This window comes from Schistocerca cancellata, chromosome 7 (genome assembly GCF_023864275.1).
Source record: "Schistocerca cancellata isolate TAMUIC-IGC-003103 chromosome 7, iqSchCanc2.1, whole genome shotgun sequence".
NCBI classification, from domain to species: Eukaryota; Metazoa; Arthropoda; class Insecta; order Orthoptera; family Acrididae; genus Schistocerca; species Schistocerca cancellata.
In genome coordinates this window covers 286,531,244-286,675,422 of record NC_064632.1, presented here as the reverse complement: position 1 = coordinate 286,675,422, position 144,179 = coordinate 286,531,244, and positions in this window count along the sequence as shown.

Below are 144,179 nucleotides of genomic sequence, written 5' to 3'. Positions count from 1 at the left end.
CAGAGAAAATCTCTGACCCCGCCGGGAATCGAACCAGGGAACCCGGGCGTGGGAAGCGAGAACGCTACCGCACGACCACGAGATGCGGGCAATTTCTTTTAGAAACCAAAGTAATTGGATTTTATAGACACGTTAGTTGGCTGGTTGCTGTAATCTTCAATGTAAGAGTCCACCTGTAATTTGTACACAGCCAGCGGGTCAAAATGTCAGTTTCTGACAAAAAGGCACCTTTCTTACAACTTGCTTCCGTTATGCAGGTTGTTTCTTTTAACTTGGTACAACTAAATAACTCGAAAATATACATCCTATGAAAAAATATTTCCACGAGGAGTGACCACGTGGTTAGAGACGCCATGTCACAAATCGAGCGGCCCCTCCCGCCGGAGGTTCGAGTCCTACCACGGGCATGGTTGTTTGAGTTGTTCTTAGCGTAAGTTACATCAAGTTAATTTCAGTATTGTGTAAGTCTATGGTCCGATGCCCTCAGTAGTTTGGTCCCTTAGGAATTCACACACATTTGAACGTTTTTGAAAAAAAGTTGCAGATAAAAAGTTAGTATTTTCAAAGGGGACCTCTGTCTATGCTAAATCTGGCTACATTTAACCGTCCTCCCTCAACTGGAGGTCAAAATGAGCACTCCACTTCTTTATTGCCGATTCGGATTCTACACCAAGACATACCTAACGATTATCCAAAACACTTTTTCAATTTGTAGTAAATGACACTCCAATCGACAAAATTCCATTTTTCCGGTTTTTTCAATTAAGAATCGACAAAATTGATAGTATATTTCATTTTCGAAAAACATATAAACTTTGTTTCTCTTAACAGCTGATATTATTGTTAAAAATGTAGTTTAGTTTTGCAAATTTGGTTGCACAGTTAGACTTTTACGTTTAGGCGTTTAAAAACTTGGAAAATACGCTTTTTTTCTCAGCAACCTGTAACACCATAGCTCTAATGCTGTACGGATTTATTTCGCTTTTTTGCTTTGGTTTAATGTTATAACACTGAGTAACTGTAAATGTGTTTGAAACGATAACATAAAATTGTATAATCCTTTCTTTGTTAAAACTTTGATGTCGTGGTTTGATTCTATTTAATGTAGTATATCTGTCATTTAAATTCTTTGTCCCATTTGGAGGGAACAAAACTTACTATATATAATTGTAATTTCTGTGTGAATGATTTTTTGTAGAAATGTCAATATGTGCAAATGTTTTGTTTTATTTAATGTGTTTGGTTGCTGTTATGTAAACTGCTGATCCTCATTTAGGGTTCTTAGTTCTTTAGTATATAAAAGGTGTAGTGGTTCCTCTCAGGAACGGAACTGAGTAGCGCGCGCAAATTGTGGATGGCCTAGATAGAAAAGGTGGAATTTAGAGTCAGTCGTGGACGAGCTACCAAACTGTGCACTGCCATATAAAAGTTTTATATTGTGCTGGTTCCGAGAGAGGCTTTTTCTGCCACTTCCCAATGCCTCGGATGGATGGATAAATAGCTGGAACGATTCTGGAATTGGCATCCATCATCGCCACCAAAAAAGGACAGGGTCCAGCAAATCTGCCTGCAAATACACCTACCAGCATGCAGTTGCCACCACATTGCGCAATCACTGTATCGGAATGCTATATAATAATGTACAGCTCATTGGATGTTTTAGTGTGCACAAATATAAGGTAACTTATAACTGAATTCATGTACCTACCTTGATTTTTTTCCTGTTACAACACCTCTCAGGTTCCTCTCCATTTGAACTATGATTACCGAGTGTCCTAGTTTGTGGAAAAAATGAAAGCCTGAAAACATTAAATGATGTTGTTTGATTTTTGCTAATAAGAGAGTAATCAGGTTAACTGTGGATTTCATGAAATTGTGCGAGGTAGTAAATGTAGTTTTGTGAAAGCCTCCCAGTGATGGAAATGTTGTTGTTGTTGTGGTCTTCAGTCCTGAGACTGGTTTGATGCAGCTCTTCGTGCTAATCTATCCTGTGCAAGCTCCTTCATCTCCCAGTACCTACTGCAACCTACATCCTTCTGAATCTTCTTAGTGTATTTATCTCTTGGTCTCCCTCTACGATTTTTACCCTCCACGCTGCCCTCCAACGCTAAATTTGTGATCCCTTGATGCCTCAGGACATGTCCAACCAACCGATCCCTTCTTCTAGTCAAGTTGTGCCACAAACTTCTCATCACCCCAATCCTATTCAATACCTCCTCATTAGTTACGTGATCTACCCATCTAATCTTGAGCATTCTTCTGTAGCACCACAATTCGAAAGCTTCTATTCTCTCTTCTTATCCAAACTATTTTTCGAGCATGTTTCACTTCTGTACATGGCTACACTCCATACAAATACTTTCAGAAACGACTTCCTGACACTTAAATCTATACCCGATGTTAACAAATTTCTCTTCTTCAGAAACGCTTTCCTTGCCATTGCCAGTCTACATTTTATATCCTCTCTACCTCAACCATCATCAGTTATTTTGCTTGCCGGCCGGTGTGGCCGTGCGGTTCTAGGCGCTTCAGTCTGGAACCGCGTGACCACCACGGTCGCAGGTTCGAATCCTGCCCCGGGCATGGATGTGTGTGATGTCCTTAGATTAGTTAGGTTTAAGTAGTTCTAAGTTCTAGGGGACTGATGACCACAGATGTTAAGTCCCATAGTGCTCAGAGCCATTTGAAACATTTTGAGTTATTTTGCTCCCCAAATAGCTAAACTCCTTTATCACTTTAAGTGTCTCATTTCCTAATCCAATTCCCTCAGTATCACCCGACTTAATTCGACTACATTCCATTATCCTCATTTTGCTTTTATTGATGTTCATCTTATATCCCCCTTTCAAGACACTGTCCATTCCGTTCAACTGCTCTTTCAAGTCCTTTGCTGTTTCTGACAGAATTACACAGTCATTGGTGAACCTCAAAGTTTTTATTTCTTCTCCATGGACTTTAATACCTACTCCGAATTTTTCTTTTGTTTCCTTCACTGCTTGCTCAATATACAGATTGAATAACATCGGGGATAGGCTACAACCCTGTCTCACACCCTTCCCAACCACTGCTTCCCTTTCATGCCTCTCGACTCTTATAACTGCCATCTTGTTTCTGTACAAATTGTAAATAGCATTTCGCTCCCTGCATTTTACCCCTGCCACCTTTAGAATTTGAAAGAGAGTATTCCAGTCAACGTCGTCAAAATCTTTCTCTAGGTGTACAAATGCTACAAACGTAGGTTTGCCTTTCCTTAATCTTTTTTCTAAGATAAGTCGTAGGGTCAGTATTGCCTCACGTGTTCCAATATTTATATGGATTCCAAACTGATCTTCGCAGAGGTCGGCTTCTACCAGTTTTTCCATTCGTCTGTAAAGAATTCGCGTTAGTATTTTGCAGCTGTGACTTATTAAACTGATAGTTCGGTAATTTTCACATCTGTCAACACCTGCTTTCTTTGGGATTGGAATTATTATATTCTTCTTGAGGTCTGAGGGTATTTCTCCGGTCTCATTCATCTTGCTCACCAGATGGTAGAGTTTTGTCAGGACTGGCTCTCCCAAGGCTGTCAGTAGTTCCAATGGAATGTTGTCTACTCCCAGGGCCTTGTTTCGACTCAGGTCTTTCAGCGCCCTGTCAAACTCTTCACGCAGTATCGTATCTCCCATTTCATCTTCATCTACATCCGCTTCCATTTCCATAATATTGTCTTCAAGTACATCACCCTTGTATACACCCTCTATATACTCCTTCCATCTTTTTGCTTTCCCCTCTTTGCTTAGGACTTGATTTCCATCTGAGCTCTTGATATTCATACAAGTGGCTCTCTTTTCTCCAAAGGTCTCTTTAATTTTCCTGTAGGCTGTATCTATCTTACCCCCAGTGAGATAAGCGTCTACATCCTTACATTTGTCCTCTAGCCATGCCTGCTTAGCCATTTTACACTTCCTGTCGATCTCATTTTTGAGACGTTTGTAATCCTTTTTGCCTGCTTCATTTACTGCATTTTTATGTTTCTCCTTTCATCAATTAAATTCAATATTTCTTCTATTACCCAAGGATTTCTACTAGCCCTCCTCTTTTTACCTACTTGATCCTCTGCTGCCTTCACTACTTCATCCCTCAGAGCTACCCATTCGTCTTCTACTGTATTTCTTTCCCCCATTCCTGTCAATTGTTCCCTTATGCTGTCCCTGAAACTCTGTACAACCTCTGGTTTAGTCAGTTTATCCAGGTCCCATCTCCTTAAATTCCCACCTTTTTGCAATTTCTTCAGTCTTAATCTATAGCTCATAACCAATAGATTGTGGTCAGAGTGCACATCTGCCCCTGGAAATGTCCTACAATTTAAGACCTAGTTTCTAAATCTCTGTCTTACCATTATATAATCTATCTGATACCTTTTAGTATCTCCAGGATTCTTCCATGTATACAACCTTCTTTTATGATTCTTGAACCAAGTGTTAGCTATGATTAAGTTATGCTCTGTGCAAAATTCTAACATACGGCTTCCTCTTTCATTTCTTAGCCCCAATCCATATTCACCTACTACGTTTCCTTCTCTCCCTTTTCCTACTGTCGAATTCCAGTCACCCATGACTATTAAATTTTCGTCTCTCTTCACTACCTGAATAATTTCTTTGTGATGGAAATAGTCCAATTTATAGTTTTGTGGAGTTTCAAAGTCACCTATTTGATCATTTACTTGCAAGTAGGAGACAGTGATAATAAAGACTATTTGCTGTTTCTTTTAAAGCTTGAAAGTTCATAAAACTGAGGCTTATAAAGTTTTGCTTTTAATATGATCACATTGCTGCCTGTCGTAAATTTAGAAGGTGAGTCAGTTTCTTGCAATTTTGTCAACATTGTGTTTCACTGTAGTAACAGTGGGAAACTGCAATAGCAGAAAATTAATGTTCATAATTGCTAAGTGTTTGTCTCTCTTGTGTATTGGAAGTGCATATTAATATGTATAAGAGGATCCACAGTTTGTCTATTGTGCTAATGCTAGGTAACAAGTAACGGGAAGACCACTATTTATGAAAACCTGTTAGTGAATTCCGTTTAACTTTCATCCTAAATAGAATAGTATTTAGTTGAGAGATATTTAAACTGTGACCAGTTCATAAAAATGCAGTGAACTGCATTTATAATTTTATGTCAGCTAGGAAAATATTTGAACGATAATATTGATCCTATGTCCAATTAATGATTCTGCAGTGATTAGTAATAATAACGTTATAAAGACCATTCAGTTTGAATAAGCACCGAAAGTAATAGTGTGTTTCGTTATTTGTTATATTTATGCAAATAGTTTGTGCTGCTCTAGCTGTTAGTTCCAGCCTTAACGTTAACATATGCAGGTGTCAGAGTTCATTGCACTCGCGTGCGGTAAAATATAGGTTGTGTTTGTCCGTTAAGGTTATTCATTCTTAATTTCTTGAACAAGAATGTCAATCAACCTCTTCCCTAATTAGGCTGCCGACCGTTTTCCTTACTCTTCGAACAGTGTGGATAAGTAAATTATGGTTTGTTACTGTTTGAATATTTACGTAATTCTGACTTTCATTTGCCATAAGGTACAACACGGTCAACCTAGCAAAATTCCTCTCAGAGGGTAACACTGTATGTTGCGTTATACCATAACTGCTTTAATAAGATAATTTTGTTTCACAACCTGCCTCCAGCTTCGAGGTTATGGTATAGCTGTAGCAGACAGGAGTGTTACTAACTTATAATGCGTTAGATGTCAAGCTGACTGGCCGATTGTTCAAAATGATTCAAATGGCTCGGAGCAAAATGGGACTTAACTTCTGAGGTCATCAGTCCCCTAGAACTCAGAACTACATAAACCTAACTGAGATAAGGACATCACACACATCCATGCCCGAGGCAGCATTCGAACTTGCGACTGCAGCGGTCGCGCGGCTCCAGACTGTAGCGCCTAGAACCGGTCGGCCACCCCGGCCAGCCTGGCCGATTGTGGTCACATTTATATGCCTTCGGTACTATCGACATTTATGGATGATACTCTTTTGAAAGTCTGATGATATGTCACTGGTGTTATAAATTCTACATGCTAACTTTAATAATCGGTTGCTTGCCGCTTTTCTCATTGATTTGACAAATTCCAAGTGTTACCGATATTCTTTCTTCTACTTTTGAGCATAAGTCTTCCAGAGCTCTGTCAAATGTGACTCAAACACAGGATCTCCTATGTGTTCAAACTGAAATTCATTTCTTCTTCTATCACATCATTAAACAGCTCCGCTGCTTCATAGAAGTTATCATAGTCTACATCCGCATATGCACGCACTCTCTCATCCACGGTGGTATACGTGTACACGGAATTAATTCTACATCTCACCATACCCTCTAGGTGGATAGCTGTTTATGAGCTAATGTATTTTTTATCCGATTGCTGTGTGCTCTTACTAGCTCACGTCGACCCGTTTTTCACTTTTTATATGAAAATTGGTCTGACGTATAAAATAATATGCTGTGAACATGCTCCAAAAACCTACAGAATTTAGTATTACAAGAAGCACCACAGAAACAAACTTAGTGCGTTACATAAAGATAGTCATCACCTATCCGATTAAGAACTGTGAAATTAAAATATTTACGAATCTTTATCTTTATTCTAATACACTCTGTAACAACATAGTACAGTACTGTAACTGCTTCTACGTCTTTCCTTTTTAATTTTTCAGCAACATAAAACAGGCAACATAACTTTTTAAAAACAATTCTTTCATTGAGCAAACGTGAGGAAATGTTGTATCGCCAGGAGTCGCTAATGCAGACCTAACTACGTTTCTTCGTAGTTCACATTTTATTCACTGTAAAACCTATATTAATATTTTTCAGATTTTTGAATTTACTTTATTATGTTTCCATCACATTTCCCTTACCATAATATAGTATGTAGAGCTGTAACCATAAATTCTGTAAACCTCTGTAATTACGAAATAGTTCTGTAAGGTTGTGTATGAAAGGTGTAGAACTGTAACACAATTCTTAGTATTTGGTAGTAACTGAACTTTTTTTAACTACTGAATACCTCTACTCAAACATCAACTTCGACCACTCCAAAGTTACTTAACATTTCTCTCAACAACTGACAGTCAGAAGGCACATAGTAAAATGACGTTTCCGGGAAATAGTACCTTTCAAACCACACAAGAGATTCAGCACACTTGTTATCATTAACATGTATAATTCGTAATCACAAAAATTAAACTTCTCACACTTTAAAGAAGAAAAAGGTGAAATTTCACCTCATTTCCGCAAATTGATTTGTACAAGCAAAAAGAGGAATACATTTACAATACTTACAGTATATGTTAGTTATTGTGCATTCATATACTGTTTATTCCTCGTCGAAATGCTTTCAAGAAATTCAAAAATAATAATCAGCGAACTTCAAATTAATATAAGACACCTTTCCACGCTTAGACTAGTCACACTATGTTAAGAAATTTTATAACTAAACACCAAAAAGTGGGAGAGCTATCACATATAACAGTTAAACTTTGTCCTGTTGGAATTATTTAAAGTTCACTTTCCATAACGCCTAAAGCAAATATATTTACTCCTTCCTCCACTCATATTACACATACAGAAACTACTATAATTCATATCAGGGTATGAAAAATAAAACGTTAACTGATTACCCACATTGTTTTACTCCTGATCTCTTTTCTCACTTTCACTCCATTCGGCTCAGCCCCATTGACTCCTTCACGTCGAGTTACTGCCGCTGCTTTTTTCTGAAGTCAACGTCCACCGTCGACTGCTTGATATCTCCCGGCTACTCGGCCTCATCCTTCTAGCTTCTAGAGAGCAAAGTAGTCCCTTTCAATACGTTTCATAAAGAATGTATTTTAATAGTTGTAAGAAACTTTATTAAAAGTCTACTAGTTTAGGTATATTCATGATCCATATTCTACTGCTGATCAAAAAAATTCGTTATGGCAATTTGACTTCAGATTCATTACATATTGCTGCTGTTACACTAAATCAAACAGGCAAACATCATCATTATTACATGTGACAAATACAATAAAATCCACATGTATCCATGTAACAATAGTGAATGACCTAACAAGACTGATGCTTGCCTATTTGATTTAATATTGAGGTAACTATAGGTACTGAATCACAATGCTGAATGCTAAAACCAATTTTTTGTCCAGTGACAAAGTATGGTCATTGCATATGAACAAAGCTGATCTTGCATAAAGATTGCAGTGTTCGAAACTTTATTTAAAATTATGTGCTCTGATTTACTGAAATGAATGTGTGTGAAATCTTACCCAACAGTCTTTATCCTTTCCATAATAATTAATAAATATCCCAGTTTGGGATAAGAGAAGATCGTCTTACTGAACGAGGAAAACAGGTAGTTAAAATGCTTTTTCAAATGTAATGTGCTATGTAAGTGTAACCCCAAATTATTAAAGCAGAGGGTGCTCCAAGATCAGTTCCTTGAAATGAATGTAGAATGCCCTATTATAAAAACGTAATTCCTCAGGTAATATCTAGAACAGTAATGGTATGTGAATGTTTATGCAGAGATCTGATTAGAATTTATCTGTTCATTCTGCTATGTAATTATACTTTCGTAGTTAAATAATTTTATCTTGGCTTAATCGTAAGAGTAATGAACAGTCGTGCAAGCCAAAAACATCTTACTTCTTGATAGTGAATGAATATTAAATTACTAAAGCTTCTCTTGCTACTGAATACGTATTTGGTGGAACAATTTCTGGTTAGAGAAATGACTAACATTAATGGATGTCAAAAAGCCACCACAGTGTTTACGTACTGTTAAATTTTGTGTTTTTACGCCTTCTGTTGACTATTATGAAACTTTCTTTTCTATGCCACCTGTTGTCTGCTTTTAAACTTTGTTTTCATGTTCTAATTGGTGTGTGCTACTATCTGTGTGAATGTTGTAGCAAATGTTCTCAGTGTGGCAACGATAGGCTCTCGTACTGCATCTACAGTACTAGTGTACTTTATATGTAAATAATTTATCAGGCATACCATTTAATTAAACACTAATCCCAGTACAAAATGAATTACATCAGTTGTTATTTGGTAAGCTTGTATTGTCGGAACAGTAGCGAGACTCTGCATATCCACCACACCAATATGAACTCTTTAAATGGCCTTGATGGATAAATCTTTCTATAGATTGTTTGTTCTCATTAACCGATGCCTCCTTCTACCACATTCTGTGACTTGTATCAAATGCATGACGAACTTTCAGTTCGACATGTGTTACAGTTCCCTCAGTTAATGTTTCGTCTCAGAGATGATAAGAAGGAATTAAATGGGGATCAAGGAACAAAACTTGTCACAATATATGCTTCCTTTCTTTGCATACGTTCGATACCTTGGCTTTGCCACAGAGAAGGGCAGCTTTTAGGCGGCTAGAGTATGCCAGGATGACATAATCAATGGCGGAAGGTACTCTTGGCATTTATGTATATAAATTAAATATTCGCACGGTTCATTATACAACTTGACTGCAGCTGCATACAGTTCCCACTCTAAAGAGTTATCTTGCGTCTAAATATGGTGATTTCGACATCGTGCATCTGGCAGCAGAAAAGCCTTTTGCAGGATTTATAACTAGTACATCTAATAGGTAATCATTTGACACTGTAGTAAACTTATTGTTCTATACATAAATTCCGATATAACGTGGGTAGAAAGAATCCTGCAGTCTTGTATTCAAAACTTTCAAGAGCATATACCTCCCAAATGCTTAACACTGTGAGAAACCTTGGAAAGCACCCTTACAGCTGAATGATTTACCACCTCCCCTCCTAAATATATGAAGATACATTTGTTATCAGGACTATCATAACATTGCTGCCTTGTAAAATTGGCAACATTGTTATAGAGCACCCTCTGCCATGTAACATTGGTAAGAATCACACTATGCCATGCAACATTGATACAAAGAGACCTCTGCCACATAACACTGGTAAGAAACGCCCACCATCACGCAACATTGGTATGAAGCACCCTTTGTCATGGATGACATAACTTTTTTTTTTTGCCCTCACATGTGGACTACTCAAAAGCCAAAGTTTCATTACGAGATGTATTTTCCTACAAATTTGGCGGCTCATATTGTGATAGCTATAGTGACAAAGAATTACAGGATTGGCTGATGGGAATTAACAGTGTGATGAGTACAGGGTATGGATCGAGAACAGATCGTAGAAAGACGAAAGTAATGAGAAATAGTAGGAATGAGAACAGCAAAAAACCTAACATCAAGATTCGTGAACCCGAAGTAGATGAAGTGAAGTAATTCTGTAACCTAGGCAGCAAAATAACCCAAGACGGAGCAAGGAGGACATAACAAGCAGACTGGCACTGGCATAAAGGGTATTCCTTGCCGGGAGAAGCCTAGTAGTATGAAACACGGGAAGAAATTTTTGAGCATGTACGTTTGGAGCAAAGCATTGAATCGTATTGAAAAATGGACTGTTGGTAAACCGTGTAACGCCGGAAATGCATATCCTCCTATTTCCATCTATTGTACTATTTTTTTCCTTGCTTTGTTACCTCAAGATATGACATTTCTGTCTCTTTGTATATTGTAATTGTTTTACTATTTGTATATTTATGCATTTATGTCGATGTATAATTGGTTTGTTTCGTAAATATTATTTGTACTTTTACGCTGGGTCTTGCCTAGGGAAAACTGCTATCGAACGATTACATCGATAGGTCGTGTGAAGAATCAAAGTGTGTAGGATCTTTGGTAGTGTTAACTCTGCCGCGTGGAGCGCGGACTGAGCAGAGCAGAAGGAGTCTGGCGGGAGTAGCGAGTGGAGCAGGTGTGTTGTGTGACGCTCCCGCGAAATGCCGCGCTTTCGGGGTATGGCAGCATGTAATTGCGCTCGACTTGCGATGATAGTTTCTGACATGGTGTCGCGGACGGGAAACATTAACTAGCGCACATCAAGAGCCCGTTTCGTCTGGTGACCGTGTCGAGAAGAAGGCGCGCCAACATCCAGCTTCTGCAACAGCGACGGCCGACAATGAGTGACTGTCGCCACCTCCTCGATCGACGGCTTCAAACCTTCAATCAACCATCAAGGAAGACTGGAAGCAAGTAAAGTTTTAGAACTGTATGGCAGACCTCAGCTTTTCAAACTGTACGATTTTCGTAACTATAATAACAGCAACTTAGCATGAACCTTTGTTGCTCATTGTCCCAATTGCATTACCAAGCAGGGTCCCTTCCTTTTCCGAAATGAACCCGAGTGTCGTTGAAATTTAAACGCCAGCACTAAAGTAATATAGCTAATTTTATTTCACTGCTTTAATTTCAAACTTCAATTAAGGTATTTATAGCTGGCTACAATATTTAGATTGCACAAGCACAAATTAAGAGTGCGAGTTTTGTTACCGTATTTTAGTTACCTGTGACTGCAGCTCAGCTTGGTACGTACTACATTTTACTATTGTTAATTGTTCAGAATCATTTAATTCAAGTTCAAAGTTAAATCTCTTATTTCTAAATTGCGTAGATTCAAGTAGTTTTTGAAATGATTGTTGAGGTAGTCCAAGACTAACCGTATTTTACTGAATTTCGATGTGCTTCAGAAAGAAAGCTCACTATTAACTTCAGTCACTAAATTAACTTTCGATTTTCCGGTTTTATTAATTCTTTTGCTAAATTAAGTCAGGGTGTAGCGAAATTTATTACTTCTGACAAACTTCCAGTTTTCACACTACACGTGTCAACCTTCAGTTGCCACGCTTCTAGTGCTAATTATATGTGTAATAACCTTTCTTTATCAGTTACTATAGTAATTGTCCTTAGGACTGGCGACCGTGATTTCCCCCAAATCTCAAATACCTAATTACCGCTAGTTAATTGTTAACGTAACGGCTGCACATTTACTTTCTTTATTAACTTTACCCCTTTTCAAAATTAATTTCCACCAGTTTCATTAGCACATTTCCTTTCATTAAGATGTAACCCTTTCCTCCCTCTTTACCGACAGGTTAACTTCGGTGACGATTGCTTTTCCAAAACTCCCATTAGGTACACGCGGTTTCATTTTTCACTGTCATTAAGGTCGGTAAGTGAGGGGGAGGTTACAACCGGAATAAAAGAAACTGGAAGCATTGCAGATGTAGTGTAACAGAAGAATGTTGAAAATTAGGTGGACTGATAAGGTAAGGGATGAGGATTATCTTCAGAAGAATTGGCGACGAAACGAATGTACGACAAACACTGCCAAGAAGAACAGACCGGATGGTAGGACATCTGCTAAGACATCGGCTAACAACTTAATTGGTACCACAGGAAGCTTTAGAGAGTAAGAACTGTAAAGACAGGTATTGGAATGCATCCAGCAAATAGAACATAGATCGCAAAAATAAAAATATAACAGCAGCACTCTCTCTCATAAAACATTGGTATGAAGCATCTTTCTGTTCATCCCTCTCTACTTCTTCCCCCATATCTCTCTTGACCCTCCTCAAACTTCATCTTTCCATCTCCCCCTCGCTTCTCTCTGTCCATCTACTCCTCCATCGCTCTCTGCTCATCTCCTCCTCCACCTCCTTATCCCTCCGTCCATCTCCTCCACCTTCCTCTATCTCTTTCTTCCATCTCTTTGTCTACCTCCTCCTGCCCCCTATCTCCTTCCATCTCTTAGTCCATCCCCTGCTTTCCCATTTCCTCCTCCTTCTCTCTGTCAGCGTCTCTCTCTCTCTCTCTCTCTCTCTCTCTCTACCTCCTTCTCCCTCTCTGTGTCCCACCACTGGCTTCTTCCCTCTGTGACTGTTTCCACCACTCCCCTTCTTCAGCTATCTCCTCCTCATCCCTTTCTCTATCCACCTTCTCTCCCTCCTCTCTCTGATGAGTGAATGAGTGATGTGCAGGTGTCCTTGTACCTACAGGAGGGTACTCTTATACTACCTGCACAACGTAGAACCCATGTAGGGCAGCCTAAATGTCAGTCACTTCCAGTTATTTTTCGCCTCCACTCCCACACGTATGGGAGTTAGGTGGTACTACCACCAAAGTAATTCAATACACAGTACTGAATGGTGGCAAGTCCTTCACACTCACCTTTCTTTGACCTGACTAACCACACTTGCAGACCCTAAGCAAACTGAGGCATACATATAGCATTACGTAGTAACAGTGACCAACCCATCGAATAGTATAGATGATTGTGAGTGATTAGGCTCAGTGCTGATTTTAATGTAATGTAGCAGCACTTTGAAGTGAAGGAATTATGCATATGCTGGGAGTGTGTCTTCGTCATGGACAGCTAGGGCTGTTTTGGGGCAAGAGGACAGTCCCTGGTGTAGATAGAAAAACGGCCATTTTATTGCTGGCTATTTAGAGAAAGTAATGGATTGAGCTTAGGTATATGGGGTGATCGGCAAGGAGTCTTGATCACCGTTTCGTCGTTGCAGGAGAAGCGGTGTCGGACGGGCCTTAAGGCAGCAGGGGTTATGGCAGTGACCCACAAGCACGCGCGTTTTACGGGACACGGGGCATTGCCGTGAAGACGCCGACGCCTGAGTTTCCGCTACCTAGTCGCTGCGCAAACGCGTGCTAGAAATTAGTCCCTGCAGAGGATAGAGCGTGACTCGGCTTTCCTAAGAACACCGTACACACCTATGAGTAAACGTTTCACTCAGGTAGCGGTAAACGTTCGCGACACTTTTGCGTTCTGAGAACCTTGACATTCTTTATGGGTCGCATTGGATTCCACACCTTTGTTCCTGTACGTGTTCCCGCAAGAGTGGCGAATCTGTGTCTTGATTTTCGAACTGACTGTGAGTCGAAGTGCATACTGGAGAGCGCCTGGTTCATACCACAGTGGAGAGGGAAACTATCTGTCCATCGGTTGAAAGGATGCAGCACCTTGTGCTAAAAACTATCCAACTGGAAAAAAGCGCTACTTAGGCTCTGTCTTTGGTGGAACTCAACATGGAGTGTTGGTGTTCTAAATGCGCTGTGAGTCGATGGGGGGCGTAGAGAGGAGATGGTCGTGACCAGACTGGCGGAGTGAGAGTCGTAAGCAGACGGCGGTGTAAGTGTTGTATGATAGCCACAAGGCCCATCATGCATTCAGTGTTAGGCACCAGGCCTCTCTGTGCAGTTTCCTGTTCTTCCTCCAAAGCAAGTCTGAGAGAACTTTCTGTCTGTGTCCGGTTCGAAGACACAGTTGCGGATCCTGTATCGAGGAGTGGAGGCTGTGATACTTCCATCGAGTCACTGCACCAGCGCTCAGTTTGTAAGTAGGCTGTTTATATTTTCTTATTGGCAACGTTACGTAGCGCTCTGTATGAAAATCACTGGCTGTGCTGTGTGCAGCCTGTGGCTAGTTTGCATTGTTGTCTGCCATTGTGGTGTTGGGCAGCGGCAGCTGGATGTGAACAGCGCGTAGCGTTGCGCAGTTGGAGGTGAGCCGCCAGCAGTGGTGGATGTGGGGAGAGAGATGGCGGAGTTTTGTAATTTGTCATGAACTGCTATATATATGATGATATTAATGTAAATACAGTGTTTGTTCTCTATCAAAATCTTTCATTTGCTAACTATCCCTATCAGTAGTTAGTGCCTTCAGTAGTTTGAATCTTTTATTTAGCTGGCAGTAGTGGCGCTCGCCGTATTGCAGTAGTTCGAGTAACGGAGATTTTTGTGAGGTAAGTGATTTGTGAAAGGTATAGTTTAATGTTACACAGGGCCTTTCTTTTGCAGGGATCTTTGATAGTCAGATTGCGTTGCGCTAAAAAATATTTTGTGTCACTTTAGTGAATGTTTGAGTACGTTCAGTTTTGTTCAGCTGTTTGAAAAGCAAATAGTGTAAGAGGTTTATCAGCACAGTCGTGTATAAATAGTTCTAAAGGGGACATTTCATATGTCGACCCTTAGCCTAGGATACCTCACTGGAATCTTCTGATTTTTTCTTGTAGTTTGTGTAATTAGTGTAGCTACTATTTATTGCTAGCGCTTAATTGTGGAGAGAATCTCCTTTGTAGTTGCAGTCTTTCATTGTTGTACAGTAAAACAGTTGTGGAATGCATGTAGATTTGCACCAAGTTTTTCGCAGCTGCGCTTGCAATTAACTAGATATTATTTTCAGTGCTATGTCAATGTGTTCCCCTCTTTTTGCTCTTCAAATTGTGTTTTTCTGTGTTGTCGTGTGAAATATTGTGACAATAATGGTGTGTGAAAAACGTAACACTAGGCTCCAAAGTAAACTGAGAAATGACAGTGAAGACGAAAGCAGTGTGTTGACGCCACCATGTAATGAATTAACTAATATTCAAAGTAGTAGTTTGGTAACTGTGCATAGGGAAATGGAGCGGGCATCAAATAATGGTGTAGACAGTGAAACAGGTAGTAAACAGGGAAGCATTATCGATCGATCGGTCGGCAACAGCTCGCCTCAGGAATTGAGAATGACAGAACACAATATTGCAAATACTGTAGACTCAGGTTTTGGGGATCTCACCGTTTTCTCAAATGAGTCAAGACACATTTTCCGCTTGTGAAAATGTGAATGTTGCCGGTGCAAATTCACTGCCGAAAAGCACTGAGGAACATGTTTCAGACACCAGTGCATTGTTATTACAATTAATGCAACAAATGGGACAAAAGCTTCAAAAGTTAGACACAATGGAACAAAATCAGAGACAAACACAGCAACAGTTAGACACAATGGAACAAAATCTTCAAAAGTTAGACACAATGGAACAAAAGCTTCAAACGTTAGACTCAGTGGAACATAAGCTTGAACAAACACGTGAAGATTTAACTACTGAGTTACATAACATTGAATCAAAATGTCAGAAAGTCTGTAATGACGTAAAAACACAAATTTGTGAGCATTTCCAATCTACATTTTCGCGGCATGAAAATGCATTACAGAATCACGAAGCAGCCATAAAAGAACTCCAAACTATTGTTCATGAAAATCACGACACCTTGCAAGCTAAAACTGATTCAGTTGCATCTGCCGATTCGGATATGCCACTTGCAAAAACTCAAGAAAACTTAAAGGCCACAGTAGATACGATTTCAACACAAATGGACACTCTGAAACTTGGTTCAGAAAAACACACTGAGGAAATAAGTACACTATCGGAGAAAGTAGCCAAACTTTCAGTTCACTAACTTATCTGCAAAGGTAGATGATGATCTGAATGACACAAGACCTGTAGCCATCACTGACACAGAAGAGTGCGAACAAATTAGGAAATTCAAACAAAATCAGAATCAAATTAATTCGCAACACCAAAGAGAAATCTGGGAAGTACAAGATCAGCTGACACAGGTAATACAAGAATTACGTATTTCAGAGGCCACTCGCGCTCCAATACGGGAAGAGGGACATAGAAATACGGAACAGCCACAAAATAATAACTCAGGGCACTTCGGAAATTATGAAAGAAATTGGCAAGGTACACCGAATTCTGAGATGGAACCGCCGACACGACGTAACAATGACCGATATGCTACTCGCCGACATGATGATTTTGACTATAAGCTGTTCATTACCACACGTAAATTCAAAACATTTAAGAATTCTTCCAACGACATTCATCCACAAGCGTGGCTCCAGCAATTCTCTCACTGAATTTAGTGAATGTTTGAGTACGTTCAGTTTTGCTCAGCTGTTTGAAAAGCAAATAGTGTAAGAGGTTTATCAGCACAGTCGTGTATAAATAGTTCTAAAGGGGACGTTTCAAGTTCACCACACTGCAGACTCCCGATGGTAAATGGTAAGCACTGTGAATTTCTAACCATGTACGGTGTTCAGCTCTTCAGACAACGGCAGTCGAAGCACAACATCTTACTGCGCACTAGTGCGTATTTTGCCTTCAGTCAATTAAAATCGGTTGTCCACACTCTAAGGCAAACCTCGGTGTAGGGCCTCCACCATTAATCGACTGCACTGTTCTATTGTTTAACAATATATCTGTAATAACACTGATCATCTACCATTTGAATAGAGATCAGTCTTTATGAACCTTTTACATTAAATTAAATTTCGAACATGAATAATCATTAGAATATAATGGTTTATACGTACATCCCAAATGACATGTAGAATCAGAGGCACTGGTTCCTAATTGCAAGAACAGGCACACTTGATATTTGTCAATTATAGTGCCATCTGCCATGGATGGGGAACAATGTTCTGAGTAAAAGTATCTTTCTTTTTTTGTGTGTGTGCGTAGAATCTGGATCCGCAATAAAAATGAGGGGTTCATATTTGAAAATATAAAGTTGGCGTCGCCCCTGCAAGAGGGGTGCTTAGCAGGTGACCAACTGCAGCACAGACAGACGTCCGCTTTACTGATATTAACTTTTCACCTAGAAGATTTTTTTTTCGTACGAAGCATCGTTTTCGAGATACTGGATTGTCTCGGTTTAAAACAAACATCCTGTATGTAATGATCGTCAGTAATTTATGAAACTAAATACCAAAAAAAATCTTCTGCCGCTGATGACGTCACATGTAGGCAACCCAATATATCGAACATAGACAAGGAAGAAGACGACTCACTTTAATAGGTTTTGTCTCTGAGCTTTCATTCCATTCCTCCTATGATACTTCTCGCCAGTCAAGCTAACGTATTATCGATCAGCTGCAACATTTCTGAGCAGGAGTTCTAATTTGCAACCAGCAAGATGTCTCTTTTCGAAATCGTCTTCTATGCTGCTTTTGTGCACATCATTTTGCAATTTGTCATTGACAATGAACTACAGTTATTGCAGATAATACATTACAGTGGTAAAAACACAAATTATGTCAGTCAGTATCCTGACGAGAAATTCATTTATCAAATTGTTCTGGAGCTTGCTTACGGTGTGTTCGGTTACAGTTATGGTATTAATCTTGATAAACCTTCAAGTGAATAAATACGTAGATGCGTACAGAAACATGCAGATGTTGACGAAATGGAAGACTCTAGAGACACCATGATGGTCAGCAAGTTCCATGGCAATACATTTCAAAAATAAATTCGAAGAATGTCACCGTGCTAAATCCAAGTGTTTTTAGGGATTGCAAGGAGTACATGAAGACAATAACAGGAGAAATTTCAAGTTGCAAAGCTACCGTTTCGTCAGGAGCAGGTCGAAGAAAAATATTACCAGAAGAGTTTTCGACATTTATTGTTCTGTACAAAAAAAATGTGGCGAACAAAAGATTAGATCTGATTCGATCTTCATCTCGGGGAACAGTTGGTGGTATCCTCAGCACAACCAGAATTATGAGTTCGACATGCATCTCGAACACCAGAAGTGATTTGCCTTATAGCCTGGCAATTTCAATTTTTGTCAACCGCAACGAAGAAAAGACCAAAAAGGTAGTGTGGAGTACGCACAAGAAAGGACTTCTAAGAGGGATATATTACTGATTTGCAGAATATACCGCCATGTTTCAAAATATTTCACAAAGAATGTGACGTGTACTTATGTGAAAATTAAATTTCATTCTCTTCAGGACTTTGACTTAAAAGATCATATTGCAAAATATTCTTTTATTTGGTGCTCTGTATTTTCTTTAGTTGCTGCTTTTGCCCTGATACTCTGCAGCTCTACGATGAAGCAGCAGAATATCGATTCATTGTAGACAAAAGTAGTGGCAGTGGAAGCTTTGCTATACGAAGTGCGTGACGCCCGCTATTAAATACCGATGTCAGTTTTCACGCCCAATCGCTTAGTAAGTTTCAGTTTAACATGTTTAGCTCGCGGCTACACTTCATTCACTTATCCAGATTGCACCAGTATTTGTCTACCAGTAACATCGTTCATCCTACACATTATAAATAATTGTAATTCATACTCAACCTTATCTCCTGAGAAAGGTTTCAGAAACTTAATAGAAACTTGTTAAATGTATTCAGGATATTTACAACAGTAGAACTATATCTAACAGTTATAACATCACTTAGTAATTCTTTTGATTCCAACACTCAATGGAGGATCAGAAAAAAGAATATCTATGTGGTAACCCAATTTTTGTCTCCCGTTACGTCGGTTACTAGATATTTCCGTAACAGCTCTCCATTTAGTGTATCAGTGACAATGATGGGGAGTTGTATTCGTCTCACAAAGTTACAGAGGATTCATTTCCTTCTTTGCGAAGCTGGCAAAGCGTCAACATCGTCTAAAGTAGATAATCTCCTTCAGCTTGTTAACTGCTTCATGTGTGCCGTATTGTACACATACGTATTTGTAACTGTGCATGAAGATGCTAACGAATTCAGCGTTATAGTGACGTCTTTTTTGACTGTTGCATTGTTTGTGACTTGGTAACATAAACCGTAGCAGTTAAATGGTCAAATGTGAATCTAGCTATACAGCTGGTGTAGAAACTGCTTCTGATAGAATCACCAGGCGACGATAGCTGCAGAGTGGAACTTTAGATGTTCTGGAGGGCCAGAGGACTACTGTGCAGCTGGGCTCTCCTCGCTATATCTGTCGACGGTGCAGCCGGCTGTGGCAACCGCCGCCACCAGTCTGGCCATTCTCGTCCAGTCTGGGCTGCCGGATACCAGCACGTAGTCGAACTGTCGCTGACGGGGCTACTACTTCAAAGGTACACAGAAGAGAGGAACTTGTAACAAATATGTCACCTTCTGTGGATGTTCAGTTTATCTAATTATTAAGTAACCCTTAAGTTTATATACCTATACAATCATAATATTTTACTCATTTCGTTATTTCACATTTTCTTCTTTCGTAACAAACTGTATTTCCGCCAAAATTTTTGATACGTGGATTTCTGTGTTCTCCTAGGTGAATTAATTGTACTGAGACAATAGTTGTTGACTATTCTGAACGTAAATTAACACAATAAACTACAAGGTAGCTTAATGTATCTGTCTACAGCTTTGAGAGACTTTTAACTATTTTACATTTAAGTAACTCTTAAACTGCGATGACGGCAAAAATTAAATTCATGTACAGATCTGTAGCGACTTATGAGGAAAGAAACTGAATGCTGGAAACATCTAGTCAGATGCTACAACTTCAACATGGGTGTGTCTGTCAGTCAGTGGTCAGCCAGTGTTAAGATTCAATTTCACAACCTAAGTTATGTGAACAATAAATTTCACATATTCTCACATCTTCATGCACCAGTGAGAATTCAAAGTAAGTGCAGTATACGTAAAATTATATTATCACTAAAACACGTAGGAGATATCTGTAACAGCAAAGCTGAAATTTTCTACTTTCACAGCAAGGGGTCGATGGTTTTTAATACACCTTACTGCAATCAATGATCAGTCTGGCTATCTGTGATTTCATTGTTTTTCTTCCTCATTACAGACGCTGTTCTTTAGCGTTTTATTTTTCCTGTTAAGGCTCCACGTGCGATTTGTGTTGCTACTATTTGTCACTTCAAATTTAATTTTAATTTAATTACCTTACACTCTTTCTCTCGTATTGTTTAGCTTTCTTCATTGTTTCTCCTGGAACGTGTAAACTTCTAATTGCTGACGGATCCCATATATCCTTTACGTACTTTTTCTGTTGCTATAGTCCCCTTCTTTATATAACTTTCATAAGAGTCGTTTGATGCAAGTGATCACTTCTCTGTTTAATCACACATTTGGTGATATTTCTTCTCATTCTGTTCGGGTGAAAGTACTTTCTACTTTTCCTTGTGCCATTTATATTATCGGATGTTAATTGTCAGATCTCTCATCTTCTGTTTTATACATAAAATTAGGAAATTCTTGATTTATTCTACATGCTTATCGCAGAAAGAATATAACACACGGATTTTAATTCATTGCATGCGCTCATACTTCTTACAAACGATCTTCTCAGAAAGTAGAACACTCTAAGTTGTGATATGAAAATGTTGGTGCAGAACCTCATTGATGGAAAGAGCTATTCCAGCTCAGGTGTTTTGTTACTACAGTGTTACAATATTAGGAGTGGTAACTGTACCGTGGTCTGACGGTTTGATACAATATACAAGCTATTAACGTAGTGCGCGGTGACGCACCGGCAGCACAAACGCACACAATTTCAGGCACCCAGAGTCTCCACAAGTACCGACCTGTAGTAACATCCACCTGCAAAGTGATTTAAGTGACCGTATATAGCCCTCTAGAGAAATAGGGAATAAATTTAGCTGATTCAAAAGTTAGTTATGACAGAGAGGCCAAATAATATTCCGAACTCATAGTCGCTGATGAATAAATCATTTCTACTGTACATTGCAATTTCACGCGCGAGTGGCCTCAGTTCGAGATGAAATGCCATCAACTCACACACATACACACACGAATAATTTCAGGTCTCCGTGTCTCTACTACCTGCGAACTACAGGAGAATCAACTTGAAAAAGTCATTAACTCAAATATATGAACATCGATCCCTACTGTAACACAGAAAAATTAACTGCACCTTAAGTTAATTATGCCAACGAGATTAAATCCTACTCCAAAATCAGAAATTAGTGACGGATAAGAGATTTCTACTGTACAATGTAGCCTTTACCTGTGATGATAGACTACACGGCGCACTCACACTGGCCCGGTAGAGAATTTAACCCTGTAACACTATGATAGGTGAAGATTGTCACTATGTGTCTGACTCCAACCTCAATGTATAACTGTCATGAATTTGTTGCTAAAGCCCTCAAAATATTCCCCTTCTTGTAAAGAGTTTGAGCCATGAATGAACGAAACCGTTATCTGATATCTGTAAAGAATCATTAGGCAGTTCTACATCTACATCTACATCTACATCTACATCTACATCAATACTCCGCAAGCCATCTGACGGTGCGTGGCGGAGGGTACCTTCAGTACCTCTATCGGTTCTCCCTTCTGTTCCAGTCTGGTATTTTTCGTGGAAAGAAAGATTGTCGGTATACCTCTGTGTGGGCTCTAATATATCTGATTTTATCCTCATGGTCTCTTCGCGAGATATACGTAGGAGGAGCAATATACTGCTTGACTCCTCGGTGAAGGTATGTTCTCGAAACTTCAACGAAAGCCCGTACCGAGCTACTGACCGTCTCTCTTGAGGAGGCATCCATTGGTGTTTATTTATCATCTCCGTAAAGCTTTCGCGATTACTAAATGATCCTGTAACGAAGCGCGCTGCTCTCCGTTGGATCTTCTCTATCTCTGTTATCTACCCTATCTGGCACGGATCCCACACTGCTGAGCAGTATTCAAGCAGTGGGCGAACAAGCGTACTGTAACCTACTTCCCTTGTTTTCGGATTGCATTTCCTTAGGATTCTTCCAATGAATCTCAGTCTGGCATCTGATTTAACAACGATCAACTTTATATGATCATTCCATTTTAAATCACTCCAAATGCGTACTCCCAGATAATTTATGGAAGTAACTGCTTCCAGCTGCTGACCTGCTATATTGCAGCTAAATGATAAGTGATCTATCTTTCTATGTATTCGCAGCACAATACACTTGTCTACATTGAGATTCAATTGCCATTCCCTGCACCATGCGTCAATTCGCTGCAGAGGCTCCTGCATTTCAGTACAATTTTCCATTCTTACAACCTCTCGATATATCACAGCATCAATCGCAAAAAGCATCAGTGAACTTCCGATGTCATCCACAAGCTCATTTACGTATATTGTGAATAGCAACGGTCCTATCACACTCCCCTGCGGCACACCTGAAATCACTCTTACTTTGGAAGCCTTCTCTCGATTGAGAATGACGTGCTGCATTCTGTTATCTAGGAACTCTTCAATCCAATCACACAGTTGGTGTGATAGTCCGTATGCTCTTACTTTGTTCATTAAACGACTGTGGGTAACTGTTTCAAACGCCTTGCGGAAATTAAGAAATACGGCATCTACCTGTGAACCCGTGTCTATGGCCCTCTGAGTCTCGTGGACGAATAGCGCGAGCTGGATTTCACACAACCGTCTTTTTCGAAACCCATGTTGATTCCTACAGAGTAGATTTCTAGTCTCCAGAAAAGTCATTATACTCGAACATAATACATGTTTTAAAATTCTACAACTGATCGACGTTAGAGATATAGGTCTATAGTTCTGCACATCTGTTCGACGTCCCTTCCTGAAAACGGGGTGACCTGTGCCCTTTACCAATCCTTTGGAACGCTAAGCTCTTCTAGAGACCTACGGTACACCGCTGCAAGAAGGGGGGCAAGTTCCTTGGCGTACTCTGTGTAAAATCTAACTGGTGTCCCATCAGGTCCAGCGGCCTTTCCTACTTTGAGCGATTTTAATTGTTTCTCTATCCCTCTGTCGTCTATTTCGATATCTACCATTCTGTCATCTGTGCGACAATCTAGTGAAGGAACTACAGTGCAGTCTTCCTCTGTGAAACAGCTTTGGAAAAAGACTTTTAGTATTTCGGCCTTTAGTCTGTCATCCTCTGTTTCAGTACCATTTTGGTCACAGAGTGTCTGGACATTTTGTTTTGATCCACCTATCGCTTTGACACAAGACCAAAATTTCTTAGGATTTTCTGCCAAGTCAGTACATAGAACTTTACTTTCGAATTCATTGAACGCCACTCGCACAGCCCTCCTCACACTACATTTCGCTTGGCGTAATTTTTGTTTGTCTGCTAGGCTTTGGTTATGTTTATGTTTGCTGTGAAGTTCCCTTTCCTTCCGCAGCAGTTTTCTAACTCGGTTGTTGTACCACGGTGGATCTTTTCCATCTCTTACGATCTTGCTTGGCACATGCTCATCTAACGCATATTGTACGATGGTTTTGAACTTTGGCCACTGATCCTCAACACCTTCTGTACTTGAGACAAAACTTTTGTGTTGAGCCGTCAGGTACTCTGCAATCTGCTTTTAATCACTTTTGCTAAACAGAAAAATCACTCCTACCTTTTTTAATATTTATATTTACGGCTGAAATCATCGATGCAGTAACCGCTCTATGATCGCTGATTCCCTGTTCTGCGTTAACTGTTTCAAATTGTTCGGGTCTGTTTGTCACCAGAAGGTCTAATATGTCATCGCCACGAGTCGGTTCTCTGTTTAACTGCTCAAGGTAGTTTTCAGAAAAAACACTTAAAAAATTTCACTGGATTCTTTGTCCCTGCCTCCCGTTATGAACGTATGAGTCTCCCAGTCTATATCTCCACCCAGAACTATAACATGGTGAGGAAATCTACTCGAAATATTTTCCAAATATTCCTTCAGGTGCTCAGTCACAACAGCTGCTGAGCCAGGGGGCCTATAGAGACATCCAATTACCATGTCTGAGCCTTCTTTAAACGTGACCTTCACCCAAATTATTTCACATTTCGGATCTCCGTCAATTTCCTTTGATACTATTGCACTCCTTATTGCTATAAACACGCCTCCCCCTTCACTGTCCAGCCTGTCTCTGCGGCATACATTCCTATCTGAGTTTAAGATTTCATTACTGTTTACGTCTAGTTTCAGCCAACTTTCTGTCCCTAGTACTATAAGGGCATTGTGACCGTTTATTAATGAGAGCAGTTCTGGGACCTTTCTATAGACGCTCCTGCAGTTCACTATTAGCACATTAATATTGTTATTCCCTGTTGCATTTTGCCTACTCCCACCTTGCCGCGTCTCAGGAGGCGTCTTGTCGGGTCTAGGGAGGGAATTCTCTAACCTAAAAAACCCAAATGTGCACTCCACACGTACTCCGCTACCCTTGTAGTCGATTTGTGCGTGTAGTGCACGCCTGACCTATTCAGGGGGACCCTACATTTCTCCACCCGATAGCGGAGGTCGATAAATTTCCAACCCAGATCTCCGCACAATCGTCTGAGCCTCTGGTTTAAGTCTTCTACTCGGCTCCAAACCGAAGGACCGCGATCGGTTCTGGGAACGATACTACAAATAGTTAGCTCAGATTCACCCCGCGAGCGAGGCTTTCCGCCTTCACCAATTCCGCCAAGCGCCTGTACGAACTGAGGATGACCTCTGAACCCAGACGGCGGGAGTCATGAGCAACAATTTGCAGTCGGGTGCACCCAGTGTTCTCTATGGCCGCCGGCTGGGCTTCCTCCACATCTCGGATGAGACCCCCCAGCAAGCAGGCAGAGTGAACACTGGCCTTCTTCCCCGACCTTTCCGCTATTTCCCTAAGGGGCTCCATCACCCGCTCCCAATAACTAATAAACTAAAAAAGTTCATTGCTCAATAAAACATATGAAGGTGCTGAAACTTCCCCTTAGAAAAACTAATGAATTACTGTGCTGATAAACCCCTCACATTATTTGATTTTCAAACAGCTGAGCAGAACTAAACGTACTCAGACATTTCGCTCTTTACTCATTCTGATCAACACTAAGCTGATACACAATATTTTTAGCGCAACATAATCTGACTTTCAAAAATCCATACCAAAGAATGGCCCTGACTAACAATAACCTATTCCTTTCATGAGTCACTTACCTCACAAAAATATTCGTTACTCGAACTACTGCAATACAGCGAGCGCCACTACTGCCAGCTAAATAAAAGATTCTAACTACTGAAGGGACTAACTACTGATAGGCATAGTTTGCAAATGAAAGATTTTGATAAAGAACAAACAATGTATTTACCTTAATAGTGTTCATAAGTCATTATATATATATATATATATATATATATATATATATATATATATATATATATCAGTTCATGACATCCAGTCTTACAAATTTACTGTCTCTGATGGACACACGTCCAGATCATCCGCTCTCAAAACTCCGCCATCTCTCTCCCCACACCCACCACTGCTGGCGGCTCACCTCTAACTGCGCAACGCTACGCGCTGTTAACAGCTAACTGCCTAACACTACAATAGCAAACAACAATGCAAACCAGCCGCAGACTGCACAAAGCACAGCCAGTGATTTTCATACAGAGCGCTACATGGCGTTACCAACATAAAAACCTAAACATCCTACTTGCGTAGCCCCCATGCTCCCCACAAAATTTTTATAAATTCTTTTGGGCATTGGCCAATACAGATTTGAAAAAAATTTCATAATTACAATAACAAAGAAATCAAATGCACACAATTATTGATACACTGTTCGTCAAAAGTAAAAATTGTTCTCATAAAGACAGTCCTGATGATTCATCACAATAGTAACTACAGTTTGTTTCACAAAGTCTCATTAGTAAAAGAAAATGCACACGGAAGTAGTGGATTTCCACGCAGTCTTGAAGAAGTAGTGTTGTCCTTCCAACGGAAAGACAGTGCTGACTCTTGACATGCAGACAGGTAATGGGCCACAGCAGAGCAAACCAACAGCAGAGTCAGTCGAAGTTGAAGAATATTGGTAGGTAGGTCGTCACAGAGCAGACCCGCTGTAGTCCTGGTAGAGATTACGGTATTGGTGGACCACCAGAGATGCAGACCCACTGCAGTCCTTGTAGAAATAATGGTACTGGTGGGCCATCAAATATGCTGACCCACGGTAGTCCTTGTAGAGACGGCCAGCAGCCATCTGTTGCGACTGTGCAGGTCCACAATCATCATCAAAGAGTCTTGCGGAGAGTATAGCAAGTCCATAAACCACCACTTGTGCACTCACAGAGTTTTTGGAATTGCCCTTAGAACCAGCAATGCTGTTAACGAGTCCCTTGCTGAATTATTAACACATGTCCAAACACTAACAGTCCCTACTTCTCACATATTGTGCATATACTACGAGCAACAGAAACTTGTGCAGCGAAATGAATGCCTACAAGTTACTTAATTTGATGAACTGGTGTCATTTACAATTTTATAACATGAGAATACAATTACAAAGGTACAAAATATTTTATTGAAGAACATAACAGTACAGATAACATTTGTAGTAACACAGGCTTTACAAAAGAATATAAATAAACATATACATCAGTATTACAGGAATTATGACATAAGTAAATGTATAAAATAATGAGAATAGTTTTCGAAACATTAATTTCACATATGAGCATTGAAACAGCATAGAATTAATAATGTCTATAAAGATCTGTACAAAGAAAATAACATATTATTAATGCAAATTATATTTGAGGATAACAGTATTCCTCATAATAATGAATGTAGCTTAGTACTAGGAAAATTCTACAACATAAATCTTATTAGCTAAACACAAATACACAGGGTACAGAGACACATAGTGCAATAACACAAAAGGACAGGACAGGGTTTTTTTCAGTGTGACATTTGGTAGAGCAGTCCAACCCAAAACTTCATTCCATAGATGCTTCCTCTTATTTCACATTTTTTTATACCTTGTCAATGCATTATATCCAATTCATCACAACTCATTCTCCTATATAGCCTATCCCCTCTTAAGCTAACTTAAATCTACTGAGCTCAGATGCTAAACTAAGGGACGAGGCAATGCAGGTGGAAAAAACAATTAACACAAACAGCAATGACAAAAAATACAAATTGGCAAAGCAAACGGCAATAAATATAAATTAACAAAGCAAATGCTACATTATCGCTAGTATGAGCCAATGTGCAGCAAAAAGAGAAATAAATCAGTAGTCAAACTGGCTTAACAGAGTAATACAATGTGAAATTTAATAGCACTATGCCTGGCAAGCACCAGCAGCAAATGCAATAACTTATACCTAAACATGACAAACCTCAAGCAGAAAAAATATTACAGTAAAAATGGCCATGTTTAATACCTATGTCACATCTTAATACTAGAGTGATGCATCATGAGAACTTACTCTAGCAGACTAGTTACCAAATCGTAAAAAAATTATTTATCCAATTCCTGTGAAGGGAAATGTCTATTTATGTTCCTTGTTTTCTAGGAAGTAGGTCATAAAATTTTTATTTACTGGATCTGTATGCATAAAATAACTATATTAGTACATCTATTAAATTTTATTTTAACCCATGCTGCAGTGCAGCTAGAAACTAGATATTAAACAAAATGAGCAATCTCTCAACTAGAAAGACAATAGATGTAAAATGTTTCTCATCATTTCATTAGACATTTTAGTAAATATCATAAATTAAGAGCTCCACAGTGTAATCATATGTTTCCAAGTTTGAGCGTGTCGTATTTGCGATTCTTTATACAAAGAAATGTCCACAGCGAGGATAATGGTTCCTCCTTTTTTTGTTGTGCCTTTCAGAGGGAGGTGACGGTCGCATAGCTTGGCGCCTACAGCACATTACATCAAGGTCACTTAGCTTTCATACCGAAATATTTGCGACAGCAGTTTCCGCTACAGTGACGGTCTCATATAAAAATTTCACAGGTCGAGAATTTGCATTACAAATGTGTAGAAACAAAATCCTATAAACATAGCAGTGTCCAAAAAAATTTTCACCGGCATTGTGGTACATTACACACATTTCATAACTCTTAAAGTACGATTCTTGAGTTCCAACATCCTTTTTCACAAGTCAGAGTCCATAACCACTACTCATTATTCCTTACCTTATTACACATATACATATTCGTCAACACTTCTTCAATATTTAATCATAATAAATATGTAGCATAATCAAATTCCTCATATAGCATCAGAATATTGATCATAAACATGCCTCAACAGCATAATACACATCGTTGTCGTAGTAATAGTATCATAACACCTAAGCCAAATCTCAAAAACGTCGTAGCTTTCTGCAATAATTTCAAAATCTAAAAAAATTCTCTGCTCAAATCAATAGTGTCATCTACCTCAAATGTACTTTACAAATCATGATCCCATACCAAATACATCATTCAAAGCTCTCATAATATCACAATGGTTCCAAAAAAATATGAACAGTTCACAAAGTACAGACGAAATACAATTTCATAAGTATGAAGTTATCCAACTGTGTAATTGCATAAACATGTGTCACTGAAGTAGTAAAAAGTGTTTGTTTCTCTGTTAAATAATCAGATAGCTGTGTAATTCTGTGTTAGAGGAATATGGTATAAGCAAATACTGTATTAGCTAGGGCTCCTTGTGCTTGCCAAACACATGGTACACAAAGTAAGCGTGTACTCCCCTGAGGATTAATGTAATTATGCCCTCAGGTGTTACAGATCATAGCGATGGAATGAAATGTATGATGGAAAACCTTTGTATCTTTGTATTTCAAAAATCTTTCAACATAAATGTTTTAAGTACAAAATTAATCACCCAAATATGTGTCCTGTTGCGCTAAATGTGCGTCTTGCTGTAAGATAATTCTGTGAAAGTGTCGTAGTTATCGTCCTCCGTAAGCAAAGTTCTGCAGAAGTCAATGTGCGTCTTGCTGTAAGATAATTCTGTGGAAGTGTTGTAGTTATCGTCGTCTCTAAGCAAAGTTCTGCAGAAGTCAATGTACTTACCTCATCATAAACAAAAGTTAAACGCTTTGCATATAGATATCGTAGTTATTACGCTTATTGCCGTGATAAAAAAAGTACTGTACTATAATGTATTGTTGTGCTGTGGAAAAGGCTGTCTCACTATAGCTATACCACAAAGTTACTTCTAAAACATGTTTTACTTTCCTTGAAGAATTCAGAAAAACTGTGCACATATAAAACAGATACAGCGTAAAAGCAATAATACAAACTGTGTCATTCAATAGTAGTGTCGTGATATAATCATGTAGCTATCAAATAAACTAACTACTGTGTCATCTGGTATCTCTCAGAAAGCACTTTAAATCCATAATATATTTTCAAGTAAACCAAAATGTTGCAGTAAAATCTCATTAGCAGTACTGGTATATGTTCTAAGTATGTAAGCCTTATAGTCGTTACGTAATCGTGCAACTAACAGGCAAGAATGTACACACACTATAACACTGCATTCGCAATTACTGTCTAAATATGTTCCCTAGGTTATAGACTGGATAGTTAATTTTAAAACGTAGTTGCATGTTAACAGTTTCTAAGTGTGACAAAGAGTACTAGTAACATGAAGTGAAAAATTTTATAGCAAAGACTAAATTAAAAAAAAAAAAAAAACAGATTATCTCTCAAACGGTTTTACATGTGAAATGTGGTGCGATCCTTTACTCTTCATAGTACTCAGAGGGTCAACTTGAACGCAATTATCATGCAGTATACATTGGTAAGGAATACTAAAATTTTTATCAAGGTTAGCATCTATGATATTTTTCGCTGAGCCAGCCAGCCCACGTGGCTGCCTGCGATGCGAGTCATTGTCTGTCTCTTTGTTGGCGCGCATCATTATTGGTATTTAGAGGTCTACAAATTCACCTTGTCGAGAGAGCCCTGCCCTGTTTGAATCCCACCAGTTCTGATGCAATTCAGGTCTGTCGTTACGATTATATCGTCTGTCGTCATGTCGATAGTTCCTGTAGTATCTTTCCTGTCGGTTAAGTGGTGGAGAATTTCTCCCTGAATTATCACTGCATGGTGGACCGTTACATCTGAAGTTATTCTGTCTCCCGTGATAATAATAGTTCTGGTTGCCATATTGTCTGTTTCTATGGTTGTCTCTGTCATATTCATTGCTGCGGAAACGCGATCTTTCCCTGTAACTATTACTCTGTCAGTGGTTGTCATATGGGTGGTGTCTGTTTTGTTCACGATTTGCGTTGTACCTTTTCGTGTCCAGTTATTATTTCTTTCATCGCAGAATTGTGATGGATGTGACCTGTAATTGTTGTGTTCCTGTTTTCGCGTCCTGCGATTGTCAGTGTCTATTTCCAATTCTTGTAAGAGTCCCTGAAAAGCTTCAATGTCGTCTTTGCAACGTCCTGCCAAAATAATATGTCTTAAATGTTCAGGCAATTTGATTAAGCAAATATAGATGAGTTCTGAGGGGCTGTATGGGTTTGACAAGTACTGATTCTTGTGCAACATGTCTCCAAAATATTTCACAAGACTGGAAAATTCAGATTGTTCGAAATGTTTCATCATTATGATGCTATGTTTTACTCGGTCTTGTGTACCTTGAGACCAATATGCTGAGAGAAAAGCATGATAAAATTCTCCTTCACTGTGACATTCGTGAATGACCGATCGCATTCTTACAGCTGGTTCATTCTCCAAGTAGCCACACAAATTCTAACCTGTGCTCCAATGACCAGTTGGGAGGAAAACAATGAGAGAATTGATGGAGCCATGCTTGTGGATGAATGTCGTTGCCAGAATTCTTAAATGTTTTGAATTTACGTGTAGTAATGAACAGCTTATAGTCAAAATCATCATGTCGGCGAGTCGCATATCGGTCATTGTTACTTCGTTTCGGCGGTTCCATCTCAAAATTCGGTGTACCTTGCCAATTTCTTTCATAATTTCCGAAGTGCCCTTTGTTATTAGTTTGTGGCTGTTCCGTATTTCTAGTCGCATATCGGTCATTGTTACTTCGTTTCCGCGGTTCCATCTCAAAATTCGGTGTACCTTGCCAATTTCTTTCATAATTTCCAAAGTGCCCTTTGTTATTAGTTTGTGGCTGTTCCGTATTTCTATGTCCCTCTTCCCGTATTCGAACACGAGTGTCCTCTAAAATATGTAATTTTTGTCTTATTTGTGCCAACTGAACTTGTACTTCCCGGATTTCTCTTTTGTGTTGCGTATTAATTTGATTCTGATTTTGTTTGAATTTCCTAATTTGTTCGTATTCTTCTGTGTCATTGAAGGCTACGGGTCTTATCTCATTCAGATCATCATCTACCTTTGTCGATAAGTTAGTGAACTGATCAGAAATTTCGGCTACTTGCTCCGATAATGAACTAATATCCTCAGTGTGTTTTTCTGAACCAAGTTCAGAGTGTCCATTTATGTTGTAATCGTATCTACTGTGTCCTTTAAGTTTTCCTGAGTTTTTGCAAGTTGCGTAACCGAATCAGTAGATGCAACTGAGTCAATTTTAGCTTGCAAGGTGTCGTGATTTTCATGAACAATAGTTTGCAGTTCTTTTATGGCTGCTTCGTGATTCTGTAATGCATTTTCATGACGCGAAAAAATAGGTTGAAAATGCTCACAAATTTGTGTTTTTAAGTCATTACAGACTTTTTGACATTTAGATTTGATTTTAAGTAACTCAGCAGTTAAACCTTCACGTGTTTGTTCAAGCGTGGTGTCTAACTTTTGAAGCTGTTGCTGTGACTGTTTTTGATTTTGTTCCATTGTGTCTAACTTTTGAAGATTTTGTTCCATTGTTTCTAACATTTGCTGTGTTTGTCTCTGATTTTGTTCCATTGTTTCTAACTTTTGAAGCTTTTGTCACATTTGTTGCATTACTTGTAATAACAATGCACTGGTGTCTGAAAAATGTTCCTCAGTGCTATTCGGCAGTGCATTTGAACCGCCAATATTCGCATTTTGAAAAGCAGAAAATGTGTCTTGACTTATTTGAGAAAACGGTGAGGACGCAAAACGTGAATCTACAGTATTTGCAAAATTGTGTCCTGTCATTTCGGATTCCTGAGCCGAGCTGTAGCCGACCGATCGATCGATAATGCTTCCCTGTTCACTAATTGTTTCACTGTCTACACCATTGTTTGCAGCCCACTCCATTTCCCTGTGCACAGTTACCAAATTACTATGTGGAACATTAGTTAATTCATTACATGATACGCTAACACATTGCTTTCATCTTCACTGTCATTCCTTACTTTACTTTGAAGCCTAGTATTACGTTTTTAACACGCCATTTTTTTCACAATATTTCACACGATAACACCGAAAAGCACAATTTGAAGAGCAAAATAAGAAAACACATTAACATAGCATTGAAAGTAATATCTCGTTAATTGCAAGCCCAGCTGCAAAATACTTGGTGCAAATCTACAAGCATGCCACAGCTGTTTTACTATACAACAATGAAAAACTACAACTACAAAGGAAATTCTCTCTATAATTACGTGCTAGCAATAAACAATAGCTACACTAATTACAGAAACTACATGAAAAAAATCAGAAGGTTCCAGTGAGGTATCCTCGGTTAAGGGTCGACATATGAAACTTCCCCTTAGAAAAATTAATGAATTACTGTGCTGATAAACCCCTTACGTTATTTGATTTTCAAACAGCTGAGCAGAACTAAACGTACTCAGACATTTCGCTCTTTACTTATTCTGATCAACACTAAGCTGATACACAATATTTTTAGCGCAACATAATCTGACTTTCAAAAATCCCTACAAAAGAATGGCCCTGACTAACAAAAACCTATACCTTCCATGAGTCACTTACCTCACAAAAATTTTCGTTACTCGAACTACTGCAATACAGCGAGCGCCACTACTGCCAGCCAAATAAAAGATTCTACTACTGAAAGGACTAACTACTGATAGGCGTAGTTAGCAAATGAAAGATTTTCATAAATAACAAACAATGTATTTACCTTAACAGTGTTCACAAGTCTTTATATATATATATATATATATATAAAGACTTTTGAACACTGTATATATATATATCAGTTCATGACATCCAGTCTTACAAATTTACTGTCTCTGAAGGACACACGTCCAGATCATCCGCTCTCAAAACTCCGCCATCTCTCTCCCCACATCCTCCACTGCTGGCGGCTCACCTCCAACTGCGCAACGCTACGCGCTATTAACAGCCAACTGTCCAACACTACAGTAGCAAACAACAATGCAAACCAGCCACAGACTGCACACAGCACAGCCAGTGATTTTCATACAGAGCGCTACATGGCGTTACCAACATAAAAACCTAAACAGCCTACTTACAGTGTCTCTAAGACAAATTGAAGGAATACAAAATTTTAAACAAGATGTTCAATGACTCCAGTATAAATTCTCCTGTAGAGAACACGAGTACCACGCAGATGTAAACTCCACCGTATAGCCTAACACATCGTGCAGGAGGTATGAATCGCAAAAGAAGCAACTCGTGAACCATTGAGAACTACAGCACGTTTGTTGAAGTTCCATGTAGTATCATCCTTCCATTTAGTGGCTGAAATCTCCATGCAAAGGACGAAAAAATACCTCGTCTGCCGTCAGTAGTTTATCACGCTGTTAATTTCGCGGGACTCACATTGTTTTCAGTGAGCTCTGCTCCCATCAGCTACGAACGTGGACAGAAGACAGACAGGCACCTGTGGATTGGGTATATAATTCGTGAAGTTTAGAAGTGAGAAAAATAACAGAAGATAGACTTGATATCAATTACTAAGTAATAAATACATACGTCCCCCAAGGGACCATGTGGAAATAGGGTACCACTTACTCTCGAAGTACATCACGTAGTCTTAAATCCTGAAATACTGTTAAATGAGCGGGAAAGTAAAGTGAAACTACCTGTATGCACGGGCGACTTGAAAGACCGATGTTGCTCCTTGCAATTGGTGTGGCTCTTAAACGAACAATTTTGAAATTTCCAGCATTAGCACAATTTATTCACAGCGTTATAAGTGAAATACAAGATGAATTTACAGTACTAGCATTTTGGAAAGTCAGTCACTTGAAAATGAGATCATGTAGGTGCTACCATCTTCCTTCACGCACATATCAAGTCTAATGCGGACATCACGTCCTGCAGAACTGGCACTGTGATTCAATTAACTTCCTCCTGAGTTTGATTCTTCAGTTGCTGGATGTGTGTGTGTGGTGCGTCACACCGGAAAATCTGAAATTTATAGTGACCCCAAAGAAAGAAACCACACATAGAAGGATCGGAGGCCATGAAATGTCCCTGTTCTTTGAGATAAGATGACCAGGAAAGAAGTACAGTAGCACTGTAATGGAATCCCGCGAGGTATGGCATGTGGCCCCTTCTTATTGGAAGTATGTTTTTGAAGTTACAGGAAGATCAGCAAATTAGGAAATGCCTCAACATGTGAACATAACGTAAGAGTGAAAAAGTAAAAGACGTATTTGTAGCACACATGAAGTGTGTCTTTACTCCCTGGTCTCCCTGGTGTACGTAAATTTACATATTGAAACTGATTTCATTGTTCACTGAAGTGATAAAAATAATTTAATAGCAATTCAACATGGAATACGTGTAGGATTTTTATTATCTCGATATTAGGGATATACATTTCCCCGCATAGTGTTCCCGCGTAGTGGGCAAAAGTATAGTGCAAGCAGCAAAAACAGTTGAGTCAACAAGATAATAAGAAATATACAGGTATGGTCTACTCTATCTGTAACTATATGATGTTCCGCAGGTACACATCCATAAGCCCCTAATACTTCCTCCCACTCTTCTCCTGTATCAGCAGAGACATCCTTATTGCTGTGATCGCCAGGATTTCACTTTAGTACGCCAGAAAATTTTGTATCAAATATTTTCGATTATATCTATCTGTTGTCATACATACACTCCTGGAAATTGAAATAAGAACACCGTGAATTCATTGTCCCAGGAAGGGGAAACTTTATTGACACATTCCTGGGGTCAGATACATCACATGATCACACTGACAGAACCACAGGCACATAGACACAGGCAACAGAGCATGCAGAATGTCGGCACTAGTACAGTGTATATCCACCTTTCGCAGCACTGCAGGCTGCTATTGTCCCATGGAGACGATCGTAGAGATGCTGGATGTAGTCCTGTGGAACGGCTTGCCATGCCATTTCCACCTGGCGCCTCAGTTGGACCAGCGTTCGTGCTGGACGTGCAGACCGCGTGAGACGACGCTTCATCCAGTCCCAAACATGCTCAATGGGGGACAGATCCGGAGATCTTGCTGGCCAGGGTAGTTGACTTACACCTTCTAGAGCACGTTGGGTGGCACGGGATACATGCGGACGTGCATTGTCCTGTTGGAACAGCAAGTTCCCTTGCCGGTCTAGGAATGGTAGAACGATGGGTTCGATGACGGTTTGGATGTACCGTGCACTATTCAGTGTCCCCTCGACGATCACCAGTGGTGTACGGCCAGTGTGGGAGATCGCTCCCCACACCATGATGCCGGGTGTTGGCCCTGTGTGCCTCGGTCGTATGCAGTCCTGATTGTGGCGCTCACCTGCACGGCGCCAAACACGCATACGACCATCATTGGCACCAAGGCAGAAGCGACTCTCATCGCTGAAGACGACACGTCTCCATTCGTCCCTCCATTCACGCCTGTCGCGACACCACTGGAGGCGGGCTGCACGATGTTGGGGCGTGAGCGGAAGACGGTCTAACGGTGTGCGGGACCGTAGCCCAGCTTCATGGAGACGGTGGCGAATGGTCCTCGCCGATACCCCAGGAGCAACAGTGTCCCTAATTTGCTGGGAAGTGGCGGTGCGGTCCCCTACGGCACTGCGTAGGATCCTACGGTCTTGGCGTGCATCCGTGCGTCGCTGCGGTCCGGTCCCAGGTCGACGGGCACGTGCACCTTCCGCCGACCACTGGCGACAACATCGATGTACTGTGGAGACCTCACGCCCCACGTGTTGAGCAATTCGGCGGTACGTCCACCCGGCCTCCCGCATGCCCACTATACGCCCTCGCTCAAAGTCCGTCAACTGCACATACGGTTCACGTCCACGCTGTCGCGGCATGCTACCAGTGTTAAAGACTGCGATGGAGCTCCGTATGCCACGGCAAACTGGCTGACACTGACGGCGGCGGTGCACAAATGCTGCGCAGCTAGCGCCATTCGACGGCCAACACCGCGGTTCCTGGTGTGTCCGCTGTGCCGTGCATGTGATCATTGCTTGTACAGCCCTCTCGCAGTGTCCGGAGCAAGTATGGTGGGTCTGACACACCAGTGTCAATGTGTTCTTTTTTCCATTTCCACCAGTGTAAATTGCTTGATTTCAAAGAAATAATTCAACAGTTTTGCTGAATAACGATGTAACAGAATATTGACATACCGGACAAGAGCCGAAACTGATATTGCTGGTATATTCCACAAGCTATATCTCGAATGAATATATATTTGTAAATTAAAATAATTACATTGACAGACTTCTTCACCAGATAGTATGTCAACATTTACTGAACCTCGAATCCCATGGAGACAATGAAGAAAGTTTCTTTCCCCTATTTACATTCTATTATTTCCTCCGCTGCCGGATTACAAGTTACTCTTCCCACTCACAAAGAATATGTTAGCCCATTGAGTTGTAAAAGTTGAGTGTATTCTAAAATCCTCAGACAAAAACCTGACATCTAGGAAACCTTTTCCTAAGACCAAACGAATGTTAAAGATGGAGATGACAGTATTAGAGTATTAGTTCGTCGCTGCCATAGAATTCACAGTCGGATCCCATCACCTCCATCTAAGAACACAGCCAACCCCACGTAATATCAATAAATGATAATTTGTTGAAATATAAAGTGGAATGTGGGTAACCTTCCTACAAAATGATAGACATACCCAATGCAGGTGTGCCCAAATGGAGGTGTATAGTAAAAACGGGAAACATTTGGTCTGGTGAGGTCCAAATTGAATTTGACTGTGAACTGTGGATGAGAGTAGCCGACCATGGTGACCTAAATAGCTGGAGGTTTCTATCAGTCAACATATTCAAACACGTCAGTCTAAGAGTCATTAAAAGACAGCATAATTCAATTAAAGGGAAACACACTGACCTCACGTTAGTAATAGTACGGGGTTACAATAATTTTCTTGGCAATTTTGCAGGCATAGCAGTCTTGAGCAGTTAGTTCGACAATCAACACGAAACAGAAATATTTTGGACGTTGTATCTGCAAACAGACCTACCTTTATCGATAGCATAAGAATAGGGACAGAGATTATTGATCATGATGTCACCACAGCGACGAAGTTTACTAAAGTTAATAAATCCTCCATAAAGGTTTGGATAGTACGTATGCTGGAAGGAACGGATAAGCTGTTGTTAGGATCTTACTTAGACTGTGAACAGAGGCTATTTATTTCCACTATGGTGCAGGTAGATGAATTATGGGCAAAGTTTAAACTGACTGTAAATCGTGCCAAGTAAGTGGATTAAGGACGAAAAAGGCCCACTGTGGTTTAACAAAAAAACATCGGGACTTGTTGAAGAAGGAGAGATTGCTGCACTCTCTGATCATAAAAAGAATGCAGATATGTCGAGAAGTAAAAGTTTGTAGAAATTCGTGCATCAGTAACAGATCGATGAGAGGAACATACAGCAATTTCCACCTTCATGAATTAGCGATGGATCTTGCCGCGAACCTGAGAAAATTCTGCTCCTTGACGGGTGGAAGGTTTCTAACCAGCCACTGGTTGACCAGTGTGGTGTGGCAACACTATACAGCAAAAAGAAAGCTGAAGTTTTAAATTTTGCTTTTAAATAACCATTGACGCAGAAGGTTCGTACAAGCATGTCGTCCTTTGACCATCAGACAGTCTTCCGTAAAGAGGACATAATGACAGACATCCCTGGAGCTATTAAGCAGCTGCAAGAGTTCAAAATAAATAATTCGAGAGCTCCGAACGGAATCACAAGTCGGGTTTACAGAGAGTACTTTATGGTACTGTCGTGTAACTTAACTTACGCTTGAATTTCTAGCGAATCTCTAGCCCAGCGCCAAGTATCAATCGACTGGGAAAAATTCATATGTTGTACATGGTAATGGTAAAGAGGGTAACAAATTTTTATTGTATTCTACCTCCGTGATTTGAACTTAGCCTCAGGCAGCACCGAGCGAAGTGGCGCAGTGGTTAGCACACTGGACATGCTTCCGGGAAGACAACGGTTCAATCCCACGTCCGGCCATCCAGATTTAGGTTTTCCGTGATTTTCCTAAATCGCAGTAGGCAAATGCCGGGATTGGTTCCTATGAAAGGGCATGGCCGACTTCCTGCCCTCTCGTTCCCTAGTAAAATGAGACCCATGACCTTGCTGTTTGGTCTCCTCCCCCAAACAACCCAACCCTAACCTCACCGCGTCAGGCAGTGGCGTGAGCAGTTATGTAAACTACTCCGCAGTACGTGTAGCTGGCTCCTACTTTATTAGGCTGAGCTAGGGCGCCACTATGGTATTGCTGAGTGAGAGACACCAACTTTCTGCCACAAACCCGCCAATGGGAGGACCGGCTGCCGTCACGTGAGGCATGGAGGAGGGTCGGCTAAGTAGAAGCCGCAACAGTGGGTCGTTCTCTTGCCTGCCACCTTCCTTACCCTCTGGACATGTCCACCAGTCCTTCCTATTAAGGGCGAAATGCGCTTTCTTTACCATGTGCGGTTCTCTCCGCAGCTGTAGCCAGTTTTCATGAACGTTGTATCAATTAGTTGTAGTTCTTGGGAATGACACCCATTTTTTTCCCCAAGAGTAACGTGCCAGCAGGCAACAAATTAAAAAAAAATCAATCAAACAGGAGTACCACTCTACGGGGAAACGAACATGAGGCAGGTTCTGCCACCCACCCTCGCCTCAAATGAAACACATGAACCCTACAAAAGAGGGAGAACCAACTGAGGAGGCAAATTTAGTTTTAGAGGGGAAGCTCAGTGGGATGACTGTCAAAATTCTTGGACATTCCAGAGCTCCGATTAGTGTTCTTTTTATTTCTAATAGTCACAAGCGTGTGCTAAAACAGCCTCGCTACAATATAAATGGACTTGGAGACGAAATGATTATTTCTGCAGGCACTTGTCCAACAGGGAAAATGTATGTCTTTGATATGGAAGTAGTGAGGAAACGCCAAAGGGGTTTTGATATCATCCTGGGGAACGATTTCCTAATATGTTGTCAGGCTGAGATAGGTTATAGGACATGCACTGATACATACCACTGTCCAGACAGTGAGAGCTTGTCTCATTCACGACGGACCTGTGAAGGGAGGCCTACCTCACAGGCTCCAACTACTCGCCCGCAGCTCGTGGTCGTGCGGTAGCGTTCTCGCTTCCCGCGCCCGGCTTCTCGGGTTCGATTCCCGGCGGGGTCAGGGATTTTCTCTGCCTCGTGATGACTGGGTGTTGTGTGATGTCCTTAGGTTATATAGGTTTAAGTAGTTCTAAGTTCTAGGGGTCTGTGATGACCATAGATGTTAAGTCCCATAGTGCTCGGAGCCATTTGAATTTCAGGCTCCAACTAAACAGCGTAAGCGGGCATTGAAAGTTTTAACATCTGCAACAATTAGCTATGGAACGGAAAAATTTCTTCGGATTGAAGTTAAAGACCGGGTACCGCCGAGATGGACTTTCTGGTCGACCTGCTCTCCTAGAATGACTTTGTCGACAGACTGAAAATCCATGTTAAGAGAGGTCTAAGTAGGCCTCAAGTAAAAGGGAATCGGTTTCAAATACGATTGTGCGTTGACAATTTTGGTCAACGGAATGCATAAATCCCACGTTGCATAATGCTACCCAGGGGCGAAGAAGTTATGCAAATGGAAGTTTCGAACTGGAGACAGTGTCAAAAGAAAAGACGTAAGCAGTTACCTGTGACGAAGGATTGCGCTTTAACACCTTCGTTAAGAAATCAGTTGAAAGAGAAGTTGGCATATTCGCCGGAGTCAGAGGAAAATCTTTTGTATCCAGTTTTAGAGAAATATGCGTGGTTATTCGAGAAAAGGCAGTACTTGCCAGCTACTGACCTCATACAACACGAAATTACCTTGGGAGACGCTAGACCAATCGCACAGAAGCTGTATCGTTTACCCCACCAATTAGTCTATTGTTGAAGATACAATTCAACAGTAGTTGGCTGCAGGGATAATTCAACCCTTGGCGAGTTCAATTGTAATCGTGGAAAAAAGTTAATCAATGGGGTGAAAACTCACCGTCTATGTGTCGAAATGAGTGTGGTAAACAATGCTGCAACACCAGACACTTACCCTCTGCCACATATCGACGAGACATTAGACAGTTTACGAAACTGCAAGTACTTTGCCAGCCTGGACGTGCATTCTGGATATCATCAGATTCCAATTGCACGGCAAGATAGACATAAAACTGATTTAGTTGTCCCATCTGGATTGTATGAATTCTTACGGACGCCTTTTGGTCCACGAAAAGTGTCTGCCCTTTTCAGAGATTTGTCGACTTGTTATTGATAGGATTAGAGCCTACTACGTGTCTTGTTTATCTTGACAACTTCATAGCTTTTGCAAAAACAATGGAAGAGCATCCTGAAAGATCAAGAAATGTGTTTTGTAGATTATAAAGTGCTCACTTGAGTTTAAAACTAGAAAAAAATTATTTGGCACAGTCACAGGTTGAGTACCTAGGTCACATCACTAGTTCAGATGGAGTTAAGCCAGATCTTAGGCTAACTGAAGCAGTGGATAATTTGCCAACCCGAAGAAATGTTAAGGAATTACACTCTTTCCTAAACTTAGCCAACTATTATGGGCATTTTGTGCAGTATTTCAGCAGTGAGGACAATTAAAGAAATTTTGACTAGTCCACCTTTACTAATATGTCTGGATTTTGAAAAATCTTTTGTTCTTTTCATGTACACAACAGATTACATTGTCAGAGCTGTTTTAAGTCAGGAATATATTGGTTAGCATAGAAGAATTTGTTACCACTCCAAACAAACGAACTGAGCAGAAATTAAGTACAGTACTTCCGAGAAGGAGGTGCTATCTCTTACGTTTGTTAAATTATTTTTAGTGATACTTTTATGGTCTTCGGTTTACTGTGTTTACAGACCCTGCTGCTTTAGTATGGATGATAAGTTTAAAAGACCCCCAGTAGTCACTTGACTACATTTAAATTGTCAGAATATGATTACATAGTTCGGTATAAGCCTGACCGCCTGCCCAGCAACGCCGACAGCCCACGCAGAAAGGTTAGAGTTGCACAAATAGATTATATTTCCATAGAAGACTTGAAAAAATCATAAGAGAGAGATGTAGAATGCCACTGGTATGCATCACTATCTGATTTTGTTATAGAAGACAGTATACTATATCGCAAAACCCTGCTGGGTAACAGAGTAGTAATACGTAAAGAATTGCAACAACAAATAATAGCACAGTGTCATGACAGTCTAGTAGTCTGCCATCATGGGCAACGAGACACGAATGCACGAATACACTCAAATTACTGGTGGAGAGGTGGACAAACCAACGTTAGGAAGTATATACAAAATTGTCTGCCGTGTGCGCAAAGAGCGCCTCCACCAAGGACTAAAGTTCGTTTACAGACATTATCTGAAGCCTCGAAACCATTTAAAATTGTGGTCCTGGATGTCTGTGGCCTATTTCCACAAAGCACAAAGAATAATAAATATATGTTGCCTATCATTTATCACTTTTCGAGGTACTTAATTTTGATACACCTTGCGAATATGACTGCTGAAACTGTTGCTTGCGCCTATGTCAATCACTTGGTACTGCGCTTCCGAAGTCCTGGCGCAATACTCACCGACCACTCAGATATTATGTCAGCACTGTTTGCACAAGTTCGCAAAATGTTACGAATCAAAAACTGACGAACTACGCCCTTTCGCTCTTTTCGCCCTATACCAGTGGGCGCCTAGAACAAGTGCACAAAACTATCGTGCAAATGCTATCGTATCATGTAGAGAAGTCTCAGTTAGATTGGGAGAGATACGTAGGATTTGCCACAACAGAATACAATAGTCGTGCCCATGAGGCAACAGGATACTCCCCATACGCAGCAGACACATGAACTCACCATTTGAGATTGACAAATTGCCTCCTGACAACAACAAGGAAATGGAAAAGCTACCCCGCCGTCTCAAGGCCATATGGAACCGAATTAAACGCAGTAATTTCAGAGCCACACAAAAACAGCTAGAAAACAGCAATAAATGTCCTTCAATATAGACATAGTAATTTGGTATTGCTCTGAAATCCCGTGATAAAAAAGGGCAAAAACTATGAAATTCGCTCCTCGGTATGAGAGCCCCTTTCCTCTATTGCACATCAGCTCCATGGTGAGTGCTGAAATTCAGTTACCTGATCGTACTACAGTACTACACATTGACTGGCTAAAGCCATGTCACAGCCCAGCTGTGCCGTCTTAAGCAGCGCCGCCTGTTTCTACCCCTAAAATCGTTCCGAAGGGTAAGGGTGGCACCACAACAAAGCAGAAAAAGAAGAAAGGTAGGGTGTTACCAGCACGTCCTCGCTATGCCTTAAGAAACAAGCATCCCTACTCCATGAGGTCCAGGAGTAAATTAGAAGGACGCAGTGATAACAATATCACAATAGGATAAGAAAGATAAAAATCATTTACTTATTTGTTTGATCTATAAAATGTATTAGCCAGACAGAACTGAGTGCAACATAGATGCATGCTGTTCCACTAAAACCAAAGAATTTGCTAGGATTACATGTGCTCTCTTTGTTTCTGTTACGTTATAATATAAGTCGTAGCGAAAAGCATCAGCAGCTAGAGCAGACGAAAATGATGAGATTGAAGTCATGAGAACTAATTAATAAGTGAGACAATTAGGTAACGGTTTTTCAGTTGTGGCAAATTTCTGCCAGTTGCAGGAAAACGTGGAAGTATGAGTTAAGTTTGTGATACAGCAGTCACAAGTTACGTAAGTTAGACATTGCCTACCACTTACACTTGGTTATGAACAGAAAAGCTAAAGAGAATAAGTTGTTATGAATCAACGGTAACGCGTTGCTTGACTTTAATTAATGCAGGCCCAGGGAGACAAAAGACCTCCACGAGGTATTTACGAAACCAAATCAGCTTGCATAATGTCACTACAAGTGAAATAGAATCTAAATGTAGCAAACGGCCTCTCAGATGCGTAATAGTAATCCACGTTTAGGAAACACATGTGATAGCAACTGAATGCTAGCGTTATAGACACGTGAAGAACACAAGATATACTCCACTCGAGAGTCAGTCAGAAACTACTCTTTGTACCATAATTTGAACATCAAAATGCAGCGTAAGTTAATTGCCATATCACTCAAACTTAATAGTACCATTGGATAGCTTGAGATACAAAAATCTCGCATTTGCAAGTAACTGCTGCTATCAGTACATAACTGTTTCATTTCTTCCTAGCATGTTTCACGCACAATGCATTTCTATTTTTTAAAAAGTGTAATGAGATATTTTGTCAGTCATTTATTTATTTTGCCACGAGCAAATTGCTATGTAATATCTACAAAAAGTATAATACAAGCGTAACACGTTACCCACTGCCACCAGTTTGGAAGTCGACCAATGTGACTTACACGAAAATGAAATGTTTCATTAACACAGCTAACTTCTATGCAACACTTAACACTTACACGAGTTGATTTAGCACCTGCTGGCCGCTGTGACCGAGCGGTTCTAGGCGCTTCAGTCCGGAACCGCGCTGCTGCTACGGTCGCAGGATCGAATCCTGCCTCGGGCATGGATGTGTGTGGTGTCCTTCGGTTAGTTAGGTTTTTAGCAGTTCTGAGTCTATGGGACTGATGACCTCAGATGTTAAGTCCCATACTGCTCAGATCCATTTGAACCATTTTTGATTAACACCCTACTTTTAAAACAAAGCCAAGACTTTTATCTTACACCCACATTTCGCACACTGGGGCAGCAATTCAATCCCACTTACGTTGAAAATTGTTTATTAGTATCTGGTAATAAGGAAAATTTATTGTAAAATAAGAAACTAATCAACATACCCTTACTCTAGTCACACTACAGATATATACACCATAGGATCATTTACCGACTGCCTAGTAAAGGTCTTTCCATCCTCCTGGTAGAAAATATTAACGAAGCTACAATCGGAAAAGCTTTGCTGGTACGGCTAGCTTCGCCACATTGTCACCCACGCTCGGAGGTTCGAATGCGCGCCGGCTGACCCACCACTACTCGCGCCAAGGAGCGGCCATAGCCCTGATGTGATACAGGCTCAACTGTGCGGCCACTTGCCCTATTGTTGTTTATGACCTGCACACGTACGTTTCTGCCCTAACCGAAGTGTACCGGAAGATTAGCCTCCTTTACAAAACACTCACTGTATCCCAACTTGGCAAAGAGTTATTGAATTGTAAAGTTACAACATTAATTCCTTTATCAAATACACGATTTCGCACTTGCGTAATGGTTAAACTAAGACCAATATTAGACTGCTCAAACCTCACCTGAAACCATTCTGCACAATCTACCATATAAATCCTACCATGCAGGCTAATGCTAATAGATTTCGTGAGATAAAAGAAAATATTTCCAGTTTCTCACTCAACCTGACTCCCTTGTATGTCTGAAGAAGCAGAACCGTAATGGATGTAGTTTTGAGTAAACACAAGTCTACCAGCCTCATTAGAAATTTCAGTTAACACTTCCCGTAGATTTGGCCTTCTTATCTGCCACTGTAGCAGGAGTGATTAACAGAGATTCACATTTTAGCAATGGCGCCCGCTACGATATGCATTTTGCTGGAAATCCTTGCTACGACAGAGACAGACAATATAATACACCAGTATAATCAAATCCTGATAGAGATTTCTGACTTAAAAAAAAAAAGATCGCATATTGAGATACAAACACCGCGATGTTCTATTCGGGATACCATGTAAGTAATATCAATTATCGATCGTGTTCGGTAATGCTTCACTCAAATTAGGGCGAGAACTGCCACTTATTTTGTAGCTGCAGTCACAGTCTGGAGACTTCAGCAACTGAAAGTGACTTAGCGTAACCAGCTTATCAGTCTGCAGTATTTCCAGTCCTATGCTGATTCTACGACTGTGCCAACGAGAAGCCAGATACATTTTCCAACGTTTCTCAGCCGTGTGAACTTTGTATCGTCATAGAGACAGCGGACAAGCAGTTCGCGCTCTATAGGTATGCTCTCTACCAACGCGACACCGTAACCTGCTGACTACAGCGCATACTAATGGTACCACGCCACAGCGATTGTACCGAGCCTCGCTTAGCTACAGCATCCAGCACCTTTACATAACACGATTAGAAAACTTTGGAATACAGCCACAATCTCCCCTTCCCACATCAAAATAAAATGTTGATTTTACCAAACACAGTTATACGTGCCCTCACAAAATACATTAAAAAGAGAAACACACTTAAGCTACTTTTTATAATTTGCAACGCCAACTTACAAGGCAGACTTAAGATAAGTTTATCGCTGTAAAATCAACTATCACCGTCTGTGTGAATCTTCGATGCAGCGTAATAATTCTTAGGATATTGCAGATAGGTTGACTAAATCACCACAAAGGTCATCAATGAGGCTTACAGTACTGAAGAGTGCCTACACAAAGAAACGAAACATGTAATGATACAAAATCCTTCATGAATGCATCACCTACTATTAAAGCATTGTTAAATAGACCGTGTCTTAGCAACAAGCAGAGGTAGTATTGGAATTCATGACGCATCTTAAGGTATAGGAAGAACTGTCAGGCGCACATTGCTCAATAGTTTTACGTGAAATATTCCAACCAATAAGAAGAAGTAAATGACACTAGAGTTAACGAGATGAAAGTTATCGCAACAGCCCCTGCTCTAGCTACTACTGAAAATTATATATCGCTACCTTGGAGGAAAACCGGCACATCTGTAAAGCCACTAGTTTGGAGAAAACCCCACTTAAAGATAACAACCAAGGTTACTTTTCTCCATGAAATCACTTCACTCTCTTTTTCTTTGTAAGTAGTAGATACCCAGAGGTAACTTTTACATATTTTTTCTTTCATTTTGAGTGATAAATTAACCCTAAGGGCTTCGATATGTGACAATTTTTTACAAAGAAAACTTCAGTTCCAGTTAAAGGGCTTTGACTTGTGACACATAAAAATATAAATTTCAACTGTTATATCAGTAAAGGGTATGAAATAAATAATTTAGTAAAGAAATAATTATAAGAAAATATTTATTTATAAAAATACAACATAACACTGCACAAATTATTTGAAACAAATCAAGAAATTAATCAAGTCAGTTCATTTGGTTTGTTTTACATTTTACATAAAATAGATAGCAAAGAAAAATTACCCTACAAGTTATTAAAAAAATCTAAATAAAATTTTGGAACTATATTTTTTATGTATTAACGGCAACGGTCCAGCCTTTTTAGCATCTGATACACCTTTCTTGGCGGTATAGACTTTTGCCAGGCACGCCTTCTGCTTGCCAGTTTCTGATGTTTGTGATCGAGTTCTTTTACGATTATTTGTTAATAATACTACTTTAAAATCTTGTTCACTATAAGAGTTATTGTACATTAACTCGTTTGGTTTATCTCGGTCGATCCCAAAAATCTTAACTTCAAAAACTTGAATGTTTCTTTGTCAGTATTCATTTTATTGATCTCCATGCCTTCATTTTGAAGTCATAAAATCATCATAACAAAGCTCGTGCACAGTATATGGCACGTCAGGTTTTTTGACGACGTTATTAGGCTCACATAATGATCAGGAACGTAGATAGGACCAGATTTTCGAGCTTTCCTGATCTGTTTCTCAATATTAGAATGTACACTGTCTTCCTCGTTTTGGGTATGCCCAGAGATTAAATATTTGTGTATTATGGCTTTAGTCCATTTGAAACCCAGTATAGCTTTAAGGTACATAGTAATAATGTTTTTATTTTTATTTTGACCGGCGTAGTTATCTGAACAAAAAAAGGATCTCTGTTTTGTTTTCGTTGCTTGACTCATTACCCCTTTTGATGCAGTTGTTCTAAATAACGCCATACACAGGAAGTAATTTCAACAGAACCTCGATTTGCTTGTCCTTCGTGCCAAACGTGGCAATTAACTGAATTTGTGTTAAGCTGAAAAATCGTGAAACTGAAAACGTTGAGTTTGGAAACGTAGTAAAACGATGAGGCATTACCCATAGGACATGGTAATGCAGCTTGTAAGTCATACACTGCTACTGTATTACTGGATTTCTTATCTTTCTCTTTCTCAATTCGTGATAGAATTTTCTCCTTCAAATGGTTGTCATATTGCACTCCAAATTTTTCTTTTTCTTCATTAGATGCATTTTCAAACTTGACGCAGAGCTCGCGCTGATGCTTCTTCAGGGAAAAAGAAGCCAGGTTAAATTCTTTGGTAAAAATAGTGTAATACATGAGGTAATTACCATACTCCAACTTTTCTTCTTCGCACGTCTTTTTGTAATCTCTATAAGTGTCACTTATTGTTTTACCACCCTCAATGCATTCTTTAGAAGCTCTGGCAGGGCTGTAGTGACTAGGAATCTTCAGAATTGAGCTGATACATTTTCTAATGTTTTCTCTTATTTCTGTTGACACAGTCGGTTGTTTAGCATTTTTCCCCGTAAATTAGTGGAAATAACTCCTCCTTGAGCAGAAATTCTTTTTTTCCTTAACAGGTCGAACCACTCGTGCGCTTATAACTAAAATAGCAGTAAAAATCTGTTTACAAACTCTTGATTTTTCACCCTTTTGATCAAAATAAAAAGCAGTATAAGAACGACGCTCGCTATCTTCCTTATGATAGCGGTACCGTGGCTGCACGGTTGTCATGTTAACAGCGATGTAATCACGTTGCCTCTGTAAGTCTCCCACTTTCCAGTACTCTTGAAAATTATTTTGTCTTCCTTCATCAGAAATTCTTTTTGAACACTTAACCGACATTTTTCCTACGTGGAGGCATCATTTTCCGAGCTTCTCTCATTACTAGAGTCCTTTCAATTGTTTCATCGTCATTTTCCGTTTTCTTCGTAGACTTATAACTTTTACCACAGTTCCTTAGGATTTTGTATTCGTTTTTTGCCATTTCTCAACATTCCTGTTTATCTCTCGAGTTTCATTCTCAGATTTACATGGAAATGACACTTTTTTTCCCTTTTCTTCCCCGTTCCTTAGAATTTGTAATTCTTTGAGCAGATTGTGAATTTGAAGTGGATGATGAGGTCCTAGCATAGGCAACAAAATTAGGGTCAGCATCTCTGTCGTCGGAATCAAAATCTTCAAAAAGTTCTTCTGCAACACTCTTCAAAAACGTGGAGGTACTGTTTTCACCTGGATCGCTACAATCGTTTTCAGCAGATGTTTATCTGCTGAGGTTGCTATCATTCTGATCACCAGAATGATTCAAAACGCTACTGCCTTGTAAAACCTCAATGTGACTTCAGTGTATCTGAACAGCTGCAAGAAACAAAATAAGTAAGTACCTTTCTTGTGAACTGCCCAAACCGTACTTAACATAATACATGATCTGTCATTGCACAGAACCGACCTTGAGAGCTGGTCATAATGAGCTGTGCATATTCTTCAGTATTGTTTGGTCGTTGAAGGTCCCAAATTGTAGCATTTTCCTCATTTCATTTGACAGCTAACGTCGCATTTAGTGGACTTCGTGAACTAGCCGACATTGTTGTAACTAAAACAGATTCATCAATATATGTACTTCTTTGTTCAAGAGTGGCACAAGACAAAATATTAGAGCATGACATTACACTTTCGAGAAAAGGTTATGAATAATTTTTGAGAAGAGTGACACATCTCTAAATAAAACAGGTAAGGAAATAATATCTGATTTCATTTTGCAAACAAAACTGTCACATCTCAAAATAAAACATTATTTATCATATAAATGTACAGTGCCTACTTACTTTCACATGGAGAACAAAGGCACAAATCAAAATGTGACACTTTTCTTCCAACCTCCGCATGAACACTGGCCAAACGCTGCTGCACAACTGACAGTGCTACACTCTTTCTCAATTGTTGGAATAGGTTCTGTTAATCCAACACTGACAATACTGCTCTCTAGTGGCCGAAAACGTCAGTTAGGTTTGTGACACTTTTCCACATAAAAGTATTCCACTTTCTCGTTTTGGTGATGACATGAGCGAAAAATCGGCATTTTCCGAGTTGTGTCGGTTTTCTTCCAAGGTAGCGAATTATGTGAAAATGTATATTGTGTTTCGTGTAAGATTGTGGAGCTCCGCCTACATGTCTTTGTATTTCATCACGTTCTTATGTATTTTATCTGTTAGTCTAAATCTCTCTCAGAGCTTGCCTCCCACTTTGAAGAGTATTGTAATTTTTATTTTATTGTATCATGTATGAAAATGTTCAGTGCAATTAGAGGATGCTCAAACTGAGCTATGTGGAAACAGCAAATATAGGTACTCCATAGTACTGTAAATCTGTTCTTTTGAAAATAGTAATTGAGGATAACATTCCAAAGTCGAAGACATACGTCATTATTTAAATATTGTAAATAATTATTCACACTGTGAGCCGTGCACACAGTGCACTTTGCATAGCAAATACTTTCATGCTGAATGCAAGCACAGTGATCGCACCATGAAACTTATTACCACTATAATTTACGTGCAGGAGCAGTCTCAAGTACAAAAGGAGACAGGAAAACATTAGCATATGAGAACTGGTAGTAGTTACCTAAAAAAAAAAAGCACTCCGCCTTCAGGCCACAAGTGGCCCATCGGGACCATTCGACCGCCATGTCATCTTCAGCTAAAGAAGCGGATAGCAGGGGCGTGTGGTCAGCAAGCCGCTCTCCCCGTCGTTACGATGGTTTTCTGTGACCAGAGCCGCTACTATTCGGTCGAGTAGATCCTCAAATGGCATCATGAGGCTGAGCGCACCCCGAAAATCGGCAACGGCGCACGGCGACCCATCCAAGAGCCGCCCACACCCGACAGCGCTTAAATTTGATGATCTGGCGGGAACTGGTGTATCCGCTACGGTAAGGCCATTGCCCAGTAGTTACCTTCTAACATTCTGCATGGTCTCTCTTTGTTCTAAGTCGTGTCTCTCTACCACCTTCGCGCAACGACGCTCTGAGCGTGTTTTTTAGGGAATTGACTAGTTTGAACCTGGGACCTGTTGCTGGTAAGGAGATGCCAGACCACTCATGACATGTAGAGTTCAGAAGAGTTCAGTGCGACTAGCGATGATATAACCAAATACCTAATGATTTCAGCGTCAGCTCCACTGCACTCCCTGAAAAAGAATCTTCATACTAACTAAATTTAGTGGAAGGGGTTCAAGGCTTTCCTATTTTTAGTTAGCTGGTAAAATAACGTCGAAAAAGCAGTTAAGTTTACCATTGGAAATTTTATTGTACTCACAAAACATTGTTTGTAAATTGCACTATTGGTAAAAGGAAATGTTTTAATACAGGATGATAAAACCCAACTGCGTTCAACAAAAACGTGAACGAATATTCCCTGAATGGGTTTCCAAGTTCTACAATGGATCGGAGGATGACCTATGCCATATCACATCTATAACCTAGGTTTAAATTAAGTTTCACAAAATAGAAAACTATCAAAATGGTCTAAAGTGACCGTCAATTATCTGTAATTACTTACCTGTCTCGTCGTAAATTACAGTGGCTGATGTGGCTTCGTAATAATTATATAACAGAAAAATTATCGCGTTTCAGATTTTTACCTCAAGTGGCAAATGTGAACACCATGAGATTTAATTGACGATCGACACTAGTATTACGTAAAAAGGGGGTGTAACAGATGAGACTTCTGCAGTTCTGAGTGAAGCTTCATGCGCGCGCTTATGCGGCATCGCGTGCGTTCATTACCTTGTCGGTGGTTAGTCAGCATCAGGGAGCGGCGGTCGGCACAGCTCCACCTTCGTCGTCTCGGAAGCCACTCCTTTCTAACTTCTCCTTACTACAATTTACCGAAGTTGGTTTAAAGAAAACTATCTGGCTGTGTTTTCATCTGACCAATCAGGGTCTCAATGTTAACCATAAGCTCCGCCTAAAAAAATTCTGTCTATCCAATGAGAAACGTTATACTTTTCGTGGTGGGGCAATGTTTTTAAAGTTTGCAACGTAACAGAGACGCGAAAAAGTCTCACGCTAAAACTTGCGGCTGGTGTGGCCCTTTTAGTGTTATCGTAAGATCTATACTGTTCTTCTGGAGGGCTCTAGCTTTTAACATAGGCGGGGGGTGGTCCTATCGGTTAGCTGGCGACGTGGGTGTCCGTCCCTTATCGTAGGGCCTTCTAGCTTAACACGGTTGTGCTCTCGGCTTCTATTCTCGTTTCTCCCCTTGGAACTGCGCCTGTCTCACGATGGGAAGGTATGACATGCATTGAGGCATTCTTGTGTTAGTCTGTGGTATTCCATTTGCTCACTCGTTACTCGTATTACTTTGGTTAATTTAATGTCACGATTTATTCGGAGCTATGTGACATACCACTGCATTTGCTTATCATGTCAGGGTTTTCATGGAAGGTGTTGGATTTGCCTGACACCTTACATATCACCTCCCTTCGAACTTAATTTTTGCATTGAAGTTAGGTAATGATTGAATAGTTGTCTAAGCCAGTCAAAAATTATTGCTTCATCTAAATTTTGTTGCCTACTGTTCAGCCACGTTATTGTGGTTCTATGCTAGTTTGTATTACTTATTTATATTTTTATATTCTTCCACATTATTCTCAAAAATATGTTTATATTGACAAAAGAAGAATATTTTATATTATTATTACTATTATTAATTTTTAATTATTTTCTTTCTTTATTTAAGTGCCAAGTTTGTTTTTATAAGGTTTGTTGTGGAATGTGAGGAGTCTTTCACATCGATTTTCTTAGAAATATTTTTTTTATAAATGTAGTAATTAAGTAAAATCTATTCCTAACACATTTCCTAAATATCATGTACAAGTTAAATGTTTTTGTTTCCAGACACTTATTTCAACATTGTTACACTAACAAATAAGAATTATTTCCTATAATTGCTTTGACAAAGAAATATACATACACAAGTATTGAGTTATAGTCCTAACAAATAGTACAAATGTTAAAAAAAAGAGGAAAACATCCAACAAGATAATTTTTAATTCTTTGTTTTTATAAGGAGAAATGAGTAAAATATAGTTATTCTTTTATTTTTATGAGGAGAAAATAAGTGGCATATAGTTTTAGTGTTTATTATGCCTTAGTTTTGTTCTTTATATACTGTCCATTTCAGAAATAATGACTTATTTTTATCTATAGTCTATTATTTACTTAAGTCCATAGTCAATGATTGTTATTTTGTAGTTTATTAGCTGTGTTGTGTGCTTAACTTATTTAGTTTTTCACACATTTATTTTGCACAATTCCTACATCACATAATTTGATTTCACACATTCACACAATCCTATGAATGTTTAAGCATGAGGTTGGCGAATGTTTTTGCACGAAGGTGATGGACTTGAGCGAGATGGATGTGGGCAAGTATTTGATGTACAGCTTCGTTCGTCGTTCCTTGTTGGCTCTGCTAGTGTGTGTTGCTGTTGTGGAGGTGCCATAATGGAATGGAGCTGTGAGTGCAGAATCTCGTGGTTTAATGGCTTTTTATGCGTGAAAGTCATCGTTATGTGTCGATGAAAGCGGTCGTTTATTCTTGTAATACTTCGCAGACGACTAGTTTACAATAGGATAGGGATTTGGGAAGGTATGTCGTCTATTCTTCACCCATCTTCTTTCTTGGTCTCAATCTTGCGAATCTTCAACTTCTGTTCTTCCTGCTTTTCCTCTCCTTCTTACTTGATTCTTGGTTCTTCTCTGGGCAGGATATAGAAATATTTATTGATAACTAGTCGCTTTGCAGTTCTCCTCTTAGTAACAGTTTGATAAATTGTTTGCACGTGTCATTTTTACTTTGTGGAAGTTTTCTTCAGTTTCGTGCTTCAGCGTGCTGTTTAATAGCAGTGGTGTGACTTTTACACTTTTTTTTTTTTTTTTTTTTTTTTTGCCAGTGGTGGCTTGCCCAAGCAGTCTTCTCGTCGGGTCGTTTTTTGCTCGCTCCGCTCAGTCAGGGCGTTCCAAGACCCTCACTCTCTGTTTCTGTGTTCTGTCCCAGCAGGGTTCTGCCACCCTGTGGTTCACAGATTTACTGCCCACTTCGCCTACTGAATTGCCCCCTTTGTTTATTGGTTGGATAGCCACTGAATTGCTATTTATTTATTTAATGGGATAATAATAATTATTAAAAGGTGGCAATTTTATTTAAGCACCGTTTTTTTTTTTCTTTCGATTGTTGCGAGTCAGCGATAGTGCAATGCTGCTCGATTTGGAGAATACACATTTTATAAGAATTATTTGGTCCAGGAAACACTTTTCTGATCACGGTTGCGATTTAAACCGTTTCCGAAAGATGCAGGTTCGATTAAAGCTGTGTGCACTTTTGCGCGTATAATGAAAAGAATTCGTAACACGACGTGTAACAAAAAGAAACATGCGAATCACAACCGGGATCAAATGAAGAAAATACACTCCTGGAAATTGAAATAAGAACACCGTGAATTCATTGTCCCAGGAAGGGGAAACTTTATTGACACATTCCTGGGGTCAGATACATCACATGATCACACTGACAGAACCACAGGCACATAGACACAGGCAACAGAGCATGCACAATGTCGGCACTAGTACAGTGTATATCCACCTTTCGCAGCAATGCAGGCTGCTATTCTCCCATGGAGACGATCGTAGAGATGCTGGATGTAGTCCTGTGGAACGGCTTGCCATGCCATTTCCACCTGGCGCCTCAGTTGGACCAGCGTTCGTGCTGGACGTGAAGACCGCGTGAGACGACGCTTCATCCAGTCCCAAACATGCTCAATGGGGGACAGATCCGGAGATCTTGCTGGCCAGGGTAGTTGACTTACACCTTCTAGAGCACGTTGGGTGGCACGGGATACATGCGGACGTGCATTGTCCTGTTGGAACAGCAAGTTCCCTTGCCGGTCTAGGAATGGTAGAACGATGGGTTCGATGACGGTTTGGATGTACCGTGCACTATTCAGTGTCCCCTCGACGATCACCAGTGGTGTACGGCCAGTGTAGGAGATCGCTCCCCACACCATGATGCCGGGTGTTGGCCCTGTGTGCCTCGGTCGTATGCAGTCCTGATTGTGGCGCTCACCTGCACGGCGCCAAACACGCATACGACCATCATTGGCACCAAGGCAGAAGCGACTCTCATCGCTGAAGACGACACGTCTCCATTCGTCCCTCCATTCACGCCTGTCGCGACACCACTGGAGGCGGGCTGCACGATGTTGGGGCGTGAGCGGAAGACGGCCTAACGGTGTGCGGGAGCGTAGCCCAGCATCATGGAGACGGTTGCGAATGGTCCTCGCCGATACCCCAGGAGCAACAGTGTCCCTAATTTGCTGGGAAGTGGCGGTGCGGTCCCCTACGGCACTGCGTAGGATCCTACGGTCTTGGCGTGCATCCGTGCGTCGCTGCGGTCCGGTCCCAGGTCGACGGGCACGTGCACCTTCCGCCGACCACTGGCGACAACATCGATGTACTGTGGAGACCTCACGCCCCACGTGTTGAGCAATTCGGCGGTACGTCCACCCGGCCTCCCGCATGCCCACTATACGCCCTCGCTCGAAGTCCGTCAACTGCATATACGGTTCACGTCCACGCTGTCGAGGCATGCTACCAGTGTTAAAGACTGCGATGGAGCTCCGTATGCCACGGCAAACTGGCTGACACTGACGGCGGCGGTGCACAAATGCTGCGCAGCTAGCGCCATTCGACGGCCAACACCGCGGTTCCTGATGTGTCCGCTGTGCCGTGCGTGTGATCATTGCTTGTACAGCCCTCTCGCAGTGTCCGGAGCAAGTATGGTGGGTCTGACACACCGGTGTCAATGTGTTCTTTTTTCCATTTCCAGGAGTGTATATGATAACATAAATGCTCTTCGCTGTTATTCAGGACAGGCTCAGATTAGACCGTGCAATTTTTAGTTATAGGAAATGACAAGACGTTACACCTTCGAGGGACTCGTTTTGAATATATTGTACTTACCTTCTCTCTCTCTCCTTTTTACAGCCTTTATACCTTCACATCGATTAAGGAACTTTTGCCTCTCTACCGATCCGTACGAGAACAAAATTCAGACTCAACAAAATGCCCCATATCGAATTATTACATGCCTAACCATTAACAATCATGTATAGTTTCGTAGTACAAACAATGCTAATTTATTCCGTGCACTAGAAAGTCTTTGATACACTGAGCACAAAAATGAAAATAATAAAATTATAATTACATTTTTAATATCATGAATACTTTTTTAAATCATGAAAATAAGGTTTGACATCGTCGTAATATTAATTTTCATCGTTGTGGAACTGCATTGCCCCCTTTGGATGTAGAGTCACACTTGTTTGACTGCACATCCAAGCAGGCTTATTTTCCTTGTCTGTTCTGTTTAAAGTTCACTGTGTTCTTTCACTTGGAAGCATGTGCTTTGTTTACTTTTAAGTCTCAGGGATTTTGAGTTACGCTCCCCCATTCGGGCAAAGGCCAATGGGAAAAACCCCGGAAAGAACCACGGCGGAACGAGCACATCTTCCATACCCTCTTTTTTAATTTTCAACATTTGAATATTCACTTCGTATGACATTTAATAATGGTACCATTTCGTGATAGTGCCGCTGGTGATGACGGCTGGCGACTTGGTGTACTGCAACACCGATGTCTCGCCCCATCAGGTAAGTCTGCGATGGAGTGCGATGACGTGGCAGGGTGCGGCAAGGGATGACCGATGATGTCGCTGCAGTATGCTGCTCTCACCGACACATGTGCTCAGCATCCCAGCATACAGTCACATGAAATTCAAACAGCAGTATCAGTTCCTTAAATTAGCATCTAAATTAGATCATATTTTACGCACTGTTTCACTCAACAAGAAGAATGTGTCTTTTTTTTGTGAGGTGTTCGACTGTTTGTGAGTTTCTTTATCATGATGCAAGTCCATTCGTCCTACCGACGTAACAGATTATCTGCAATTAAAGGTTCATGTAATTCCGTTCCAACACTGATAAAGTTCTGCAACGGTTTTAATTATATAGTCAGTAGCAGTTCCCAACACTGTTACGACTCACCGCTGTTGCTGACTGATCGATAAAAACACTTGCTCTTGAGTTTTAGTTTGCCTGGCATTACTAAACACTCATAGCACAAAATTAGAAAACGAAATCATGGTAACACAACGCACTCATTGAACGTCCACTTTTGTGTTAAATTCCACTCTTTCTCTAGTGAAGTAAAGTTCGTACGCGTAGAGGATAATGTTCACAGGAAGTCTTTGTTCATAGGTCATCTGTGACATGTTCACTCAACCATGTAGTCACTTGATCACAGTTATCAAGTCTGACAAGGTAAAGTCCTTGTGCTGCCCATAAGAATGTCTTTACAAAGTCTAGTTACATAATGATGAATAACTGAATGATTGTACATATCAAATGAAGTACATAATTGTAGTCATTTACAATATAAAAGTAAATCCTAAGTCATATATTTTCTCGAAAAGGTGCTCCTGGACTTACAAAGAATAGTGCAGTGATAAACACAAGTTTGTATATGTTTGTCTGTGTAATGATCTGTTCAGTCATGGACAACATCTTGTTCGACCTGGTTTATAGCTCATGCAAGTCCAAGCACTAACTTACGGGGGAAAATTTGTTAAACCTATACGTAACTCACGTAAACGTTACATGTTGTAAGTGTATCCTGTACACAGTTTGAAAGAACGAAAAAGGACATAACCTGCTCACCCTAGTGAGTTCAAAATAGTTAACAATCAACAAAATGAAACGTTTATTTTCTAAAGTCACTATATCCTACTGTTGTGTGAAATATGCAGTTCTGTTCACTGTTCGTAGTTTCACACGCATAAGTTCCTGAAAGTTCACTAAATCTCAACAAGTTTGTATTATGTTTGATTAAGTGTCTTAGGATGGAACCATCTTGAAGCAATTCTTCTTCTCCTTGCTGCAGCTCGGCGTCCTCTTCTCCGTCGAACTGGAGCTGAAATTTTCTTACAACTAATTGGTATTCTGAGAGTCTCTCCCTCCAAGCAGTACTGGTGCTTCCAACGTTGTATGTTCCTATTCTCCCACACGCCACATCGCAGTGTGTCCATGAAATACTTATACACTAGTCCATTAATTAATAATTGTCACTTAGCCTACTTGCATAGTACCTGAGTCTTTGATGTTTGACTTCACCTCATTACGACACACGTAACAGGTCATCTACTGTATTTAAGATACATATCTTTTCAAGTCTTTGTGATTGTATAGTCCTTTCTGTCTATTTGAGTTGGAATAAACCAAGAAATGACTATTTTTATGTGGTGTACCTAAGATCACAAATGGTCCTGAATATAACGGAAACCACTTCTCTGTTTTTTTCTTTAATAATGACGACTTCGGATAATTTCTTACTAACACCATATCGCCCACGTTAAATTGTTGAGTATTCTTTAGTCTTCGGTTGTGTGATTCTTGCCGTTTCTGTGCATTCTCGAATAGCGTGACCAATGCTTGTCTAACTTTGTCCTCTCAGTCTTCCGGTTCGGTATTTAGTTTTGGAAGTGGGTTGACCCAACTATTGTACTCTTTTGTTTTTAATGTGAGTTCTACTGGAGTAAAACCTGTCGATAAATGTGGTATGTAGTTTACAATACTTTCAAAAGGCTCTATGTATTCTACCCACTTAGTTTGTTTAGCTGAGCGGCACGTTCTCACAAAGCGATTAAACTCGCGGAACACACGTTCTGTGAGATTACCTTGGGGGTGGAACTTCGAAATGAAAATTGGTTTCATATTATGTTTCTCTAAGAATTTCTTCCAGGTAACACTCGTAAAATTTGAGGCATTGTCAGAGAGTAATGTTTCTGGCGTTCCGAAATGAGGTATGTAATCATTTTCCAATCGGTTTATTATCGTTCTCGTAGCTGTTGTTTTTGTAGCAAATAGTTTTACAAACTTAGTAAAGTTATCTAGCACTGCTACGAGGTATTTGACCCCTCCTCTGGCAGTTGGCTGAGGTCCAGCGATGTCAATACTTTAAAGTTGGCGCGAAGCAGTTGGAACAATTGACTGCATTAATGTCTGCGATGATAAAGCACACGGCTTCACGCGGTGGCAAATGTCACTTGCTCGGGTCATCCGTAGGATCTTTCTATACATGTTATTAAAATGACAATACATTCTTAGTTTCGCCAGGCACTTCCTTGAACCGAAATGACCCCAAACATTATGTGTATAGTTCATTAAATTTTGCTCACATTGCTGCGGAATACATACTAGCCAGTTTCGTGAATCCTCATGTCTTCTAAAAAATAACACATCCTGATGTAACCTGTAATATTTATGCAATTTCGAAGTAGGATCCGTCCTCAGTTGATCCTTGATCTCGTGCCAAATATTATCTATATCCTGTTTTTGTGCCATATTTTTACACATGTCTAGAAAATATTTACGATTAACATTGTCCGCCATTAGTAACACTTTAAATTCCGATGATTGCTCTGTGAGTTCACTAAATTGAGGTAAACCTTGGAGTAGCCTAGACAAAGCATCTGCCACAATATTATTATTTCCTTTGATGTAAATAATCTGGAAACCATAGTCCGGTAACGCTAATGTCCATCTTGCCAAACGTGCATGGAGAAGTTTACAGGTCAGCAAGAAACTCAAAACCTGATGATCACAGTATACCCGAAAGTGTCTACCATAAACATATTAATGAAATTTGCGAAACGCCCATACCACTGCCAGTGCTTCAAGCTCTGTAGTGGAATATGCGCGTTCGCATTCCGATAATACACGACTTGCGAAAGATATTATTTTTATTTGCTCGTGTCCGTCTACTGTTTCTGTTTGAAATAAACACGCACCTAACCCAGTACATGAAGCATCTGAGGTTATGCAAAAATCCTTACTGAGATCTGGATGGTGCAAGGTTTCAGCATTTAACAAGCAATGCTTGATCATGTCGAAATCATGTGCACACTGGTCAGTCCACACCCACGGCGCATTCTTTTCCAGAAGCCCCAATAGTTGTTCGCTGTTAAGCCATTGGCTAGGCACGAACTTTCGGAAAAAGGATACAAGACCCATATATGCCTTTAATTGTCTTTTGTTGGCCGGATATGGACAGTTTCTGATAGCCTCGAGTTTCGTTCTATCCGGGAAGATTCCTTCTGATGATACTATATGTCCTAGAAACTTTATCTCCGTCTTTCCAAACTTGGACTTCTTGAGGTTAACCGTAACACCTGCAAGTTCAAATTTGTGTAACACCAAGTTAATTAGTTTGATATGCGCGTCTCACGTTGGTGAAGCAATCAATAAATCGTCCACATAGACAGTAACTTGCTCTAACAAATCCGGGCCCAGGACAGTGTCAAGCGCATTAATAAAGACTCCAGCACTGACATTCAACCCGAGTGGCAATACTCTGAATTGATAGCTTCTTCCTCTATAAATAAATGCTGTATATTTCCTAGATCTTGGCGTTAAGACCACCTGCCAGTATGACGCGCGGAGGTCGAGGCTTCATAGATACTTTATCCCATGGAACTTCTGTAATAGTTCTTCTAGATTCTCAGGCCGCGTCCTGACAGGCATAATAATTTGATTAATCCGACGAGCGTCGAGAACCAACCTTACGCTTCCATCGGATTTCATTACCGGTAAAAGTGGGTTACTATATTGTGATAACGAGGTCTCAATAATTCCCCATTCCAGCATTCGTCTAATTTCTTTTGTTACTGCTTCCCTTTTCGCGCTGGGTATTGAGTACGTTTGATGACAGTAAATTTCATGGGGAAACGCTTGCATGTCGTACACGTAACCTTTAATTAGTCCAGGTTTTTTCAAAAATACTTTACGATAATTAGTAAGTGTGTCTAATAATTGCTTTTGTTGCAGACTTTCAAGACCAGAGGATTGTTGTGCTTTTTCTACTATTTCAGAGAGGTGGATATTCTCCTCGTCCTTCACATCTTCCAAGACCGGGAATGTACTGCAATTGAAACTATCTTGAAGCCGCCATAAATGTGCGCGAACCGGTTCTGTCTTTAAAATGTGGCAGTATTTGCCATGCAATTCTTTGGTCTTTACCAAGTCTAACCTGACTCTCGTGACACCGAAACACATGCTGAATTCACCCTTTGCGAGATCGATTATAGTTTCCGCCTCCCGCAAAATATCTAATCCGAGGAGACAGTTCACGGCTAAATTCTTTACAATAAGGAAGGTGCACTCTTTGGCTCCTGTTCCAAAATTAATACAAATCCGTGTCTGTTCCCGAACTATTTGGGCTTTCTGACTAATGGCTCCTGTAACTCGACCATTAGTGACTGGAAAAACCGGAATCTTTCTAATCTTCTTTAAGTGAAGAAAGAACGATTCATTCAGCACAGAAGCAGATGCTCCATTATCTAACATCACCGTAGTTTGAATACCACTACTCCGTCATTATATCTTAACATCTGCATAGTTGAACTACGTTGCTGAGCAACATGAACAGAATTACTCCTACACACTGCATCTTTTGCGTCGTTCGACCCGATCGCTGCTGATTCTATGCGACACACATTCTCATTGTTACTACAGCTGGTTGTCTGCACGCTTGGTTGCTCGTTATTACTAACATCATTCATGCAAGTGCCCCCTAGACACCCTGCGACTGACACACGGGAGCAGAATGTCGTCGCATCTAGTTTGACTGACTGGTACTGGTTGATGGTTTGCGGTTCACTTACCTCAATGATCTTGATATTTTGATTCGGTGGTTGCCATGGCTGCGCATTCATATGCTGCTGCATGCTATTTGACATATTTGTATTGTATGTGGTTTGTACATGATTTTTGTTGTGGTATTGCGGTGGCCTAGGCTGCTGCCATTGCTGTTGTGCATAATTCTGTGTTGACCAGTTATGTGGTGGTTGCATGTATTGCTGATTATTTGAAAAATTACCGTTATTGTAATTGGCGTTAGCTCTAAAATCTCGTTTCCGTTTCTTTAAAAAGTTTCCGTTATTGTTTTGTCCGCTATTGTTCTGTGGATGATAACTGTGATTCGGTGCATTACTGTACTGTCCATTTGTGTTCATATTATGGTTCTGCCATCCTGAATAATTCGGACTATTCCAATGATTTTGATTCCCATAGTAGGTGTTTCTATTACTATTGTTCTCGTGGTTTCGTCCACTGCCATTACCATTACCATTATTCGACGAATTATTACCATAATGGTGTCTGTCCTCTTCGATAACCAAATCTAAAGAGTCCAGTACAGATAGAAAATGTTCCACGTTGTCTTCAGGAATGTGAAACAATTTCTCCTTTAGATCACGTGGTAACTTCTCCTTTAATATCTTTAAAACATCACACTCAGGGATTGGTGCGGATAAATATTTCACTTTGTTCAGATACTTTTCGAAATATTTTCACAAAGTACCGCCTTTTCTATTAAATGGCTCAGGAATATAAACTTCTTTTCTTAATGGTTCTTGTACCCCACGCGACCAATACTTGTTTAGAAAAGCTTGTTCAAATTCATAGAAGGAGCTGCATTGTTCAGCTTTCTGTGTCGCAAACAACGCTGGCTCACCTTGAATATGGGTAATGGTAAAGACAATTTTCTCCCTTTCGTTCCAACTTTTTGGCATTATTCCGCGGATCCCTTTGATAAACACAATTGGATGGGGTCCATTCTAATCATTGGTATACTTCTGAAACTGGTAATTCTTCACTAAAGCATCCTGAGTCACCAATGATTGTGTATGGTAAAACGGATGTTACTCCACATGTTGGATTGAAATTATTGCCCGTCTGCCCCCTACTTTCAGTTAAAGGCGTTTCATAATGATCAGGGTGTGTTTCTGTGATACTAACACACTCCGGTGAACTGTTATGAGATGTTTGCATACGTGTTAAGCACTTTCTGCACGTTTTGTAATTCAATCTGGAGTTCATGAATCTTTGTGTTATTTTCATGTATCGTTGTGTTCCTGCTCGTTGTAACATAACAGGTAGTTCCTTCTGTATAACAGTACTAATTTGTTTGTTTTTGTCATTTAGCCATGTGTTGAACATGGTCACAACGCGTTCTTCTTGTTCTTTGCATTTTTGTTCTATTACGTTTTGATTATCAACCCTAAGGTTTTCTATACGTGTACTTATGTTGCGTATTTCTGCATCCAAAGAAGTGTGTGTTTGTTGTAATTTGTCCACAGCCTGGGTTACTTGCTTTACATTCTGTGGTAAGTCATGGTATGTTTGTTGCATACTTGAAATGTTGTTCTGTATAGCAGACAACTGGGCATCTATTTGCTGTCACAGCTGGCGATCGTGTTCTTTTAACCGGTTTTCAAGCTTTTGATCTGTCTCTTTTGAGAACTGTGAAAAGCTTAACTGCGTACGTTCATCTAATTGACTGATGCGTTCATCCAAGGTCCTAATCCGTTCATCTACTCTGCTAATACGTTTATCTAAATTCTTATTAACCTCAGTTACACGCTGTATCTGTGATTGTTCCTGTATTTTAAACATTTGTTCCATTTTCATCATTAAGAGAGAAAATGGACCCATTACTGTTTGTGTTGGCTCTACCGGTGGTAAATCGACTGTAACTGGTGTTTCTTGTGGTCCTGCTTCAGTATGCACTTGAACTACGGTCTGTATTCTGCCTGAGTGTTCTACAGCAGATGGATCACTGACTTTAATATTAGTTTCCTGTCCTGTATCCTCTGTCTGATCTGAAAAAATATTATCAGTTTCTACATCACTAGTTATTCCTTCCTCCTCTGAATGTTCTACAGTTACTTCCTGCTGTGTAGCTTTTCTTACACGTCGCACTGTTTTCACCATGCAAATGTTTGGGTGCAAGTCTAATCGGGAATACGTCACACGCAACACATCAATTATTCCGTCACACAAAACATAAAATAATTACTATACTGCACCAGATTGGAATCAGTACTATAAATGTTCACTTTCGTTTGATTAAAATTCAGTTCCAATCTCGTTCAGTTAACCTGTGCTGAAAACACTTGATGCTGTATTTTACTGATCCTTCTCACAGTTATTTAAATTTAATTGACTCTTATAGCTTCCTAAGAGGACAAACTCGCAACATGTATTTTTTTTGTTTATTTTCTTTTTTTGCTCATTACAGCATGAAACAAATAGAAAAAAACACACATTAGCACACACATATAAGCTAGTCCTGTCAATAGGTTGCCACTGAATTGCTCCTCTGCTTATTGATTGGATAGCCACTGAATTGCTATTTATGTATTTAATGGGACAAAAATAATTATTAAAAGGTGGCAATTTTATTTAAGCACTGTTTTATCTCTTTCGATTGTTGCGAGTCAGCGATAGTGCAATGCTGCTCGCTTTGCATTTTGGAGAATACACATTTTACAAGAATTATTTGGTCCAGGAAACACTTTTGCGATTTAGATGGTATTCGTGTAATTGTACTGATTAAAAGTTATCGTTTCCGAAAGACGCAGGTTCGATTAAAGCTGTGAGCACTTCACTTTTGCGCGTATAATGAAAATATTCATAACAAATCACGTAACAAAAAGAAACATGCAAATCACAACCGTGACCAAACGAAGAAAATATATGATAACATAAATGCTCTTCGCTGTTATTCAGGACAGGCTCAGATTAGACCGTGCAATTTTTAGTTCCAGGAAATGACAAGACGTTACACCTTTGAGATACTCGTTTTGAATAAATTGTATTTACCTTCTCTCTCTCTCCTTTTTACAGCCTTTATACCTTCACATCGATTAAGGAACTTTTCCCTCTCTACCGATCCGTACGAGAACAAAGTTCAGACTCAACAAAATGCCCTACATCGAATTATTACATGCTTAACCCATAACAGTCATATATAGTTTCGTAATACAAACAATGCTAATTTATTCCATGCACTAGAAAGTCTTTGATACACTGAGCACAAAAATGAAAATAATAAAATTATAATTACATTTTTAATATCATGAATACTACTTCAAATCATGAAAATAAGATTGGACAATGTCGTAATATTAATTTTCATCATTGTAGCAGTACACTACTCTCTGTTGGTCTCGCTGTCCTTTCCCTTCTCTCGACGCTTCTGCCTTGTAGGAATCGTGTTTTGCTAATTACGTCCTTTTCTTTCTTGATACTTCTCTTGTTGCAACTTGTGGGTCGTTGCATCTTGTCCTTGCTGGAGTTTTTACAATGGTTCTTACAAAAAGTCTTACTTATAATCATCTAACATATGTCTAGTACCTACATTGTTTTACACCTTCTTAAAAAGCTTTACAAATTTCGGCGCCCTTTCCATGTTACAATTCTAAGATATTTTGAGTCTTAACTTCTACAAGAATCCTCAAGTTCGTTTTTCATTTTTGTGTAGTGTCATGGTGTATGGAATTTTAGTATTTCATGCTGTTAGACTATCTACTTTTTATCCCTTCACCTTCATCTATGGTACTATTGGTATTATTTTTGTTTTTGTTTTTATTCAAACTACTTTCTTTTTCCCACCTACCTCTCTCTTCATTCTTCTTTCTCCTGACGATCGTATCTGCAACATAATCTTGAACTATTGTGCTGATTATTTACCAGTAATAAAATTAATCTTCAAACGTGTACTGAAAGTGTTAAATACTGCCAGTCTTAGGTAAAAATACCTCTGCTTTATCTCGTAAAATACCCTCTAATTCTCTTTTACTGTGTTCTGAAATATCTTGAACTTCTTGCAATTTTTCGTCGATTTCTTTATGGCTTTATGGCCTTCTAACATGAGTTGAGGCGATTCCCCCTTTTGTGCATACCATTCTAATTCTTCATCCCCTTTATCTCACATCATTCTTAATTGTTTGTTTATAACTGGTATTTCTTCTAATTTTAGCTTTTGCTCAAAGAGAAGTGTGACATTCCCAAATGTTACACTACCTTTCCCCATATCTATTATCGCTCGTCTCTCATTTAAAAAATCTGCACATATAATCAAATCTACAGTTAGTTTAGGTATAATCACGAAGTTGGCTTCGATATTTTGACCTTGACACGAAAGAGTTAACCTTGTTTGTCTCGTAACTTCCGCAGCATTGTTTCTAATAGGACCTCTTACTTTAATCTTACATGTTTTCAGAACCAGCAATTCCTCATTGGCATTACACTGCATGAATAAATTTTCTGAGATCGCAGTCAGTCCACTTCCGCTATCAATTACAATGTTGACTGGGATATGCTTTACCATGGGCTTCACAATTGGTTGAATTTGAAAGGGTTGGTTCTGTTCTTCTTCTTTTTGCATCAACGAATCCTCCACTGAATCATACATGAGTCTTTTCAGGAATTTCCCTTGTGAATTCGAACTTTCTGTAGGATAAGCTTCGACTGCAACTTCTCTCTCTTTTATTTCCTCTTCTCTATATCTTCCTTCATTTACGCTTTCTTTAACATCCTCTACTTTTTCCTCATCCTCGTTTATCTTCTCCTTCTTCGTCGCTACTTCCACATAATCGCATCTAAATGCTATAATTATCGCTTCATAACTTCCTTCAATATTTACGTTTGGTTGTGTGCCCACTAGTAACTTATTTTCAACTTCTGTCGACTGCGCATTATCCTCAATGAATTCCCTTTCCCTGGTTTCCATCTCAAATAGCTCTGCAATACTCATTACTTCGTCCTTTCCTCCTACATTCGTTGTGCATGCCTCTGGTAATTCACCTTCCTCGTCAGTATTCTCCCAATTAATTTCGTCCCAACACAATATTGTTATTTTCCTGTCTTTGTTTTCATCTGGTCTCTGCGGATTTGTTTCTTCCTTCTTCTCTTCTGGTGATAAGGTATTTACTTCTCTGTTCAAGGTGCTACAATTGTCCTGGGTCGGTGCGTCATTCTCTTTGGCATGGGCGCTTAGCTGTCAATTCGAACGTTTATCGGGGTTTGGTGGTCTTACCTCCACCTCTTCTATCTGTATTCTCTTTTCTTGTTCAGCTTGTTGTTAGTGGTTTCTTTGTTGATAATTTGTCGGTGTATTGGTTCACCAGTACCCGTTCCGGTTGTCGTTATTCCCTCTGTAATAGTTGTTGCCGTTCCTGGGTGAATTATAGTTATTGCCATATTCTCTTCTAAATCCATAACCGGTTCTTTGTTGAAATCTATTGTCCTTTCTTGGTGCGAAGTAATTATTGTTTCTTCGTACTGTGTCTTGTGGATTCCACTGCTTTTTGCTTTCGTTTTCACGTGCGCTTCGTCTTTTTCTTGCGTCATCTTCCGAAAATATGAACTCTAGTTCCCTTAGAATACCTTTAAATGCTTCGACGTCATTGCCTCCGTGACCTACTAATGATTGCTGTTATTTCAATGGTAACTTCATCGCGCATAATTTAATCAACTCTCCGTCACTGTATGGAACATCTAAGCATTGATTTTTCTTTGCCATTAATTCGAAAATTTTCACGGGACTCTTCTCTCCTGAATTTTCAAAATATGTGTTCTCTAATAAGCCGTACTTCACTCTGTTCTGTGCTTCGCTGGACCAGTATCGTAAGAGAAACTTCTCTCTGAAATCTTCGTACGATCGGCATGTCGCTGCAACATTCTGCATGGTTTCTGCGACTGTTCCTGACACGTGTGCACGTATAAAGCCTAATTTGTGTGCTAGCGTCCAGTGTCCTGGTAATCCTACTCGCAATTGATCAATAAAAGTTCGTGGATGTAATGAGTTTCCTTCTCGAAAGTGTTGAAGTTTTCTGACTGTGAGGAAACGATCGTTGTCGTACTTCGTCATAGTTCCATATGAAATTCGCGATTCTTCGCCAGTTTTGTTTCTGATCATTTCTCCCGTCGTTCTTTCCGGTTGTGGTAGATCCATTGTAGATCCACTGTAGCTTTCGTCTACCCTTGCGTAGTATCGTTGGAGTGGTACGCAATAATTTTCTTCCATCGGTTGTGAACGTGTAGCTGAATGCATTGCACTGTACTCTTCACGACCTGGCTTTCCATTGTCAGGTATTGGTTGGGTATCTTGTCTGGCTAACCTTCCCGCTTCATTGCACGATCCAAACTATCTTGACACATACATTTGTGGTTCTGCATGTGTTTGTGGTGCCGTTTGTTCATCAAGAATTTCGAAACGTGTTTGTTGCTGTGCAGGCTGTCTGATTTCACGTATGTTACTTTCCGCCTGTGATTGGAATCGCAAATGCGTAATATCTTCGTTAATTGCTTGTTTTTCCGGTGCTGTTACAGATACGGATATGGTTGCAGACTCAGTGCTTGTTCGATCCTGTTCACTACGCTCTTCAATGGTTTGCAACAACTCTGTTCGCAATTTCTGAAATTGTCGCTTCGTTTGCGCTTCTATTTTGACTATGCGGTTATCATATCTTTTCAGCGCTGCTTTTGTGATACGTTTGCGTAACACACTGTTTTCAACAATTTCACGCGCTGTACCTGCTGCTTGTCTAGTAATTACGTTTATCTGTTTCTCTAGTTTCTTGACTTCTCCCTGGGTGTTGTTACGTAATGTTTTGATCTCGTCCTGAATGTCATTACGCAATGTTTGTACGTCTGCTTGTACCTTGTCAGTGTCTGTTCTCAATTGATTGTGACCTGTTATTAAGTTTCCTATCACTTCTCGAGATTCTTTTGCCTCGTCTTCAATATGACTTAGGTGTAACTGAATTTTTTTGGTTTTGTTCTTTAATCTCACGCATTTGTCTCGTGGTTTCTGCATTCTGAATTTGAATTTGGTTCGCTATGTCTTTATTTTGCCTTGTCATGGTTTCCGTAATTTGTTGTAATAATTCTGCCAGATTGGTGGGTCCTATTGCGTTTTCTTCCGACGTCCTACGCTCTGTGTTTTCGCCCAAGTGTTGGTCCGCAACCGATTGCACTGAACTGTGCGTTGACACGTTTCTACTCGAATTCCTTGTACTCTGAGGTGAGGGAGCTCTGATTACTTGTACTATGGGTTCTACGTATTCAAGACGCAAGTTAGAATCCTCATCGGCTGTCTCTCTACTTTCCCGCTCCTCTGTCGTATGCTGACTTATGTTTCCTATGCCTTGACGTACATTATCCTCTTTATGGTGCGTTATCTGTCCTATTTTTCGCGATACTGCATTGTCTGTTGTACTGTCCTCTGTTCTCTGTCCGTTTTCATGTTGGGTCTCTACTTCAATTCGGTCAAGGTCTCAATCTGCCATTGCTAATCTTTCCGAATCCCTTATTTTCCGTTTTAAAAGCAATTCACGCGCCCTACTTCGCGTCAACATGCGCTCATACGATCTCACGCGTTTCATAAACTTTTTGTTCACACGACTTGACACTTATACCCAAGACTGACAATCCATTCACTTAATTGTTGGGTCAGAACCAACGTGTCAGCGATGTATCCGCCACCTGTGCGCTTGCATTGAGGAGAAAACTTAATTCTAACAATATTAAAATTCATAACATAATTATGCTATTGTCTCTGCTAGAATGTCTCACTATCTATTGAATACTTTCTTACTATCTATCGCTGCAGCTACTGTTTTCAACTATTTATGCCTTTCAAAAAACTTTTTTTATTACGAAAATTTTTCAACACGGTATTTTTCTGACTTAGTTAGGAATGTGATCGACATTCAATCATGGTATTTTACCAACCTGGCAGGGTCGCCATTCTCTATCATTCTGCATGGTGTCTGTCTGCTCTATGTCGTGTCTCCCTACCAGTTTCGTGCAACGACGCTCTGAGCGTGTTTTTTAGGGAATTGACTAGTTTGAACCTGGGACCTGTTGTTGGTAAGGAGACGCCAGACCACACATGACATGTAGAGTTCAGTGAGACTAGCGATGATATAACCAAATACTTAATGATTTCAGCGTCAGCTCCACTGCACTCCCTGTAAAAGAATCTTAATACTAACTAAATTTAGCGGAAGGGGTTCAAGGCTTTCCTATTTTTAGTTAGCTGGTAAAGTAACGTCGAAAAAGCAGTTAAGTTTACCATTGGAAATTTTATTCCACTCACAAAACATTGTTTGTAAATTGCACTATTGATAAAAGGAAATGTTTTAATACAGGATGATAAAAACCAACTGCGTTCAACAAAAATGTGATCGAATATTCCCTGAATGGGTTTCCAAGTTCTACAATGGATCGAAGGATGACCTATGCCATATCACATCTATAATCCAGGTATAAATTAAGTTTCACAAAAGAGAAAACTATCAAAATGGTCTAAAGTGACCGTCAATTATCTGTAATTACTTACCTGTCTCGTCGTAAATTACCGTGGCTGATGTGACTTCGTAATAATTATATAACAGAAAAATTATCGCGTTTCAGATTTTTACCTCAAGTGGCAAATGTGAACACCATGAGATTTTATTGGCGATCGACACTAGTATTACGTAAAAAGGGGATGTAACAGATGAGACTTCTGCAGTTCTGAGTGAAGCTTCATGCGCGCGCTTATGCGGCATCGCGTGCGTTCATTACCTTGTCGGTGGTTAGTCAGCATCAGGGAGCGGCGGTCGGCACAGCTCCACCTTCGCCGTCTCGGAAGCCACTCCTTTCTAACTTCTCCTTACTACAATTTACCTAAGTTGGTTAAAAAAAAAAAAACTATCTGGCTGTGTTTTCATCTGACCAATCAGGGTCTCAATGTTAACCATAAGCTCCGCCTACGAAAATTCTGTCTATCCAATGAGAAACGTTATACTTTTCCTGTCCGCCCCTCGTGGTCTTGCGGTAGCGTTCTCGCTTCCCGAGCACGGGGTCCCGGGTTCGATTCCCGGCGGGGTCAGGAATTTTTCCTGTCTCGAGATGACTGGGTGTTGTTGTGTCGTCTTCATCATCATCATTCATTCCCATTACGGTCGGAGGAAGGCAACGGCAAACCACCTCCATTAGGACCTTGCCTAGTAAGGCGGTGCGGGTCTCCCGCATCGTTCCCCTACGCTCTGTAAAGAAGCATGGGACTTCATTTCATTTTTTCATACTTTTCGTGGTGGGGCAATGTTTTTAAAGTTTGCAACGTAACAGAGACGCGAAAAAGTCTCACGCTAAAATTTGCAGCTGGTGTGGCCCTTTTAGTGTTATCGTACGATCTATACTGTTCTTCTGGAGGGCTCTATCTTTTAACATGGGCTGGGGGGTGGTCCTGTCGTTTACGTTTCGTGGTGGGGCAATTTTTTTAACGTTTGCAACGTAACAGAGACGCGAAAAAGTCTCACGCTAAAACTTGCGGCTGGTGTGGCCCTTTTAGTGTTATCGTAAGATCTATACTATTCTTCTGGAGGGCTCTAGCTTTTAACATAGGCGGGTGTTCGTCCTGTCGGTTAGCTGGCGACGTGGGTGTCCGTCCCTTATCGTAGGGCCATCTAGCTTAACGCGGTTCTGCTCTCGGCTTCTATTCTCGTTTCTCCCCTCGGAACTGCGTCTGTCTCACGGTGGGAAGCTATTACATGCATTTAGGCATTCTTGTGTTAGTCTGTGGTATTCCATTTGCTCACTTGTTACTCGTATTACATTGGTTAATTTAATGTCACGATTTATTCTGAGCTATGTGACATACCACTGCATTTGCTTATCATGTCAGGGTTTTCATGGAAGGTGTTGGATTTGCCTGAGACCTTTCAACCTGCCCTAGCATATATTCAGAATCATTGTCAGTAATGGGGACGCCACAAGCTCCATCTAATATGCCAAAACAAGGCACACCGACCTGTGAAGAACACGCTTAGCGGCCACGTCACTACGGCCGCAGGCAAATGGAAGCCCCGAAACGCGTAATTTATGGATTGATGCAAGACTAGACACCTATTGATTTCTACGGTTGAACGAGTTAGCTTGGATCGATTCTGACGACGCGGTTATTTACCCTACAAAAGCGACACGGTGAAAGTCTGTCTGTTCTGCTGGAATTGCCTGTGGTCGACTACGACCGCAAGCTGCTGCAGTTAATTCATTTAGCCCCCCTGCTTTCATTATTTACCCTATTGCTATTTTGTCATTCCTACTCTGTATTTCTTTCTTCTGTCAATGAGGATCTAGCCGGATTAATCGGGACTAAGCCCTCCTGAAATACCAAAACTGTCACATCCTTTTCCAGCCACATTACCGAGGTATCGCTCTTTACTTGTTGCAGTGATCCATCTCGCTTTCTCAGGTTTTGCTGTAAGGCGTCAACAGAGTCCTAATTAATTAACCAAGTATATCACTAACATGTCACAAAGTAAAACTTGCACAAAGACATCGAACGCTTAGTGTTTCGGCAACACATGCCTAACCTTAAGTGACAGAAATACAAATTTGTTGTTTGTCGGTTGTCACGGAACTGCGTTCCTTCATCATTCCGTTTGCTACCAAACAAATTTCTGATTGGCGCACTCAGTCATTCCAATCAGGTGCTCATTTCAAGTGTTACATCTGTGCCTGTAGCTTTACTGGTCATTGTCATGATTCTATGGATTTTGTACAAATATGGCTACTGCAAATCCGGCGCGCCACCACAACAGGTTATACCAGATCCCCAGCCAGACGGTGGATACCGTAAGTAACGTCTGATGAGACACGGAGACATGCTTAACAGGCATGGCCCTCCCAATAGGTTCATCTATGGAGTTTTGTGTAGCCGTGTACTCAATTTATACGCAAATTTGTTACAAACAATCTTATGGGAAAGTAGTTTTCAGATACCATGAGTAAAAACAAATTAACTATTTGGAATGATACAGTTTGATACTTGGTTTCTTAAGTTCGCGATTACGTCTCTTACAGGCTCATCTGTATTTGTACTTATCACTTGTTGTTAGTTTACCACCTTTTTATTGTGAGTCACCTGAGCCTCCATTGACGCGACTCCCGCCTACAAGGGTTGCAATCGCTGGTACTCGACACGCTGTCATTCGGCCAGCCAGCCGTCTAACCATCTCGACTCCGGTTCCGTATTACGGTGCCTGGGCGACAATGCACTTCTTCGGCTCGGCTGCAGCCCAGCTGATCGCCGCCACTGCACCCACCACAAACTTTGTGCTCCATGCCCCTATTGCATATTTCGTGATCAATTTTTTAAAATGAGAATTCATCTCTCAATTAGTTTTAGGACTCCTCTATTAAATAAAAAACACTAAATGTCGGTCGCCCTTAATCTACGCCAAAAGGAAAACTTTGTGTTTTGAATTGGTCGTTAAGAGTGATTAGTGTCTACTTTTCTAACAATCACACACCCATAACCGGCTTTCATAGAAGGGAGAAGGAATTGTACACGGTAACTGATAAAAATGGTAAAAAAAATTATTATATTCCATTTCCGTCATATTCACTTCGTCTCAGGCAGTGGCGTGAGCAGTTACGTAAACTACTCCGCACTACCTGTGGCTGGCTCCTGCGTTATTAGGCTGAGCTAGGGACGCCACCACGGTATTGCTGATTGAGAAACGCCAACTCTCTGCCACAAACCCGCCAATGGGAGGACCGGGTGCCGTCACATGAGGGCCGGCCGCTGTGGCCAAGCAGTTCTAGGCGCTTCTGTCCGGAACCACGCTACTGCTATGGTCGCAGGTTCAAATGCTGCCTCGGGCATGAATGTGTGTGGTGTCCTTAGGGGACTGATGACCTCAGATGTTAAGTCCCATATTGCTTAGAGCCATTTGAACCGTTTCTCACTTGAGGCATGGAGGACGGTCGGTGAAGTAGAAGTCGCAACAGCGGGTCGCTCTCTCGCCTGTCAGTTTCCTTACCGTCTGGATATGTCCATCAGTCCTTCCTATTGAGGACGAAATGCTCTTTCCGTACCATGTGCGGTTCATTGTGAGGCCGTAGCCAGTTTTCATCAACGTTATATCCCTTAGTGGTAGTTTTTGAGCATAAAACCCATTTTTCCCTGATTCCTTGCATTTATCATTTTACGTGTAGGAAAAACACCCCGGCAGTCCACTTGCTACCATTCTGACATGTACAGTGTATAAGAAGAGTAAGAAAACGAACCCGCAAAATTGGAGACCCATATCCTTATCATCACTACTGCAGAATTCTTGTATATAGTCTACTTTCAGAAAATAATACATTCTTTTGTATTCTTATGCATGTAAGTCTTGTCAGCAGCCCGGATGTATCAGCTGTTAAGCTGACTGTGCGATAGTTCTCCCATTTATCTTCCCTTGCTATCTTCAAAATTGTGTGGACGATATTTTTCCGAATGGCTGATGGTACGCCGTCAGTCCCATATATTCTACACACGTCAACTGGAATAGTCGTTTGATTACCATTTCTACCAATTATTTTAGAAATTCAAATGGAATTTTATGTATCTCTTGTGACTTATTTGATCTCGAGTCTTCTAACTCTGTTTCAATTCTGACTTTGATTTCTTTCGTAATGACTCCAATTTCTTCTTCTGTCATGTCATCAGACAGGTGCTCCCCCTTATACGGAACTTTAAAGTACTGTTCCCGATTATTCGCTCTCCAGTCTGTATTTGGCCATGGAACTTCCATTCCATTCATAATGTACCATCCTTGCTTTTAATTTCATCGAAGTTTGTTTTGTACTCAGTCGGTCCTCCCGACGATCTTTTTTTTTTTTCTTCGATTTCTTCAAATCATACCTGCAGCCAGTCCAAATTGGCTCCCCCGCATTTTCTGTTTATTTCATTAATAAGCGATTTATATGGCCGAATTACTGTCTTTCCCATAACATTTTTGTACTTCCTTCTTTAGTCGATTGAATGGAGTCGCACAAAGAGTCTTGCACTTTCATTCCCTGCAACTATTCTAGCGGCTACGTCTCTTGTTAAAGATTGGAGTGGGCTTGGAGGCTGGGTGGCTGAGGTGGTGGCACTACTGGTTCAGCATGTCGAGATCGGAGAGGTGGTGACAGATGCTGTCATTCGATCGAAGGTGTTAGTTAAACAGTGTTTTCTGGAAAAATTTTTATTATTCGTGATTTGAACTTGGACTGCCTTCTCCGGCGTGGGGGAAGGCTTGCTGAACGGCAAAACGTGGTGCAATATGGAATTTGGGCGCAACACTGGCGGCTGGGAATGTTGTTCAGGTTAGAACGCGACAACGACGTCGTGTACGTATCCTCGTCGGGAGTCTGCAGGCACAGCAGATGCGGCACGCCTCAACTCTCTCGAAGACAGATGCGTGCTTAGGTGTTTACCAATGCCATACCAAAGATGGCACGTGTCATGATGGTGGAATCCCAGGACACCAATCAAAAATGCAGCGTACAGCCAGGTAGGCGGTACTCAGGTGCCTCGCCTGGTAGTTTGATAGCAGCGGCCTTTAGTCGCTTGGTACGGCTCTTCACCAGGGTAAGGCACAGCTCGTCTGCATCTGTTATCAAACATGGATTCGACTAAACAGAAGTGGCAGGTCCACTACAGCTGACTGGCTGTGACATCGGTCTTCGCACATCAGAAGGCAGCATATCACACGAGACTATCATTCCATCGGAATCAGAGGAGCAGATGGGATGAATACTTTGAGACTGAGGCTTCTCAAATAGATTATTTAAGGAGCACGTAACGTCATCACAGCGGGCGATACGGTCATTTGCCATCATTAACCGGAGGTGTCACTAGTCTCGTTGTGTTATGTAAGTTATCGTGTTTTCCCTGCCTTCGCACTGTCCATGAGTGTCAGCCGTGGAGAGACTGAGCTTGACTATTATACATTATTACTCTGCATTGCATGGCTAAAAGGTTGATATACTGCGAACTGTCACACTGCACCGTCTGCACTCCTCGGCTAAGGCAGGGATCGGAAAGACAATGCCTTGTGAGGGCGCCCTGACTTCAGCAACATTGGCACTCTTTGCATGCTCCCGATTCTGATTGGGACACATGGTATAGCGGAACTTGGTTCTCTGTCATCTGGGCCAAAAAATAAATTTGATCATTTATATATGAAATCAGGAATTGCATCTGTTGTGCAACATTACGTTTGTCTATTCAACGTCTGTGACTGCACTTTCTGGAGATGTCCACTCTTCTTCAGATGAACTGCCTATTCTGGTATCCCTTATCACTGTATCCACATCCTTAGCGAACTTCAATTGTGTGGCATCATTTCTCAGTACTTTAGTATCCCAATAAGATCCACACTGATTCTTCTGAACGATTCTCTTAGACTTCAGTCTCCTATCATTATAAAATTGTGATCTTATTCTATATCTCCTTCTGGAAGTCCTTTACGAGGTGGATTCAAGTTCTAAGGCCTCCGACTTTTTTTTCTAATTAACTACTCACCCGAAATCGATGAAACTGGCGTTACTTCTCGACGTAATCGCCCTGCAGACGTACACATTTTTCACAACGCTGACGCCATGATTCCATGGCAGCGGCGAAGGCTTCTTTAGGAGTCTGTTTTGACCACTGGAAAATCGCTGAGGCAATAGCAGCACGGCTGGTGAATGTGCGGCCACAGAGAGTGTTTTTCATTGTTGGAAAAAGCCAAAAGTCACTAGGAGCCAGGTCAGGTGAGCAGGGAGCATGAGGAATCACTTCAAAGTTGTTATCATGAAGAAACTGTTGCGTAACGTTAGCTCGATGTGCGGGTGCGTTGTCTTGGTGAAACAGCACACGCGCAGCCCTTCCCGGACGTTTTCGTTGCAGTGCAGGAAGGAATTTGTTCTTCAAAACATTTTCGTAGGATGCACCTGTTACCGTAGTGCCCTTTGAAACGCCCTCGCTGTCCCAGGACATGGACACCATCATTTTTTCAGCACTGGCGGTTACCCGAATTTTTTTTGGTGGCGGTGAATCTGTGTGCTTCCATTGAGCTGACTGGCGCTTTGTTTCTGGATTGAAAAATGGCATCCACGTCTCATCCATTGTCACAACCGACGAAAAGAAAGTCCCATTCATGCTGTCGTTGCACGTCAATATTGCTTGGCAACATGCCACACGGGCAGCCATGTGATCGTCCGTCAGCATTTGTGGCACCCACCTGGATGACACTTTTCACATTTTCAGGTCGTCATGCAGGATTGTGTGCACAGAACCCACAGAAATGCCAACTCTGGAGGCGATCTGTTCAACAGTCATTCGGCGATCCCCCAAATCAGTTCTCTCCACTTTCTCGATCATGTCGTCAGACCGGCTTGTGTGAGCCCGAGGTTGTTTCGGTTTGTTGTCACACGATGTTCTGCCTTCATTAAACTGTCGCACCCACGAACGCACTTTCGACACATCCATAACTCCATCACCACATGTCTCCTTCAACTGTCGATGAATTTCAATTGGTTTCACACCACGCAAATTCAGAAAACGAATGATTGCACGCTGTTCAAGTAAGGAAAACGTCGCCATTTTAAGTATTTAAAACAGTTCTCATTCTCGCCACGGGCGGTAAAATTCCATCTGCCGTACGGTGCTGCCATCTCTGGGACGTATTGACAATGAATGCAGCCTCATTTTAAAACAATGCGCATGTTTCTATCTCTTTCCAGTCCGGAGAAAGAAAAATCGGAGGCCTTAGAACTTGAATGCACTTTGTAAAATCAAATAAATGATTTATAATTCTATATCTGACCCTGATACAAGCCAGCTACAATCTTTCATGTCTTCACATGTCTTCCATGTGTATCTCTTCCTCTTGTAATTATTGAGCAAAGTATTTGCTTTTAGAATTTGAAATTTATTATGGAACTAAATTAGTCCTATCTTGTTTCATTCTTTCCGCCTAGTCCATATTCTCCCATAATCCTTTCTTCTACACTTGCCCTACAACAGTGTTCCAATCCCCCATAATTATTAGATTTTCATCTACCTTTATGTACTTAATTAATTATTCAGTTTCCCTATATTGTTTCTCTATCTCTTTATCTTCTGCTTGTGACGCTGGAATACATATATGAACTGCTGATATCGGCATTGGATTGCTGTCGAATCTATGGGAACAAACACATCATTGTTCTGTTCACAGTAGCTTACTCTCAGCCCTACTTTCCTATTCACAGTGAAGCCTACTCCCATTGTAACATATTCTGCTGCTGTTGATATAACCCTGTTTTGTCTCACCCGAAATCATTATTACCGTTTCACTTCATTGACCCACAGCATTTCTAGACTAAGTATTTGCATTTCTCTTTACTGAATTTCTTGCCTTGCTACTACTTACAAACTTCTGCCATTCCAACCTCCGCTACCCCTCCATTGATTATTCCATCTTTTTCTCATGGTCACCTCCTCCTTGTCAACCGCCTCGCAGAGATGTGAATGGGGGACTAATGCAGAACATTTGCCAATGGAGTGATCATCATGAAACTTTCTCAATTACAGGGCACATGTCCAGTACATATTCATTATGTGTCTTTAATGTAATGGTTTCCATTGCCTTCTGCACTCTCAAGCTGTTGATCATTGCTGACTCTTAACCAGCTTTGATTCCACAAGGAACTTTTGTGCATTATTATAGCGAACACAACAATCAGTAGTAATTCCACCGATTTTTATTCTTGCTTAACCAGATTTCAGCTATAAACAGCCATCTTCAGCGCAATATATAAGGAAGTTACTACACCAGAAATTATTTACATCAAACAGTGAATAAAACAGCCTTTTATCCAATAGAAATGAGACATTTGAGTGAGCTATAATCCAACAAATGCGCCGCAGAACCTGTCACCATATGATTTTAATGATGTATCGGCAGAATAAAACTGGAGTTGTTGTTTACAGTAAGTACAGCAGCCTCAGTCTGCGTCATACAGTATAAGTAACACTCTCTATATTACGAACTAACCAACCTTGTTTCTCTCCAAAGTAGTAGTTAAAAAACGCATATATGTATCTTCAATCTGAATGTACTAATGTGACTGCTGTGTTCATATGCAAGTGTGGATGGTGACCCCTTCCTCACAGCTCCAGGTGCTGTTGGCTTCAATCACGCAAATTGTGGCTGCTGCCAATAGGCATCACGGAATCACTGTGGGGGCCTGGGCAGAGCCATCTGAGGGACGTCCAGCAGCACCCACGTGTCCTACCATTGATCCACTATTGTGGCCACCCCAGGTACTGCTCACACTGAGGTTGATTCCTCTCCCATAGTCGAATGGGTGGTTGTTCCAAGGTGTTTCCGGTAGCGAAAGAATTTCCGAGGGCCTGATCGGAGGGCTTCACCAGTTCATCTCACAAACAGGTTTTGGACACTATCTGTAGCTGATGAAGCCCATGAGCCTGATGAAATTCCTCGCACTGTGCCAAAGGAATCATCTCGGTCTGGGAATTCACAGAGGGTAGGATTCCTTGTAATTGTCTTATCATTTCACATGAGTCCAAAATGTCTACTTCTATTAAAGAAAAAACGGTCGTAGACAACACTAACCTCATGCTTAATGATGACGATGCTATTGCTACGAAATAAGGTAAAGGGAACTCGCTGGTGATAGTACAAAATCGTGAATACATCGCTAAGCTAAAAAAGTTTATCGATGATAACAAGATTACATGGACAGGTAGCGATCTAACACTTAAAGCACATAAAAACTAAACGATATGTTAGAACATGTGAGTGGTACATAATATCCTTGACTCTGACATCAGTTTTATCTGTGGCTGACTTGCTGGTCAGCCAGCTGAGCAGCGCTAGGACGTTCTTATTTGAAGCATAGTAGTGGTCTGGAAGCAGTCGGCCTTTGGTTGTGGTTACGCGCTCACGCCTTGTTTGCGCCTCGCCTGTTGTACCGCTTGCGAGCGAGCGTTTGTTTACTTCCACTTCGCGGCTTGTCTCAGAGTCCGACTTCATTGACCATCATGGTGTTTTCTTACCGCCAAGCCACAATTAAATTAACTTTTCCATTATATCACGAATGACCGAGGACATATGAAGCTGAACGTTTTATACGGTATGAAATGCGTCTTCCGCGACATGACTTTCTCGAAATAGATTTGTCGGTCCTCAGTACATCTACATCCATACACCGCAAACCAACTGACGGTGTGTGGCGGAGGGTACCTTGAGTACCTCTATCGGTTCTCCCTTCTGTTCCAGTTTCGTACCGTTCGTGGAAAGAAGGACTGTCGGTATACCTCTGTGTGGACTTTAATCTCTCTGATTTTATCCTCATGGTCTCTTCGCGAGATATACGTAGGAGGGAGCAATATACTGCTTGACTCCTCGGTGAAGCTATGTTCTCGAAACTTCAACAAAAGCCCGTACCTAGCTACTGAGCGTATCTCCTGCAGAGTCTTCCACTGGAGTTTATCTACCATCTCCGTAACGCTTTCGTGATTACTAAATGATCCTGTGACGAAGCGCGCTGCTCTCCGTTGGATCTTCTCTATCTCTTCTATCAACCCTGTCTGGTACGGATCCCACACTGCTGAGCAGTATTCAAGCAGTGGGCGAACAAGCGTACTGTAACCTACTTCCTTTGTTTGCGGATTGCATTTCCTTAGGATTTTTGCAATGAATCTCAGTCTGGCATCTGCTTTACCGACGATCAACTTTATATGATCATTCCATTTTAACTCACTCCTAATGTGTACTCCCAGATAATTTATGGAATTAACTGTTTCCAGTTGCTGACCTACTATATTGTAGCTAAATGATAAGGGATCTTTCTTTCTATGTATTCGCAGCACATTATACTTGTCTACATTGAGATTCAATTGCCATTCCCTGCACCATGCGTCAATTCACTGCAGATCCTCCTGCATTTCAGTACAATTTTCCATTGTTACAACCTCTCGATATACCACACCATCATCCGCAAAAAGCTTCAGTGAACTTCCGATGTCATCCACAAGCTCATTTATGTATATTGTGAATAGCAACGGTCCTACGACACTCCCCTGCGGCACACCTGAAATCACTCTTACTTCGGAAGACTTCTCTCCATTGAGAAGGACATGCTGCGTTCTGTTATCTAGGAACTCTTCAATCCAATCACACAATTGGTCTGATAGTCCATATGTTCTTACTTTGTTCATTAAACGATTGTGGGGAACTGTATCGAACGCCTTGTGGAAGTCAAGAAACACGTCATCTACCTGGGAACACGTGTCTATGGCCCTCTGAGTCTCGTGGACGAATAGCGCGAGCTGGGTTTCACACGATCGTCTTTTTCGAACCCCATGCTGATTCCTACAGAGTAGATTTCTAGTCTCTATAAAAGTCATTATACGCGAACATAATACGTGTTCCAAAATTCTACAACTGATCGACGTTATAGGTATAGGTCTATAGTTCTGCACATCTGTTCGACGTCCCTTCTTGAAAACGGGGATGACCTGTGCCCTTTTCCAATCTGCGTTCGAGTACATAAAGCTGGCGAATGACGATCTGTGCGCCGACGTTGTGCGACGCTTCGCTAATGATCTCAAGTAGCAGGAGGCGATTTCAACTGCACTGAGGCACCTAAAGTTCAACTACCACGTCCCCCTGAGCGGTGCTAGCGACAATTCTCCAGCACCTGAGTTTAGTGCATTCTTCTGAGCATGTTCACAGCGATCGTCCTGAGTATACGCACTTCACTAGCCATTTTACCAGCCGACTCGATCGTGTTTACATCTCCCGCGGTAATCTGAGTGGCGCGCAGGCTGCTGAAATCCAGCCCACTGCGTTATCTGACCGTGTCGCATGTGTCTGAAGGGTGTGGCGCGGCCGTGGACCATGGAAACTGAACACATTCCACCTCACTTCACCCGACTGCCGGCAGCTCAAGAGACCACGTGGGCAGCTTTTCGTCGACGCCATAACGCCTATCAGTGTGCCCTGTCATGGTGGGTGCTCTGTGCAAAACCTGCTCTGTGCAAGCCCTTGATTGGTTACGGAAGGGAGGCTGTGGCGTGGCAACAACAGACCCAGGAATTCTATTTCACCATTCTCCGGGAATGTACTATGATGCCGTATTCGCCAGAGCGACAGGCGATGGGGAATTGTGCCAAGGCGCAGCTCACGTCCCTCTCTCGCCGCCACCTTGAAAGGCGCGCATACATGATGGGTTTGCGCAAGAGCGTCCATTTATGTGACATGTCATAGCGGAACGACGCCACCGACGGAGAAATTTGATTAATGTTCTTATGACTGATGATGAGCAGCGTTTTGATACCCAATGGGATGTCAGGTCTGCCCTTCATGCACATTATGTTAAGCTGTAGTCTGAACAAAGATCTTTATCCGGCTACCCGCTTTCTGCATTATTATGTGTATTCGCCATCGAACCGTTGCTATGCGGCTTCCGTCAACGCTTCTCTGGGATATCTCTCAGTAACCACTTCAGCTGCTCTGCATATGCAGACGATCTCGTCTTTGTTCTTCCTAGCGGTGCTGAAGTCAGGGAGTCACTGGTATGGGCTACCACTACTGCGAAGCATCTGGTAGCTGCGCCATTGCTATGCGTGCGGTACTTCCTCCAGACAGTGCTGCTCCTTTGCGTGTAGCTGATACTCTCCGATGCTGAGTACTTGATTTATCATGTGATCTGCGGCGGACAATTGCCCTCAATTACCGACGTCTACTTTCCCAACTACAACCACTTGATCTTCTGCAACGCACACAATACGTAAACGTACATTTGGCGTCATTGTCACCCCCTCGTGGCACACACAGTTTCTATTCCGCTAGCCATGGCCCACCGCATCCTAGCGGCATTGGGTTCGTTTGTTTGCAACGGCTTGCTGTTCAAGATAAGCTATGAAACCCTGACCCTCCCTCGGTGCAGGGGCGGTTTATGTCTGTATCATGTGCGTGACAGAGGCGTAGCCTTTTTCATTGGCTCTCACATGACGTTTTGGCGCCGTAGTCCTACGTGCCTTACTAGCCTATTGCTGGAGGCTCTTGCACCACACACTCTCTCTCTCTCAGCACCTATCCAGCTTTCGGAAGTCCCGCCGCTCTTATTCTACTTCCTCCACTCTTTCCTTGAACTGCGCTTTGTCTGTACTGTGATACTGCGCCGGCCGGGGTGGCCGAGTGGTTCTAGGCGCTACAGTCTGGAACCGCGCGACCGCTGCGGTCGCAGGTTCGAATCCTGCTTCGGACATGGATGTGTGTGATGTCCTTAGGTTAGTTAGGTTTAAGTATTTCTAAGTTCTAGGGGACTGATGACATCAGAAGTTAAGTCCCATAGTGCTCAGAGCCATTTGAACCTTTTTTTTTTTTTGATACTGCCTTCGCAATTGACATCGACGAAGGCGAAATATGCTTTCCTCCAGCAACACATGTCACCGTATGTGGTTGAGGGGATGCTTCCCCACGTTGACTGGCGTGCCTTTTGGCGATCGGCGTGCGCTCCTTATCTTGACACTGACGTCCAGTCTGCGTAGTACCTTACTTTCACTGGAAAGCAAATCTGCTGGACACGCCTTCACAGGATTCACCTCGCTGACACCCCGTTGTGAGTCGACTGTGATGTTATAGTCACAGAAGAGCACTTGGGAAATGGGTGTTTGTGCTGTCCTCATCATTTCATCATCATCATCATTTGTGACAGTGGCTAGGTTGGACTGCGTAAAAAATTAGATTCTATGAAAATTTGGACTTTGTACGACCACTAATGACCGAGCAGCTGAGCGCCCCACAAATCAACCACCATAATCATCATCACAGACGAGCACCGCCTGGCGCGTAGATCGGCAAGAGGTGTCTGTTTGTTGGTGAGACAGATGTTGTCCCTAATTACCCGTGTGACTTCTCGTCAGATACCACGCAACTGCTCCTCTTTCCGGACGCGGGATAACTCCCGCAAGCGAAGACGAACTCTGTAAAGTGGATTCGTTGACAAGTACCACACTACTGGTTTGCTACAAGGAAAGTATCCTTCAGTTTTGAGGAGGAGGAGGAGGTTAGTGTTTGACGTCCCGTCGACAACGAGGTCATTAGAGACGGAGCACAAGCTCGGATTAGGGAAGGATGCGAAAGGAAGTCGGCCGTTCCCTTTCAAAGGAACCATCCCGGCATTTGCCTGAAACGATTTAGGGAAATCACGGAAAACCTAAATCAGGATGGCTGGAGACGGGATTGAACCGTCGTCCTCCCGAATTCAAGTCCAGTGTGCTAACCACTGCGCCACCTCGCTCGGTCAGTTTTGAGAGTTCCTTAATGAAGGCCATTGTGAAGTTATCCAAAATCCAAAATACAGACAATTTTTCTCCAATTTCCTCTGCAGTGTCCTCCGTAACCCGCCCCAGAGCTGGGGTGGTCCTGTAGTGAAGAGTTGATCCCAGCATCTTCCAAACTTAGAATTGGTCACCAAATTGTTCTTCCCGGAAAAAACTATACCTTGATGCTCTCAATTAGTTTGGCGTCTTACTGCGCCCTCCTCCACGCGTGACGCCGATTTCCTGATATGCCCCCACCCCTCCTTTTAGGCGCCGGAAAGTTTCCTTTCAAAATACAAAAAAAAGTAGGTTGCGTCTTTCATCAGAATCAGAACGTTCTCGGTCCAGGGTTTGCCCCCCCCGCCCACAACGCTTTAATTTTGATTAATAATCAGCAATGGCGACCGAAGACTTCCGGCATTAGAAGTCACCCTCACGCTGCCAATGGCTTTGTCAAAGAGGACGGAGGAGTGGACAGAGGTTCAGGGCACACTCTTTCCCTTGTGGTGGGAAACTACTCCTAGAGGCGGAAGACTCAACAATGATCAACGGCATGAGGATACAGAAGGCAATGAAAACCACTGCATTAAAGGCACGTAACGTATATCCATAGTACATGTGGCCTGTATTTGAAAAAGTGTCCTTATGTTCTCTCCATTGGCAAAAGATTCCAGAATAATCCCGCATTCGGATCTCCGGGAGGGGACTGCCGAAGGGGAGGTGACCAAGAGAAAAACATTGAATAATCAACGAAAGGATAACATTCTACGAGTCAGGGTGTGGAATGTCAGAAGCTTCAGTGTGGTAGGGAATCTAGAATATCTGAAAAGAAAAATACAAAGGCCCGATCTAGATATAGTTGGAGTCAGTGAAGGGAGATGGAAAGCAGACAAGGACTTCACGTCAGATGAGTATAGAGTAATATCAGCAGTCGCAGTAAATGATATAACAGGAGTTGGATTCGTTATGAATAGGAGAGTTGGGCAGACGGTGTGTTATATAGAACATTGCAGTGATAGGGTTGTTCTTATCAGAATCGACAGCCAACCAACGCCTACAACGGTAGTTCAGGTATACATGCCGATGTCTCAAGCTGGAGATGAACACATACGGAAAGTGTTTGAGGATACTGCAAGGGTAATGCAGTACGTAAAGGTAGATGAAAATAATAGTCATGGGGGAACGCAACGCAGTTGTAGGAGAAGGAGCAGAAGAAAAGGATACAGGATAATATGGGTTTGGGACAAGGAATGACTGAGAAGAAAGACTAATTGCGTTCTGTAATAAATTTCAATTAGTAATAGCGAATACTCTGATCAAAAATAACAATTGGAGGAGGTATACTGGGAAAAGGGCGGTGATACGGGGAGATTTCAGTGAGATTACATCATGATCAGACAGGAATTCTGAAATCGGATTGTAAGGGGTACCCAGGAGCAGATACAGACTCAGATCACAGTGTAGTAGTGATGAAGAGTACGCACAAGTATAAGAGATCAGTCCGGAAGTATCAGTACCCAAAAAATGGGATATGAAAGTACTAAGGAATGAAGTTCTCTAAGGCTATAAATACAGCAATAAGGAACAGCTAAGTAGGCAGTAGGGTTGAAGTGGAATGGACATCTCTAAAAAGGACTCTCACAGTAGTTGGAAAGAAAAACGTAAGTACAAAGATGGTAACCGCGAAGAAACTATAGGTAGCAGAAGATGTACTTCAGTTGACCGATGAAAGAAGGAAGTACAGAAATGTTCAGGGAAATTCACGAATACAGAAATACAAGACACCGAGGAGTGAAATAAATAATAAGTGCAGGAAAGCTAAGACGAAATGGCTGCATGAAAAAAGTGAAAATCGAAAAAGAAATGATTGTCGGAAAGACTGTCTCAGGGAAAGTCAAAACAACCTTCGAAGAATTTAAAAGCAAGGGTGGTAACATGAGGAGTGCAACGGGAATTCCACTGTCAAATCCAGAGGAGAAAGCGGATAGGTGGAAAGATTGTGTCGAAGGCCTCTATGAGGGGAAGATTTCTCTGATGAGATAGAAGAAGAAACAGGAGACGATTAAGAAGAGACAGGGGATCCAGTATTAGAATCAGAATTTAAGAAAGCTAAGGATGGACTTGATAGCAGTTAAGGCAGAAGGGACAGATAACACTCCCGTCAGAATTTCTAAAATCATTGGGGGAAGTGGCAACAAAACGACTAATCACACTGGAGTGTAGAATGTATGAGTCTGGAGACATAACCTCTGACTTTCGGAAAAGTATCACCCACGTAATTCCGAAGAGCGCAAGATCAGATAAGTGCGAGGATTATCGCACAATCTGCTCAACAGCTCACGCATCCAAGTTGCTTACAAGAATAACATACAGAAGAATGGTAAATAAAATTGGGAATGTGTTAGATGACGATCAGTTTGGCTTTCGGAAAGGTAAAGGCACCAGAGAGGCAATTCTATCATTGTGGTTGATAATAGAAGCAAGACCAAAAAAGGTCAAGACACATTCATATGATTTGTCAACATGGAAAAAGCGTTAGATAATGTGAAATTGCGCCGGATACTCGAAAGATAGCAGTAGGCTGTGGGGAGAGACGTGTAATAAACAAAATGTACAGGAGCCATGATGGAATAATAAGAGTAGACGACCAAGAACAAAGTGCTCGGATTAAAAAGGATGTAAGACAATGTCGTAGTCTCTGAATTTCTTTGATGTCTTCCTTTAATCCGATCTGGTGCAGATGATAAACACTCAAGCAATACTCAAGAATAAGTCGCACTAGAGTCCTATATGTGGTCTCCTTTACACATGAACCACTCTTCCCCAAAATTCTCCCGAATAAACGAAGTCGATAATTCACCTTCGTTACTACAATCGTCACATGCTCTTTCCATTTCATATCACTCTGCAACGTTACGTCCCGATATTTAAACAACTTGACTGTGTCAAGCAACACACTACTAATCCTGTATCCGAATATCAAGGGTTTGTCTTTACTACTCACCCGCATTAGCTGAAAATTGTCTACACTTAGAGCTAGCAACCATTCATCATACCAACTATAAATTTTGTCATCTTATATACTCATACACTCATTCAGCTTCACAAGTCTCCGCAGTGGTAGATTTCCAAAGCTATTTTTCATTTTATGTCATTTGTTTGTGCTTCGAACTAAACTTTTGGTAATAGGTCAATTGATTTTTGGCAAACATGTCGATGTGCCTTTCTGTTCTTGCCTCCTAGCGGTCGGAAGTACTTGCGGAGTTGAGTTTGTTAATTTCAGCAGTATCATTTGAGTACTTTACAATCGAAGTTTTTCATTGAATTAATAAGTGCTGTTCATTTTTGTTTAATCCGCGGTCTAAAAACTTTGCTCTGTATTCAACTGTGTTGGGTGTGCCAGAATGGGAGATGGGACGAAGTAACGTTTGATAGTAGTTTAAATATCCCATCTTGATATTCTTTTCATTTAAATGGTTCTTACATGGCATGCGTAAGTTTCTCGACGTAATCGTTTAGGCGAATTTTCTGAATTAAGAGTTGTTTTCATTGTAATACTTACCAGTGGCCTGTAATCCCTAGCATCTCTCCGTAATTTTCTACATCAATGGTTGCTATTAAAGTGGTTATTATTCTAATTTAATTTATTTTTAGAGATCTCTACGCTTTTTTTTGTATTTTGACGTATATCCTTTGTATATCCGGTACTAAAAGACTAAGAGGCACTGTAATTGACTACTGTTCAGATACTGAGGCGTTAAAACGCGAGTTTTTCTAATTTCTTTCTGAAGTTATAAAAGGTTGATTACATGAGATGTAACACGCCTTTTTCGTGACAGTGTTTAGTTTTGTAGCCACTTGCAGTAACTGGACGTAGGTTCTTGCTCAGAAAATTGCCAGTAACACGTGCTTAATCACATTAGCGTAGGTACCCAATACTCACAGCCTAGTCGATGCAGTTACGTCTGTAGTTTAAGAACGCGAGCATAAGCCAGTTAATCAACGGTCCCTCTCAATCCGTTCTCTTCTGCAAACCACCAATGATTATTTCAGATCTACGTCCCAAGGATTTGTTCAATTCAGTGACATTGCAATGTATATCTCATGTTACTAAGGAAGGGGACATTAGTTCGGCTCCCTTCCTCATTAAAATAGTAATTAGTAAACCTTTCTGCCTGATGTTGTCAAGTGATGATAATACGCTCCGCATCCATTATTTATGTAAGAGGGCCAGTAAAGAAAAATCCATTAAATTTCATGACGAACAAGGGTTGGCAAAAATGTGGAAACACCGCGAGAAATACATGCTTGAATCTAAAGGCAGATAGATACTAGCGAAGCGTGCAGGTTGCCTGTTGTAATCAGGACATCTGCGCAATGCCCTAAATATTTTTCAAGTGTTAGTCATTGATAGAAGAGTTTTCTGTGTAGTTGTGCGTACATGACGTCAGAGTTAAGTGCATTTGAACTTGGGGAAATTGTTGGTCCTATAGTGGCGTGTGCTTCTTTTAAGAAGATGACCAAATCTTTGGTGTTCCAAGAGGCACTGTGTCGAAGAGTTATACCGCATACAGGGAAAGCGGAAGAAACAGAATTCACTAAGTCACAACATAGACGACATTGCGTATTCAGTGATCGTAACGGACGCTCATAGGAGAGAACTGTGATAAGCTCTACAAGCTCTGTAAGAAGCGAATGCAGAATCACTCACCGGTGATGCAAATGCACATAGAGGAAAACTTGGTGCCGAAGCCATAAAAGCTAGAATGTGGAGCAATGGAAGGACGGTATTTGGTCGGACGAGTCTTGTTTCACAGTTTACAACTTATGGCCAAGTTTATGTCCCAAAAGAGAAACATGCCGGGCCTTGGGTGATAATTTGGGCAGCCATATCGTCGTACTCCATGGGCCCCATGGTTATTCTGCAAAGTCGCATTATCTCCAAGAATTAAGTGATCATTTTGGATGATCAGATCCCTTTATTCCAGAACCTGTTCTCCACGGCGATGTTGTGTTCCAATACGGCACGGCCCTTGGTCAGTCAACTGGCATCGTCCAGGATTGGTTTTGTGAGTGTCAGTGTGAGTATGAGTTGGTGTACCTCCCATGGCCACTACAGTTACCATATGTCAATGTTACTAGCTTTGTGGTCTACTTTGGAGAGAAGAGAGCGTGATCGCTATCCACCTTCGTCATTGTTTGCCGAGCTTGCCACTATTTTGCAGGAAGGAAGGTATAACATTCCCTTGAAAACCATATATGAAAGCTGTTTTGAAGGTCAACAGGTTTCCTACGTCGTTTTAGACATGGTAATGTGTTGTATCTTTGGTGTTTTCGGTGCTTTGTCCGACCTATACTTGAACAATAGGCAGCGCTCTGGCTACGGACGGTCCAACCGGTACCAGACATACGACCACGATTCGAGCTCAAAAGAGCAGCATCTAGCAAACTGTGCGCCCATTATGCTCATGCGCATACTAAGAATCAGAGAAATTAGGCTACGTTCAGAGGCATGTCGAAATATTTCCCCTTGCTCCCTAACCGAATTGAATGGAAAATAAAATATATAGTATATCAAAAACGTTTTGCATCACCTCGGTTCCCAGAACTTGACTGTGGATATTGTATCACGGACACAGTCCTTTGACTGTTCAGAGGTGTCACTAAACCCGCCCAAAGATGTACAACCATGCATGAGCAGTTCCTATTAGACGGAGGGGACAGCCGATCAGTTCCAATCATTCCACCAAGAACGAAGTACACGGTTCGTGTTGTCTGAAGTTCAACCATGCCTTGACGGTCAATACCGCGGTTCGATCGCCTCCGCGTTGTTACTTTGTGCCAGGAAAGGCTCTCAACAACGTAAGTGTCCAGGTGTCTAAGAGTGAACCAAAGCGATGTTGTTCGGACATAGAGGAGATATAGAGAGACAAGAACTGTCGATGACACGCCTCGCTCAGGCCGCCCAAGAGCTACTATTGCAGTGGATGACCGCTACCTGCGAATTATGGCTCGGAGCAACCCTGACAGCAACGTCATCATGTTAAATAATGCTTTTCGTGCAGCCACAGGACGTCGTGTTACGACTCAAACTGTGTGCAATAGACTGCATTATGCGCAACTTCACTTCCGACGTCCATTAAGAGGTGCATCTTTGCAACAACGATACCATGCAGCGCGTTACAGATGGGCCCAGTAACATGCCGGATGGACCGCTCAGGATTGACATCACGCTCTCTTCACCGAGTGTCGCATATGTCTTTCACCATATGATCGTCGGAGACGTGATTGGAGGCAAAGGTCAGGCTGAACGCCTTAGACACACTGTCCAGCGAGTGCAGCAATGCGGAGGTTCCCTGCTGTTTTGGGGTGGCATTATGTGGGGCCGACGTACGCCGCTGGTGGTAATGGAAGGCACCATAACGGCTGTACGATATGTGAGTGCCATCCTCCGACCGATAGTGCAGCCATATCGGCAGCATACTGGCGAGGCATTCGTCTTCATGGATGATAATTTGCGCCTCCATCGTGCACATCTTGTGAGTGACTTCCTTCAGGATAACGACATCGCTTATCTAGAGTGGCCAGCATGTTCTCCAGACATGAATCCTATCGACCATGCCTGGGATACATTGAAAAGGGCTGTTTATGGACGACGTGACCCAGCAACCACTCTGAGGGATCTACGCCGAATCGCCATTGAGGAGTGAGACGGTCTGGACCAACAGTGCCTTGATGAACCTGTGGATAGTATGCCACGACGAATACAGGCATGCATCAATGCAAGAGGACGTGCTACTTGCTATTAGAGGTACCGGTGCGTACAGCAATGTAGACCATCACCTCTGAAGGTCTCGCTGTATGGTGGTACAACATGCAATGTGTGGTTTTCACGAGCAATAAAAAGGGTGTAAATTATGTTAATGTTTATCTCTTTTCCTATTTTCTGTACGGGTTCTGGAATTCTCGGAACATAAGTGATGAAAAACTTTTTTTGATGTGTGCAGATATCATTGGTACGTTGTTTGCACCATCTTCGATCACTCTGCTCATATTTTTATTTCGAGATATTTGCTGAGCTACTTTAGTCTTATATACTGTGTGTTCCGGTACTGTGACTATACCCACAATGGGTAGTAAATTTGGTTCAAATAGTTCAAATGGCTCTAAGCACTATGGGACTTAACATTTGAGTCATCAGTCTTGCCGGCTGCTGTGGTCGAGCGGTTGTAGGCACTTCAGTCCGGAACCGCGCTGCCGCTACGGTCGCAGTTTCGAATCCTGCCTCGATTATGGATGTGCGTGATGTCCTGAAGTTAGTTAGGTTTAAGTAGTTCTAAGACTAGGAGATTGATGACCTCAGATGTTAAGTCCCATAGTGCTTAGAGCCATTTGAATTTCATCAGTCCCCCAGACTTAGAACTACATAAACCTGACTAACCTAATGACGTCACACACATCCATGCCCGAGGCAGGATTCGAACCTGCGACAGTAGCAACAGCGCGCTTCCGGACTGAATAACCTAGAACCGCTCGGCCACAGCGGCTAGCTAGTAAATTCCCATTCTAAATAAAGAATCTCATACTGTAAACATGGGCACGTGAAGTTTACACTTGCAGTGAATGTTACAAGCAGTCATATCTCCAAACGAAAAAAGAAATTGAAGTTCAGAAAAATATAAAGTGTAATAGCAGTGAAAAGGTTTTGTTAAAAGCTGGAAATTGAAAGTTCAAACATACGCTAAGAACTACGTGAAATGTAAGAGCCCTTTAAACATTATTTTCGCATTCCTTCTGAAGACATGTTTGTGTAGCCTTCCAGGAAAAAAAAAAATCTAGACGAATATCAAAAACCTAAAAATAAAGGCTTACAATTAAAAATAATTCAGAATTGTTTTCACAGAATGTTTCAGGCTGTCATTTATAAATTATGCAATGACCCACGCAACACTGTGGACTATATCAAGTTTTATAATCAACTGTACTCCCAGACATTCATGGTAACAGATTATAAGCTGACAACACTACGTGTGTGTGTGTATTACGAGACATTTGCTGTCCTATTTTTAGTGTACTGCGCTATGTATTCTAATACACTTCAAATGGTAGTATACATTTAGTAACATAACAGGATATCTTTGTTCTTTCTGTATATTATTCATTTTCGTTCCAACTTCTGTAATTCTAAAGATGGACCATGATGGCCGAAGCTGATAATCGCTTATTATAAATCGCCTTTGGGACTCAAATAATCAGTTACAGCTACGTAAAACTGAAGGGCGGTGATGGGGGGGGGGGGGGGGGTCCGTAGTTCACTGAGTATTCATTCTTAAGCTCAGTGCAGATGACAGTCGCGCAATAGCCAAAAATAATCCTACGGTCTACACGGATTGAAGCCTGGACCTTAGAATTGGTATATTACGCTTCCCCGCTAAGTCATTAAGGTATACATTGATAAAGCAGTGACTTTGTAAGCACCTTTAGAAGGTGAAACTCGTAATGGAGTTTTTTATTCACTAAATAACTTTCCGTTCAGCGCGAGGTATTGCTAAATCCATGAGGGCGTTAATCTGGTAACTGTCAGGGTAATTAACGCAGCGCCACTCTACATGTCATTCGCTCTGTCAAAGTTCCCACAAAATTAAAAATTTAATTATGCCCTGCCAATTCCTCTGGTCACTGCTGATGTACAGGAACGTGGGCGTAGAAATATCGTATGACAGTGTCACCTTGCGGTTACTGCAATCATGGCTCCGACTGTTCGACCGCTGTTTGAACTGACCTGGTCTTTCCCCCCGTGAGCTATGTAGACCAACATTCGGAAAGGTAAAAGAAAACTACACTTTATAATGCCCATAACAACAACAAAGAGGTTGAAATCCTTTTAGTCGTATTTACATATTATGTGGTCGTTACCTCCTCGCTTACAAATCAACAACAGTGTAAATCTCGACATAATGAAAGATTCTAATTTCCTCTGGTATCACTTCTTCTCTACAGTTAAAGTCATACGGCAGGTACTTAGTAAATATCAAAATAGCTTCATAGGCTTTTGATTCAAAATATTGTTTATTTTATGTTGATTCCTATTGCGTGCCTTGTACTGCCCAGGAATTGTGGTTTCAGAGAAGATTTTGACATTTAAAATTTCGTGGTACTATGCACTTTAATCATTTTACCACAGTAATAAACTTTTTGTGGAACATTAACCTATGTTAATTTCAAAGACAAACTTTCCTGACAGTATAAATGTGTTTTTTCCTTGTGCAATTGCAATAATTTGACAATTACTTTTATTTTTGGTATAAAATAATCATTATCTAAACACTTAAAAATGAATATTGCTTAAAGCGTATCACTTAATGAAAGGTACGAGAAATGTCGCTAATTTTGCTATGTGTGTAACTAAAATACGCGAGCATAAACAGTATGAACTCAGTCTATTTACATAATGTTTTGTGTAATTTCTAGGAACAGCCCGTTTCAATAACCAAATGCAAACTCCTCTCAGTACTCACTGTACTTCTGAAATCAACTTCTCCATATTTTTTGTCAAGGTTTTCCGTAAAATGGTATTTTATGTGGCTGACATAAAATGTTGAAAGTATATATTCACTCACATCTAAGCCCAGTCCTATCACAGTCACTTCTGCCAGTGTATTCTTAAAGCAATGTTGGCTCCACTGCCCTATCTTTATTCTCTTCATTTTAATAGTTTGATTCAAGTCTGTTTCCGCATTCAGCATCAAAGGTGGTGGCTTTATAATAATTTCTGAATGGCTGATATCGTTCACATTGTGATGAATTACAACGCGTTTAAAGTTTTGGGTTACATTTAATGCACGTCAGTGCTTTAATCCCTGAAACATACAGCAGTCCTGCGAGATCCAAAAGAAAATCCTCCATCTTGTTCGCGGCCATATCGGTCCTGTGATCCTCTTTGGTAGCTTCTGTCATTTGCAGCTCTACTTGCTAGGGACGCTTTTTCTTCTACTTTTCTGCAAAAGGCTGGTCCGACCTCATATTCGAGGTCATTCGTAACTTCCGTAATACCTTTTAGTTTGTAGTCTAAATTACTCGCTACCACACTAGTTGCAATATCGAGTATATTTTCCCCCGCTGTGAATGGTTTACAGAGATACTTGTTCACAAATCGCCTTGTCACGGAGTTTCTGGGTAACTTGGGATGAACACTACAATGAAGTGGACATCCCACACAACATTTGAAGCCAAAAAAATCGATTTTTTGAAATTTTCAGAGATGTCTGGCCCATTAATGGGAGATGGTTATATTACATTGGAAGTAGTACATTGTCTTTACCCAGCTGTGGAGATCAGAGTAGTAGATGATGGTGTTGGCGATGATGCTGATGATGAGAAAATGAAAACAGGTTGAAAAAATTTAAAAAGTAGTATGAGTTATTCATTAGCGACAACAAAAATAGGTACCTAAAAATTAACTTCCTATGCTGCATTATAAGTACATTGTGGGAAGACAGAGTTAAAATGGATAACTGCAAAGATTCCGTCCCAGCACAGTGAGATAATTTCGACGAAGCAGTTCGCTGCAAGAAGAGATGGTGTGAATTGTGAATGGAGTTGGCTGTTTATGTGCCAGAGGCAGATGTCCTCGTTTGATCACCTCAAGGTTCAGTACACAGGATAACAATATGTATTGGCTCCAAAGGTAAGGACATGGCTGAAACTGTGTGCTAGTTGTAGGAACCTCTGCAGATAGTGTCATGGTCAAGCATACATAATAATTTGATGTAATAATACTAGACCGTAAATCTTATAGAATTACGGCAATGTCATAAACATGTATAACAGAGCATTTACACTTATGAAACGTCCCCTTTGAACAATTTATACAAAACTGTGCTTAAACTGACACACAATATTTTTAGCGCAACGCAATCTGACTATCAAAGATCCCTGCAAAAGAATGGCCCTGAGTAACATTAACCTATACCTTTCAGAAATCACTTACCTCACAAAAATCTTCGTTACTCGAACTACTGCAATACAGCGAGCGCCACTACTGCCAGCTAAATAAAAGATTCAAACTACGGAAGGCACTAACTACTGATAGAGATAGTTAGCAAATGAAAGATATTAATAGAGAATAAACAATGTATTTACCTTAATATCATCACAAGTCATAATATATGTAATTTCAAAACTCCGCCATCTCTCTCCTCACATCCACCACTGCTGGCGGCTCACCTCTAACTGCGCAACGCTACGCGCTGTTAACATCCAGCTGCCCCTCTACAATGGCAGACAACAATGCAAACTAGCCACAGACTGCACACAGCACAGCCAGTGATTTTCATACAGAGAGCGCTACGTGGCGGCGGTGTTACCAATATAAGAACCTAAACAGCCTACTTACATAAAGAAAACATAAACAGCCTACTTACATAGCCCCCATGCTCCCCACAAAAAATTTTTACAAATGGTGTTGGGCACTGGCCAATACAGATTTGACAAAAATTTTTCATAATTACAATAACAAAGATATCAAATGCACACACTTATTTATACAGTGTTGGTCAAAAGCTAAAATTTTCTCACAGTCCATAAAGACAGTCCAGATTGTTCATCATAATAGTAATTACAGTTTTTGTTTTTCACAAAGTCTCATTAGTAAAAGAAATTGCACACAGAAGTAGTGGATTTCCATGCAGTCTTGAAGAAGTAGTGTTGTCCTTCCAATGGAAAGACAGTGCTGACTCTTGAAATGCTGACAGGTAATGGGCCACAACAGAGCAAACCCACATCAGAGTCAGTCGAAGTTGATGAATATTGGTAGGTAGGTCATCACAGAGTAGACCCACTGTAGTCCTGGTAGAGATTGTGGTATTGGTGGGCCACCAGAGGTGCAGACCCACTGCAGTCCTTGTAGAAATAATGGTATTGGTGCAGACCCACTGTATTCCTTGTGGAGACGGCCAGCAGCCATCTGTTGCGACTGTGCAGGTGCACATTCACCATCGAAGGGTCTTGCGGAGAATATAGCAAGTCCATAAACCACCTCTTGTCCACTCACAAAAAATTTGTTTGAAATGTCCTTGGAACCATCAATGCTGTTATCCAGTCCCTTGCTGAATTATTAACACACGTGCAAACACTATCAGTCCCTACTTCTCACATATTGCCCATATACTATGACCAACAGAAACGTGTGCAGTGAAATGGATGCTTACAAGTTACTTAATTTGATTAACTGGCGTCAATTACTATATTATAACATGAGAATACAATTACAAAGGTACAAAATACATTAAAAACATAACAATACAGAATAGAAATAAACATATACATCAGTGTTACAGGAATTATGACATGAGTACAAAAATAAAAGATCAGAATCACTTTCGAAACATCAACTTCACACATGAGCATTAAAACAAAACAGAATAAATAATGTCTAACATCTTTACAAAGTAAATAACATATTATTAATGCCAATTATATTCGAGGATAACAGTATTCCTCATCATAGTGAATGTAGCTTAATATTAAAAGAAGAAAAAATTCTATGAAACTACACAGAGACATGAAGAAAACAAATACACAAGGGTACACAAACACATAGTGGGATAACACAAAAGGAAAGGACAGGGTTTGTTTCATTGCAGTATTTTGCAAACAAAATTTTCTTTGCTTCTTGGAGATCTCCCTTCATTCATCATTATTCCCAAAAAGTCCTATCTAAGCCTGCTTTCTGTATTCAGTTCACATCCTCTGTCAAAAATAGTTTTTCTCCACTGTACACTACCTTTTTTTTTGCCAAACCTTTTTCGTATAGCTTCTCAATGCATTTCTTCCAATTCATCATAACTCATTGTCTTATAGGCTACCCCCTCTTAAGCTAACTTAAATCTACTGAGCTCAGATGCTAAACTAAGGGACGAGGCAATGCAGCAGCACATAACAAATTAACACAAACCACAAGGACAAAAAATGCCAATTTGCAAAGCAAGCAGCAGTAAATCTAAATTAACAGATAAAATGCAAAATTACAACTAATATGAGCCAATGTGCAGCAACAAGAAAAGCTTAACAGAGTAATACAAAGTTAAATTTAGCAGCACTATGCCTGGCAAACAGCAGCAGCAAACATGACAAATCGCAAGCAGAAAAAGTATTACAGTAAAGACAACAATGCAGAAAAGGGAAATGTCTATTCACATCTTAATGTCTATGTAATTAAAGTGGTGCACCACAACAACTTATTGTAAAAGAAATATTACCATGTACTAGAAAAGAAAATTATGTGTCCAGTTACTATTACTAGTCCCTTCTTATTGTTCTTTCCTTTCCAAGTGCTCCTTTTTTAAAGAATGTGGATCATAAAATAATTATTTAATAGATCTGTTGACAGAAAGTGTTGACATTAGCAAATGCATTTTATTTTATAAAACCAATGCTGCAACATAGCTGGAAACCAGATATCAAATGAAATAAGCAATTACGCAAACCAAAGCATAAAAATATCATTCAATAGTCATGTGACATTTCATAAGTTAATAGAAATTCTCTCAACTCTCATAGAAAGACGCTTGTCATAATCAGGTGTGCAGATGTAAAAATATTTCTTGTCATTTTATTAGGCATTTCAGTAAATATCATAAATTAAGAGCTCCACAGTGTTATCATATGTTTTTAATTTCGACCAAGTCGTTTTTGCGATGCTTTCTACAAACGAATGTCATTAGCGGGTATAGGCCTCCGTTTTTTTTCTACCTGTGCTTCCGGAAAGGCACACCCTAATGGCTTGTTCTCCAGGTGTCTGACACAGCTGTGTGCCGACGACGCACGTGCAGGTGATCACTTAACTTTCTTATGGAAATATTTACGACATTTTTCCGCTGCAGAGACAGTCTCATATACAAAATTTCACGGGTCGAGAATTTGCGTTGCAAATGTGTAGAAACCAAATCTTATGAATATAACAGTGTCCAAAAAATTTTCGCCGGCATTGTGATACATTCACGCATCTACACACACATTTCATAACTCTTAAAGTACGATTCTTGGTTTCCAACATCCTTTTTCACAAGTCAAGAGTCTCTAAACACTACTCATTATTCCTTACCTTATTCGTCAACACTTCTTCAATATTTCATCATAACATACGTAGCATAATCAAATAACTCATATAGCATTAGCTTATTGATCATAAACATACCTCAGCAGCATAATACACATCGTCGTCGTAATAATAACATCATAACACCTCAGTCAAATCTCAAAAACGTCGTAGCTTTCTGCAATTGTTTCAAAACCTAAAGAAAATTCTCTGCTCATTTCAGTAGTGTCATCTACCTCAAACGTACTTTAAAAACCATGCTCCCTTACCAAATACATCATTCAAAGCTCTCATAGTATCACAATGGTTCCAAAAAAATATGAACAGTGCACAAAGTCCAGACAAAATACAATTTCTTAAGTGTGAAGTAATCCAACTCTGTAATTGCGTAAACATGTGTCACTGACGTAGTAAAAAGATGTTTGTTTCTCTGTTAAATGATCAGATAGCTGTGTAATTTATGTGTTAGAGAAATATGGTACCGATGTGTTAAATTGTATAAGCAAATACCATATTAGCTAGGGCTCCTTGTGCTTGCCAAACACATGGTACACAAAGTAGGCGTGTACCCCCCTGAGGTTTAATGTAATTATACCCTCAGGTGTTACAGATTACAAGAATGGAATGAAATGTATTACGGAAAACCTTTGTATCATTGTATTTCAAATATCTTTGAAAATGAATGTTTTTAGTACAAAATTAATCACTCAAATACGTGTCCTGTAGCGCTAAATATGCGTCTTGCTGTAAGATAATCTCTGTGGAAGTGTCGTAGTTATCGTCCTCCAAAAGCTAAGTTCTGCAGAAGTCAATGTACTTACCTCATGATAAACAAAAGTGAAATGCTTTGCGTATAGATATCTTACTTATTACGCTTATTGCCATGATGAAGAAATTACTGTGCTGTAACGTATTGTTGTGCTACGAAAGAGGCTGTCTCATTGTAGCTATACCACAAAAGTTACTACTAAAACATGTTTTACTTCCCAGAATAATACAGAAAAACTGTGCAGATATAAAACAGAAACACCACAAAAGCAACATTGTAAATAGTCACTCATTAGTAGCGTCGTGATAAAATCGTGTAGCTGTCACATTAACTAACCACTGTGTCATCTGTTCGCAATAACAATGCATTCGTAATTTCTGTTTGAATAAGTTCTCTTGGTTCTTGACTGGATATTTAACTTTAAACATTGTTGCATGGTAACAGTTTCTAAAGCATACTAGTAACGTGAAGTGAAACGTTTTATGGGAAAGACAAAGTTAAAAAGCAGATTATCTTTCAATAAACGGTTTTACAAGTGAAATGTGGTGTAAACCTTTACCCTTCCTAGTATGCAGAGTTTCAACCTCAACGCAATTATCATGCGGTTTTCGTCCGTAAAGAATACTGGAATTTTGCTCAAGGCTAGCGTCTATGTTATTTTTCTCTGTGCCAGCCGGCGCACGCGGCTGCCTGCGGTGTGAGTCATTGTCTGTTTCTTTGTTGGCGCGCGTCGTTACTGGGATTAGGAGGCCTAACTTCCACAAATTCGCCTTGCTGAGAGGGCCCAGCTCTGTTTAAAGCTCGCCAGCTCTGATGGAATTCAGGTCTGTCGTTTTGCCAGTAGTTTACACAGTTTCTTGTTTGTCGGTCATGTGGTGGATAATTTCTCCCGGAATCGTAACTGCGCGCTGGACCGTTGCATCTAAAGTTATTCTGTCTCCCTTGATAATAATTGTTTTGGTTCCCATATTGTCTGTTTCTCTGATTGTCTCTGTGATAGTCATTACCGCGGAAAGGTGATCTTTCTCTGTAACTATTACTCTGCCAGTGGTTGTCATATGGGTGGTGTCTGTTTTGGTCACGATTTACGTTGTAAGAATAGGCTTGTCATGGCCATTTATTGTTTCTGTCGTCACGGAATTGTGACGGATGTGACCTGTAGTGATTGTTTTCCTGTTTTCGCATCCCGCGACTGTCTGTGTCAATTTCTAGTTCTTGTAACAGTCCCTGAAAAGCTTCAATGTCGTCTTTGCAACGTCCTGCTAAAATAATATGCCGTAAATGTTCAGGTAATTGGATTAAGCAAATGCGGATGAGTTCTGAGGGGCTGTATGGGTTTGACAGGTACTGATTCTTGTGCAACATGTCTTCAAAATATTTGACAAGACTGGAAAATTCAGATTGTTCAAAGTGTTTCATCATCATGATGCTATGTTTTACTCAGTCTTGTGTAGCTTGAGACCAATATGCTGAGAGGAACACATGGTAAAATTCTCCTTCACTGTGACAATGGTGAATGACCAATTGTATTCTTACAGCTGGTTCATTCTCCAAGTAGCCACACATAAATTCTAACCTGTGCTCCAATGACCCGTTGGGAGGAAAACAATAAGAGAATTGATGGAGCCACGCTTGTGGATGAATGTCGTTGGCAGAATTCTTAAACGTTTTGAATTTACGTGTAGTAATGAACAGCTTATAGTCAAAATCATCATGTCGGCGAGTCGCATGTCGGTCATTGTTACGTCGTTTCGGCGGTTCCATCTCAAAATTCGGTGTACCTTGCCAATTTCTTTCATAATTTCCGAAGTGCCCTGTGTTATTAATTTGTGGCTCTTCCGTATTTCTATGTCCCTCTTCCTGTATTGGAGCGCGAGTGTCCTCTGAAATACGTAATTCTTGTATTACCTGTGTCAGCTGATCTTGTACTTCCCGGATTTCTCTTTGATGTTGCGTATCAATTTGATTCAGATTTTGTTTCAGTTTCCTAATTTGTTCGCTCTCTTCTGTGTCATTAAAGACTATTGGTTTTGCGTCATTCAGATTATCATCTACCTTCGTAGATAAATTATTTAGCTGATCCGAAAGTTCAACTACTTTCTCTGATAATGAACTAATTTCCTCCATGTGTCTTTCTACTGTGTCCTTTAAGTTTTCCTGAGTTTTTGCAAGTTGCGTAACCGAATCGGTAGATGCAACTGAGTCAGTTTTAGCCCACAAGGTCTCATGATTTTCATGAACAATAGTTTGGAGTTCTTTTATGGCTGCTTCGTGATTCTGTAATGCATTTTCATGCCGCGCAAAAATAGGTTGAAAATGCTCACAAATTTGTGTTTTTACATCATTACAGACTTTTTGACATTTCGATTCAATGTTATGTAACTCAGTAGTTAAATCTTCACGTGTTTGTTCAAGCTTATGTTCCACTGAATCTAACTTTTGAAGCTTTTGTTCCATTGTGTCTAACTTTTGAAGATTTTGTTCATGCGCTGTTAACATCCAGCTGCCCCTCTACAATGGCAGACAACAATGCAAACTAGCCACAGACTGCACACAGCACAGCCAGTGATTTACATACAGAGAGCGCTACGTGGCGGCGGTGTTACCAATATAAGAACCTAAACAGCCTACTTACATAAAGAAAACATAAACAGCCTGCTTACACACTGAGGTGAGAAAAGTCATGGAATATCTCTTAATATCGTGTCGGACCTCCTTTTTCCGGGCACAGAATAGAAACTCGACGTGGCATGGACTCAACAAGTCTTTGGAAGTCCCCTGCAGAAAGATTGAGCCACGCTTCCTCTATAACCGTCCATAATTGCGAAGGTCTGGCCAGTGCAGGATTTTGTGCACTAACTGAAGTCTAGGTTATATCAGACAAATGCTCGATGGGATCCATGTCGGGCGATCTGGGAGGCCAAACAATTCTCTCGAACTGTCCAGAACGTTCTTCAAACCACCCGCGAACAACTGTGGCCCGGTGACAAGGCGGATTGCCATCCATAAAAAATCCATCGTAGGTGCCAAACATGAAGTCCATGAAAGGCTGAAAATGCTCTCCAAGCGACCAGATTTCCAGTCAGTGATCGGTCCAGTTAGAGCCACAGAATTATGGAGCCACCACCAGCTTGCACAGTGCCTTGTTGACAACTTGGGTCCAAGGCTTAGTGGGCTCTGCGCTACACTCGAATCCTACCATCAGCTTTTACTAACTGAAATCGGGACTCATCTGACCAGGCAATGGTTTTCCAATCCTTAAGGTGTAATGGATAAGGCCACCAGCTCAGAAGAAGCGCTGTTAGCAAAGGCACTCGCGGTCATCCGCTGCCTCGACTAACGGATTCCTTCGTCGTACGTCCCACACTGACCTCTGCTGTTACTTACGCAGTGTTGCTTGTCTGTTAGCACTGACAACTCTATGCAAACGCCGCTGCTCTCTGTCGTTAAATGGAGGCCGTCGGCCACTGTGTCGTCCGTGGCGAGAAGTAATGCCTGAAATCTGGTATTCTCAGCAGATTCTTGATACCGTGGATCTCGGAATATCGAATTTCCAAACGATTTTCGAAATGAACTGTCCAATGCCTCTAGCTCCAACTACGATTTCGCGTTCAAAGTATGTTAATTCCCATCGTGCGATCATAACTACGTCGGAAACCTTTTCACATGAACCATCCGAGTAAAAATGACATCTCCGTCAATGCACTAACCTTTCACACCTTGTGTACGCAATACTACCGTAATCTGAATATGTGTATATCACTATTCCATGACTGTTGTCACCTCAGTGTGTTAACACGTTTTTATAACATTCCTGTTCGTTACCTCAAGTTGTTGAGCGGAATCTATTTACAATCATGCATGTAACGCGACCTGTTTTAGTACCTAGGCTGCAGTCCATAACTTAATGCCAGAAAATAAAAAAATAAGTAAATAGATAAATAGAAATAAAATCCTTAGTTTCGTTTATAGCCAGGAAGTAAGGTATATTCATCTACAGGTTTCATAAAGGCGGTACGAAAGTTATAAAAACAGTACTTGTGAAGCGAGTAGATTTTTGACGTTTATGGGACGAGAAGAAGATTCATTCACATTTATCTTCGAGTACAATGCTCTCAAAAAAGCGCCGTAACTCTTTTAACAACATGTTAACAAAGCAGAAACCAGTTGTGAGGAAGCGATGGCTCCCTGTACCACCGTAAAACTCCTGTAAAACTACGGAGTTGGAGGTGCCATTCATCCTGATAACGCAGTAACGCAAAAAAACGCGCTGCATCTTAGAAGCCCGCTGTGGTAAGATCTCGCCGTGGAGGCCGTTACACTGGTGGCTAGGAAATTAAAAACTATAAATTTTTCCTGCGGGCGTCGCATTATGCGAAGCTGCACGCAATAAACACGCGAACTAAATCACAGCAAGAAAACAATTTCGCGGCAATTCAGGATGCGACACAGGAAGGCAGCGTGCTGACCCTATTCTTGGTTTATTGTGGAAATATTAAGAGGCGGTGCGGCTTGGTTGGACAACAATGGCAAGAGTAGACGTCTACCATGTGTGGTAACATACACTCCTGGAAATGGAAAAAAGAACACATTGACACCGGTGTGTCAGACCCACCATACTTGCTCCGGACACTGCGAGAGGGCTGTACAAGCAATGATCACACGTACGGCACAGCGGACACACCAGGAACCGCGGTGTTGGCCGTCGAATGGCGCTAGCTGCGCAGCATTTGTGCACCGCCGCCGTCAGTGTCAGCCAGTTTGCCGTGGCATACGGAGCTCCATCGCAGTCTTTAACACTGGTAGCATGCCGCGACAGCGTGGACGTGAACCGTATGTGCAGTTGACGGACTTTGAGCGAGGGCGTATAGTGGGCATGCGGGAGGCCGGGTGGACGTACCGCCGAATTGCTCAACACGTGGGGCGTGAGGTCTCCACAGTACATCGATGTTGTCGCCAGTGGTCGGCGGAAGGTGCACGTGCCCGTCGACCTGGGACCGGACCGCAGCGACGCACGGATGCACGCCAAGACCGTAGGATCCTACGCAGTGCCGTAGGGGACCGCACCGCCACTTCCCAGCAAATTAGGGACACTGTTGCTCCTGGGGTATCGGCGAGGACCATTCGCAACCGTCTCCATGAAGCTGGGCTACGGTCCCGCACACCGTTAGGCCGTCTTCCGCTCACGCCCCAACATCGTGCAGCCCGCCTCCAGTGGTGTCGCGACAGGCGTGAATGGAGGGACGAATGGAGACGTGTCGTCTTCAGCGATGAGAGTCGCTTCTGCCTTGGTGCCAATGATGGTCGTATGCGTGTTGGGCGCCGTGCAGGTGAGCGCCACAATCAGGACTGCATACGACCGAGGCACACAGGGCCAACACCCGGCATCATGGTGTGGGGAGCGATCTCCTACACTGGCCGTACACCACTGGTGATCGTCGAGGGGACACTGAATAGTGCACGGTACATCCAAACCGTCATCGAACCCATCGTTCTACCATTCCTAGACCGGCAAGGGAACTTGCTGTTCCAACAGGATAATGCACGTCCGCATGTATCCCGTGCCACACAACGTGCTCTAGAAGGTGTAAGTCAACTACCCTGGCCAGCAAGATCTCCGGATCTGTCCCCCATTGAGCATGTTTGGGACTGGATGAAGCGTCGTCTCACGCGGTCTGCACGTCCAGCACGAACGCTGGTCCAACAGAGGCGCCAGGTGGAAATGGCATGGCAAGCCGTTCCACAGGACTACATCCAACATCTCTACGATCGTCTCCATGGGAGAATAGCAGCCTGCATTGCTGCGAAAGGTGGATATACACTGTACTAGTGCCGACATTGTGCATGCTCTGTTGCCTGTGTCTATGTGCCTGTGGTTCTGTCAGTGTGATCATGTGATGTATCTGACCCCAGGAATGTGTCAATAAAGTTTCCCCTTCCTGGGACAATGAATTCACGGTGTTCTTATTTCAATTTCCAGGAGTGTATTTAAGTGATTAAAATTGCGAGATCACGGATTACAGTTTGGTTCATTCTTTCAGCATAACGCTGTGCCTAGGTCACTCTCAGTTTCCTTATGTGTGTATAAGAACAGGCACCGAAAAATAATTAATCTGTACTACTCGTAAAGTACAACGTTTGAAGTGTGCGACCCCTGACTTTTTTATAGTGATGATCATTCCTCCCTATGTAGGTGTGTGCCGATAGAATGTTTTCGGAATAGGAGGAGAAAACTGGTGATTGAAATTTCATGAGAAGATGCCGTCGCAACGAAAAACGCCTTTGTTTCAATGATTGCCAATCCACTTCACGTATCATGCCTGTGGCATTATCTCCCCTATTTATCGGTAGTACAGAACGAGGCACCCTTCTTTGAACTTTTTCGATGTCATCTTTCAGTCCCACCTGGTGTTGATCCCACAACACCCAGCAATACTCCAGAATAGAGCGGGCAAGCGTGATGTAAGCAGTCTCTTTAGTAGACCTGTTGCACCTTCTAAGTGTTCTGCCAATGAATCGCAGTTTGCTCTGCCCACAACATTATCTATGTGATCATTCGAATTTGAGTTATTTTCCCCAGAATATTATCTATGTGATCGTTCCAATATGGGTTATTTTTAATTGTAATCCCTAAGTATTTAGTTGATTTTAGAGCCTTAAGATTTGTGTGACTTATCGCGTAATCGAAATTTAGCGGATTTCTTTTAGTAATCAAGTGAATAGCTTCACATTTTTTTTTATTCAGGATCAACTGTCACTTTTCGCACCATACAGAATCTTATCTAAATCATTTTGTAATTCGTTTTGGTCATCTGATGACTTTACAAGACGGTAAATGACAGCATCACCTGCAAACAACCTAATTCGGCTACTCAGATTGTATGCTATGTCGTTCATATAGTTCAGGAACAATAGAGGGCATATATCACTTCCTTCGGGAACGCCGGATATTACTTCTGTTTTACTCGATGACTTTACGTGTATTACTACAAACTGTGACCTTCCTGACAGGAAATCACGATTCCAGTTGTACAACTGAGGCGATATTCCATAGGCACGCAGTTTGGTTAGAAGACGCTTGTGAGGAACGGTGACGTAAGCCTTCTGGATATCTAAAAATATGGAATCAATTTGACATCCCCTGTCTATAGCACTCATTACTTCTGAGTATAATCAGGTTGTTGTGTTTCACAATAACGATGTTTTCTGAATCCGTGCTGCCTATGTGTCAATAGATCGTTTTCTTCGAGGTAATTCATAATGTTCGAACACAGTATATGTCCCAAAATCCTACTGCAAAACGACATTAGCGATATGGGCCTTTAATTCAGCGGATTACTCCTATTTCCCTATGTTGGTATTGGCGTGGCTTGAGCAATTTTCCAGTCTTTAGGTATGGAACTTTCTGTAAGGGAGCGGATGTATATAGCTGCTAAATCTGGAGCTATTGTATTAGCATACTCTGAAAGGAACCTGACTGGTATACAATCTCAACCGGAGGGCTTGCCTTTAGTAAGTGATTTAAGATATTTTATTACACCGAGGATATCAACTTCTATGTTTCTCATCTTGGCGCCGGCCGTGGTGGCCAAGCGGTTAAAGGCGCTACAGTCTGGAACCGCGCGGCCGCTACGGTCGCAGGTTCGAATCCTGCCTCGGGCATGGATGTGTGTGATGTCCTTAGGTTAGTTAGGTTTAAGTAGTTCTAAGTTCTAGGGGACTGATGACCTTAGCAGTTAAGTCCCATAGTGCTCAGAGCCATTTGAACCATTTTTTCTCATCTTGGCAGTTGTTCTTGAATGGAATTCAGGAATATTTACTTCGTCTTCTTTGGTGAAGGAGTTTCGGAAAACCGTGTTTAATAACTCTGCTTTAGTGGCACTGTCATCAGTGATTTCACGTTGTTATCGTGCTGTGAAGGTACTGATTGCGTCTTGCCACTGGTGTGCTTTATGTAAGACCAGAATCTCATTAGGTTTTCTGCCATATTCCGAGACAGAGTTCCGTTGTGGAAATTATTAAAAGCATCTCGCATTGAAGTATGCGAATCTTGGGGATTTTGTGTTTGGCATGCTTTTTTCGTTGCTTCTTTAACAGCGATATGACCTGTTTTGTGTACGATGGGAAATCAGTACCATCACTTATATCAATTAACCGCCTGGGTGGCCGAGAGCGCTATTGCACTACTTCCTGGACTCGGGTAGGCAAGCCGGCCCCGAATCGAATCCGCCCGGCGGATTAACGACGAGGGCCGGTATACCAGCCAGGCTGGATGTGGTTTTTAGACGGTTTTCCACATCCTGCTTGGTGAATACCGTGCTGGTCCCCACGCTCCGCCTCAGTTGCACGACTCGCATACATTTGAAAACGTACTCACTATTCCATGGCTTACACTCGACGTCGACAGCTGGGGTACACCAGTTCCGTCGCAGGGGGTTCGGGGTGGTGGCAGTAAGTGCATCCGGCCGCCCTCTGCAAGTAACACTGCCAAATCAATAGTAACACGGCCGACAGCGCGTGAAGCGGGACCAAGGCCCCAAGAAAGAAAGAAACAATACCTCCTGATTGCCATCGATCTCCTAGAAATCATTCCACATCTTTTCTACGCTTACGTGATCATATAGAAAGGCGTTCAGACTGTCTCTTAAAAAGGTGTTAAGAGCATTTTTATCAGCTTTTTTTAAATAGATGTCCTTTGTGTTTCTTTTTGCTGTTTGTAGGAGTTACGGTATTCAGCCTAACAGCAACTGCCTTGTGGTCGCTAATCCCTGTATTCGTCATGATACTCCCTATTTGTCCAGGATTATTTGTTGCTAAGACGTCAGGTATGCTTCCGCAACTATCAACACTACTCGTACCTTATCTTCCTGGTCCTTGTGCGAAATGTTTGTTGCCGGCAGTAGAATTGTCCTGTAGTCAGCGTCACATGTCGGTTCTTTAAATTTTCTCAATAGCTTTCCTCGAATAGAATGTCGCATTTTCAAGCAAGCATTCTTTATGGTGTTTCCAAATTTCTGCTTAAGTCCTGTATATTATATTTGTTTGGTTACTGAATTAAACTCTCATCTCTTCCTTTATCCACACTAGGCTTTTTTTCTCCTTAATTCGATTTAGAACATCGCCATTCGTTACTCTGTCTACGTATCAAATCTTCAGCTTTCTTTTGTAGGAACACTTTCAAAAACAATTAGAAGCCACTTATTTTGGGGACGCTGATAAACTCCCGACCATGGTTCTCACTCGAACTTCGGACTTTTTCTCTCTTATTATACGAACAACGTATTTCCTGCTGTATTGGTAGGAGAAAAGAAGGTAGCCTAAGTACAGCGAGAACACGATTAGGTTTGAATTACATAACCGAGGAATAGCGCAAACCGATTTCCTGTAATAGCTAAAGGTATGTGCAAGAACACAAAGCCTGTACCGCCATCTCCGTAAGAGTTGTGTTGGAACAAATTATCAGACCTCTATATCACCACTCAAATGAATTACATTTTACGGGGTAGTGTAAGCATAAGTGAGGAGCAATTTGGGAACCGAAATTAATAGGCAGCTGAAAAACAAAAGTTTTGCAACAGTATATCACATATACGTTATTTACGTGCAGTTTATTGTCAGTATTTGGATCTTTCAACAAGGACACGGTCCACAGAGCGAAGGGTATTACAACGAAATGCCTTAAAGGAGCAGCTGCTGCAGCAGAGGCGTAAAGGTGTCTGAATGGGAATTCTTGACGCTGTGCTGCTTCCCTGTGAGGATTCACGATCAGATATAGCGAGTGTTCTCCCCGTGGAACATTTCTCTCAGGCTACGTCCTCCTGCGAACAGTTTGGGCAGAAGCTACGACGTGGGTGGGCTCCGGCTTAAGGGCTGGTCGCAGAGGGCACATCCTCGTAAATCTCGGGGAAGCCAACAGCAGCTGTGACACACCACGCTCCTCTTGAAGGGCCGGGACAAGATTTACTTTCCTCTCAGATCTCTAGCTCACGTGCAGTCTTATCAGCACGTAGTGTTTGTAAATAACACTCCGAAGCCAAGAACTATCGTTTCCATAGTTGAAACGTGAAAGGAGGTTAGTGTACAGAAGCAAGAGTTTAAAATTATGTATTCCATTGAACAACGTGGATATTATCTGCCATCTTCTGTGTGTGACCTTTTCAGACGCGTCCGTTCCTCATGAACTGCACTGCTCATTGTGATATTCATGATCGAAGTAACTACAGCATTAGATAAATTCAAACACGTATCATCACTTCTCAGTACTTACGTATCGTTCTTTCCCCATTGGTTCGCCGAGCGGTTTTAGGCGTTTCAGTCTGGAACCGCGCGCCAACTACGGTCGCAGGTTCGAATCCTGCCTCGGGCATGGATGTGTGTGTTGTCCTTAGGTTAGTTAGGTTTAAGTATTTCTAAGTTCTAGGGGACTGATGCCCACAGATGTTAAGTCCCGTAGTGCTCAGAGCCATTTGAATTATTTCCCTATTGGTTCTTCCTGGCGATTCTCTTCAAATTTAACATACCTTTCATCATAACTAAGTTATGGTCTGAGTCATATCTGCTCCTGGATATTTCTTACAATCCAATATCGAATTTCGGAATCGTTCTCTGATCACGATGTATTCCAGCTCGAGTCTTCCCTTGTTTCCCAGTCTTTTCCAGTGTACCTCCTCCTCTTGTGATTGACGAACAGTGTATTCGCTATTACCAGCTGAAGCTCGTAGCAGAACTCTACTAGACAGTCCACTCTCTGTCCTGCTATCGAGCCAGTATTCCCTCGTACGTCCATCTTCAATATCTTTCCCTACCAGAGCGTTCCAAAAGCCCACAGCTAATAGATTACCACCTGTCATTATACACTGAGATGCTGGTTCAATGCCGTCATGTACTCTTGTATTTTCGCCCTCTCTTTGTGACACTGACATGTATACCTGAATTATTGTTATCGGCTGGCGTTGGTTTGCTGATGATTCTCATGAGAATAATCTTATCATTGAATAGTTCTAAGTAAGTCACTCAATGTCCTACTTTTCAGTTCATAACGACTCCCACTCCGGTTACACCATTTTCTGGTCCTGTTGATATTAACCTACACTCTTCCATCCAGAAATCCATATCTTCATTTCACTTCACTTCAATGACGCCTATTACACCTCGATTAGGCTTTTCAGGTTTTATAGTTTCCCTACCACGCTCAAACCTCTAACATTCCTTGCTCTGATTCGCAGAATTGTACGCTTTTGTTGACAAATCATTTCTTTCGTGGTTGCCTCCCATTTGGTAATCCTCGTCTCCAAGAGATCTAGGTGGGGGAGGAAGTAACATGGATTCTTTTGCCAATGGAGATAACATCATGACCCCTTTTCACTTACAGGTCATATCGTTTGTATACATGTGTCTTCACACCTACAATCCTTGATAACTGCTCATTCTTCCACCATTTAGCGGCAATAGCCCACCTCATGGGCAAGAACACTTTCTGCCATGGCTGTTGACAGAACAAGGGTGAGTCCTTAAGCCGTAATTTTCTTAAAACTTTTCTGAGGAATTTTGTTCATAATTTGAACAGCGGCTAAGGTCGAATCCGATACTCAGGACGTTTTGATTGCTAGTCAATGGCACTATCCCAAGACAAAAAATCAGGCAGAAAGTTTACTACTGAACAGCTGACCTGGCAGAAAACAACTTGGTCTGACGAGAGGAAAACAGCCCGCTCTGAGAGAATGTATGTAATATGGGCACGAAAAAATTTCCTTTTGTTGTACTCTGCGGGATACAGATATCAAGATATTTTGATGATGCGACGCTTGGACCAATATGTATAGTTCAGGTCCGAGTATCCCTTCTCACTACCATTGCAAGAAGAGGAAATACACAGTATCGTTCACACAGTTGAAGCAGTTGGCCATATGGGTGGTTAATGAGGAAATAGTCATATGTTGGAACTTCAAGTGAATTCACCGTTAAGTGTTAGTGCTGGTAGCATTTCTAGTAACTGTTGTGTTCTCTCTCAGCAGCATAATATATCGTTGTTAAATTATAAGCAATGACAGTGTAAGGTATTTCCTGTCACTGTTATGCACCAAAGATTAATTCCGTATCCCCATATACACTGTCGAACAAGAAGTGAAAGATTATCCACTCCCATCCATATCCTGAAACAACTGACCCGCACACGTCACAATGGGAGTAAGCCATGCTGTAGCTTGCGAGCACTTATAATGAGAGTCGCTTCTCTCCAATCTTTTTGTCGACAGCAGATGTGTACTACCTGACAGATCTTTTAATTACATACAGTTCAAAATCACTTTGAAGTTCCATTTCCGCTGCTTCTCTTTTGGCTTTTAATATCGGATACGAATCTTGTAAGGCATACCTGGTGATGTTTAACTTTGCGTCTATCATTATGGTAATTTTTATCTCAATGTATCGTTCGCCGTCTTGAAAGTTTCTGATGCCCTGTTACCCTCGATTTCGTAAGTATCCTCCTGTCATTTCTTAGTTGTAGTATAGAGAAGGAAGTTTAGGGATTAAGGTCTCGTCTTCATCGACGTCATTAGAGACAGAGTAGATGCTCGAATTCTCTCAAGGATAGCGAGGGAAACTGATCGTACCCTTTCAATGGAACCATCCCAGCATTTGCCTGGAGCGATAGGAAGTCACAGAAAACGTAAATCAGGATCGACGGGTGCGGATTGAAACTGTCTTGCTCCTGAATGCGAATCCGGTGTGCTAAACACGGCATCACCTCGTTCGATAATTATATTACAGTAATTATTGATGGCTGTTGCCACCTTCCAATCAATTTCATAGCTCTCTGTGTGTTCTCCTACTACATCTTTCCCTAATTAGTCCAATTAGCTATCCAGTTGAATCCTACAATGGATTTTACAAATACATCAGATACAACGACGCCTCGACTGTGCAAATTACTCCACTTATCTTTAAATTCAACAGCATATCTTGGGATCACTACAAGCTGTAATCCCCCCCCCCCCCCCGACTGAAAAGCCTGGGATAGAATCTTCAGTTTCAGCGTATAATCGCTTAAATATGCGCTGGCATCATTGCATGAACCTAGAAGAGTTTCTAATGGCCAGTCGTTAATTTTATCCTCTACATCTACTATCAATAGTGCTCCTGCGAATTCCTTCCCCAATAAATATTTGTAGGGAAGCAGATGAGAGATGAAACAAAATTTCACTGCAGGTTACTGTGTTTCTAGGAATTCGCCAGGCTGCATGTAGCTTGATAAGCGCTGAAAAAATGCTGTTGTTCTAGCATTAGCCCTTAATGGCCAGGGAATTTTTGTCTCTAGACTGTGAACGAAACAACATTTCGTCAGGTTTCCTGCAAACTAACCTTGTCTGCAAGCAGGTAGAATGTCCTAGACTCAGACTAGGTCATCGGCGAATTCCTCATAAGCCCCTATCTTGTACAGGGTCCACTAACAAACTTTTTTGCATTCAATGCTACATTTGCTGCAAAAGATGGCTAGCGAACCACAGGTCCCAATTCAGTATGATACAATCAGTTCTATGCATATTAAGATCCTTAATTCAGGACTACTAGAAACAATCTGATATCTACCACGTGCTATGAAATTTGAATTAGTAACTAAACAGTTGCACTGCACATAATGTATAAACTGACAATGAGTAACTAATAACTGTGTTGTTGTGCTAGCTAACTAGGTATCATCGTTACCTGTACGCAATTCATTTTATTCTTGGTCTTGGATAGCTAATGGATGGACGCATCTGGAAAGGATCTTACACGGCTCAGATAAATATGTTAATCAACACTATGCTAACATTGTTTGATCTTCCTCAGACTAGTACTTAAACAGTTTATTACATTTTCAGTGGTTTACAATGTTGAACACACAGTATATTCGTCAAATGCAAGTCTGGTCAACATTTGAGCGCCAAGATACGATAAACATGCAAGTTGCACTGCACAATGTCAAAGTGGCCTGCAAACTGACTCACAACATACCACCCTGTTTTGTCACACCTACTAAGAACGCGACAATGAAATACCCAAAGCAGTTGGGAACATCACCGGTCAATCTAGGACTCAATGAACAAAATCTGAGATGTAAATAGTTCCCATTCCTACAACAAGTAATGATTATTTCCGTTGATTAATGTTGTTATAAGGTCACATTATTTCCAAATCTTCTTCTCAATAAATCACTCAAATTTACTTATTTTTCATAACATGAAAATCTTTCTTCTTCTCAGGAAGTTTAACATTAACGAATGATACATTTTGTACTCCTTCAACATATGGGGTGTTTTATGGTCTAACTTAGAGGGACAGTAGACCGAAAGCGACTATTCTCATTGTTAGGTAACATATCTTTTCAACCTTTCGCTTGTGAACTGTGTAAATCAGTGAGTGTCGGTGGTAATGGCAAACAACGTAACGTAATCAAGTCTTAAGTTTGTTTTTACTCCTCGAAGCCTTCACTGTGCCTTACCACCTGTTTTACATTTCGCGTGGGGGTGTAGACCCATTACAAGACTGGTTTCATTCTTCTGGCGTAGCTATGTGTGGCGGAAAAGCAAAGAGTAATGCGATAAATTCATGGTGAAAACCTTCAGCTGCCTTGTATAGTTCACGATGCTACTAGTTTTGATCACAGACCATTTTCAAGCTTAGCTGTAAAGAGGAAATACAAAACGTTAGAATCTGCACAATTTGAAGAGGTTAGTTTAAGGTTATCAACATCGTGCTTTCAGGGAAAAGTCGCTGAAATGCTGTACTATGATGTAAACCATTACAAGTTGAGGTTTCAGGCCAACCATAGTCAGCAAAATTGTCAGAAATATAGTAATAACTGTACAGAGCCATTGTCAAGAGAAGGCTTATTTAGACTGAAATTCAATAAGAAACTAACAGATGAAAATAAGTCAACCACTATACGGAAAGTACCCAAAGGTAATACCATGTTGAACACAAAAGCAATACAGCATACGCTAACAAGTGGCACCAATAACCCATTACCTTGGTACTGCGCTGTTCCTTCCCTTTACTTTTTCCTATTTGATAAATAGACGATTGGTACACTTTTATACTCTTGTATGAAAGGCGATGACCGTATAGTAAAGTTTTTCTCATATTGTCTCAGTGGTCCATTTGGTATAGTACATATTACGCTATATTGTTTATGGAACATTGTAGATGCTCTTTGTGCATCAAAGATCGTTTCTCAATTGCTTCTTGATACACAGAAAGATCTTTAAAACATGTATATTTGTACGTAAAATTTGTAAAATTTCATGTAAGGTACGTGTGGTTTCAATTTTATCCCTCTGATACATTTTCAGTTCCCTCACCTTCATTATTCTCCTAGAGTTAGCTGTAAAGATGTAATAAACTAAAACGTGGTAGTTTCTCTCGCATGTCAGTATCTGATTGTTTGGTTGATTTGGGTGAGGGGACCAAACAGGGAGTTCATCGATCCCGCCAGATTAGGGAAGGATCGGGAGGAAACATCCCGCCATTTGCCTGAAGCAATTTAGGGAAATCACGGAAAACGTAAACCAGGATGGCCGGACCCGTCGTCCCCCCGAATGTGAGTCCAACGTGCTAAGCACGGCGACGCCTCGCTCAGTGACACCGTATCTCGTGAAGTATGTGTCGTAAAATGATATATTTTTCTAGGTACATCCAGCGGCATATGTGAATGCTGTCTGCGAACGTGTTTCAAATAATCAGTAGCGTAGACGTAATAAATTAAAACGTCATTCGTGAAGCGGCAATTTTTCCCCGCATCACAGTATTTGACGTCAGATTTCCTGCAATATGTGTCTTACAATAATACATCCAACGGCAAATGTGGATACAGTCTACAAAATGTGTCACGAATACAGTTAGCAATAAAGAAGTAATAAATTTAAATGTAATGTATCTAGTGGCAATTTTACTACATGTATAGCGAAATGTAGTAATCGACAAGCTTTTTTCCTTTCATCATTTTTGTGGGAATCGTCAGCGAGAAAAGATTTCGTAATGGTTTGAAATTATGTGTAAGATTTGTTACAAGTCTCGAAATGCTCTCATTCTCAAATAATGGGTAGCTAAATTTTGGGTATTCTTTTCCCAAGGGCTACACTGCTTTTTCACCCCCCACCACCACCCCTTTGATAGGTGGATGGTTCCTACTCCACAATGATTCTCTCAAGACACGTTCATGTAACTCAGTTCTTTTAGTGTAGAATGTTGATAGAGTAGTGCTGATTTCCTGTTGATGTTACTGATCACGTTGCTTTCTTTGGTTTCTTTCAAAGACTACTGCATTGCTAGAATTTTACCCTTCCAGAGTTTTCTGAACCTTACTTTATTTCTGTTGTGCTTAACACCAGACAAATTCTTCTGTATCAGCCATTAAGCATGGTTCAAATGGCTCTGAGCACTATGGGCCTTAACATCTGAGGTCATCAGTCCCCTAGAACTTAGAACTACTTAAACCTAGTTAACCAAAGGACATTACACACATCCATGCCCGAGGCAGGATTCGAACCAGCTACTGTAGCGGTCGCGCGGTTCCAGACTGAAGCGCCTAGAACCGCTCAGCCACACCGGCCGGCCATAAGCATGATTTACTTTTATTTTATTACTGGTATTTCCTTACATGAACTACATTTTTGGTGTACAGAGACTTTATTTTTGGACTTAAGTTGTAATGACAACTAAAATATATTAGTGCCCCTACAACCTCAAGTCACTTCACTCCTTAGTCCATAGCTGCTGCAAAAGGTTACTGTATCAAGGTAAAGAAGTAGAAAATATCGTCATCCATTACGTCCCATGAATTGTGCTCCATGCTGCACGAACGGCAATGCTTAGAATACAATGTGTGATCAAAAGTTTCCGGACACCTGGCTGAAAATGACTGACAAGTTCGTTGCGCCCTCCATCGGTAATCCTGGAATTCAATATGGTCTTGGCCCACCCCTAGCCTTGATGACAGCTTCCACTTTCGGAGGCATACGTTCAATCAAGTGCCGGAATGTTTATTGGGGAATGGCAGCCCATTCTTCACGGGGTTCTGCACTGAGGAGAGGTATCGATGTCGGTCGGTGAGGCCTGGCACGAAGTCGGCGTTTTATAGAAATTAGGTCAGTACTCTGTGCTGGCCAGTTCATTACTTGGATGTTATTGTCTTGTAACCACTCCGCCACAGGCCATGCATTATGAACTGGTGCTCGATCGTGTTGAAAGATGCAATCGCCGAGCGGTTCTAGGCACTACAGCCTGGAACCGCGCTACCACTACGGTCACAGGTTCGAATCCTGCCTCGGACATGGATGTGTCTGATGTCCTTAGGTTAGTTAGGTTTAAGTAGTTCTAAGTTCTAGGGGATTTATGACCTCAGAAGTTAACTCCAATAGTGCTCAGGGCCATTTTTTTTAAGACACAATCGCCATCCCCGAATTGTTTTTCAACAGTGGGAACCAAGAAGATGCTTAAAACATCAATATAGGCCTGTGCTGTGATAGTGCCATGTAAAACAACAAGAAGTGCAAGCCCCCTACATGAAAAACGCGACCACACCATATCACCACCGCCTCTGAATTTTACTGTTGGCACTACACACACTGGGAGATGACGTTCACTGGGCGTTCGCCATACCCACACCCTGCCATCGGATCGCCACTTTGTATACCGTGATTCGTCACTCCACACAACGTTTTTCCACTGTTGAGTGTTTACTCTCCTTACGCAAAGCGAAATACAAGTTTTCTCACCTCCCAGGTAACTGTCAAAGTACTTGCAGTGGATTCTGATGGATTTTGGATTTCCTTTGTGATGGTCTGGCTAGGTGTCTGCCTATTACTCATTACGACCAACTGTCGGCGGTCTCTGACAGTCAACAGATGATGTTTCCACGTCGCTATCACATCGGAAACAGTAGACCTAAGGACGTGTAGTAGTGCGGAAATCTCTCGTACAGACGTATGACACAAGTGACACCCAACCACCTCACCACGTTCGAAGTCCGTGAGTTCCGCAGAGCGCCCCATTTTGCTTTCTCACTGTGTCTAATGACTGCTGAGGGCGCTAATATGGAGTATCTGGCAGTAAGTAGCAGCAAAATGCACCTAATATGAGAAACGTATGTTTTGGGAGTGTCCGGATACTTTTGATCATATAGTGTATATTCCACCATACGTTATGCAGTCTCGGCTCTAACAGTGCATAAATATTTAATAGCAGTCAAATGGAGGCGAACTTCATAAATTAAACTTTCAACCAAAAATCATATTCCTTTACATCACTTGAAAGACAAAGAGTTACAACAGATGAAATGAATAAGAAATACCATATGTAATGTTAATTTTAGACAGAGGACGAACAAGGACGAATGTTAGCATCCAAAATAATACCTCCAGTTACAGAACTTCTTCCAATCCATACGTGGTATACAGCAAACCAGTGCTTAATAGTATTAGTTAAAAACAGTCTTGGTTGCAATTTTAGTTTTTTCAACGATGCGTTTCGCCTTATTTAGGCATCTTCAGGTGGACACGAGTGACACCAAGATCTGCATAACGCGTTCCCGTTCACAGGAGCGAGTAACAGATATTGGTATCACTCGCGTCCACTAGAAAATATATTACTCGCTCCTGTGAATGCAGATCTTGGTGTCACTCGCGTCCACCTGAAAAGATAACCTGAAGGTGCCTAAATAAGGCGAAACGTGTCGTTGAAAAATAAAAAATTAAAATTGCAAGCAAGACTGCTTTTAACCAATAACATCAGCTATACTGGAGAGAAATACACTAACATCGGCAGTTCAACAAAGCACGAGCTCATGGTAGGAGACAATACTGAACTGGCAAAATGCAAGCCACAAACATGACAGACGACAAAGCTATGAAGGACAATATTCGAAATTGATTACAATGACAGCTTAAAACAATGTCCTTCAGACACCGATGAACCACAACGACTGACAAATATCATCACTCAAATACTGATCAATGACATAGTCAACCAAACAACGTCGTTCGAACGCTCATGAACCACACTTCACGTACTTGTCACACTTCCGTACCATCCCACAGCAGTACAGTAAATAAAGAATAAATATTTTCTGTAGCATGGTAAAGAGACAACAACTTCAACTCCAGAGATCACTGATGAGGCGGACATTTATGCTTCTTGCAAGCACAGCTGAGAACCACACCAACATAATTGCGTCTCTTCCGCATTCATCCTTGTTGGAATGTGACAGGCATACCATCCACCAGGGCGCCGCCCTGCGTACACAGTAGCTAGAAAGGGAAATAGACAGAGAGTCTGCACTCGTTCCCTGTAGTTCGGTACCGCCCTCGTCACTCAGTGGTCGCACCTCCGTGACTGCCGTACCATACACAGACTTCACTGCTCTCCGACCCACCCCAGCAGACAGTCCGTTCACTTCATCGACCTCATACAGACTCTTTCAATTTTCCGCAGTAGCCGATGGTGCTTCCTTGGCCAAAGAGAACACCAAACAGACAGTACTCACGGCAAGCCTTTTCTGACATCGACAGGAAGAGACAGTCCTAGAATTGCTTAAATGCAACAGACACTTTCAGCCACTACATAAATTTACTTGAAAATATTCGTCGCTCGTGTGGTTAAAGGTTTAGGATTTGGTTTCCATTTTAGAAACTACCCCCACTTTCAGTAACATGTAATAGAAGTCACAGTGATGATTTTTTTTTTTTTTGTCATGCAACGCCTGATATGAGAGTACTTCTCATCTTAAGTGTGATTGTTATTTAGAAAATGTATTTTGAAGCAACTTACGTCCTTCAATCGAGGCGAGTGATCAAAATACCTCGATTTAGATAATTAGTTTTACTTAGAAGACGATATTTTAATTTCAGTTAATTAATTAAAAACATCGATAACGTCCGTAATACTTTACCTGGACAGAATCTAGTTTCAGTTTCGTTTTCTTCTGATCAAAACCAGTCATTTAATTCTAATCATGATAATATTGTGCTTGATTTCTATTTTGACATTTTTCTAGTAATTTTAATTTTTGTAAATTTTTACCCCTTACGTCATATATAAACCACATCCAGTCAATAGATTTGTCTGCTGTCAGAACCGGTGATTCATGAAGGACCCCCAGTGTCTTTTGGATACACTGAAATATCTTAAAATTAACCCACAACATAACTTAAATGCACATGATTCATAAGACACATCAGCCGGCCGGTGTGGCCGTGCTGTTCTAAGCGCGTCAGCTTGGAACCGCGTGACCGCTACGGTCACAGGTTCGAATCCTGCCTTGGGCATGGATGTGTGTGATGTCCTTAGGTTAGTTAGGTTTAAGTAGTTCTAAGTTCTAGCGGACTGATAACCTCAGTAGTTAAGTCCCATAGTGCTCAGAGCCATTTGAACCATAAGACACATCACAGTTCTGACGTGGCACTTGAACGACGTCACTAGCCAGTAAATTAAAGCAGCATCCCCAGCATATGCAGGATGTGTGTGTGGTGTGTGTGTGTGTGTGTGAGGTGGGGGGGGGGGCGGAGAGACACTGGTTGTGACATTGTTGACACGATATCGAAGAATGTAGTTAGCGGACGACTTGACAGCTACGGATGAGAGTATGCTTCCAAGATGGCGGTGTATTGTTTTTGTGTTGCTTTGTCGAGGTGGCTACACCAAGACAGCAACATATTTTATCCCATTATACTCGTGTTAGAGTTTTTTTTACTGAACAAACGTTACTAGAAGCTTTGTTCGTTATTCATAAAGTTAAGATCACGTCAGATACACAGTGGAACTATGGAGATGCAATACTGGACAACAAACGACTACAACGTAAGTAGGGGAAAGCTGAGTAAAGTGACCAGCGTAAAGAAGGTGTTGTTTCCTCTGGTATCACGCCACAGATAACCATATGAAAAACATCTGTTTAAAGATTCTATTCTGTAACAGTTGCACTGTTATTCAAATCCTTCTTTTGCGGTAGAAAAGTGAGCTCAAGTGAAAGTTTGTATAATGGTCAGATTGCCTGGTAGATAGGACAAAGTGGCCAAACAAAGGTAAAAGGTAAAATAAGACCCGGATGAAGTGAAGTATGGTTCCCTAAGGCTCATATCTCTTCCGAAACTGTGTCATTCAATCCTTGCCTGCCATCTTTTCCTCTAGTTAAATGGATATGGTAAATTATCCCCCTTAGCAAGCTGAAATGGGCAAAATGGGCAGTGGCATATGTCAGTCAATGACATGCAAAAATATCTTCGTTGCATGTTAAAAATATGATTAACGATTTCTTCCTCTTGCTTTATGTTGAATGCATATCTGAACTGTCCAAGAATCTTCTGGATGTCAGTAGCATCACAATTTTGTGTATCTGTGTATTATTCTTCTTTTGAGCGTTTCTTGAGACTCAGTATAGTTTAGCTGTTGTTGAAATCGGCTTTGTTTAATTTTTTTTTCAGCGTCCAGTTCCTGCTGCATAGCTTCGGAGTCCCGTGATTTTCTTGAACAGTGACTGGCATCTTAACAATGTGGTTTCTGAAACAGTGGGGAGCGTGTGTGTGGGAGGGGGGGGGGGGGGCAATGACATGCAAGGGAAGCGTAGAATATTAAAAAAATTATGTTCATCATTTCTTGCGGACAAAGAAGATTCTGTTGATCTGGACTGAATTCACCGGACGTCTGTGTAACGTCAGACGTGATCGACGACAATGAAACAGCGTTCATACTGTTAGCATTGTTTGAAATGGTCGGGCGAGCTGGGCGACGTCGGTCGTCGCTGGAATCGCCCGTTGTCGGCTGCACTATAACTGTACCCTGAACAATGGTGCGCAGTGGAAGACTTGTTGCGTGTATTTCGAAACCTTCTTACAATGTTTCAGACTTCGCAGGGAAGACTTGACTGCTGTTTCAAGCTGATCCTGGTTACTGACGAACTTGAAGTCACCAGTGGTCCGTCATCTGGCGGAGGGGAGGGAGATACTCCAAAGACACAAACAAGAAGGTATGAGACAATTATTTATTGCTATGCTTCACGAGAATAACAATCAGTTGTGAAGGGAACGTCCGCATTGGGTAATTAGCTTAACCACATTAGCTGCTGATAGCATAAAGCCTAACAATTTAAAGAGACACCTTAAAATCAAACATCCTGAATTAACGCGAAAATCATATGAATTTTTTGTCAGGAAACTAAATGTTTTATCGTCTACCCAGAAAAACTTTGGCAAAACGACGAAATTGACTTCTAAGTAATTTGCCCATCTTACCAGATTCTGCGTAAGATTGCTACATACTAGAAACCACACGTTTCACCTGGAGCGCTTTATGTGGTTTCAAAAATGTTTGGTGATTCATTTGCTTAGCGGCTGAAATGTATTACGTAGAAGAATTTCAATGCTTAGAAGAATGTTAGACATTTCTGACGATTTACTCAAGCAGTTACCCGATAACTGGTGTAATAAATGTTTTGCACTTCAAGTTGACGAAGCGACTCATATTCATAAAGATGATGATTTCACTGCTTTTGTCGGTTTCGTTGATAAGTATTACATTCGAGACGAACTGCTTTTCCGTGAGCCGATACTGAAAACAGCTACATCTCAAAGCCTTGTTGACATGATCAGTACTTCTTTTTGATTAAAACGGGATGTCATAACATAGTTGCACTGGGTTAAGCACAGACGGAGCTCGCTCAATGGCTGGAATTCTTGATGGGTTGCAAGCGATAGTTAATGCTGTATCTCCTGATGTAGTATGGACGCACTCCATGATAAGTAGGGAGGCTCTGGCCACTAAAGAACTGTGCCCATCACTTCATGAAGTGCTGCAAAAAGTTATAGCAACAGTTAATATTGTTAAGGCAAAACCTATACATTCAAAGCTTCTTAAAGTGCTATGTGAGGAGAGGGATGCTGAACACACTGAGCTGGTCTTTTTCGTTAATGCTCGATATCTTTCAAGCGGTAATGTACTAAAGAGCTTGTTTGAACTGTGGAATCATATACTGCGTTTCTTCAACGAGAAAAGTCTCTCCCTGGCAGACTGTTTCAGCAACGGAAGTTTTCTACTGAAAATGGCTTCCCCCGCTGACATTTTTCAGAAACCATGTGTTCTTAACACTTCACTTCAAGGTAAACACGCTACTGTAGTAACTTATCTTGCTCTGAAAAAGAGAAGGCGTTCATATTGAAATTGGAGCTGTGGCGTGGTAGATATGTTCCCTATTTTAGTGTTACTGTTAGAGGACCTGTGTTCTTCATCGTCTTGCAGTGTTGCAAGTTTACTTCTATAAGTATTTCAGTATCGACTCTGGTAAAATTAATTGGATTGAAAGTCCATTGAAAAATGCTCCTGGACCAGCAAGTATATAATAGTGGACGAACAACTTACTGATCTTACTTGTGACACTTTCTCAAGAGTAAATTTAATGAAGTGTTTCTATTGGAGTTTTGTATACGTATTAGCAAGGAGTTCCCAATGCCGAGCCAAAATACAATGAATTCCTGATTTCTTATACAACAACATTCTTTTGAGAGACAAGATTTTCAGCTTTGGCAGTTATGAAGTCGAACTACCGTTCAAATCTAAATGTTAGGAATAATCTTCGAGTCGCTGTTTCTGCTATTACACCGTTCTTGGGAAACTATTTTCTTAAGAGCAAGCTCATCCATCACACTGAACTTCAATTTAAATTTTTAATGCTCCTGTAATTATTGTTTGCCGAATTGAAAATGTTGCTCACTTCATAGTTTTTGATTAAATGAAAATGTGATAAAAGTAAGCAATTCGTTCAGTATTTTAGGTATAACGATTCATGTAGTTTTGATTTCAATTGTGTATAATCCTTCTAAACTGAAATTTGTAAAACGAAAAATAAGGCACACGTAATGAAAAAATGACTGCTTTTGTTAATGAAGTAGGCTGGGAGATTAACACTATTTTTCCTCGTGAAAGGTTCCAGAGGAAAAAAAAGTTTAATAAACACTGTCTTAACATACACCTGAAATAAGAAAACATAGCTTTTGACCAATACACTGATGCCGCAGCATATTTATTTCGCCGGCTGTTGTGACCGAGCGGTTCTAGGCGCTTCATCCGGAACGACGCTGCTGCTACGGTCGGAGGTTTGAATCCTGCCTTGGGCATGGATGTGTGTGATGTCCTTCGGTTAGTTAGGTTTAAGTAGTTCTAAGTCTAGGGGACTGATGACCTCAGATGTTAAGTCCCATAGTGCTTAGAGCCATTTGAACCGTACTTATTTCCTGAAATACTCTTGTATTATTGTTAATGCATTTGTCCGAAAACAAGGCAAATGCATTAAAAAGTATATGGCCACTTGATCACCCCCCCCCCCCTCCTCCTTGCCACCTCAGGCGAATGGGCATTATACTCGACTCGACGAAATTACACCAAATGTTGTCTGAATAGGAAATTACCAAATTACGTAACTTTTCTTTTTGCCATCAGTCTTCTGAATGGTTTGATGCGGCCTGGCACCAATTCCTCTCTTGTGCCAGCCTCTTCATCTGACTAGCACATGCAACCTACGTCCTCAATTATTTGTTGACTGTATTCCAGTCTCTGTCTTCCTCTACGGTTTTTGACATCTACAGCTCCATCTAGTACCATGGAAGTCATTCCCTGTTGTCTTAACAGATGTCACAGCATCCTGTCCCTTCTTCTTGTCAGTGTTTTCCACATATTCCTTTCCTCTCCGACTTTGTGCAGAATCGCCTCACTCCTTACCTTATCGGTCCACCTATTTTTCAACATTCGCCTGTAGCACCATATCTCAGATGCTTCGATTCTTTTCCGTTCCGGTTTTCCCACAGTCCATGTTTCACTAACATATAATGCTGTACTCCAGACATACATTCTCAGATTTTCTTCCTCAAATCAAGGCCTTTGTTTGATACCAGTAGACCTCGTGGCCAGGAATGCCCTTTTTGCCAGGGCTAGTCTGCCTTAGATGTCCTCCTTGCTCCGCCCGTCATTTCGTTCAGCATATAGTGTAATTCTTCTTCACTTTCACTCAGGATAGCAATGTCATCAGCGAATCTTATCACGGAAGTCTTTTCACCTTGAGTTTTAATTCGATTGAGCTGTAGGGCGAAAGACTACATCCCTGTCTTACACCCTTTTTATTCCGAGCGCTTCATTTTTGGACGTCCACGCTTATTATTCCCACTTGGCTCTTGTACATATTGATTATTACCCTTTTCTCCCATTGCTTACACCTATTTTTCTCAGAAATTCGAACGTCTTGCACGATTTTACATTGTCGAACGCTTTCTCCAGGTCGACAAATCATAGCAACGTGTCCTAATTTTTCTTTGGTCGTGCTTCTATTATCAACCGTAGGTCAGAATTGCCTCTCTGGTGCCTTTGCCTTTTCTGAAGTAAAATTGATTGTCATTTAGCACATCATTAATTTTCTTTTCCGTTCTTCTGCATGTTATTCTTGTCAGCAACTTGGATGCATGAGCTGTTAAGCATATTGTGCGATAATTCTCGCACTTGTCAGCTCTTGCCGTCTTCGGAATTGTGTGGATGATATTTTTCCGAAAGTCAGATGGTATGCCGCCAGACTCATACATTCTAAACACCAATGTGAACAGTCGTTTTGTTACCTCTTCCTCCAGTGATTCTAGAAATTCTGGTAGAATGTCGTGTATCCCTTCTTTCTTATTTGATCTTAAGTCCTCCAAAGTTCACTTAAATTCTGATTCTAGTACCGGATCCCGTATCTCTTCTAAATCGACTCCTGTTTCTTCTTCTGTCACGTAAGACAAATCTTCCCTTTCATAGAGGCCTTCAGTGTACTCTTTCCACCTATCCGCTCTCTTCTCTGCATTTAACGGTGGAATTGCCGTTTCACTCTTAATGTTACCATCCTGGCTTTTAATGTCACCGAACGTTGTTTTGACTATCCTGTATACTGAGTCTGTCCTCCCAACAATAATTTCTTTTTCAAGTTCTTCACATTTTTAGGCGACTGATGACCTCAGAAGTTAAGTCGCATAGTGCTCAGAGCCAATTCTTCACATTTTTCACGCAGCCATTCCGTCTTAACTTCTCTGGACTTCCTATTTATTTAATTCCTCAGCGACTTGTATTCCTGTATTCCTAAATTTCCCTGAACATTTTTGTATTTTCTTGTTTCATCGATCAGCTTAAGTATTTCTTCTGTTACCCATGGTTTCTTCACAGTTACCTTCTCTGTACCTATATTTTTCTTTCCAGCTTCTGTGAATACTCTTTTTAGAGATGTCCAATCCTCTTTGACTGTGCCTACTGAGCTATTCCCTATTGCTCTATCTATAGCCTTCGAGAACTACAAGTGTGTCTTCCCATTCCTTACTACTTTTGTATCCCACTTCTTTGTGCACTGATTCTTCTTCACTAATCTCCTGAACTTCAACCTACACTTCGTTGTTGTTGTTGTGGTCTTCAGTCCTGAGACTGGTTTGATGCAGCTCTCCATGCTACTCTATCCTGTGCAAGCTTCTTCATCTCCCAGTCCCTACTGCAACCTACATCCTTTTGAATCTGCGTGGTGTATTCATCTCTTGGTCTCCCTCTACTATTTTTACCCTCCACGCTGCCTTTCAATGCTAAATTGGTGATCCCTTGATGCCTCAGAACATGTCCTACCAATCGATCCCTTCTTCTAGTCAAGTTGTGCCGCAAACTTCTCCCCAATCCTACTCAATACTTCCTCATTAGTTATGTGATCTACCCATCTAATCTTCAGCATTCTTCTGTAGCACTAAATTTTGAAAGCTTCTATTGTCTTCTTGTCCAAACTATTTATCGTCCATGTTTCACTTCCATACATGGCTACACGCCATACAAATACTTTCAGAAATGACTTCCTGACACTTAAATCTATACTCGATGTTAACAAATTTCTCTTCTTCAGAAACGCTTTCCTTGCCATTGCCAGTCTACATTTTATATCCTCTCTACTTCGACCATCATTAGTTATTTTGCTCCCCAAATAGGAAAACTCCTTTACTACTTTAAGTGTCTCATTTCCTAATCTAATACCCTCAGCACCTCCCGACTTAATTCGACTACATTCCATTATCCTCGTTTTGCTTTTGTTGATGTTCATCTTATATCCTCCTTTCAAGACGCTATCCATTCCGTTCAACTGCTCTTCCAAGTCCTTTGCCGTCTCTGACAGAATTACTATGTCATCGGCGAACCTCAAGGTTTTTATTTCTTCTCCATGGATTTTAATACCTACTCCAAATTTTTCTTTTGTTTACTTCACTGCTTGCTCAATGTACAGATTGAATAACATCGGGGAGAGCTACAACCCTGTCTCACTCCCTTTCCAACCACTGCTTCCCTTTCATGCCCCTCAACTCTTATAACTGCCATTTGGTTTCTGTACAAATTGTAAATAGCCCTTCGTTCCCTGTATTTTACCCCTGCCACCTTCAGAATTTGAAAGAGAGTAGTCCAGTCAACATTGTCAAAAGCTTTCTCTAAGTCTACAAATGGTAGAAACGTAGGTTTGCCTTTCGTTAATCTAGCTTCCAAGATAAGTCGTAGGGTCAGTATTGCCTCACGTGTTCCAATATTTCTACGGAATCCTACACTTCATCACTACTAAATTGTGATCCGAGTGTTGCACATGTCCACACCAACGATGCCAGTCTTCGGGATTCTGAGGAAATCTTGGGTCCTTTCGACGGCTGGCTAAATGGGCGAAGGCGGTCTCCATCTATCGAGGAGTGGAAGCCATGCTGACGATTTGCAGCACAGAGTGGACTGGGGTCCTTTGGTTTGGAGTCGAGTAAATAATCTACGTCAGGCTACGTCGACTCTATGACCATTTTTGGTCATAGATTCCTTGGCCTGCGTTGTGGGGTGGCAGGTTGTAGGACGCTCCTCGATACATCAGGGGTGCACTACACACAGGAAGCAGCTACATAGGTAGCATAGTACTTGTGGCGTGCACATAGGCGATTTTAAGACTGGGTTCCTCTCCACGGGAAACAAACCAATGGCCAGAAAAATTACCAGTTCATGACACTAATGTGAGTGTGCCAACTGTAAAAATTGTTGGGTTCGCTTAAAGAGGTTATTCTAAATGATTTAAATATGCTAAATCTCATGTTAGTAAATTGTCGAGGTGTCTGTAGCAAGATCCCCGAGTTACTCTCCGAAATATACAATAGTAATGCCAATATTGTATTAGGTACCGAAATCTGGTTGAACCAGACATAAATAGTAGTGAAACTTTGAAGTCGGATTGGACAACGTTTAGGAAGCGTAGGACTGATGATGTGGTGAATTCATAGCAGTTAAAAAGCAGTTTAAACGCAGTTGAGATCGATACTGGGTCGGACTGTGAAATAGTCTGGATAAAGCTGTCAATCAGACAAGGAGTAACCATTGTATTAGGATGTTTTTATAGACCACCAGCATCCGCAATAAATGTCGCAGAACTATTCAGGGAAAGTCTTCAGTACATAGGACATAAATACCCAAATTATCCATTGGTTATAGGTGGAGACTTTAATCTGCGTCCATTGACTGGAAAAATTACACGTTTATCACAGGGCGCAGATGCAAAGACTCGTATGAAGTTATTCTAGGAACGCTCTTAACATATAGCCTTGAGCAATTGGTTATGAGGCCAACTCGAGATGGGAACATATTAGATATCATGGTGACAAACAGACCTGATCTTTTTGAGGAAGTTAATCTAGAAGAAGGTAATAGCGACCGTAATGGCGTTGTGGATTCAATGTCAGTGGAAGTTGCGAGAAAACCAAAGGAACAGCGTAGAGTTAACTTTTTGGGAAAACAAATAAAAGTGTCATTAATGAATATCATCATAGTCAGCTCCAAGCATTCACCGCGGTACACAAAGATATTGAGCATTTTTGGTCGGAGTTTAAAGGTATTGTCCACCACGTGCTAGAGAAATATGTGCCTAGCAAAAATATAGGGGAGGGAAAGGATCCACCTTGGTTCAACAAACATATTGGGAAGTTGCTGAGAAAGCAGGGAATTTTGCACAGTCGTTTTAAACGTAGTCACTGCCTGGCTGACAAACAGAAATTATGCAGAAGGAAAGGAGCTGTCAAAAGGTCAATGAGAGATTCTTCTAACGAATTTAAAAACAATAAATTATCTGCAGATTCTAAAAATAATCCCAAAAAATTTGGTCGTACGTAAAATCTATGAACGCTACAAATAATTCAATACCTTCGCTTGCTGACAGTACGGGTATTGTAACGGATGATGATGCCCCGCATGGGGCATCCCAGCCAACAATGCCATAGGATCATTTCATAAACAGAAAGCCGAAATTCTAAACCTAGCTCTCAAAAACTCGTTTACGATAGAGGACTGCAACACCATTCCCCCTTTTCAACTATGGAACAAACGCAAGGATGGCTGACATAGGATTTAGTGTATCCGGGACTGTAAAACAGCTAAGGTCTTTAGACTCCAGGAATGTATCTGGTCCAGACGGTATCCCCGTAATATTTTATGTTGACTATGCAGCAGATATAGCACCATTCTTATCCATAATCTATCAGAGCTCATTGGAACAGCGGAAGTTCCATGGGACTGGAAGAAGGCCCAGGTCATAGCAATCTATAAGGAGGGCAGAAAATCGGATGCACATAATTACCAGTCAATTTCACTGACATCAATTTGTTGTAGACTCATGGAACGTATTTCGTGTTCAGACATAGTGACCTTTCTAGGCTCTGAGAAGCGGACATGGGAGACACAGCTGGCCCTTTTTGCAGATGATATACAACAGGCTCTAGATACCGCATCCAGGTTGATGCCATATTCTTCGACTTTCGAAAGGCGTTCGACTCAGTTCCGCACTGCAGCTTGTTCCAAAAAGTGCGCGTTAACGGTCTATCCGATGGCATATGCGTTTGGATAGAAAGTTTTCTAACAGACAGAGAGCAGTATGTCGCCCTCTATGGGGAGACTTCAACAGAAACAAGCGTAACATCAGGTGTGCCCCAGGGCAGCGTAATAGGTCCTCTGCTTTTTACGATTTAAGTAAACGATCGTGTTGATGGTATTGACAGTGGCATTAGACTGTTTGCCAATGTTACTGTAATCTACAGGAAAGTAGTATCACACGAGTTGTGAACAAATTGATGAGGATTGGCAGAAAATAAATGCTTGGTGTAAATACTGCTAGTTATCTCTCAATATTAGTAAGTGTAACCAACTGCGTATAACAAAGTGGAAATCCCCTTAATGTACGAGTACAAAATAAATGCCCAATCTTTGGAAGCGGTTACATCCGTCAAGTATCAGGGAGTGACTATTCGAAATGATCTCAAATGGAACGGTCAGAATACACAAGTAACGGGTAAAGCCAACTCCACATTGCGGTTTATTGGTAGAACCGTGAAGCGATGCAGTTCTTCAACAAAGGAAATTGCTTACAGTACTTTAGTTCGTCCAGTCTTAGAGTATTGTTAGTCTGTATTGGACCCTTACCAGTTGGGTCTCATTCAGGAGATTGAGAAGGTCCTAAGAAGAGTGGAAAGATTCGTGACAGGTACATTTACCCATCGCGAGAGCGTTAGAAATCTCATAGAAAGTTTGAAGTGGGACACACTTGCAGATAGAAGACGCGCTAAACGGAAGCGGCTGCACACTAAATTCCAAAATCCGGTCTTCGCCGAGGATGTAGAACATATATTATTGCCACCAACTTTCAAATCGCGCAATGATCACCATTCAAAGATAAGGGAAATTAGAGCTCGTACTGAGGCGTTCAGACAGTCGTTTTTCCCTTGTGCGATCCGCCAGTGGAACTGAGGGAGGGGAATGACTTTGGCGCGAATGTGCCCTCCGCCACACACCGCTTGGTGACTAGCGGAGCATATATTTAGATGTAGATATATCTTCCCCTGGCTACGCCTTACGATCCAGTATCTGATTTCGGAATCTCTGTCTGACCATGATGTGATCTAACTGAAATCATCCCGTATCACCCTGTCTTTTCCAAGTATGCCTCATCCTCTCGTGATTTTTGATCGGATTATTCGCTGTTACTAGCTGAAATTTATTACAGAAATCAGTTAGTCTTTCCCTTCTCTCATTCCTTGTCCCAAGCCCATATTACCCTGTAACATTTTCTTCTTCTCCTTCCCCTACAACTGCATTCCAGTCCGCTATGGCTATTAGAGTTTCATCTCCCTTTATTTACTGTATTATCCTTTCAATACCTTCATATACTTTCTCTATCGCTTCATCTTCAACCTGCGATGTCGGCATGTATAACTGAACTATCGTTGTCGGTATTTGTTTGCTATCGATTCTGTTAAGGACAACCCTATCACTGACCTGTTCTCTGCAACAAACTCTTTGCCCTACCTTTCTATTCATAACGATTCCTACTCCCGTTATATATCATTTGCTGCTGCTGTTGATATTTCTCCGTACTCATCTGACCAGAAACCCTTGTCTTCTTTCCATCTCAGTTCACTGACTCCAACTATATCTAGATTGAGCCTTTGCATTTCCCTTTTCAGATTTTGTAGCTTCCCTACCACAATCAAGCTTCTGATAGTCTACGGCCCGACTCGTATAACATTATCCTTTCGTTGATTATTCAATCGTTTTCTCATCGTCACCTCCTTCTTGGCAGTCCTCTATCGGAGATCCGAATGGGGGCTACCACGGAATCTTTTGCCAATGGAGAGATCATCATTACACTTATCAATTGCAGGCCACTTTTCTTGTGGATACACGTTAGGTTTCTTTGATGAAGTGGTTTCCCTTGCCTTCTGCATCCTCATCCCGTTGATAATTGATGATCCTTTCACCTTTAGGGGCTGTTTCCGACCCCTAGGACAAGGACATGAAAGTGTCCTCTCCTCCAACCTCTTTGACAAAGCCGTTGGCAGAACGAGGTTGACTTTGTAGTGGAACAGACCCCTCTCCACTGACGCAAATGACGAAAAAGGAAAATGTTTATTTATTTTATTCAAATGAAATTACGCAATTAATTATTTAAATTATCATTTTTGTAAATTAATATTAAAATAAATAAATAAAGTTTCTTGTAAACGCGCTCTTTGGTCGGAAGCAGCGAAGGCAAGGCATTGCTATCTCTGACCAAAGAGGTGCGGTAGCGTTGATAGACGTCCGCCAGTCGAGAGCGGCAGCAGTTGCAATTGAGATCTCTTACTGTGATAACACGTACAGCAGTTCATAGGAACAGTGGAAGTGACTGATGTATTCTTGTAAATGATATTGACCAGTTTGAAGATTCGATAATGTCAGATTTCATTGCTCAATTTCGTATGGTCGTAATTAAGTACAAGCAATAAATGAATATTAAAAACAGCAAGATCAAGAGTTAGAAAAAAAAAATCATTTCCATACCTACCTACTTCAAGAATCGGAGGGAGAAAATCAACGGAGACAATAGCCTGACCAGCAGCTATCAAGAGAAAACGAAGATCTACACAGCCTACTGTAAAATTAGGTAAAAAGGGATTCTAAAAGGAAATTCACTCTGTTAAATCACAAAAATTATACAAGGTTGTTATTTCTGTAGTAAATTGACCCATATTGTCCGATACGGTCGTGAAAAGTTACATTCTCAATACTGCATTAAAAACACTTTCTTTTGGCGACTTAGAAAACGTTAATAGAAATTTGTTCACATAGAAATAAATTTTCTTTTGGTAATTTTACTTCGGATCGAAAATCAGGGGTAGTCTCATTCACGAGTTCCTATCCCCCTAAACTTTAAAAAATAAACTACCTACCAAAAAACCAAATTTAGACAGAATTGGCTACCTTTTGACAGGACACGAATATGAGAATGTGTAAAATTTTATAAAAATTGTAGACTTAAAGAAAGTATTTATTGATTCTGTCATTGTCATTGTTAACATAACGTCAATTTCTGTTACACGTAACAGCTTCAAAATTGAGTGCAACATTTCTGGATGAGAAATGCACATAATATAAAAGGAAAATTAGTAATATATTAATGAAGGAGACGGAAAAAACGGTGAAAGAAGTACATAAGTGTATTCTTGGTTCAAATGGTTCAAATGGCTCTGAGCACTGTGGGACTCAACATCTGAGGTCATCAGTACCCTAGAACTTAGAACTACTTAAACCTAACTAACCTAAGGACATCACACACATCCATGCCCGAGGCAGGATTCGAACCTGCGACCGTAGCGGTCACGCGGTTCCAAACTGTAGCGCCTAGAACCGCACGGCCACTCCGGCCGACAAGTGCATCTCTATCAGCAAACAACCAGAAGACACCAATGGTGAGTGATAAAATGCAAATTCATACTGCTTCTTCACGCAAGTCGTAACATCTTGTAGTTCATACTTTGCCGCCTAAATCTATCGCTTACGCTGCTATTGTGTGGTTGGAGAATGCGTGTGACGTAAGCCGAATTGTCAAAGAGCATTGTGTTTACGTACCCAGTGTTAGAGCACGCTTGGCGGAATACGCGAGTGCAGTGAAGCTTTGTAACACCTACATTCACATTTTTGACAAATTTGAAAGTGAAAAACATCATTTGTAGTGCAAAATTTGTGTATTCGTAAAAAATCTTAACATCAATAATGTCGCAATTGTCGAGTAACGATTCGGAAGCCATGTTGCGCACTACACGTGACGTCACAGGCCACGTCAACGAACGTGTTGCTATGGACACAGCTGACCTACATGTAAACAACATGACAGACGCGACAGTCAATATTACTGATTTGGACATACAAAGTATGGAAGTGTGTAGTGTTGACAAAGATACGCAACCGATTAACACAGCTTCTGACACGTTAAGTTCAGGTAGTAGCCGTAACGGGCTTGGCCCAGAAACTTACGATAGTCCCAACACAATAAGGAAAATAATTTACATACCGAACAGAGAACAAACACAAACACAAATTTCGAGTGCATGTGAATTGCAGAACACACAACCTGTAACTTCACAACCCGACAGAACACATTCTGCACAGCAATTAGGCGATATAGCAGGAAATGGAGCGTTTGCGGCCTTGCTCACTTTCCTAGGAGACAGACTTGCACAGATCACACAAAAGGTAGACGAATCGAGCGAGAAAACTACATATGACTTAACACAGAAAATGGATGAAAAGAATAAGGACTTAACACGGTTAAATCAGAAGGTAGAAGAATCAAAGAGGGATATAACGCAGCAAATAGGAGGGGTAAAAGACGAAGTACAGAGCCTCACAGTGCAGTTAAAACACCTCACTGTGGAGCATAATGAATTTAAGAACCAATTAGGTACACTACATCAACAACAAGAACAATTACAGTCATCACAGAACAAACTGATTACTGACGTAGGAAACATGAAAATCGAAGTAAATAGTATACAGGAGAATTACGGAAACATTCCAACAGAGGTTACAAAACTGTCAGATCGAATAGGATCACTAGAATTAGAGCAAAAACAGATCAAGGAAGATCTAAGCTCAGTAAAGGAAAGTCTAGAAGACACTACAATGGCACAAAAGGTCGTGCATGAATACGGCACATGCCTTACAGGTTTCGAAAGACATCTAGCTGAAAAGGAGACAGAAATATTTGACAGAGTAGCGAAACAGGTTAAGACTGCCCTAGAGCAAACCGAACAAACATCTGTAGAGACAAACACACAAACAGAAACACGTAGAACCGTCACTACTGACACTGCTATAAGCAAACCACCAAGCATTGAATTTGGTAATGAAAAGAGTATTGTACGAGTACAAGATCAGGTACAGCAACGGTACACACCACAAGCGAAAAATAGAACTTCACCAGCTGTTAGCTGTTTACACAACATGCCGTCAAGTAGCAATTATACACCGCATTGCTCGTGTAGTCATTCATCAGCACCACATGCAACTTTCATAGACAAAAGCTTACTGAAGTACAGGCAGTTCCAGGTATTTTCTGCGGAAAATAAAAAAGTTCACCCTGTTGTCTTCCTCAAATCATTCAAAAACATTTTGCCACAGTATTAGAGTGAGGAGCAGAAAATACAGTATGTCATTGGGTACATACAAGGAGAAGCTGCCCTATGGGCAAATGAAATTGCAGAATACTGCCACGCCTATTCAGATTTCGAAAATGCATTCCTAGGCAAATTTTGGCCCCCGGGAATTCAGGAACGATTGTGGAAAGAGGTATTCCACCCTGAACCATTCAATCCACAAAGCGGAAGATTACGTAAACATTTCGAAAAATATCTAAATAAAACTCGATATTGGGTTAAAGCCATATCTTATGTTGATGTTTTGGAAATTCTTAAAGAGAAGTTACCAATCCCGATCAGAGAAAGACTCGCCACAGTACCGGCAGATAATGTTGACTATTTTCTATCAGTACTGGACACCTTTGACCTGATTCACGAGGACGGTTAAAGGCAGAACAGCAATAACAGTAACCGCAACGGCAATAACCGTAACGGTAATTACAATCACAACAATAACAATACACCCGGCGGGCAAACACAACAACTCAACTACCCGCGGGGGCAGAATGGTAAAACATATGGAAACAAACCGTGGACCCGCAGGGAAAACACATACAATCCCGGGTATCAAAACGGCAGAAATAGGAACGGGGGCAGATTTCAGCCAAATCCACATTGGCGAAATAATAACACACAGAACAATAACAGAAACAACAACACTTTCGGAAGAAATAGGCGAGCCACATATCCAGCAACTGGCAATGCGTGGCAAGCGCAAACGCCAAGTGTAAATATTATTGAATTGAATGATAACAACACAGCCAGTACACCCGTACTAGCTAACGGCAGCGTTGCCAACACCGCGGAAAACAGAACGCGACACTGCTCACCCCCGCAGCAGTAGTCGACAGCGGAGTAGGGGGCAATAACACTAAAACAATGAACCTTATCAGATATGACATGGACACGGAGATGGAGGAAGATTTGTGTTTTGACGGAACAATTTGTACACATCGACAAGAATATGAGGTACAAGCGTTGATTGAAGGGACACTAGAAGGCGTACCTGTGAAAATTGTTATCGACACAGGCGCATCCGTGAATGTAATGTCAACCAGCTTGTTCGAACAGATTAACAAGACAACAGTATCGCACACCTTTCCAGTGCAGAATTGCAAAATATTAAGTGCTATGGGGAATAAGTCAAAGGGAGTTAAAATACAGACACTAGCACCTGTTACACTGGCGAACATAGAAATAAAATGCTCATTTTTAGTAGTTGAAAAGCTCATAGTAAACTTTATCCTAGGAATGGAATTTTTCAGGCAACACCAAGTTACACTGGTCATAGCCATAGGTAAATGCACATTTCAGTTTGAGGGAGAGGTATTTTCTGTGGACATGATAAGAACACCTGCAATGCATAGTAGATATTGTCATTTGGTTAATCTCGAGCTATCACTACCCAAAATTCTATTTACAAATGAACAGCCCGCATCTCGTGGTCGTGCGGTAGCGTTCTCGCTTCCCACGCCCGGGTTCCCGGGTTCAATTCCCGGCGGGGTCAGGGATTTTCTCTGCCTCGTGATGGCTGGGTGTTGTGTGCTGTCCTCAGGTTAGTTAGGTTTAAGTAGTTCTAAGTTCTAGGGGACTTATGACCACATCAGTTGAGTCCCATAGTGCTCAGAGCAATTTGAACCATTTTTTTTGAACAAATCAACAGCAACACTCTCCTGGAGGTGACACAGAACATGTGAGCCCACAAGAAATTACAGAGAAGGTACATGAGTGCAACAGCTTAACTCCTGAGCAACAACGTGAACTTTGTGATGTACTGTGTACACATAAACAAGTATTTAGTAGAAGACCAGGAGCAGTGAAGGATTACATGAACAGAATGGATGTTAAACCACATGAAACTTTTTTGCCATTCTTCTTACGCTATACCATGGGCCAAGAGGGAGGCAGTAAACAAAGAGATAGAACGAATGCTCAAACGGAAAATTATAGAGCCATCTCAGTCACCTTACTGCAGTCCCCTCTTGCCAGTTACCAAATCTGACAGTACAGTAAGACTTGTTTTCGATGATAGAGCCATCAATAAAATTATTATCCCGGTAAGAACAAAACCAGGTAAGTTGGACGAGCAACTACTAATGCTTTATGGTGTAAAATTTCTATCAACTATCGATCTGAAAGCATCGTACTGGCAAATAGTAATGCATGTAGATAGCCGTAAATACACTGCATTTGTATGTGATGGGAGAAGCTATCAATTTTGTGTGGTATCTTTTGGCCTGAATGTCAGCACAGGAGTATTTATAGCAGCCTTGGATCAAGTACCTGGGCCTGAATTATGTAGTCAAGTAACAGTATATGTAGATGATTTACTCATTGCTACAGCCATTTGGAGAGAACATTTATATTTACTAAACAAAGTGTTAACAAAATTTTCAGAGTATGGAGTTACTGTAAATCTTAAAAAGTGAAAACTTGCCAGGCAGGAAGTGAAATTTTTGGGCCACATCATTTCTGAGGTAGGAATAAGACCAGACACAAGTAAAATAGATGCAATCAGGAATTGTCCTACTCCTCAAACAAAGAAACAGCTTAAGGCACTTCTAGGATTAGCATCATTCTTTAGGAACTTTATGCCACACCAAATTTTAAATAGTGAAGCTCTGTTAAACCTATTGAGAAAAAACAACACATGGATTTGGACACAGGAATGTCAGAAAGATTTTGATGCTATCAAACAAGCTTTAGTAAATGCAGACTTATTACATCACCCAGATATGACACAGGATTTCTGTTTAGCCACTGATGCAACTTTTCAAGGCCTTGGTGCTATCTTGTTTCAGATACGTTTAATGGACAACACACCAACTGTATGTATTATAAGCTTTGCTAGCAGGACATTAACTGAACGTGAAATGTCATACTCAGTCAGTGAATTAGAAGCACTAGCTGTTGTATGGGCATTCAGGAAATTTAGATACTATCTGTAGGGTAATCGCACTGAAGTCTTTTGTGACCACCAAGCTTTATGATTTCTATTTTGTCGAAAGTCGACATGTTGAGAAACGTGGCTGTTGTACTAAGGTTTATACTTTATAAAAAACAGCTACCGGCCACATGTATGGTTTAAAATGGTTTATTATCTTCAGAACATGACCGGTTTCGGATTTTTCTTTACAAATCCATCTTCAGATGGCAGTTACAAGCATTCTAAGTTGGACCTAGTTTTGTTTTTGTTATTCGTTTGCTGCACTGGGAAAGAAAAGAAATATTTTTGTTGTCATATTGGTAATGGTATTTTTACGAAAGATTTACATCTTTTACAAAATCTAATTGCTCATGAGATAGTTTTCTGTTTAAACTTAGTAAACGTGCAGGTTATTGTACTTACGAGCTATGTAGTTCTGCCTGACGAAATATTCGTGCGTTTATGTTTTCGAGCGCAAGCTTAATACACTTTTCAATATGCACTATGTGAGTGCTATTCCAGTCAATGGACGTCACTTTCAACCTCATCATCCCATTAATACACGCAGCACACACGAATAACGTTTACAAAACGTTGTAATATGAAGCTGGGCCACGTTTTGTAAACGTTATTCGTGTGTGCTGCGTGTGTTATTAAGATGATGAGGTTGAAAGTGACGTCCATTGACTGGAATAGCACTCACATAGTGCATATTGAAAAGTGTCTTAAGCTTGCGTTCGAAAACATAAACGCACGAATATTTCGGCAGGCAGAACTACATAGCTCGTAAGTACAATAACCTGCACGTTTACTAAGTTTACACAGAAAACTATCTCATGAGCAATTAGATTTTGTAAAAGATGTAAATCTTTTATAAAAATACCATTACCAATATGACAACAAAAATATTTCTTTTCTTTCAAAGTGCAGCAAACGAATAACAAAAACAAAGCTAGGTCCAACTTAGAGTGCTTGTAACTGCCATCTGAAGATGAATTTGTAAAGAAAAATCCCAAACCGGTCATGTTCTGAAGATAATAAACCATTTTAAACCATACATGTGGCTGGTAGCTGTTTTTTTATAAAGTATAAACCTTTTATCATTTCTATTGACATGCAGACTATTACATGCCAGGTTAGCTCGTTGGTGTCTTTACCAGCAAGAATTTCAATTCGAAATAGTCCATATGGATGGAAAGCAAAACGTTATAGCTGATGCTTTGTCGAGGTTACCTCAAAATTTAACAGAATTTTCAGAACTTACAGAACAGACAACAGACTTTAGAATCCTGTTAATATATGATGGTACTTACAGACCATATTATCTAAAACTTTGCAAAAATATGAAATTCCTGCAAGAGAAAGACTCACGATGGAAGACAGTAAAAGAACAACTAATTAAGGGAGAGAACAACAAGATCTCTACACACTACTGTTTATCTGAAGGAGTTTTGTTTTATAGGCGTACACCCACTTCAAGGCATTGGTGTGTATGCATACCTGAGGACTCTGTGGAGAACTTTATCATCGGGTTTGAGGGCACTATGGTGTCTCCAAATGCATGAGTAAGATATCCACTTATTGCTACTTTCCAAACATGTGTAGGCGCATTCAACAAGTACTTAGATATTGCACCAATTGTCAAAAGGTAAAACACGATAACAAGGACACAAGAACATAGTTAGATCCTATAATACCAGAGAGGCCTTTATCAATAGTAGCTTTAGATGCTTCAGGACCCTTACCCACATCAAAAGGAGGAACTAAATATGTGATTGCATTATATGATGTATACACAAAATATTTGAAATTGTTTGCCACAAAAACTGTTACCTCACAACGCATTATTAAGAAAATCAAAGAAAATTACATTACACGAGTGGGCAAACCACAGGCAATTCTTACTGATAACGCAACGACTTTCACGAGCCACAGCCAGAAGAGTTTTATGACTGAACAAGACATAAGACACTAACTCATTTCACGATTTCACCCAGAACCAAATCCGGTGGAACGGGTATTCAAAGAATGGAACAGGTTCATCAGAACAACATACCACATAAACAGACTAAATGGTTACAATACCTTACACCATTCGAAGAAATTTTTAAGAATCTACCACACACATCTACAGGCTATACACCAGCCAAACTAATGTTTTCTCAACAGGAAAGAAATGAATGGATCAACCCTTTACCTAAGTTAACCAATCATGAAGTTACTTTGGAAGAAAAGATCAGAGAATCACTGGTACACTTAAAATAACATGGTCAAAATAGAAAGAGAGCATTTGACAAAAGACATAGAAACAGAACAGAATACAAGGTAGGAGAGGAGGTACTACTTAGGACACACCCTAAGTCTACCAAGGTTAAGAAACTGAACAAAAAATGGCAGATGCTTTATAGTGGTCCATTTAAAATTAGTAAAATTCCACACCCTGAAGCATACTTGCTACGCTACCCAAAAACTGGGAAAAAAAGGGATTATATCCACATAAAGATTTAAGGAAGTATTTAAGACACACAGAACCTAGTATGAGAGATAAAGAATAATCTGATTTGGAAGCTATGGCAATATCAGGGAAAAGTCACATGTGTAAATAGTAAATTTTACTTTAGGTAATAAGTTACATTTAAGTAAGAAAGTAGACTAAGTAAGGTATTGTAGAGAACAAGAGGAGTAGTGGAGTGCTAGAGACACACACAATAGGTTCTAAACACTTCATGTACATAACAAGTCAAGGTTAGACAGTAAGTTCACACTATGTACAGCCAAAAATTGGAATAAGGAAAGCTATGTACAAAAGATGGATGACAAATTACAAGAGAAAGGAAAACCCACCACCATAACACTAAAGCTATAGCTATGAACATGATGTACAATATTTACAAAACCCACCTTAATTCTGTGTAAAAGGCAGACAGTAAGAGAAGGGAGAACACTTAACACTGAAAACAAATGTCATCTCAAGCTAACATTATACAGAAACACTTGCAAGATAAACCCTAGGCAAACTGAAGCAATATTAAGGACAGATTAAAGTAAATGAGAGGAAAAAGCAGAAACTATATAATATACACTACTTTTCTTTCAGATGGAAGTGCCAAGCAAGTAAGGAACAATATAAAGACACGAGAAATGCATATGAAAAGCATAAAACTTAACATAAGTTGAAGTGTGAGCAAAAGGTAGTATTCTGAAAGTTGAATAACAAGGAGGAATATTTTGTTGTAAGGAAAAGGCAAACTGTTGAACTATTATAGACAACACTTACGTCATACACATGGTAACTGTCAGCGAGAGATATAACTTGGATTTTTGTGAGAATTTTGTATGTGAGTGAACACAGAGGTAATCCTACAAGGAGCCTTAACTTAGTTTTAAGTATTAGAGGAAGGAGGAATTTACAGTGGGACCAGAGGATAAAGCCCGGCCCACATTAATGATGGTAGTATTGAGGAAATGGAGGTGTTGGCACCTAATGAGAGGGCCACACATATATTGTAGATTTAAGGTGAATGAGTGTGTAATGAGAATAGAATATGTGTGAGAGTATGAAGCCACAGTGAACCTCTGAGATGATCTAGAAACCATGTACGTTATGATAATAAGGGTTGTCAAGTGTAAAGAATTTTCCATTAGAAAAGCACAGAATACACCACAAATAACCACACTTATATTGAGAAAAGCTCAAATTTGAAGCCAACTCAGTAGGGACTACCTCAAGGCACAAAATAACACAAGAAGCAATATGCATTTTTGCAACATTTCTTAAGTGTATACACACAGTTATCTGTAGATGAGAAAACAACAAATTAACATTCTGTAGCCTAGCTAACATCATAAGATAAGCTACAAGAAACCTAAGGAACCACTAATATCTGAATAAGATAATTGCTCTTACTGTAAACTAGTAACTAACCTATGACGTTAATAAGCAAACAATACCTCAGGAATGCTAAGAGAATGTATGACATATCTGTATTTAACAGGAAGAATATGCAAAAGCAATATTTAAGCAATATTAAGCTACAAATCCTTTTACACCCAACTATATACATGTACACAAACACATTATAGTGGGAAGCACACATGAAAGACTTGTACATACCCATAGCAGAGACTATGACATGATTTTTGAAACATGCAATGGATAGGCATGCACAGTATGAAGCTCTGAAAATATACCTACTTAAATATTGTTTGTACATAATACATTAATAGAAGAAGCATGGAGAGTAAAATTAAGGTAAGTTTCAAGCTTGTAACACGAGAAAACGCTGATACACAAACGATGCTTAAAGTAAGACGCAGACCTCAGATATGCTGAGAGACGAATTTTGCACTAAGTTGACACAACTTGTAGAAATCACTGCTGTAGAAGTGAGAAACAAAGAGGAAATGTGGAGTGAATGTAAATATTTATGGTTAAAAGTTCTTCTTTGTAGGTATTGTAAATTGGTAGTTTTTAGCATATGTCTTCACCTCCTACTTGTAGTGTAAAAGTAACATGACTTGCAGTAAGAAGTGGTGAAGACCCTGGTGAATAGCGAAGTAGCAATCGAACCTTGAGAATGGAACTTATGTACAACAGGAGTTCACCCTAAAAGAGAGAAAATAACAAAGAAAAATCAAAGGTTGAAAAAGTTCAGCTCTTTAGGATAAGATATTTAAACTTCATGTTTAAAAATGTATGTGTAAACAAAGCTATGTAACATGTTTGTATTTAGTATTAAGGATAACTGATGCCACAAAAGAATAATGACAAAAGAATGATTTTTCATGAAAAAAAACAAAAGTATATATGAACTAGGATTTCAGAAGTATAATTATTTGTCCTCTTGTTTTGCATATTTTCATGACGATGTATGTCATAAAAAAAAATGTTGGCATGGAAGAAGACAAAGTGAGCCTTGTGACAAGAATAATGGAAAAAACGTGTGTGAATGGAAAAAGTCTTTAAGTGATTGTGAAAAATCATACCTCTCAAGAGAGAAAAGTGAAGAGAAAGGCGTGTGAGTGTAGTGCTTGTGTTACGTACCTATGAGGTGATACTGCGGGCTGGAAGTTCGTGCTTCGACCCTGGAGCACACCAAGGGGCGTCGCAGCGGGTACTTTGGGTACTGGCGCAACCAACGCGACTTCTAGCAGCATTTACCACCAGGAATCCAGCACTTTCACAGCCTCCACGTGAAGGAACAACGCGGTCATGCGCGAGGACAGGAACGACAGTGTGGGATAAGACAATGCGTGCCTTAGACGCACGAGCCAAACAATGGTCCCACGGAACAAAAGCCTACCGACCGCCAACCGTAAGGGAACCAATGGGTATCCAATCCCAACAGGACGAATCTGAGGACTACCTAGTATGGCACTTCTTCAATTAGATTCAGAGCAGAGCTGAATTTTTTCTTTGAGATCTATATACACTCCTGGAAATTGAAGTAAGAACACCGTGAATTCATTGTCCCAGGAAGGGGAAACTTTATTGACACATTCCTGGGGTCAGATACATCACATGATCACACTGACAGAACCACAGGCATATAGACACAGGCAACAGAGCATGCACAATGTCGGCACTAGTACAGTGTATATCCACCTTTCGCAGCAATGCAGGCTGCTATTCTCCCATGGAGACGATCGTAGAGATGCTGGATGTAGTCCTGTGGAACGGTTTGCCATGCCATTTCCACCTGGCGCCTCAGTTGGACCAGCGTTCGCGCTGGACGTGCAGACCGCGTGAGACGACGCTTCATCCAGTCCCAAACATGCTCAATGGGGGACAGATCCGGAGATCTTGCTGGCCAGGGTAGTTGACTTACACCTTCTAGAGCACGTTGGGTGGCACGGGACACATGCGGAAGTGCATTGTCCTGTTGGAACAGCAAGTTCCCTTGCCGGTCTAGGAATGGTAGAACGATGGGTTCGATGACGGTTTGGATGTACCGTGCACTATTCAGTGTCCCCTCGACGATCACCAGTGGTGTACGGCCAGTGTAGGAGATCGCTCCCCACACCATGATGCCGGGTGTTGGCCCTGTGTGCCTCGGTCGTATGCAGTCCTGATTGTGGCGCTCACCTGCACGGCGCCAAACACGCATACGACCATCATTGGCACCAAGGCAGAAGCGACTCTCATCGCTGAAGACGACACGTCTCCATTCGTCCCTCCATTCACGCCTGTCGCGACACCACTGGAGGCGGGCTGCACGATGTTGGGGCGTGAGCGGAAGACGGCCTAACGGTGTGCGGGACCGCAGCCCAGCTTCATGGAGACGGTTGCGAATGGTCCTCGCCGATACCCCAGGAGCAACAGTGTCCCTAATTTTTGGGAAGTGGCGGTGCGGTCCCCTACGGCACTGCGTAGGATCCTACGGTCTTGGCGTGCATCCGTGCGTCGCTGCGGTCCGGTCCCAGGTCGACGGGCACGTGCACCTTCCGCCGACCACTGGCGACAACATCGATGTACTGTGGAGACCTCACGCCCCACGTGTTGAGCAATTCGGCGGTACGTCCACCCGGCCTCCCGCATGCCCACTATACGCCCTCGCTCAAAGTCCGTCAACTGCACATACGGTTCACGTCCACGCTGTCGCGGCATGCTACCAGTGTTAAAGACTGCGATGGAGCTCCGTATGCCACGGCAAACTGGCTGACACTGACGGCGGCGGTGCACAAATGCTGCGCAGCTAGCGCCATTCGACGGCCAACACCGCGGTTCCTGGTGTGTCCGCTGTGCCGAGCGTGTGATCATTGCTTGTACAGCCCTCTCGCAGTGTCCGGAGCAAGTATGGTGGGTCTGACACACCGGTGTCAATGTGTTCTTTTTTCCATTTCCAGGAGTGTAGATTTACGTAAAAGTGTAAAAGGTACTGTTCACTATCCGCATGAACCAAGGAAAGTGACCTCATGCGTCAGTAAACAGTAGGGGGCGGTGTAGTGGAACAGACCCCTCCCCACTGACGCAAATGACGAAAAAGGAAAATGTTTATTTATTTTATTCAAATGAAATTACGCAATTAATTATTTAAATCATCATTTTTGTAAATTAATATTAAAATAAATGAATAAATTTTCTTGTAAACACGCTCTTTGGTCGGAAGCAGCGAAGACAAGGCATTGCTATCTCTGACCAAAGAGGCGCGGTAGCGTTGATAGACGTCCGCCAGTCGAGAGCGGCAGCAGTTGCAATTGAGATCTCTTACTGTGATAACACGTACAGCAGTTCATAGGAACAGTGCAAGTGACTGATGTATTCTTGTAAATGATATTGACCAGTTTGAAGATTCGATAATGTCAGATTTCATTGCAACTCAATTTAGTATGGTCGTAAATAAGTACAAGCAATAAATGAATATGAAAAACAGCAAGATCAAGAGTTAGAAAAAAAATCATTTCCATACCTACCTACTTCAAGAATCGGAGGGAGAAAATCAACGGAGACAATAGCCTGACCAGCAGCTATCAAGAAAAAACGAAGATCTACAAAGCCTATTGTAAAATTAGGTAAAAAGTGATTCTAAAAGGAAATTCACTCTATTAAATCACAAAAATTATACAAGGTTGTTATTTCTGCAGTAAATTGACCCATATTGTCCGATACGGTCGTGAAAAGTTACATTCTCAATACTGCATTAAAAACACTTTCTTTTGGCGACTTAGAACACTTTAATAGAAATTTGTTCACATAGAAATAAATTTTCTTTTGGCAATTTTACTTCGGATCGAAAATC